Source organism: Carassius carassius, chromosome 1 (genome assembly GCF_963082965.1).
Source record: "Carassius carassius chromosome 1, fCarCar2.1, whole genome shotgun sequence".
NCBI classification, from domain to species: Eukaryota; Metazoa; Chordata; class Actinopteri; order Cypriniformes; family Cyprinidae; genus Carassius; species Carassius carassius.
The window spans coordinates 7,049,766-7,169,619 of NC_081755.1; the positions used below are offsets into that span (position 1 = coordinate 7,049,766).

Genomic DNA, 119,854 nt, shown 5'->3' on the forward strand with positions numbered 1-119,854 from the left:
AAACACATCAATACAAAACATCAAATTCTCAAAGATGAATCTTAAAGTAAAATATGCATACCTGACCTTAGAAAATACATAGTATGAAGTGAAGAGACACACCACACTACGGGCTTTCTGGCTACAGAAATCGCTCTGATCCTCTTGCTGCAATCGTTCAAATACCTCAGACCAAGACAAACATCCCCCGAGATTAAGACAAAAACTAACAATTGGAATTTGATTAGGTCAGGTCCCAGACCAGGGTAGTTCACACCTCAATGGGAACAGAAGGTAATTTACATGGAAGACCCTGGAAAAGGGCACTCCCATTACAGCAATCAAATTATCTCTTAACTCTTAAGATCTGTATCTTTTAATCTACTTTTCTAAGGTTGAGACCATTGTACCAGTTGCCCTGAGACAATACAAATGACACCAAACATGACTGTAAATATAACTTGCATTAATGCAGAATATTATACTATTGGCAATTCTGAGTGAAACTAAGTGGAGGGAGTGTGATGGTGAGGTGTGAACTGCTAGGTGTGGTGCATCTTCGATTGGCACCGTTATTTATGATGGAGGGTATTCAAGAGAGTGTTCAAATGTTAATTATCAGGAAAGTCCTTTAGTTTCTTAGAGAGAAGTCGTCCCTCAGTCCAGACGGTCCGGCTCCAGTCTTACACCACTTATAAGGTTTCTCTCCAGTGTGAATCCTCTCATGTTTTTTCAGACCTGATAAATCACTGAATCTCTGGTCACAGTGTGAACACTTTTGAGATTTCTCTCTAGTGTGGACCCTCTTATGTGTTTTCAGATTTGTTAACTGACTGAATCTCGTCACAGTGTGAACACTTATAAGGTTTTTCTCCAGTGTGAATTCTCTCATGTGTTTTCAGACCTGATGACACACTGAATCTCTTGTCACAGTGTGAACACTTATAAGGTTTTTCTCCAGTGTGAATCCTCTCATGTGTTTTCAGACCTGATGACACACTGAATCTCTTGTCACAGTGTGCACACTTATAAGGTTTCTCTCCAGTGTGGTTCCTCTCATGTGTTTTCAGACCTGATGGATCACTAAATCGCTTTTCACAGTGTGAACACTTATAAGATTTCTCTCCAGTGTGAATCCTCTCATGTGTTTTCAGACCTGATGGATCATTGAATCTCTTGTCACAGTGTGAACACTTGTACGGTTTCTCTCCAGTGTGGATCCTCTCGTGTCTTTTCAGATTTTGCAACTGAGTGAATTTCTGGTCACAGTGTTCACACTTATAAGGTTTCTCTCCAGTGTGGATCCTCTCATGTTTTTTCAGATCTGATGAATCACTGAATCTCTTGTCGCAGTGTGCACACTTATAAGGTTTCTCTCCAGTGTGGATCCTCTCATGTTTTTTCAGACTTGATGAACGATTGAATCTCTTGTCACAGTGTGCACATTTGTAAGGTTTTTCTCCAGTGTGGATCCTCTCATGTGTTTTCAGCTTTGATGAATGATTGAATCTCTTGTCACAGTGTGAACACTTATAATGTTTCTCTCCAGTGTGAATCCTTTCACGTTTTTTTAGATGTCTTGACTGATTGAATCTCTTCGCACAGCATGAACACTTATAAGGTTTCTCTCCATTGTGGATCCTCTCGTGTGTTTTTAGATTTGTTGATAGACTGAATCTCTCGTCACAGTGTGAACACTTGTAAGGTTTCTCTCCAGTGTGGATCCTTTCATGCTGTCTTAAACTGCCCGCTGAACTAAAAGTCTTTTCACACACAAAGCACACGTACTCTCTCACACCAGTATTTATTTTCTGATGTTCTTTCAAACTTTGTAGATGCAAAAAACTCTTACCACACAAATGACATGGAATTGGTTTCTCTCCAGTGTGGATGTCCATGTGTATCTTAAGGGTTCCTGATTGTTTGTAACACTTTCCGCACTGATCGCAAGAGAATGGTCTCTCTTCAGTATGAACACTCATGTAACGCTCAAAACTTGTTTTGTGTGTAAATATCTTTCCACACTGAGTGAAGTTGAAAGACTTCTCGGTTATTTTTTTCTTTAAATCTTTCTGTTTGGTTTGAGAGAATCTCAAATGTTTTCTTCCAATTTTGACATGATTTTTCTCCTCAACTTCACTTGATTCTTCATTCTCCTCTTTTTCTTCAATGAACTCTGAAACAAAAGTAAAAATTATTTATTATTGGTAACTTGTTAAAAGCTGAGAAAAGTGAACATAAAATACACAATTGATTTTATTGTATTTTTTTGGTAATGCCACCATCACAGCCCTAGTAAAAAATTATATTCATATATATTTTATATACATAAACCCTATCTATATCTATCTATCTATCAATCTATATATATATATATACACACACACACACACACACACACACACACTCAACAAAATTATAAATGCAACGCTTTTGTTTTTGCCCCCATTTTTCATGAGCTGAACTCAAAGGCCTATTTCTCTCAAATCTTGTTCACAAATCTGTCTAAATCTGTGTTAGTGAGCACTTCTCCTTTGCCAAAATAATCCATCCACCTCAAAGGTGTGGCATCTCAAGATTCTGATTAGACAGCATGATTATTGCACAGTTGTGCCTTAGGTTGGAGACAATAAAAGGCCATTCTAAAATGTGCATTTCCACAAATTCAATAACATTTAGGCATTGTTTCTTTTGCTAAATTCTCATAGTCTAACCCTATAATTTCGCAGGTTTATTTTATAATCTTTCACTTTTTATCTCTGTTTTGGCATCTCTTACTCTGGTAAACATGGCAAGGGAATTAAAAAAATGTAATTGAAAATTTCAATTATGAATTAACAATTTGTTAGCTTTATTAATTTGTTCCCTTATTTCAGTTAAATCAAGGGCTATTTAGGGAACACATTTTATGAAACATGGACAGTTGCCATAAATTAATGTCATAGGAAGGAATTAACGAGTTGAAGGAGTTGTGCTCTGCAAAGCGCACGATATTAAACAATTATCTGGGGAAATTACTTGAGCCCGGTTCCCCGATAACGCTCACTCTTAGCACGCTAAGAAGACTTGAAAGATATATCTTATCAATTTTTTTTTTATTTTGCTAAGTGTGTTCCCCGAGGTGTCCCTTAGAAAGCTTCTTAACACGCTGCCTCTTATGTTCAACGTTACAAAGGCGCTGTCCCAAGTGAAGGTGCTGAATTAGTTGGCATCGATTGCTCAGGAATCGATTTTCCACTTCACGCGAAGGTGCATTACAGCATTGAGAAAGACAACACATTCTATGCAACTGAAACATTCCTCAAATTATTCCAGTAACATTTATTTTAACATAGTTTAAGTTATCAGTAAAATATAGACTATAAATTATCAAATGGTCAGTAATATGTTCACACGATATGTTGTGACGGGTAGACGAACCGGGTATCCCTTGCTAAACATCCACCCTCTTTATCCCGTTGTGCCAATTGTGCCGTTTCTTGACATGGGTTTAACGACTTCTAAAAATAATACACTAATACACTTTTATATTATTGGTATATTATTGGTAAGGTACTTTACAATCAGAATTGATTGGCAAGCAGCTGCAGTTACTTCTGTTTAATGCGGTATTGATTGTCATTGGTTAATGTTTTCAATAAAAAGTAACCTATCTATAATGAACAGAGAGAGAGAGTAGATACAGAATATGGTGGGGAAGCAACGTAAAAAAAAGGGCAACAAGCATCTCCTCAGAGGAACTTGAAGTTTTGCTGGACCTTGCCACCAGGTCGGAGATCACACCCTATGGTCCACTATAATCTGCACGTTTATGGTCGTGTATCCTTTTCGCTATATGTTTGCCTGATCAATCACTGATGGATTGGTGATAGGGATGAGTGTGCCATCCACTAGGCCCAAGACTCTGGGGATGCCAGCAATGGCATTACAGCCCTGCTGCACCTCCTGGACCTCCTGCCGTGTTGCCGGCAGCTGGATGTAATCCCCGGCATGGCGCAGAAGGGTGTTGGTAACAGTGTGGACTAGGGCTGCACGATATTGGGAAAAAATGACATTGCAATATTTTATTTTTCTGTGATATATATTGCGATATGATATCTAATCTATTTTTTTCTTACAAACAAAAATGGGGTGAGCACACTTACATTCTCATTTTAAATGATTTAAACATCGACACCATCGTGTCAACTGATTAATATGCGCGAGGGAGAGAGAGCAAGAGAGCGCACGTGTTGTTTGAAGACGGTGAGCGTGCGGCCGGGGCTCGCTCGCTCTCTCTCTCTCTCTCTCTCTCTCTCTCTCCACTCCGCGCACTCGCTCTCTCTCTCTCTCTAACGCTCTCTCTTTCTCTCTCTCTCTTAGTGATGGGAAGTTCGGATCATTTTACTGACTTGGACTTTTGAGTCACGTTCAGCAAAATAAACGAATCTTTTTTCGAGTCATTTCGTTCATTTTAGCAAAATGTAATTAAAATGTTACGTGTTACTTGCCCAACAAATCTAGTACTTACACAAACGTTGATCACACTACAAACCATACAAAACTAAAATGCTATAAGATACAGAAAAGATTAATTCATTGTTTACCTGGGTCTTCAGTCTGTGATTAGCTCACCTCACCTCTTGTCAGAAAAGTTTTCGTGTTCAAGTCATTCCTTAATCACGTGACAGACCCATACGCTAAACCCGCTAAACCATGCAGTCTGAGCCGGAAAGAGAATTGATTAGTTCATCTCATGAGTCTTTCGGGTCGTGTCGTTCCTTAATCTCCTGACAGACCCATACGCTATTTCTGACATTTCTGTCACTGTGGTTTTGTTACTGTTTCTTCAGGATCTGTTGTGTGTTATTATTTTATAAATATAAAAAAATTCTGTTATAAATAAAATATTTATTAATTTGTCTTTTTGACTGTCTTCCAGTAAATAAACATTAGGCTATATAATAATAGAATAATCCAAGCCTACAATACAAAGTATTTGTCAAGTGTTTTTCTTCTTAGCTGTGCTTAACCCTCACTTGATAGGGAGGCACCAATCATGAACATTAAACTGGGCTTCACTCAGTAACCAGGCCTCTGTTGCATCTTTGTCATTTTTTTATTTTGTCTTCACTTTTTACAGCCCAGATATTTACAGGTAAAACACCTTAAACCAGAAACACCAACGATTTACTAAGTTGCACATTTTTTAATAAAACAGACACACAGGGCTCAAAATTATTAATTATCAGCTTGACTCTAAACACATGTGCATGTAAATGGACAGATTTCTAAAATAATTGAGTTTGAATTCATCACAGATCTTAAATTACAATTTAAACTACAGGAGATAACATGAATTATATAAGTAACCAAACACAATGAATCGCTAACCAATTGAATAGTTAAGCAGTGAGTTTAACCCATATAGAGCTGAAACAACGAATCGATTTAATCGATTAAAATCGATTATTAAAATAGTTGTCAACTAATTTAGTCATCGATTCGTTGCTAAATAACTTTTATTTGCCGTAAGCGGCTCATTTCGTGCATATTTCAAATCTGCGGTGACCAAAGTGTGGCAGTAATGAGCCACTGGAGGTTTTACACAGCCAGTACAGCAGGAGAAGTAGCGAATAGCCAATAGCTGGCCTCGTTTTATGTCACGTGCTTCCCGAACAGCGTCTCTGCAGCATTCAGCGTGATGTGGGAGCTGGGAGTACTTTATTTTGAGCCTTCAAAAAAGAAGAGTAACCTGTAAACTCTGCACTACTGAACTGTTTAAGGGGACATTCACATATCGTGTCTTTTGCGCGCTCAAGTTCGTTATTTCCAAAACCACACCGCATCGAGTTAAAAACATTTCAACTTTTCAGAATGCCAAAAGTGCACCGCGGGTCATGTGACAAGAACTAACCAATCAGCTTAATTCTTACCCGTAACAACGTTAAAAGCTCAGTCAAGATGAAAGGAACAGCTCATCATAGTTGTATATGGATTTCCATTTTGAAATAAATTTAGTAGCAGAACTACTGCAAGCGATTTTTTGAGCTGCAAATCCATTTATCCTTTGCTGAAATTTCCGCGTCTTCAAGGAGAGAGCACGTCATGGTTGCTTAGCAAAGGCAGACACCTCGGGGGCGCTTCTGCCCGAGCGCTTTGGAAAGAAGGAGAAATCGGTGCGCCTAGCGTTTTCCACGCGTTTTAAGGCGCGATTTGTGAACGGCCCCTAAGACTTTCATTTGTGCAGATTCTCCAGTACAATGTTGTTTGCAAATGTTTAGTCGTAAAAGCTGATAACATTGCTTTTTAACAGTTAACATTTAAAAACATGTTCTGTGATCAGTTTGTCGTTTACCAGTTCAAAATTCAGTCGTGCAGCCTAATTATGACTGAATGAGAGAGGTAAATGTTTAAAGATATTTGAAATGCACTTTTTTCCTAAGTATTCACTGCTCTTTTTCACACAGCAGGTTTTTTGTGTGTGTCCAATTATTTTTTTCTGGACAACCTTCTGATGGATTTTACTTTAAATTGTGAGTTCCATGCAGGTTTCATGCCATTGGCACTTTTTTCGAAGGATTGTTTACAATTTCACAGCAAAAGCTATAAAGCTGTTTCCCAGTAAATAATAAAATACAATGCACTGCAATTTTATTCTGTTTTATCCTTATTCTTCGTGAAAATATGTTCTGAAAGATTCCTTAAGCTTTGTTCGGGATGTTAAACTACTTTAGGAGCTCTAAGGACTGCCATGGTGAAAACATTATTTGAAATCTCCTTGTGAAATTTGCTAGAGTATGGGTCAGTGTTCTGATTGCAGAAGAGTTCGACAAAGGATTACTAACACAATAAAACAACTCCAGGTATATTTTTGATGAGGATATGACAGTGCAAAATGGTTAAAATCTCTTAAAAATCTATGCTGAAGGATAAAGACTATTTATTAATAATTCACTTGGGGAAAAAATGGGAAAAAACTAAAATATAAGTACATAAATCGATTAATTGATTAATCGTAAAAATAATCAACAGATTAATCGATTATCAAAATAATCGTTAGTTGCAGCCCTAAACCCATATAAATACTTACAATACATATTCACTCCCATTAAACTACAATCTACAATTTTAGCATTAAATATTTGTGATTTCCATTTTAGACAAATGTTATATGAAAGTAGGACCATGCACACTCTTAAACCATGTCTTTACAAACAACCAATTCAGTATACAGTATCCCACACATCAGAACACATCAAAATTAAATCACTAAATTAGTCAAACTGCACTAATATTGACCAACCACAATTTACACAATACATTCTGTGAACTACCACGTCAATATTTACAACACACAGATACTACAGCGCACAAACACAAGGGGGACTTCTCCCGCTCGCACCTTAACGCCTCATCAGCATGCAACAATCTACAAGTGACACTCGCAACAAAGTCTGATTAACATGGCAATCTTACTGGCTATCTGTTCAGTCTTTTGAATTGGTACCAGATTCCGCACAGCTTCAGGAAAGTTTGATGAAATTGCTGCTTTCCTTTCTCGCGCTGTACTGGAGTTGTTGCCGGTTCTAGCGGACACATTGATAAGAAATGCGTGCGTCTTTTTCTACTCTAGTGCACACAGGTGAGTGATAATTAGTTCCACCTGATCGCTGACGAGAAGGGGCGTTCGCCGCGACACCTCCCACTCAACCTTTTTGTTCTTGGACGGAAAGGTTGCAGAACCTTAAAGCCAACTTACACTATGGAGACTGCTCCTCTACATGCAAGAGGACCACAAGTCGTCTGACATCTCTGGGTAATATCACTCCATTTGACCTCTTTGTCTGGTCACTAGAAACTGAGGACTGGGTCGTTGGCTCTTGATGCTGGACTGAGGCACAGTTGCCTGGTGTGACAAGAATCTAAACATCTCTCATGATGCCCTTTGAGTCAGGAGCTACAGTGACGACTCTGCCAAGCCTGAACTTACCCCGCAAAGGGTTTTGGTCACAAAGCCAAACAACATCCCCAACAGCAACATTTCTTTCTGTGGTGTGCCATTTGGTTCTGACAAATAGACTTGGGCCAGCAAGCTGGCACCATGCTTTCCAAAACTCATTAACCTGGATTTGAACTTCACGAAGGCGCTTATAGTGGTAGTTGTTAAAGTTAAAAGACTTGAAGTCACCACTGGGAGATGCTCGCCCTAAGAGAAGCGAGTTTGGTGTTACATACTCAATGCGGTCCTCTCGACTCTGGATTCTTGCATCAATTGGCCGCTCATTAGCCAGGTTAGCTGCCAAATGGAGGGCTGTCAGGAACTCACTGAAATTAAGGTTTGCTGATTTGCTCAAACTTTGAAGAGCTCTTAGCAACCCTAATGGCAGCTTCAGCAGCTCCATTTCGATGTGGCGAATCAGCAGGGAGCACTTTCCACGTCCAGCCTGTCCCATTTCTCACAGCATACTCCTCCAGGCTTGTTGTATCTTGCCTACGCAGAAAGGTATACAAGTCCTCCAGAAAAGATCTTGCACCAATAAAATTAGTCCCAGGGTCTGACCAAACCTTAAAGGGGTGGCACCTGATGGCAACAAATCTTTGTTAGGCCATTAGGAAGCTCTCTGGACATACTACTGGCAAGATCTATGTATAAAGCCCAGCTCGCCATGCAGCAGAAGATGACCCCGCAGACCTTCATGGACACTCTTTTTTTTAATGTAATCTCTCACCAGGTATGGTCCAAACAAAGTCAACAGAAGTAAACTTGAACGGCGCAGCGGGTCTTGACCTTTCTACTGGTAGATCACCCATCATTTGTTGGCATAATTTCGCTCTAGACTTCCGGCAGTGGAGCCTTAACAGAGTGCCAGCAACCCCTTCATGCCCTTTCTGATGACTTTGGCGCGCCTGTAGAGTCCCCAGCCAGGTGTCAAAGGGAATTAGTGGAACAGCCCAGCAGTCTTCTTTGAAATACTGTACCCGCCTTTGCACAGTAACAGCCCACTAGCTTCATCCTTGTACACGACCAGTCGGTCTGTTGTGGTGCTGGGAAAAAGTAACTCCTTCTTGCGCTGCTAGACATAGATCTCGGAAGGCGTCCTCCCTCTCGGCCACAGTGACAATGCCAACCAACGGGACTGCCTCCCACTTTAACCTTCCCCTGGCTCTGCCATGAAGAAACTTCTTTGCCGCTCTCCAGACCAGCGCTAGTGACTTTATCAATTGTGCTAGGCTACGGAACCGTTTGATATCCAGCAGGCTTGTAACTGCAACCCCTGTAGGTAGCCTATGCAGATCCATGGGGGGCTCCTTCTTTGCTCCAGCCCGGGTAAGAGCAGCAACAAAGCCTTCTTCTGGATACGTGTGAGGTTTTCTCTGGCTTCGACAGCAACATCATTGGCGAACTTCACTGGCCACTCACTCTGCGGGAGACTTAAGAACTTTGGGCCCAGCTGCCACTCCGTGCCTTCGTCCAACTCCTTGGGGCTTGACCCTCTAGAAATAATATCTGCTATATTGAGTGGCCCAGGAACCCACCACCAATCTTGGACATTTGTGCTGCCTTGAATTTCCCCAATTCTATTAGCAAAGAATGTCTGGTAGCCGTAGCTTTCACGTTGGACAGCTCCCAGGACTGTCTGGCTGTCAACCAGGTGGTTCCACACGAATTCTGCAGTGCTTCTGGAAATGCTTCTTCAGACGGGCAGCATAGACAGCTCCACAAATTTCAGCCTTGACAGCGTCCCCCTTATGATCTAAAGGCGTCAATCTAGCCTTGGATTCGACTAACCGTATGATCACGTCTTTTGGCAATTTCCACCGTAGATACAATACAGCACTGTATGAGCGTTCACTACCATCAGAGCATGTGATAGCGCAGAGCTCGGAGGATGGGTCAGGAGGTGTTAAGGCTCTGATGAATCTCAACCGGCCGAGCTCAGTATAATCTTCAAGGAGGCAGATGGCATCTTCCCGGAGGCCCTCAGACAAAGGTACGTCCCATGTATTATCTAATGGACTATATTTTACTTTGCTTCTTGAAAAGCTCTCCTCACCAAGATGGCTCCCTTCTGGTTGACGGGTGTTACAAGACCAAGGGGATCGTACAGCCCAGAGACCTGACTTAGGAGCTCTCTACGGGTAAGTGGATTTGGCACCTGCGCCCTTACTTCTTCATCTTTCAACAGGTTTTCCCCCAATCTCATTTTCTTTTTCTTTTCGGAGAAGTTCACAGCTACCATAAAGCAGAGTTTGTCACTCTCTGGATCATAACCAAGACCCAGAGCTTGGTTGTTCTCTTCGGAGAGTTGGTTTGGAAGGACCATCACTGAAGGTTCTTTCCGCTCCAGGTCTCTGGGCCCTGGCCTCCCAATTTGGCCCGAGTAGACCCACGGCTTCATGTAAAATCCGCCAGCTTCCAGGATTTGCTCCACATTAGCGGTTATTTGCTTGAGCTTACTCAGGTCATTGTGTGAGGTCAGGATGTCATCTACATACGCATCTTGTTCCAACACACGACGCTCTTCTGCAAGGTGGTTGAACATTGGCAGATTCGCTGCCTCACGCATGGCAACATTTGCGATGCACCCCGCTGGTTTGTCTCCAATATTAACCCTCATAATTGCATATTCCTGAACGTCTTCCTCTTCAGAGTCTCTCCACAAGAACCGATGAAGATGTACCTCCTGGTCCTCAAGCCATACAGAATTATAAAAAATTTTGATGTCCCCAAGTGCAGCAAAAACACCTTGACTGAATGGTAAATGGACATCTTACTGGCAAAGTATCCCTCCATCCAGGGGTACTTTGCATGCCAATGTGGCTTCTCACTGTGATGATCTATAGTTACGTATGTCAATCCACTCCTTATTTGCTCCAGCTCCCCCTCCTCAGAAATGGTCATCTCCTTCCCCCCAGGTTGACAATTTCCACATCTGCAGCCGCCACACCTGGGTTCACAGGCAGCCCCAATACTGTCCCATTTCCACCAGTCCATGTAATCTCGGCTGACAGCACACGTAGTGGTTTGGGTGAGTGGAGACGGTTGAACTGAGCCATTACAGATGATTTCCTTGTACTCCACAGCTGCTGTCCGCATGGAGCGTGCAAAATGTGTTCTGGAGCCATGAGCCGTGATTGTAACATCTTCCAAGAGATCCGGATGAGAACCACCCACCATTTTCCCAAGGGGACCATCCCAGAGGACAAGATCACAGACGGAATGCACCTTCTGAGGGACGAGCCGGCCTTCTTTATTACTGATGAGGAGCCTGATCTTAGTGGGAAGGACCAGTTCGTGAAGGGGAACATCGGGAAATATTTTTTGCAGTCTCTTGGGTGGCACGTGCCGATTGACTTCTGCGATGCTGTCCAGCCCGTAACACACAAGCTGGTGGGATCTCAGGGTTCCCTTCAAAGTAGATATCTTCAGTAGATATCGCTTGGTCTCATCCAGTACTTGCATCCCGCCAACTCCATGGACCATGAGCGTGACATCCTCACTCCTCAAATACAGCTCACCTGCAGCCTCATGAGTGATGTAATTGGTGTCGGATGCCAAGTCTATCAAGGTCCCAATCTTTTGCCCAGCATTTGCAGTGACTTCGAGGATCATCATTATGAATGCAAACTCCTCAAGGCCATTCTCCACCATGGCTGAACTGAACGTTTTTGAGACAGAACACATTCCGACACCGCTGAGCCAAGTCGGGGGTAAAGCTTGTCAGGAACTCCTCCTGGGTCTCCGTGTACTTTTTCAATTCACCTCTTGCTGGGTTGGGCTTCAATCTCCTCAGCCGATCTCCCCTGCTTCCACCCTTGGGACAGAGGTAATAATGATGACCCAGGCCTTGAGTGTCCTTACACCCCTCGCTTTTGCACAGAAAGGTGGTCTTGCAGTCTGCATCAGTCATGAACTTTCTCCACAGACAACGCACAATGCTTGGGAGCTTGAGGAGTGGGTGGACCTTATCCGGGCATGCTTTTGTGGAATTCTTGCTTCCCTCTTACTGGAGTCATCATCCCTTAATTGGTCTAATTCATGCAACGTCAACTGGCGGCCCGCGGGCCAAATCCGGTCCGCCAGAGATTTCCATTCGGCCCCCAGAATAATACTGAATTCAGGAATAGCCTTGTAAGAGAAAAAAGTTTAGGGCTGGTCCGAATACCATTTTTTGAGCTTCGAAGCTTCGGTAGTAATTAACATTTTTTTCTCTAATAAAGGCAGGAATCTGTGTCTGTATGTCCGTTTGCATTTTTTTTATTTCGAGAACCGTTCATCCAATCGGCTTTACAAGGGAGTGCAGTGTCGCATTTGGTGCAATATAGATGGACACGCAAGACGCGACACATTCAAAATTAATTAACTTTTAGTAAACTACAATCAGAACAACGCGAGCGGGAAGCGGCGCACCTCACGCAGGCAGGGCTTATGCTCCAAGAACGGACACTGCACTAGTGATATAAAACGCACACAAACAGGTCTATTAAATTAAGCAATACTTTTAAGGTAGTCTTATATTTTTCCGACTAACAAATTGGCACAGTAAGGGTAGATTTATATAAAGAAAAAGGAAATTTAAATAAAGAAAAAACGAAATTTAAATTAAAGAAAAACAAAATTTAAATAAGAAAAAACGAAATTTAAATAAAGAAAAAACGAAATTAAGTTAAATTAAAAACGAGATTAATTTAGATTAATAAAAACGGGTAAAAATGCTAATACATTTTGTTTCTATTATTCTATTTTCCACAATGTCAAAGCAACAAAACACAAGCTCAGACATGCACTTCGGTCCATACAAACTCCGCTGTTCTGCGCTCTAGCCAGAGAACACTCCTGTTGCTGGAACGCGTGGCTCAAGCGCGCCTGAGACGCGTGTCTCAGTGTGCAAACTTCAACCTGTTAAATGGGAGCCGAAATAAAAAACGGACACGCCATGCAGCTGAGACGCTCACACAGCCAGTGTGTCGCCAGCCTTATTTAAGGGAGAATGAGAACTGTTTCGCAGGGGATCCCAGATGTGCAAAAAAATAAAATAAAATAATAATAATATTCGAATGTCAAATTTTCAAATCGAATACCAACCCACCGAACGAATATTAGGGTCCATTGCATATTTCTTTATATTTAAATCTAACGAGAAAAAAAACAAATGAGGCACACAGGTACAGCATTTCTAACAGTAGGCACTATGAATACGTACTTATCAGTCCATTCTTCATTAAAACTACGGTTCTCTGAATCAACTTTTCGCTTAAGGCTCTCTGAGAGTGCCATTTTTTCATTTAAATATATTCAGAAGGCCTTTCTTCTAGTGTTCTCCACAAACTACGACCTCCATATGACAGTGATGGACAACTTGACAGCCTCACAAATATGAAGCCTAAAATATCGCTATCGCCCCCTGGTAGCTTGCTGCAGTACAGGTAATATGTAAAAAAATAACATAAATTTGGAATTAGAATTAGTATATCAAATAATAACATATTAGGATACAATTTGATTTGTATTTTATATTACGAGTATATGGCCCTTACAGTGTCTGCAGAGAAAAATTCTGGCCCTTTGACAAATATAGTTGATGACCCCTGGTCTAACTGCTCGTAAATCTTCTCCTGACTTCTTAGAAACATAAGGAGCATGTCGAACCTGTCTTCAGGTAATACGGCCCTTTCCCCTTTTGATACGTAGATCAGCCACTCCTTTTTTAAGCTGTCAGGTAGCTTGCTCTCCAGGGACTTTGTGACAAGTGGATTTTTCAAGGCGCCCGTATCTCCCAACCCGCTGAGGTCAAACAAGGCTTTTTCCACAACCTGGATCAAGTCCACAATCTTCCTGGGTTGGTGATTTCTCACTGGTGGCAGCGCCTGCAGCTCTTCAACAATTTCCAGGGCGATTGCGGTTTTATTTCCAAATAGGTTTTCAAGGATACGGAAAATCTCGTCCGCAGTTTCATAAGTTGACAGACGAAGGTCCCTTGCTACCTTTTCCTCAAGGCTATCCAACAGCTGGTATTTCCTCACCTCCTTGGAGCCGGTAGGTTCTCCTTGCTTTTGGAGCGCCTCCCATTCCTTTTTCCATCAAACTGCGGAAGTGCTGTTGGCCTCAATTTGATAGCAGGTGACTAGTCGACTGATGTGGGGTTCCTGTCGGGGATGCCTCGTTTTCTAACTTCACTTGTAATAGGTTGGCTTTACCTGAAATCAAGTCAAGCAGCCTACCTTCCACATGCCTCATACGCTCCTGAAAGTCAGGCCGCTCTTCATCTGGGACCCAGCGAGTACATCGGTGAATGGTTTCTTTTGCTGCTTTCACCAGCCCCTCAAGGTTACTAAGTATTAATTCATATACCTCAGATTTCAGGCCAGATTTATTTTTCTCCAGCCACTCACACTCCTTTTCAGGGTAGCCAAAACTTTGCCATAGAACCCTCTGGACAGTCCCCTCCACTTCCTCAAGCTTTTGCTCACACTCTTCTGCTGTCTTTTTAACATCTTGCACTTCACCCTCTTTGAGGGTGGACTTAAGCTCCATTTCCTCAGTCCAAGCAATTTCTACCTCCTCATTTGTCTCCATCACCCGGTCAGCCTCCAGCGCAACCTTGCCGAAGGCTTCCACTAGTTCTTCCACCGACATTTTCTTGCAAGACTTCAGTACTGAGTTTGCCAGTCTAGAAAACCGCTGTTTGGCAGTCATTCTCTCTTTCTTTAACTGCTTAGAGACTTTGACTCAGCCATTTTGGGCTTTGGAAAGAACTTTAATTTGGCACACTAGGCTTGGCTTGGCAAGGCAACTTGGACAGAACTGCAGGAGCACGGACTCAACTGCAGGTGGGCTTGGCGGGAGCTTTGGGTGGACTTAGCTTCGCAAGAGCTGTTGGGCCAGCTTGGTAGGAGCTTCTTCAACCAGCTTGAGCGGTTTTTCACTGTCAAGTGTTTTTCTTCTTAGCTGTGCTTAACCCTCACTTGATAGGGAGGCACCAATCATGAACATTAAACGGAGTTCAACTCAATAACCAGGCCTCTGTTGCATCTTTGTCGTTTTTTTATTTTGTCTTCCCTTTTTGCAGCCCAGATTTTTACAGGTGAAAAACCTTAAACCAGAAAACACCATCGATTTACTAATTGGCACATTTTTTTTATAAAACAGACACACAGGGCTCAAAATGATTAATTATCAGCTTGACTCTAAACACATGTGTATGTTAATGGACAGATTTCTAAAATAATTGAGTTTGAATTCATCACAGATCTTAAATTACAATTTAAACTACAGAAGATAACATGAATTACATAAGTAACCAAACACAATGAATCGCTCACCAATTGAATAGTTAAGCAGTGAGTTTAACCCATATAAATACTTACATGCATATTCACTCCCATTAAACTACAATCTACAATTTTAGCATTAAATATTTGTTGTTTCCATTTTAGACAAATGTTATATGAAAGTAGAACCATGCACACTCTTAGACCATGTCTTTACAAACAACCAATTCAGTATCCCACACATCAGAACACATATCAAAATTAAATCACTAAATTAGTCAAACTGCACTAATATTGACCAACCAATATTTACACAATACATTCCGTGAACAACCACATGAATATTTACAACACACAGATACTACAGCACACAAACACAAGGGTCTTCTCCTGCCCGCACCTCAACACCTCATCAGCATGCTATAATCTACAAGTGACACTCGCAACAAAGTCTGATTAACATTGCAATCTTATCGGCTGTCTGTTCAGTCTTTTGAATTAGTACCAGATTCTGCACAGCTTCAGGAAAGTTTGATGAAATTGCCGCTTTCCTTTCTCGCGCTGTACTGGCATTGTTGCCGGTTCTAGTGGACACATTGATAAGAAATGCGTGCGTCTTTTTCTACTCTAGTGCACACAGGTGAGTGATAATTAGTTCCACCTGATCGCTGACGAGAAGGGGCGTTTGCCGCGACAGTATTTATAGCCTAGTTTGTTCATTTTTAATACAATTTTGAGTTTGCTGGTATAACAATTGCTTTTCCTAGGCAAACTTGACATTTTGGTCTAATATATGTACAAGAAGATTGCTCAAAAAGGACATAATGACATAAATTAAAAGCAAATATCATTTTGAATCCTAAACAAGTAACATTACAGTTCTATAGTCTAATCTGAAGGGTGAACTCAAAAGAAAAATCATACAACAAGGTCATTTTTGAAGATTAGAATCCATTGTAAAAAAAAAAAAAAAAAAAAAAAAAAAAAACCGGGAAAAACATCTCTTCATCAAAGTGATTTCGCCATCATATGGACAACATTTAAAGCATAATTATTATAAAAAAATAATAAGTACTATGCACCCATTTGTAAGGAAGGTTGTAAATTAACCAATGTTGTCACGTCACGTGACAAAAGAACGAACAACCCGAAGACCCGAAAGATGAACTAATCAATTTTCTTTCCGGCTCAATACTGCATTCGTTTACTGTCTATGGTTTTAGTATATGGGTCTGTCACGTGATTAAGGAACGAGTCAAAAACCTGATTGACCTGAACTATGAACTAATCAATTCTCTTTCCGGCTCAGATTGCATTGGGTTTAGCGTATGGGTCTGTCACATGTTTAAGGAACTAGTTAAAAACCCGATTGACCTGAACTATTAACTAATCAATTCTCTTTCCGGCTCAATACGGCATTGACAGGTGAATTACTACTAGCGGAAGAGAACCTATAGAATATTGCGATGCGCGACTGAACGAATCATCCCCCGAGACAACTCGTTCTTCCCGAGTCACATCCCTGATAGCACACGTACATCTCGGAGACGACTATAGGATGTTTCCTTTTAAATGTCAAATAGATGTCTATTAGATGTCTATAAGATGTTTATGATTTGGAATGTATGCAAAACTGACATCTGAAGACGTCTGTCAGACGTTTGTAGACTGCAGATGCTTTCCAGATCAACAGATCTTTATCTCTCTCTCTTTCTCGCTCTCAGTGGCACAGATGACTGAGAGGCTCATTAGGCAGGCCTTTGTCTTCTCAGGTGTAAATCACAATGATATTCATGATAGTTGACGCCTACTCGCATATGACTTTTCCCAACAAAAAGTGTCTTAGAAAATTTTAATCAATATATTGTTTTCTGTAAGTGAGTAAACAAGATGATTTTAACATAATTTAGAAAGAAAAATTCTAGGCTACAAGCTCCAGTTCTCAAAAATCCCGGGAACCAATGTTCTTTTTGTTTTTTTGCCTTATTCAAGTGATTGAACAATTTTAGTTTTTCACTAACCACGCATAACATTTTTTTTCAAAAAACAATCATGTATATACATGCTGCTCACATATTATTATAGCCCAGTTTGTGCTGATTACAGTGAGATTAGACTTTACCCATTTAGATATTTATAGGAAACTGAAAAAAGCATAAATGTCAGGGCATGACAAAACTTCTCCAGGCCCCAAAAATACCCTTAGACTCCAGAGGGTTAAAACAAACCAATATCCCGCAGTAATTCATTTACTCAAACAGTACACTGACTGAACTGCTGTGAGGAGCGAACTGAAGATAAACACAGAGCCTGGTTGCATCCATTTTCGGATCACCAGTAGTAATGGGAAGTTCAGTTCTTTTTCATGAACCAGTTCTTCCAGACAGTTCGATTCAATAAACCGGTTGAAAAAAGTTCACCGGTTCTTTTGTGCTTGACGTAATGACGTCATTGACGATAATTGCCCTTCATTCAAGCCTTCGGTTTACCAGCGCTCATAAAATTAGCACAAAATCAGTTCAGAATCAATCACCAAAAGAATCAGTTCAGTTCAGACGCTCTGTGTGTCAGTCTGCTTCACACTGAATCACACATGCGCAGTATCATCAACTATATACTGTCACCGTCACTCACAGCCTCTTGACGTGTTCTTCACATGAGTCGCACGCAGCCCAACAATAAATCTGTTAACCGACCATTGACAGCTTTAATCGATTGCATCTATTATTGATAATTAATCAATCATCGATTAATGGCTGACATCCCTAGTCTGTGTGTGTGTGCGCTAGGGCCAGGCGATCAGGGATGGAAATGAACTTTTTGGTCCACCGGCCACTGTAGCTGGTGGATTTCAAAATCTAACAGCCACTCAATGTTTTTACCAGCCACTTTCTTGTTTTTAACCAACAATGTGTAACTGCATGTGATGCTCAAAAATGCTGTCTATCTAGGCAGCTTACTAGGTTTTGAAACAGCCGAATCTTGCTGAAGTAGCTCATTCTCTCAACTCCGTAGCCCCACCAGATGATACACTGCACTGTTTTCGTACGCATTAATAATGTTGTATTTAATTCCAAAGGAAAGTATTCACCAGTCTTTGTCTGTGTAAGTGAACACGTGGGGAAAAGTCCCCTGTTCAACACTGTATCACTGAAATAAATCTCGGCTCGCAAACTTTTACACCATCGACAAACAAACATAGAATGTTTTTAATACATCGTTTTTTTTACGCGTCTCGTCACGCCAGAGCTTTCAAACATGTGTAGTGATACAATGTTGTTTCTACATAGCAACTTACAACCCTCTACGCCTACGGACACTTTGGCAATTGAATCGCCATTGGCTAGTAATTATTTTAGTTTACTCACCAGTCAGTCAAGCTTTATAATAATCAAGTATCATTTAAGAATAGAACGTTAGTAATCATAGGTTTGAATGATTATTATTTGTTTTAACTAAACATTTTAATTGGACTGGTGGTGGTGCTTTTTTGGTCATTTAATGTTTCTGTAAAAAAAAAAAAAATATTGGGGAAAAAAAACTTGATTCGATTCCTACTAATAAAAACTATAAAACACACTAAGGATTACTAAGGATTAATGAGCTGCTGGATTTACACCGCCTTTCTCCACGGAGCTGCGTCAGATGATATTACACAGATGATATTGCGTGTTTTACACACACCAGGGATGGAAATTAACTTTTTTTTTTTCACCGGCCGGGTGAAACAGTATGCTATTTTTATTTACCCGCCATGGTGGCCGGTTACATTAATATACACCCCGCCTCCAGCAGCACGACACACGTTTACAGTAATCTACATCCCTCGTCCAGCAGCGTGACACGTTTACATTAATCTACACCCCGCCTCCAGCAGCGTGACACGCGTTTATATTAATCTACACCCCGCCACCAGCAGTGTGACACCCGTTTATATTAATCTACACCCCGCCTACAGCAGCGCGACACAAGTTTACATTAATCTACACCCCGCCTACAGCAGCGCGACACAAGTTTACATTAATCTACACCCCGCCTCCAGTAGCACGACATGTTTACATTAATCTACACCCCGCCTCCAGTAGCACGACATGTTTACATTAATCTACACCCCGCCTCCAGTAGCACGACATGTTTACATTAATCTACACCCCGCCTCCAGCAGCGTGACACGCGTTTATATTAATCTACACCCCGCCACCAGCAGTGTGACACCCGTTTATATTAATCTACACCCCGCCTACAGCAGCGCGACACAAGTTTACTTTAATCTACACCCCGCCTCCAGCAGCGTGACACGTTTACATTAATCTACACCCCGCCTACAGCAGTGTGACACCCGTTTATATTAATCTACACACCGCCAACAGCAGTGTGACACACGTTTAATCTACACCCCGCCACCAGCAGTGACACGCGTTTATATTAATCTACACCCCGCCTACAGCAGCGCGACTAGGGATGGGAACCCGAAAACCGGTTCTTCTTCAGAACCGGTTTTGTTCTTTGAAAAGAACCGGAACCGTGAGCAATTTCTAAGTTTCGGTTCCGAAAACGGTTCTGGTGCAACACGTGACCAAGCGCTGTGAGCAGCCTTGCGCCGGTGTTCTGAATATTCGAAGTTTCCCGTAAAGCAGCGGTTCTCAATTGCAGTCCTCGCGCCCCACTGCTCTGCACATTTTGAACGTTTCTCTTAGCGCTTCAGACATTTGTTCTATTCGAACATAAGTGCCCTGCGAAGTGGACATCACAGGATATTCAGCCATGATTCCAGTTCGAAGCGAACTTAGCTATATGTGCTAATCAAAGTGAAATGAAGTGTGCAAGACGTGAATTTAAATTGTATTGATTTACAGAGGTATATGATGTCACAGTTGTCCATGTTTAAAGACGCTGCACAGCACAAATCAGTGAATGAATGTTTCGATGTGAGGTAAACTTCAACAGATTTCCCCTGCTCAGGGAGTAGGGAGCAATGAACAATTGGAACACAGTTCATGCACGGAGTTCATTTCTTACGAGCTGATTATCTGAATCAGGTGTGTTAACAAAGAGAAACGTGGAAAATATGCAGAGCAGTGGGGCGTGATGACTGGAATTGAGAACCGCTGCCGTAAAGGATGTCACAAACCGAATAACAGACACGCCTCTCTGCCTCTTTAATTACTGAGCACATTGATTCCAATAACACGCATTCTACAGACTCGTTGCGTTGTCCCGTCTTTAATTGCCGAACACATTGTTTCTCACGACTGTATGTGCACTCGCGCCTTTGATAACTGCACATCGTTTTGTCTGACTGTACATCTAACAGCAGCGCGCTGCACCTGCCGCCACTAAATTGCATTATATTTGTTCCATATTGTCATTAATATACATACTGGCTTCAACTTGGACTACTAAATAAATAGACTGCTATTGTTATGCAAGTATGAGGGTTAGATTATTTAGTGTACAGGTCATTTCAAGAGTGATAAGTGATAGAAAATATTTATTTTAATGCATTTTAAATGTTTAAAAATGTTGAAACCACTCATTGCATCACACCATCTCCTGACTGCATTATTATTTGTAAAATAAGGACTTTATGGAGAGTGTGTATAAGTGTAACCGTTTATATTTCATTAATTAAGGGAAATTAACAAGTGTCTCAGCCCTCAAGGGACTATTTGGCCAACAAGCTTATTCCTGCTTGAAAAGTAAAACATTATTGATAGTGTAAAAAACATCAACTTTGAAACACATGCTGATTGATGAACTAGCATTACTCAGCATTACTTACTTCCAGCAACGCTACATTCAGTGAAAGTAAAATAGTAAAAAACATAGTTCATTTAAATGAAACCAGAAGCCGAACCAGAAAATGTAAAAAAAATACCCCATCCTACTTATGAAGATTTGTACACTGTAATATATGTTGCATTTTGACATTGCCAACCTTTAAATTAAGTTGACAGTAAGTAATAAACAGTATTGAGGATTGAGTAGTTGAGTATTGTGCATTTTTCCTTACCACTATTTCTTAATAATTGTTTAATGATTTTAATGGAACCGGAATCAGAACCGGAACCGTTAGGTGGAACCGTAAACGGAAAATTTCTAACGATTCCCAACCCTAAGCGTGACACGAGTTTACATTAATCTACACCCGCCCCCAGCAGCATGAGATGTTTACATTAATGTACACCCCGCCTCCAGCAGCGTGACACCCGTTTACATTAATGTACACCCCGCCTCCAGCAGCGTGACACCCGTTTACATTAATGTACACCCCGCCTCCAGCAGCGTGACACCCGTTTACATTAATGTACACCCCCCCTCCAGCAGCGTGACACCCGTTTACATTAATGTACACCCCGCCTCCAGCAGCGTGACACGCATTTATATTAATCTACACCCCGCCTCCAGCAGCGTGCGTCGTTCACCACTGGGAATACGTCATGATGACGACACATTAGCGATCTCTATAGGTAAATAACAAGGAGAATAACAACGTGCAGTATATTGTGAAACTCTTTGCACTAAAAACCGGTGTGTATGTAATTATTAAAATAATATAAGACACACCAACTTTCAATATCAGCAGCAAAACTGATATTGAAAAAAATCTTTTTTTTTCAGCTAAAAATAGCTCAACCAAGTGGACGTAGATGAGACCGGAAGCCAAACCCAACAACTTGGTGCCCGCACGGCATCTGAAACACGTCTCTGTGTGAGATGCGGCTTTTGAGCGCACTTCAGGCCTGTGTCAGGCAGCAAGACGAGATGACGATTTCCGGATCTTATTGCCCTTAATAACTTTTTTTTTTAACGTCAAGCAAATCTCTGCTATATGCATCGAACTAAAACTTGGACTTTTTGCAACGTTTTGATTTAAGTAGGCTTTCGATAAAATGATTCAGATATTGCGATATTTACATTTGCAATATTTTGATAATTTCGATATATCGTGCAGCCCTAACCTAGTTTTATTTACCCTCAAAGTAGGGGTGGGCGATATGAGCTACAATTCATATCACAATATTTTACACTGTCAAGGCGATATCGATATTATGCTGCGATATAAGAAAAAAAATACAGGCAAAACAATTTTTATAACTAGAAAAAGTAAAGGACTGGACATTGACATAAAAAGCATTTTTTATTATCCTGTTGTTTTTTGGCCATTGTGCAGTAGGGATATGCAGATATCAAATTTTCCTGTTGTTTAATTAATTGTTTATGCTTTTAATCACAGTAAACTGTATTATCACAGTATTGAAATTTAGTTTAAAAAAGTGCTCATAATACAGTATAACAGGTTAAATAACTTTTTCTAATAACAAAAATAACTGAACATTTAAATACACTAAAGCAATACAGAAGAAATATGTAAGTAAAGTTAAAAGTTTTGCGCAGATTAAAATGCAAATGAACCAAAGACCCATAGGTATCACTTTACAATAAAATCTCATTAGTTAACCATTAACATTCACAATGAGCAATAGCTTCATTTGCTACAGAAGTTATTAATCTTTGTTAAAAAATATAAGTCTTAGATCATGTTTATGATGCTCATTAATTAACACAGTTGCAACATTAGATTTGAACAACTTAACAATATTGAATATTGGAATACCTCAAATGAATGGATGTTAAGATGAATTTTTTCATTGGCAGATTACGTTAACCAATGAATTAACTAATGTTAAAAATGAAGCCCTAATGTAAAGTGTGAATTAACAATAAAAAAATCTAAACGCTTTCAAACAGTATGGCGCTAAACTGCAGAAAATGCAGCCCTTACCCTGGAACCCCCATAAATAAAGCAAATGTGCTACTTTCTAAGACAAATTTAAATAATTTTAAATAGCCATTCAGATTTGAATGCCAAATACTTAAGTATTAAGACTTAATAGGCTATTTTAAGCTGGACTACAACATGCCTTAGATGCCGTCAGAGAGTGAATGTGCTCTTATTTAGCACGTCTCTCACGTGTTCCTCCATGTGCTTCTCAGGTTTACAACAGAGCACACACTCTCTTTCAAGCAGCATACATCGTTATTGTCAGAGACAGTTTATAAGACACATGCCACTTCCTCAATCCTCAATACAACTATATAAAGAAAACTCGTAACGGCAAAAATGGCGGTTGTGTGCACATGTCCCGCCCCTCCCGCTGGAAAGCCAATCATCTGCTTTTAACAGTCAAGCCGGGAAACATTTAAGCCTATCGTCTGGTTCCACTGATGTATGCGCACAGTTGAGGAACCCTTGCGCATGAGTAGTAAAGGTATTACCTGTGGGGAAAAAAGTCGTTTTAAACCTTATTTTGGGGCAAAGTCATCAACATTTGCGTATAACGTCCACGTCAGCCCTACACTGTGTGTGACTGAGCTGGAGAGAGAGGGCATAACTTTACCATACTTTACTGCCTTTTAATGTGACTCCACTCCAAACGCTGTCTTCATTTTGTTTATTAAACGCAACGTTTTTAATTTCAAAAGCTTTTCTAAATTCAGTTCATATTTCCAAACGAAAATTAACAAAAATAAATTTCAAGCCAAAATAACAAAATGGTTAAAAAGAATATTGCAAAAGTTTAGCGCAAATCTGTAATGGAAACGCGGCTACATGATATAGAAATGAACAACAACAAGAATAAACGAAACTCTCAAATAATAATTAATAATAGGCCTAATAATAATAATAAAATGTTTTTCTCTTTTTTTTATTGCGTTTCTGCTGTGTTGGATGATGATGTCGCCACTGCTTAAAAATATTTCTCAAACGGCAGTGCCCCCCCGCCGATGACCCAATGCCCCTCCAGTAGATCTGCTCTGGCGCCGACTCTGACTTTTATCAACATCTTAAAGTCTGGAGACCAGTTGGATTAATTTGTGAATAATTCAAGGAAAAGTCAAGAAGATTATTTCAATACAGTGCACTTTCAAAAGTGAGTTAACAGTCAGAATGACTGGTGCAGTACCAAAGGCAGAAGAGGCATTGTTTGAGGCATCTTTTGAACAAAAGTGATAAACTAGTCAATGGAGAAATTTTTTTTCTCTTCATAATATAGGAGAATGAGTCAAATTCTAGTGTTTGTAAATAAATGTCTTAAATTTTTGCAATATTGAATCTATAAAGCCTCCTTAGAAACTTCAACTCTACAAACTGCATATATTCTACAACTAATACTACTACTTCTACATCATTTTAGAAAACTAATAAGGTGTAACGCCACACCAGCAGAGGGAGCCCTCACCGGAGTATTGACTGTTTACCACTCCCTCTGCTTCTACAGTCATTTCCTCTTTGGGACTATTTAACATGTGCTAGCATGTCACTCCACTTCAATATTCCCTCCTGTTACGGTGACCTAGCAGAGGTCTTTAGTAAAACTAAGGCAACACAACTACCACCTCATTGGTGGTACAGTCCTTGGGACTGTAATATTGATTTACTCCCCAATGCCATGCCCCCCAAGAGTCGTGTTTATCCCTTATCTCACACAGAATCCCAATCCATGGAGGATTATATTAAGGAGGCCCTGAGTTCAGGACTCATCCGACCTTTCACGTCTCCAGCTGCAGCAGGATTCTTCTTTGTGGAGAAAAAGGACGGAGGACTCAGGCCCTGTATTGATTATCGGGGATTAAACAACGTCACAATAAAATTCCGCTACTCTTTGCCATTGGTCCCTTCAGTTCTGGAACAGCTCCGTGAAGCAAGAATTTACACCAAACTAGACTTACGAAGTGCATACAACATTCTTCCGCATCAAGGAGGGCGACGAATGGAAGACTTGCTTCCTCACCCCTAGAGGGCACTATGAGTATCAGGTAATGCCGTATGGACTTGCCAGCGCACCCGCTGTATTCCAGTCCTTCATAAATGAAATCTTCTGGGACCTGCTTAACCAGTACATAATTGCCTACATTGATGACATTCTCATTTACTCCAAGTCTGAAGCAGAACACGTTGACCATGTCAAGACCGTCCTCACATGGCTCCTGGAGAATCACCTGTACATCAAAGCAAAGAAAAATGAGAGTTTCACGTCAAGCAGACATCATTCCTGGGTTATCACATTAGTCATCAAGGCATTAAGATGGACAAGGCCAAGGTCAAGGCAGTGACAGAATGGCCCCAACCTTCCACGTTCAAGGAACTTCAGAGATTCCTAGGATTTGCAAACTTTTACAGAAGGTTCATTAGAAATTACAGCATGGTTGCAGCACCACTGACCTCACTCCTCAAGGGGAAACCTTCCAAGCTCAGGTGGAATGAGGAAGCTACTCAAGCATTCAAAATCTTAAAAGTTAAATTTACCACGGCCCCTATCCTCAAGCACCCTGACCCAAACTTGCCATTCATCGTGGAAGTAGATGCCTCGGATTCAAGAATTTGGGCCGTACTCTCTCAGCGCCATGGTCAACCGGGTAAACTGTACCCTTGTGCATTCTTTTCCAGGAAGATAACGGCAGCCGAACAAAACTATGATGTAGGGAATAAGGAACTCCTATCCATGAAAGCAGCGATAGAGCAATGGAGGCACTGGCTCGAGGGAGCAGTCCACCCATTCCAGGTGATTACCGATCATAAAAACCTGGAGTACATTAAAAGTGCAACGACTCAACCCTCGCCAAGCTCGATGATTCTTCTTCTTCACACGCTTCCAATTCTCCCTGACTTATCACCCAGGAAGCAAAAATAGTAAGGCAGATGCTCTATCCAGGCAGTATGATCTCCTCATGGACAACAAAGCTCCAGAATGCATTCTTCCTCCATCAGTAATCATTGCCCCAATTACTTGGTCTATCATGGAGGAGGTCCAAGATCCAGCTCCTACCAACTGCCCTCCTAGCCTCCATTATGTTCCACAAAGTCTGCGCCCCAGAGTCATTCAGTGGGTCCACTCCTCAGTCAGCTCTGGCCACCCAGGTATCTCCCGCACTCTACACCTGGTACGTAACTCATTCTGGTGGCCTTCAATGTCCAAGGACATCACTAATCATGTCAAAGCTTGTCAGGTTTGTGCGCAATCTAAGACCCCCAAGGAATTACCCTCTGGACTCCTTCAAACTCTGCCCATTCCACAACGTCCCTGGTCCCACCTATCAATAGACTTTGTTACTGACTTACCGCTGTCCCATGGTTTCACAACAATCCTTGTTATCATTGACAGATTCTCCAAGTCCTGCCGGTTAGTCCCCTTGAAAGGACACCCCACCGCCTTGGAGAAGGCACAGGCTATGTTCCACCATGTATTCAGGAACTATGGAATACCGGAGGATATTGTCAACGACAGAGGTACCCAATTTACATCCCAAGTATGGAGAGCATTCTGCAAACAACTGGATATCAATGTCAGTCCCACTTCTGGTTATCATCCCCGCTGTGGATGACTGGATTCGTCGGAGCGAGAGGGTATGGGACAGTGCTCACGTCCGCCTACAACGAACTGTCAGAGTGTAGGAACTCCAGGCTAACAAGTGACATCGACCACATCCATCCTACCAACCGGGACAACGGGTCTGGCTCTCAAAATGGGATCTCATGTTGCGGCTACCAAGCAGGAAGCTTAGCCCAAGGTACGTTGGCCCTTTCAAAATTCTAAGAAAAATCAATGAATCACGTACCAATTAGAGCTTCCTGCTAGCTACCGTATCTCTCCCTCCTTCCATGTCTCACTGCTGAAACCGGTCCACACGGATGCTGACCCCAATCATGAGGCTCAAGAGCCACCACCGCCACTGGACATTGATGGAGCACTGGCCTACACGGTCAAGGAATTACTGGACTCGAGAAGGAGAGGGGGTCAGCTCCATTATTTTGTGGACTGGGAGGGCTATGGAGCTGAGGAGAGGTCATGGGTAGCCACCAGCGACATTCTGGATCCGTCTCTCAAGGAGGACTTCCATCGAGTCAGACCCGATCGACCAGCGCCACGACCACGGGGACGTCTGTGCCGAGTGCCAGGAGGCACTCCTAGGGAGGGGGATAACGCCACGCCAGCAGAGGGAGCCCTCACCGGAGTATTGACTGTTTACCACTCCCTCTGCTTCTACAGTCATTTCCTGTTTGGGACTATTTAACATGTGCTAGCATGTCTCTTCACTGCGAAGTATTGCCAGTTAACCTGCCTTACCAAGCGTTTTCCTTGTGAGTATTCGGGCTGCCTGTTTGATCACGATTCTTCCTGTTATCTCGTTCACGTATCTTGGATTTACTACTTGATTGGACTGATGTTTGTGTTTGACCTGTTCGCCTGCCTACTCGTCTCTGCCTATTGGATAACCCCTGTGTTGAAAGATCGGACTGACACTTTGCCTGGTTACACGACTCTGATTATAAGATCTTCCTTTAATAAACTCCTGCAAATGGATTCACATTCTGCTTCAGCCTCTTCATTACATAAGGGTATCAATAGATTTTTAAATGTAATTATATGAATACAGTTAGGCTAATTTGGGTCATGCCCCCCTCTGTTTTTTCGAGCCCGATCACACGAAAATGCATACGAATACTACGAGTTTACAATCTCGTAGAATATACAGGCCAAAATGAGTTTTGGCGTGCATATGCTACGCAGTTTTTCGCGTGCATATGATATGTACTTTATGGCGTATTATACGTACAAACCCCCCACAACCCAAGAGCTTGTCATATACATTTGATTTTTATGCAGAGTGTATAGATTTATATATATATAAATATATTATTTTTTCTGTCATTTCTGTCATTTATTATTATTTTTATTATTATTCAGTCTCCTAAACAGAGACATATCTAGGAAATCTTGAATAGGGGGGTACTAAATACCTAAATCACATGAATTTTTCAATTTTTTTCTGGTCTAATTTGCCCTAATCTGCAGCGAAGCCCGCAAATACAAAGTGGGTAACCATAGCAACGTTACATTCGAAGATGCTTTAAGGTGCATTCACGCGGCCTCGTAATTCCTGTAGTAACAAGATTCTAGTTGTAAAAAGTGCCCACGTCCTCGTAGAGCTCGTAATTACAGCTTGTAAGCTGGGAGCTTTCTGAAAGCTCACAGATGTACCAAGTGGCCGCTGAACTACCTGACTGCTGTAGATTTATAGGCGTTGATAGTGGTGCCATGGAAACAAAATCTGAATATAACATCACGTGTTGTCATCTCAAGATTCTGGTAAATACGAAGTGACGTGAATGCAGCATCAGTAGGTTAAATTTTGTAGGCTTGACATGAATAACCAATTTCAAACAACAATTTGACAAAAATTGAACAAACAGTTGAATTAATGCAGTTAGGGGCAAATATTTTGGTGGGGCGAGGTCTAACGACGTTCCTGTTCCTAAATGAGCAATCTTGTGTTTTGCTATGCGCATTTCACCTGTTGGCGTGACATAAACAAGAAGGCCTTTAAAGTACTTGTACAGGTGTCCCTACAGTTGAATGGAGGGCCTGTGTCCAGTGTCTTTTGGGTTGCTGTTTGGCCTTACAAGGGACTAGAGGGCTGAAACTTGTGCAAGTGAAGGTCTATATTAGTCTGATGTCTGGTGTAAAATTCTGTGTCTTGGTGTGGGTTCCAAGAAGGCCTTTTTAAAGCAGACCTAAACTAAATTTTAAGACCATTTGAAAAATTGCAAGAATTTACATTGTGCACTGTTGGATCTCAAGGAGGTTCTAAGCAGAGCTTCAAAATGCAAAAAAGAAAAAAAAAAGAAATGGGAGCGATACAAAAAAATACATTTTTAGTAAGAAATTTATTAAAAACAACAATTAAACTGAAATAGAAATAGCCCGGCAGATGGAGCGCGCTGCCCGGTATGGCGTCATTCAGCCAGGTTTCCGTGAAACACAGAGCAGCAGAGTGTGAGAAATCCTTATTTGTCCGAGAGAGCAGAAGGAGTTCGTCCGTTTTGTTGGGTAGAGAGCGGAGATTTGCCAGATGGATGCTAGGCAACGGCGTTTGAAATCCGCGCTTCCTAAGTCTGACGAGTGCTCCCTCTTGCTTTCCCCATCTGTGCGTCCTGAACAGTGTTGCCAACTTCTTTCAATGGAAAGTAGCTAAACCCTGCCTGAAAAGTCTCTAAATGCCGCTAGATGACGTCATATGCTAATTAGCATATTAATGACGTAAGTGCGTCATATTATCTTGCCCTTTCTGTGCTCATGTACTGCATTTTAATGCAGCCAAAATTCTCAATAAAACTTTTTTTTATTATATTTTAATGTTTCTGTTGTCCGACAACGGAATTAATATTATAATGACTGAAACGCGGTCCATTAAGACTGCATAACCAGCTCCAGATGTTAATCTCTGCACTAAAATCCTATTCACGACATTGTCTAATGAAATCGCATACACATAAGATTAAGACAATGGTTGTACTGTGATTTCGGCTATACTTGCATGTAAAATAGAGTTAGAAGCAATAGAATATCTTTTTTTAACTGAAAGTGCTGCTCCTCTCTGCTCGCTGAATAGTGCAGATGCAGAGAGAGAGACGTGTGTGCGCGCCCTGGGAGAGAGAGAGAGAGAACATGCTCGTGCGGCACTACCGGAGAGTCTCAGAGACTAAATAAATAGGTCTGTCAAAAAAAGTCGCTAGATTTGTCGCTAGTCGCTTTTTTGGAAAAAAGTCGCTATGAGGGTCTGGAAAGTCGCTAAATCTAGCGACAAACTCGCTAAGTTGGCAACACTGGTCCTGAAAGCATTTGATCAGCACCGCTGCTCCTCCGATAACAACTTTAAGTAAAATGTCTGAATAATTCTAATCCGGTAAAAGATCTTGTGGTGTGATCGGCTGAATGTTCTGCAGTTCATCCCATGTGAAACTGATGGTTTGTTAAACAAAAAACAGGAAAAACAAACAAAAACAGTACAAACACTGGAGAGCCAAGCACAGAAGCAGACGTGTGCGGCGCCATCGAGTGATGGACATTAGTCCAGTGGAAATCTGTGCTGTGGTCTGATGAGTCCAAATTCGGTTAGGGTTAACCTATTTCATATGAAACAGTTGTGCAGCTGTGGTTGTTGTGGTTGCAGGGTTAGTTGTGCAGAGTGAGCCTGGGCTCGGGGCCTGGGTTGAAACATTGTTTCTTTTCCAGTGGCCCAGAGGAATGAGCAAATCACAGCACAGCAGCTCTGTCACTTAATGTTGAAGCAGAAAATCCAAGAGGAATTTTAGGTTGAAGTCCTGTCCAGAGTATCAGCCAATAGCTTCTATCAAATTAATATGTTAATTTAAATCAATATTACTGTATTATATGATATTAAATATTACTTTATTTTATTTAGTAAAAAATGACATGGCATTTTTACAGTAGACCACTTTATATACATGTATATTTCTATCTATAATTTCCTCATTAATTAATTAAGTAATGAGTTTATTTACAATGTTATTTGTGTACTACCCGGACCCACAGCATGGCAACTGAATCAGCCAATCACAGCACTTTGTCCCTATTGCTTATTATCCAATCAAATCTCAGGATGGACAGACATTAACAGAATGCGTTGCTGCAGACAGTACAGTGAAAATGGCACCCGTGAAGCCAGCACATCTTGAACGATTTGAAAAAAGAATAAGAACATTTGAGGAGTCACCATGAAAAATGTGAGAGGACCTACACAAACAATGTAAGTACATATTTTTATATTTTCATTTGATAGTGACTTTGAACTATGGCTGCACGCTACCATGTGCTCTCCTGCGTCTAGGCCTATGGCTAATTCTTGGCCCGCCACCTTCTAGTTTGTCCCTGACAGTGTCAGAGCGGTTCTGTATCCAGAAGGCGAGGGGCTGCAACGTCATTCGACGGCGGTCTGCAGTGCAGCAGAACAGCAGTGCTTAAAAAGCTGTAATTTCATTTGGTTTTCAGTGTTTGAAAAGCATTCATATGTGCATTTAATTTTCTGTGCTTGAAGATCAGTCATTATATTAAAAAGCGAGCAATTTAAAAGCATTAAAAGTCAATAAATTGATTTTGCAAAACCCTGTACATACTAGGGAGCTTAGAAAAACATTTTGTTGTACTGATTTTATTCTTTTTTTTTTTTTTTTTTTTTAAATTAAAGTGTTATTCATGTATCCCTTTATTGACCATGGAAAAAATGTATTTAAAAAAAATAAGGTGAGGACCAAACAACAACCCCAGGTTCTCCCCTGAGAACAAGACCAAAAAAGTTATGTGCTCCCCTGTTCATAGAAGTAGCTCAGATGTCTAGTTTTTTTTTTATTCTTTAAAAACACGATTGACAACACATTGACAACACTGAGGGACTTAACAGAGTTTGGTTTGGAGCAGGTTTTTTATTGGATCCAGTGGTCTCTCACAGATAGTATTTTTCTTTCAGCTGATTTTCAATTACTAAAAAGTTTGTATAAAGTATATAATATATAAGTATATAATTAAAAATTTGATTTTTTTTGTTTTTTATTTATATTGTAATATATGCATGAATTAGGGTAAACTGGCAAAAAATGTAATCATGATTTTTCAAAATCTGGGCTGTAACTGAAAACAAATATGCTATATCTGATTTTTGGCACGATTGCCTAATTGCTAAACGGTAGTTCTGAGTTTATTGCTGGAGTTATCCCTGGTTTAGTCCTGAGTTTTGCCTTGACCTGACATTCTTGCCCTGGTTTAGGTCTGGTTTTAACACTGGTTTAGCGCTGTACCATTACATTGGATTCAGTTTAAGTGGGTCTACTTAACCCACTCTTACCTTTTAAAAAAAGGTGTATACAGAAGGGTAAAAGGTGCACGTTTTTTCAAATGTTAATCAATGTTTAGTGTCATAAGATGGCAGCTGAGTTAAACACATTTAACTGTGAGATATTCACATTTTAGAGATTTTGCTAAGCTGTGTTTATTTTTCCATTAGGCATTCAAAAAGGGGAAACAAAGAGACCATTGAGTGAAGAGGAGAGCAGTGCAGTCGAGAGAAGAATGGGCAAGTTTATAGCTCTGAGAAAGGTACCTGGGAAAGAAGCCTGCATGCTGTGCATCACACAGGAGTCCCCAGCACTGAAGACCAGGACATGGAAGGATGTCAAGTATTTTGTTTACAATGAAATCATTAGAGTCAAGAGAAAGCTCTTTTAAAATGTTTGTAAACAGAGTTCATTTTAGTAAATTTACATTTTATTTGCTCAGATCTTAATGCTACTAAATGAAGATCTGTTTAGCAAGTATAAACTACAATTTTTGATTTTGGCTTGGATTCAGTGTTTACAGTTTACTTGCTATAAAACGAATGGGGAAGCACATTAAGCTGTAGGAATAAAGAAAGAATACCTACACAAAAAGATTTGTGTAGTTTACATTCAGTTTACAAACATCTAATTGCATTATGAAGGACCCCTTGCATGGGTTTACGTTTGTTTTGGTTCTAAAAGACGACAATAGTCAGTATGGTTGTATAGCAAAGGTGTTAAAACATTGAGGCATTAATTGAGCTTCAGTTTCAAGTAATTGTACTCTAAGGTAAAGGTCTAAAGGTGGAATCAAAAAAATCAGCAAGTAAAAAAACAACAGTATGGAGAAAGTTTAAATGTAATGTCAGGTTTATTATGGACAATTTACACTGTTAATTTTTGAATAAAGTTGCATAAATCACAATATTACTTCGTCCCTGTATTTAATTTACAAGCTTAGCTTTTCAACTTCCCAACTTCCCAACAAACTAACTTGGAAGTTTTTAAAATTGCATGGAAAAACAGTATGTCCAGGTATAGACAGGCTCTAAAAACTGCTAGGGCAGAGCATATCCACAAACTCATTGAAAATAACCAAAACAATCCAAGGTTTTTATTTAGCACAGTGGCTAAATTAACAAATTACCAGACGCCACCTGATTCAAATATTCCACCAACGTTAAATAGTAATGACTTTATGAATTTCTTCACTGATAAAATAGATAACATTAGAAATACAATAGCGAATGTAGATTCTACAGCGTCTAACACTTCAGTTTCATCCATCGCACCCAAAGATAAACTGAAGTGCTTTACAAATATAGGACAGGAAGAGCTAAATAAACTTATCACTGTATCTAAACCAACAACATGTTTATTAGATCTTGTACCCACTAAATTACTAAAAGAGCTGTTACCTGTAGCCGAAGAACCGCTTCTCAATATCATTAACTCGTCGTTATCTTTAGGTCACGTCCCAAAACCATTCAAGCTGGCGGTTATCAAGCCTCTTATTAAGAAACCAAAACTAGATCCTAGTGTACTGGCAAATTATAGGCCTATTTCAAATCTTCCATTTATGTCTAAAATTTTAGAAAAAGTTGTGTCTGCTCAATTGAGCACCTTCCTGCATAAAAATGATCTGTATGAAGAATTTCAGTCAGGTTTTAGGCCCCACCATAGCACAGAAACTGCACTTGTTAAAATTACAAATGACCTGCTTCTTGCGTCAGATCAAGGCTGCATCTCATTTCTAGTCTTACTTGATCTTAGTGCTGCGTTCGACACCATAGATCATGACATACTCAGAGGATCGATTACAAAACTATACAGGTATTCAAGGGCAGGCTCTAAGATGGTTTAGATCCTACCTGTCCGATCGCTACCATTTTGTTTACTTAAATGGGGTGTCATCTCATTTATCATCAGTAAAATATGGAGTGCCACAAGGATCCGTCCTAGGTCCCCTTCTATTTTCAATATACATGTTTCCCCTTGGTAATATTATTAGAAAATACGGAATTAGCTTCCACTGTTATGCTGATGATACTCAGCTATATATTTCAACGAGACCAGATGAAACTTCCCAATTATCTAAGCTAACAGAGTGTGTTAAAAATGTAAAAGATTGGATGACAAATAATTTTCTCCAATTAAATTCGGATAAGACAGAGATATTAATTATTGGACCAAAAAACACCACACAGAATCTTGTAGATTACAATCTGCAACTAGACGGATGTACTGTTACTTCCTCTACAGTCAGAAATCTGGGTGTTATATTGGACAGCAATTTGTCTTTTGAAAATCATATTTCCAATGTTACAAAAACCGCATTCTTCCATCTTAGAAACATTGCCAAGCTACGAAACATGTTATCTGTTTCTGATGCAGAAAAGCTAGTTCATGCTTTCATGACCTCTAGACTGGACTATTGTAATGGACTTCTAGGTGGTTGTCCTGCTTCGTCAATAAACAAGCTACAGGTCGTCCAAAATGCAGCAGCTAGAGTCCTTACCAGGTCCAGAAAATATGATCATATTACCCCTATTTTACAGTCTCTGCACTGGCTACCTATTAAGTTCCGTATCAGTTACAAATTATCATTACTTACCTATAAGGCCCTAAATGGTTTAGCTCCTGCGTACCTAACTAGCCTTCTACCACGCTACAACCCATCACGCACCCTAAGGTCACAAAACGCTGGACTTTTGGTAGTTCCTAGGATAGCAAAGTCCACTAAAGGAGGTAGAGCTTTTTCACATTTGGCTCCCAAACTCTGGAATAGCCTTCCTGATAATGTTCGGGGTTCAGACACACTCTCTCTGTTTAAATCTAGATTAAAAACGCATCTCTTTCGCCAAGCATTCGAATAATGTATCTCTTAAATTGTGAGTGTAGTTGCATCTGCATTTTTATTCTTTAGCTTGGGTTAAACTAATTTTACTTTGTTGGATCAGCAGCTATGCTAATGATGTCTCTATCTTGTTTCTATGTTTTGCCACGGGATTTTCATCCCGTGGTAACTAGGATTTACACAAGCTCCAGTCTGGATCCAGGACACCTGAGAAGAGATGATGCTAACCCTCAGAGGACCCCAGATGATGCTAACCTTGAATCAACAAACAGAACTAACAATTATTGCTACATGTGTGACTGCATCCTATAAATTACTATTAATTAATAATATTGATAGTTCATCATCTAGGTGACTACGTCTTGTATTATTATTATTATTATTTTTATTTTTCTAAAATCCTGTCAAACGTGCACAAACTACTAGCTACTACTAAATATTGTAGAAACATAATTTTCTGTAAAGTTGCTTTGTAACGATTTGTATTGTAAAAAGCGCTATACAAATAAACTTGAATTGAATTGAACTTTCCCTGATATAGATTAGTTGTCAAAAAAGGATAAGATACTAATCAATAATAAAACTAGTTTATAAATTAAATGTTCATTTTGGGAAGTATCAATACCATTACTTTATAATTATGGTATCAGTACAGTGGTATGATATCATCTTAACCAGTGTTGGGAAGGTTACTTTGGAAATGTAATAGGTTACAGATTACAAGTTACCCTGTTTAAAATGTAATAGTAGTGTAACTTTTTCAATTACTTTATTAAAGTAATGTAACTAATTACTTTTGAGTACTTTTTGATTACTTTTCTAAATTTGTGAAAATAAAAGAATAATAAATAAAAGCATATACATCAACTTAAATACAGTTATCTAATAAGCATGTGACGTATTCTGTGTAATAAACTCCTGAAACATTGGTGTTTTTTTGAAACTGCTGTCTCTGTATATGATGATAGTTTTCTCAAAATAAGTAAAATGCACATGAAGTGACACAGAACAGTTCTAGAAATTATGTTTATGTGCTCGTGTACTCCTATATTGAGGCGGCAGAGGTTGAAAACACTGCGAGCTTCAGTAGGCCTATGTGTAGTAAATGAAACCATGTCTTTGCCATTAATTTACAGGAAGGGCAGACTGGGAAAAAATTCAGACTGGAAAATTCAAACTCATACAAACAAATTCATGGACAAAACTATTTTTTGTATGGACCTGACATAAAGGTTTAAATCTTTAATTTGGGGACATGCAAAATAATAAAAAGTTCTCTCCTGAACTGCACCTTCACTTCCATTTTTCTCTTCAGTCTCTTTATTTTGCCCTGTTATCCATCTCTCTCATGACTTTAATACTCAAGATTGAACAAAACTATACTTTACAATACAATACTCTACAATACTACAATGTTTATAGAAAAATCCTAATACTGTACACGAGTCATGTTTTTCCCTTACAAAAAATTACCATGCTTTTATTAGCCTATATAAAAGTAAAAAATTTTTTTTTTTTTTTTTGCAAATGGATTTGTTTTTATTTTTAAATAAATACATTTGTAAAATAATTTTACATTTTTGGTTATCACAGTTAAACAATAGTAACCATTTTCTCTGGATTTATAGTTAAAATGTTAATTTTTGTAAGGGTTGTGCTGTTGTCTGTCATAGCTCCCCCTAAACCTATAGAAAAAAAAATTTCAGCTAAATTCCTACTGTAACATTACAACTGATAATAATGATGTCTTTTATATAGTATTTTGAGTGATGACTGATGAGCAACGTGCTGCTGCTTGATTAAATAAATAAAAAAACAAAGACAAAAAAGCATCTTTACAGATGAAACTGACCTAAAACCCTGAACAGTAGTTCTGCTTCTCTGCTCCAGCAGTGCACTCTATTCTCTCTCTCTCTCGCATTGATTACTGATCTCACATTGATTGATTACGCATTGAGTCTGATCCAAACCGTTTGGCGGAGGCGCGGAGAGCGCGCGAGTCATGACTAACAATTCATGACTTATTAGAGATTTAATTATCAAATGGCGGATTCGCAAATGATCGCTTTAGTACATTCGGCAGGCAATTATACAATAATGATATTAAATAATGGGGCAAAATCGGCTGCGAGGCCACCGGGAATTGTCCCGGTTCTCCCGGTGTCCAGTCCTTGCCTGATTTCCACAGACACGCAGAATGTGCAAGTCATATATTGCATTTTTGGGGCTTTATATTCACAGACACTAGTCGATGTCATGTTTTGATTCAAGTGTACTGACCTACTTTTGATTTAGTCATCCAAAATGTGGGATATTCCGTCCGCGTAAGGCATTCCGTTTTTATGACTGGATTCTACAAACTAGACTGTGTTTCCGCATCCCGGAAATTATTAGGGCTGTATGTCTCAGAATAGTCAGTGCAATTTGGGAAAGAAATCAGTTAAATCTGTATGTGGATGCGTGTAAATATTCAAATGTAATCCCCTTTGTAATCGTAAAAAATTTCATAAGTAACTGTAATTTAATTACTCATTTTTTCTTAGTAACTGTAACTAATTACAGTTACAATAATTTTGTAATTAAATTACGTAACGCCGTTACATGTAACTAGTTACTCCCCAACACTGATCTTAACCCTTTTTTATAGATTTTTAACAAAAGACATAATAGGAATTATTTTAACACATTTGATCCCACCGGTCACAATTGTGACCACAACTTTTTCTCACATATTTTGGTGGGGTATCAAAAAGCAACTCTTCTTATGAAGCACATGTTCATTTATAATGCAAATTTAGGATGTCTGCATGAGGTCTGGGCAGGTCTAACATTATTGTGTTGTTTGGTCATGTGACCACACACATTTATATCCAGGTAGTGCCATCCTAAAAAAAAGTTGACGCTAAAGCTCAGAAAAAAACAGTTATGTTTTCTAAGTTAATTTTGGAATATCTCATTCATCTTTTGCACACATTATCCGTCTGACCATCTATTTATCTGTCTGACTATCTGTTTATCCGTCTGACTATCTGGTTATCTGTCTGACTATCTGTTTATCTGTCTGACTATCTGTTTATCCGTCTGACTATCTATTTATCCGTCTGACTATCTGGTTATCTGTCTGTCTGACTATCTGGTTATCCATCTGTTTATTTGTTTATCTGTCTGTCTGGCTATCTGTTTATCCGTCTGACTATCTGTTTATCCGTCTTGCTGTATGACTATCCGTCTTGCTGTCTGACTATCCGTTTATCTGTCTGGCTATCTGTTTATCCGTCTGACTATCTGTTTATCCGTCTTGCTGTATGACTATCCGTCTTGCTGTCTGACTATCCGTTTATCCGTCTGGCTATCTGTTTATCCGTCTTGCTGTATGACTATCCGTCTTGCTGTCTGACTATCCGTTTATCTGTCTGGCTATCTGTTTATCCGTCTGACTATCTGTTTATCCGTCTTGCTGTATGACTATCCGTCTTGCTGTCTGACTATCCGTTTATCCGTCTGGCTATCTGTTTATCCATCTGACTATCTGTTTATCTGTCTGACTATCTGTTTATCCGTCTTGCTGTATGACTATCCGTCTTGATGTCTGACTATCCGTTTATCTGTCTGGCTATCTGTTTATCCATCTGGCTATCTGTTTATCTGTCTGACTATCTGTTTATCCGTCTTGCTGTATGACTATCCGTCTTGCTGTCTGACTATCCGTTTATCTGTCTGGCTATCTGTTTATCCATCTGGCTATCTGTTTATCTGTCTGACTATCTGTTTATCCGTCTTGCTGTATGACTATCCGTCTTGATGTCTGACTATCCGTTTATCTGTCTGGCTATCTGTTTATCCGTCTGACTATCTGTTTATCCATCTGACTATCTGTTTATCCGTCTTGCTGTATGACTATCCGTCTTGCTGTCTGACTCTCCGTTTATCCGTCTGGCTATCTGTTTATCCGTCTGACTATCTGTTTATCCGTCTGGCTATCTGTTTATCCATCTGGCTATCTGTTTATCTGTCTGACTATCTGTTTATCTGTCTTGCTCTATGACTATCCGTCTTGCTGTCTGACTATCCGTTTATCCATCTGGCTATCCGTTTATCCGTCTGGCTATCCGTTTATCCGTCTGGCTATCTGTTTATCCATCTTGCTGTATGACTATCTGTTTATCTGTCTGACTAACTGTTTATCTGTCTGGCTATCTGTTTATCCGTCTTGCTGTATGACTATCTGTCTTGCTGTCTGACTATCTGTTTATCTGTCTTGCTGTCTGACTATCTGTTTATCCGTCTATCTGTTTATCTGTCGGGCTATCTGTATATCCGTCTGGCTATCGGTTTATCCATCTGGCTATCTGTTTATCTGTCTGACTATCTGTTTATCCGTCTTGCTGTATGACTATCCGTCTTGCTGTCTGACTATCTGTTTATCCGTCTGGCTATCCGTTTATCCGTCTGGCTATCTGTTTATCCGTCTGGCTATCTGTTTATCCATCTTGCTGTATGAGTATCTGTTTATCCGTCTGACTATCTGTTTATCCGTCTGGCTATCTGTTTATCCATCTGGCTATCTGTTTATCTGTCTGACTATCTGTTTATCCGTCTTGCTGTATGACTATCCGTCTTGCTGTCTCACTATCCGTTTATCCGTCTGGCTATCTGTTTATCCGTCTGACTATCTGTTTATCCATCTGGCTATCTGTTTATCTGTCTGACTATCTGTTTATCCGTCTTGCTGTATGACTATCCGTCTAGCTGTCTGACTATCCGTTTATCCGTCTGGCTATCCGTTTATCCGTCTGGCTATCCGTTTATCCGTCTGGCTATCTGTTTATCCGTCTTGCTGTATGACTATCCGTCTGGCTATCCGTTTATCCGTCTGGCTATCCGTTTATCTGTCTGGCTATCTGTTTATCCGTCTGACTATATGTTTATCTCTCTGGCTATCTGTTTATCCGTCTTGCTATCGGTTTATCCGTCTTGCTATCGGTCAGTCCGTCCGTCTATCTAATGTATTTCAGGTTATAATTAAGTTTTTAATAATTATCTTCCCATTTCCTACAATTTATGTGATTTTGTCATAATTTTATGGATTTTTAGTGCCGTATTCCCACTTAGTAATGCAATTTTGTCCTTTTTGAAACTGAGCCAGACAATGTTTACTTCTTTGTTAATGGAATGAAACACTAATTTCATCTGTTTAACCCAATCTTTAAATTAATAGCTGGAGGTTTGTAATTTTGTAAAATGAGGTTTCCTCTCCCCTGGTTTCAATACTGCCATGGCAGAGCCTCTTCATCCAACAGTATTTTATTATTTTATATTGTAATTCTGAAGTTGTATTTTGCAAAACGTTGTAACATCTGACCACCGTTCATTTCCATTGCTCAAGGTTGCGCTTAGGTTGTCTGGACTACCACTGGACGACGTGTGCTCGTCACTGCTCCGATTCTTCTGGAGCACACATTTTAATTACAAACTATCATTGAACCGTCTCTTCGAGCCAGCATACGTATTGCTTTTGTTTTATCTCTATAATTAAGACATGCAAATATTCAAACACAGCCTAAATGTTACATGTATTTGTTGTCTACAAATTGAGCTAAAGTGTTTGCAATCTAATGCAAAATTTACCAGTCTAATTCTAGCTAGAGTTATCTTTTAAGTATGAAGATCAGAACGTTAAAAACATCTTCTGGTCAGGTAATGTTAAATGAAAAATATTTCAACATAACGGCAAATGTTATAAGCCATAGTGAAGAGAAAATTACTTGAGTGATGGTTGACATTTTAGCACATATGAACAGACAGCAATCCTGGAACAGACAGCGATTACACTATAAGGTCTACTGTTTAACGTTAGTCCATTTTTGGGAAACTAACATAAACACACAAACCATCTTAAGTGCTATCCATTGAGAAACACAGTATTGTTTACTTTATTACTACAGGAGCTGTTCTTTAGTGTAGCATGTCACATTACTGATCAAAAGCTTGGGGTCAGTAAGATTATTTTTTTTAATGAATGAATGCATGAATTTATACGTAATGTACATTAATAAATACACTACTCCAAGGAAGGACACATCAAATTGATCAGATATGACAGTTAAGATATGTAATCCACGTGAATATGAAGCAGCACAATTGTTTTCAACACTGATAATAATCATAAATGTTTCTTGAGCATCAAATCATCATATCAGAATGATTTCTGAAGGATCATGTGACACTGAAGACTGGAGTAATGATGCTGGAAATTCAACTTTAATCACAGGAATAAATTACAAATTGTAAAATTGTAATACTATATATTAAATTACAACAATTTAAATATTACTGTTTATATTGTATTTTTTTTATAAAATACAATGAATGTACCCTTGGAAAGTAAGTGAATTCTTTCAAAAACATTAAATAAAAATCTTACAGACCAGAACTTATGAATGGTAGTGTATGTTATGCATGTAAATCTTTGCTAGGGTTGAAATAAAACAATTTTTCTTAATATTGATTTTCTTTTATTTCTTTACTCACCAGGCTAGCTTTCAGTCAGAGACCTTGAGTGCAAAACCTCCACAGAACTGCAGGAAAAAATTGTCTGAAAAAATAATTGCCTGTAAATTATCCATCTGTTTCAAACAACAAATATTAAATTGCATCTAAAAAAAAAAGGTAAACAAAATATGAAAATAAAATGCATGTTTTGTGATCCATATACAGCACCTGCAGCAGTATTTCAATCACTGAACTGTAGAGTATTCACTATAAGTACCTTAAAGTAATAAAATAGTAGAATTAAAAGATCAAATTATTTATACAGCTTATTGATGTTGCATACTATATAGAGGTGAACAGATGAGCCTAGAACATAAATGCAATGCCTAATGACAAACTGTGCATTCTGTGTGTTCTAGGATCATCTGCTTGCCCTCCTGTATTTATAATATGCATCATCAATAAGTTATATATTTAGTTTGGCCTTGTTTTACCCTCCAGGTGGGTGTTCCTATAAAAACTAGCAATGAAGGTAAGCATACACTATTTTAAATATTTTCTTGTAAACAATCGAATGGGTCTATTAATAAATCTATTAAATTTAATACAATTAAAGATTAAGTAACAATAAAAAAAGTTTCAGAATGTTTTCATTTGTGGAATTCACCTCGGATCAGTGTAGCTGTAATTCCTGACATCATTAAAATAGTCAACATGACTACAGTGGTTCAACCTTAATGTTACGAAGCAACGAGAATACTTGTGCAAAAACAAAACTAAAATAACTTTATTCTACAAATTTGTCTGTCCCTTCATTCTGCTACATTGTTTACGTTCAGCGGTTCCGTGTCATTCCGTGTTTAGGTCCGAACGCAAGCTCAGTATTCGCCAGTAAAAATTGTATTTTTGTTTTGTTTTGGCAGATAAAAGTATTCTCATTGCTTCATGACATTAAGGTTGAACCACTGTAGTCATGTTGACTATTTTAACAGTTTGTTTAACTACCTTCCTGGACCTCTAAAGGTGCAATGACAATGCTGCGTTCATGTGGATATGTGGATCAGATACCCTCGGATTTCATCCAAAAATATCTTAATTTGTGTTCTGAAGATGAATGAAGGTCTTATGGGTTTGGGACGACATGAGGGAGAGTAATTAATGACAGAATGTTCATTTTTGGGTGAACAAACCTTTTAAAGTCTCATTTGTTACAGTTTTTCTCAGTCACTTTGGTGCATTTCTCAAATCAGAAATGAAATTCTCAAAACTACTTGTACAACCTCCACATCATCTAGTCATTTATACACATCACAAAACCAGTTTCTCATTCTTTTGAACAAGTTGCGATTGCTTTTGTACATTCATCCAATTGATTACACACATTTATCTGCGGTTTATATGGAATTACATTTGCTTCAATAAAAATGAACGAAACTTTATAAAACTTAACGTAACTTTTTCAGAAACTATCAAAAATATGCCATTACAAAAGAAGAAAAACACAATAAAAATGAAAAAAAAATTAAAACAGTTGCACAAATGTAACAGGCTCTTCAAATATGCTTCATTTTTGTTAATGTTTTTCAAAGATTCGTTTTTGCTGATCGTGGATTCTTAATGCATTGCCACAGATTTCGCTTTTGCTTCGCAGTTTTTCATTTGGAGTGAAAGGGAGCGCCCCCAAAGGAGCGGCTTCCAGACGCTTGTGTAAATCCTAGTTACCCGTGGCAAAACATAGAAACAAAATAGAGACATCATTAGCATAGCTGCTGATCCAACAAAGTAAAATTAGTTTAACTCAAGCTAAAGAATAAAAATGCACATTTGATCAGATGCAACTACACTCACAATTTAAAAGATACATTATTCGTATGCTTGGCGAAAGAGATGTGTTTTTAATCTAGATTTAAACAGAGAGAGTGTTGTCTGAACCCCGAACATTATCAGGAAGGCTATTCCAGAGTTTGGGAGCCAAATGTGAGAAAGCTCTACCTCCTTTAGTGGACTTTGCTATCCTAGGAACTACCAAAAGTCCAGCGTTTTGTGACCTTAGGGTGCGTGATGGGTTGTAGCGTGGTAGAAGGCTAGTTAGGTACGCAGGAGCTAAACCATTTAGGGCCTTATAGATAAGTAATGATAATTTGTAACTGATACAGAACTTAATAGGTAGCCAGTGCAGAGACTGTAAAATTGGGGTAATATGATCATATTTTCTTGACCTGGTAAGGACTCTAGCTGCTGCATTTTGGACTACCTGTAGCTTGTTTATTGACGAAGCAGGAGAACCACCTAGAAGTGAATTGCAATAGTCCAGTCTAGAGGTCATGAATGCATGAACTAGCTTTTCTGCATCAGAAACAGACAACATGTTTCGTAGCTTGGCAATGTTTCTAAGATGGAAGAATGCAGTTTTTGTAACATTGGAAATATGATTTTCAAAAGACAAATTGCTGTCTAATATAACACCCAGATTTCTGACTGTAGAGGAAGTAACAGTACATCCGTCTAGCTGCAGATTGTAATCTACAAGATTCTGTGTGGTGTTTTTTGGTCCAACAATTAATATCTCTGTCTTATCCGAGTTTAATTGGAGAAAATTATTTGTCATCCAATCTTTTACATTTTTAACACACTCTGTTAGCTTAGATAATTAGGTAGGATCTAAACCATCTTAGACTCATGTAGTTTAACTGTGGTTTTACTTGACTCATGGGTGTTAATGGTGACTTGACCTGACTCTGGACGGTCAGCGGAGACTTGACTAGACTCATGAAGTTTAACTGTTGTTTCACTTGACTCATGGGTGTTAGTGGTGACTTGACCCGACTCTGGAAAGTCGACGGGGACCTGACTTGACTCTGGACAGTCGACTGTGGCTGCCATCTTGCGCAGCGGCGCTGAGCTGGCGGCCATCTTGAGCAGCGGAGCTGGGTCAGGTACACAAGGAAAACGCTCGGAAATGTCAGACTGGCTAAACAAGACTTCGCAGAGAGTGGGAGTGAGTGTGCTGCTTTTATGTGTGTGTAAATGAGGTGCAGGTGTGGCAAGGAAATTGGCTGATGTATGATGTGCAGGTGTGGCAGGGTGATTGTGATGCAGTGACTCATGGGGAATGTAGTTCGGGTGTGGTGCAACAGATGAGAGGTGCTACAGTCCGAGTGACATCCGGTGGTTGATGTGGAATGGTCCTGATTGGAGTGCCCTCTACTGAAGTTCATGGGCACTCCATCTAATGATCGTGACAGTATTGCATACAAATCACCGCGAGAGCTTTTTTTCTTTTTTTTTATTAATGCAGAGAACAAAAACACACAAAAGTATAAACATACATCACATAATAATATCAACCACAAAAAAAAACAATAAAGAATAAAATAAAACTTAAGGAAAAAGGGCCAAAATCTAAACAAAATTACAAATGATCGAAGGCGGAGCCAAACAGTCCTTATAGCTTGCTTATTAGTAGATACTGAGATTACATTCAGATAGTTTTCCATTTCTTTTAGAAAAACAGAGAAGACAGGTTTACAGTTGGAGAATTTGCATTTGTGAATGTGAAATTTGTTTAGGAAAAAAAATTAAATTAATAACAACACTGATATTTTCGTTTGTGGGGTCAGAGTCATAATACCCAAATATAATGTTTTTCATATGTATTGAGAAGCCTGGCAAACTCTTACACTTGACAAACACACCAATGTCATCCCAAAGTTTCTTAGTGCAGTGACATGACCAAAATAAGTGTACAGTTTAAAATAAATGTCTTTCACTTTGTCTGTGAAAAATAATTTTTGGGGTAGAGACCAGATTTAATCACTGCAAGACCTTTCAATAGGCACGGCGTGCACCACTGAGTGACGTCTGTACTTCCCGTTCAGAGAGCACCTGTCCATCAAAAGCTCACTATCCAATCAGAGTAGATCACTGTTAACCCCGCCCCCACGAGAGGTTTGTGTCAAAACTCCAAACGAAAAACTGCGAAGCAAAAGCGAAATCTGTGGCAATGCTGATCGTCATCCACGATCAGCGAAAACGAATCTTTGAAAAACATTAACAAAAATTAAGCATATTTATTTAAAGTATTTTTATTAAGATTTTACATTTTACAAAAAAGAAAACAAAATACATTAAGATGTATACAACTCAATGAATGATGATATTAGCAGAAACAACATGTATAATTATTAATATCATCCACTATTAATAATGACAATATTTATAATGATAAATAAAAAAAATAAATAATAAAGAAATAATAAAATAATAATAAGGCAATCAGGGCGTATATCGTTTCAGTAAGAAAACAAGCAAGAATTCAGTAGAGGGCAGAACAGACAGCATACAATGTCCTACATTACTGGTCAGATTTAGCGTTAAGTTGGGCAAGATGATCCAGAAATGGTTGCCATATATTGTAAAATTTATCAAGGTTACCAATAACACCATACCGCACTCTCTCCATGTGGAGCACTCCAGTGAGGCAAGCCAACCAGGTCTTAAACTGAGGAACAGTATCCAATTTCCAGAGTCTTAGAATGATGCTTTTAGCAATAATCATTCCATAAATAATAGTGCTTTGTACGGAGACAGTATGGACTGACAAAGAAACAGAATATCCAAATAATGCAATCTCTGGATCAGGGTTAAACACAAAACCATACATGTCAGAGAACCACTTAAAAATGCTACACCAAAACTCGTAAAGCTTCGGGCATGTCCAAAAGAGATGGGTAAGAGTGCCCTCTGCAGATTTACACCGGTCACATGTAGGAGAAACAGTGTGAAAAATTCTATGTAATTTCGATTTTGAATAGTGCAATCAATGCATCACCTTAAATTGAATTAACTGATGTCTGGAATTAATAGAACAAGACCGGACCCTGCTAAGGCTCTCCTCCCACTCTTCAGCTCCAATCTGTATACCCAATTCCTCCTCCCAAGCATTTTTTAAAGAGCGTGTAGAATAACTCATTTCTTCAGAAAACACAGAAACAAAATCTGAAATCAAATGTTTGGAATCAGGGGAGCCCAACAGCAGTCTATAAATCCTCCTTTCCTCAGGCAGAGATTCAAAATTAGGCACTGCATGGCGCACATAATTCCTAATCTGTAAGTGTCGAAAAAAGTGTGTTGTGGGTAGTGAAAATTTATCTTTTAATTGCGAAAAAGAAGCAAAATGTTTGTTAATATATAAATCCTCCAAAGTAACAATACCATTCAGCCTCCATATGTTGAATGTTGCATCTGATAGAGAGGGGGTAAATGCATGATTTCGATATACTGGGGCAAAAATAGCAGTGTCAGGTAACCTGCATACCTTTTTAATTTGGCGCCATATTTTCAAACAGTTTGAAACAATGAAATTATCCACCTTAACAGATGTGGGTAATACAGGGTTGGAAAAGAGAAGTGCTGGAAGTGAACTATTTTTAACACCATTTTTTTCAATGGCTACCCAGGGGGGAGTGTCAATAGAAATTTCTGTTTTATAATCCCCCTGCCAATAAACAAGCGCCCTTGCATTCGCTGCCCAATAATAATGCAAAAAGCAAGGCAACCCTAGCCCACCTTTAATCCTTGGTTTCTGTAAATGTGTTTTTGATATTCTGTGAGCTTTAAAACCCCAGATAAAAGGCAAGATTATTGAATCTAATGTTTTAAAAAAAGACTTTGTCAGAAAAATAGGAATGTTTTGAAAAAGATACAAGAATCTAGGCAGAGAGACCATTTTAACAGCGTTTATACGGCCTATCATAGAAAGAGGAAGAGTTCTCCATTTGCTAATGTTTATCTTTAAATCCTCTAATTTCTGAAGAAAATTCAACTTAAAAATGAATTTGGGGTTTTTGGGCAAAACGACTCCGAGATACTTAAGTCTGTCTGTAATTTTGAATGGGAGATTTTGTAGGAATTCAGTAGCAAGATCAGCATTTAAAGACATGAATTCACTCTTCTGCCAATTAATGGTATATCCAGAGACTTTACCAAAAGATTTTATAAGATCTAACAGCGAAGGGACAGACTGCTCAGGATTTGACAGAAAGAGAACAACATCATCTGCATATAAGGAGATTTGATGATCTACATTTCCCAGTTTTATAGGCTCAATAGATGGATGGCTTCTAATACTGATCGCAAGGGGTTCTATCGCAATTGCAAAGAGTAGAGGGCTGAGGGGACACCCCTGACGTGTTCCTCGGTGCAATAAAAAGGATTTTGACTTTTCTTGATTTGTGAGTACGGACGAGGTTGGGTGAGCATATAATGTTTTAATCCATGACACAAAACGACTACCAAACCCACATTCCTCCATAACTTTCACCATATAGGGCCACTCCACCTGATCAAAAGCCTTTTCTGCATCTAAGCACAAAGCAGCCACTTTAGAGCCTTTTTTATATTTATGGTATATTATGTTTATTAATCTTCTAACATTAAAAAATGAAAATCTATTAGGAACAAAACCAGTTTGATCCATATGTATAATGGAGGAAATGTATTTATTTAACCTATTAGCTAATAATTTTGTAAAAAATTTTCATGTCAGAATTTAGTAATGCAATAGGGCGATAAGATGAGGGCTCAGTCTCATCCTTACCTTCTTTTAATATTAGTGAGATATTAGCATCGTATAATGTGTCAGGGAATTTTTGAGTTTCAAGAGAATGAGTGAACATCCTCAGTAAGAGGGGAGCCAGCTTTCCAGAATATTTTTTATATAATTCAATGCCGAAACCGTCTGGCCCCGCCACCTTGCCGTTAGGGAAAGATTTTATAGAATCAACAATCTCTGAAATAGTAATTTCAGAGTTTAAAGCCTCACGAGCGACATCACTTAATTTAGGAAGATTCAAGTGTCCTAGCCAATTAGAAATGTCCCCTTTTGCTTTTGACGTATATAAATGTTCATAATATTCTCTAAAGCGATCATTTATACTTTTAGGATCCACAAGCATGCCTCCTGCTTTTGATTTGATTTTGTGTATGGCTTTATTTGCTTGTAAACCCCTCAGCTGTCGCGCCAGCAATTTATGGGGCTTATCCCCCAACTCAAAATATTTTTGTCTTATCCTCAACAATTGATCCCATACCTGTCCTGATATAATAGTATTGTAATCATATTTTAATTTAAGAATATTCTGCAAAGTGGAGGGGCTAGAGGAGATTCTATAGGAGGGTTCCAATTGAGATAATTCCTCTTCTATTTCTGCAAGGCGTCTACGTTTGGCTCGTCTGGCTGAAGATTCAAAAGAGATAATATGTCCTCTAATCACAGCTTTAAAAGATTCCCATAAAGTGGAGTCGGTAACTTCAGAATTATCATTAATATCTAGAAAATCTGAGATTTTTTCAGAAATAAATTGGCAAAATGATACATCAGAAAGTAGAGAAGGATGAAAACGCCAACAATGCGGTTTAATCATTTGGCCAAGATCCAGAACCACTGAAGTTGGAGAATGGTCAGAAATTAAGATGTTGTGATAGTCTGAGGAGATCACATATGATATAAGTTTTGAGTCAAGTAAAAAATAATCTATTCTAGAAAAAGACTTGTGCCTCTGAGAAAAAAATGAATAATCTCTTCCTGTGGGGTGTATCAGTCTCCATATATCAACTAGATTCATAGAGGAAATGAGGTTATTCAAAACTATGGAGGCAGAAGGTAATTGGCTTACTTGGGCTGACCTGTCCAAAACATTATCAAGCACACAGTTAAAATCACCACCTACAATAACATGTGAATCAGTAGAGTCAGACAATAAATTGAATGTTTTAGTAAAGAAGGTGGGGTCATCAAAGTTAGGCCCATATACATTAAGAAGTGTAACATGAAACGAATAAATGTAACCAGTTACCAAAATATATCTACCGTTTGGATCACTCAAAGTAGAAACATGTCTGAAAGGAACTGTTTTACGGATTAAAATTGCAACTCCTCTTGCCTTGCTAGAGAACGTGGACTGAAAGATATGGCCAACCCAGCTGCATTTAAGCATTTTCTCCCTCGTAGGCCTAATATGGGTCTCCTGCAAGTACATAACATCAGCGGACAGAGATTTCAAATGTGAAAATATTTTAGCACGCTTGATCACATGACCCAGGCCACGCACGTTCCAGCTGGTAAAAGTGATGCCGCTGCCCTTTGAAGATAGACTAGGATTCATAAAAAAGTTGGGAACAAAAAATGCTCAAGCCTGACGCCCTTTTAAAACAATTATTGGTGAGAATAAAAAGAGAGAAAAAAAGAAGAAAACACAACTCGCGGAAAAGTAACACTACCCCCCCACCCCCGTCCCACTTTCCCAAACAAAGTGAGAACACGCGTCCCAAAAACTCACTGAGGGGTTGCCGGACCATCGGAACAGTGAAACTAAAACTAAAAAGCCCTAACTCCCTCTCCCATTACTTGAAAAAAAAAATTATGAACAAAGGAAACGGTCAAATGTCATAATGTTAAATGTCCCAGTCTGAGTAACAGTAACTTAGCTGTTAGATAAAAGTCAGGTACCGGAGCATGCTAAGCCAGCATGTAGGTATCACATGCTTTTCAAGACAGAGTCTCGATGAATGCCTTAGCTTCCTCGGGCGAGGAAAACACCCTGTCAGTGGACCCATGAGTGACGCGCAGTTTTGCCGGATAGATGAAGCCGCTTCTCACATCAGCTTCTCGGAGATGCTTCCTGACGTCATTGAATGCCTGCCGCTGCTTCATTATATCAGCTGGAAGGTCGGGGAAAATGTGTATCGGCCTGCCCTTGTAGCGCAGAGGAAACTGTTGACGAGCCAGTTGAAGTATTTTTTCCTTCATTTGAAAGTAATGAATATGGGCTATCATCACACGCGGCCGCGCGTCTTCTCCAGAAAGTTGCCTCCCGAGACGATGAGCTCGATCCACTTTCAACGGCTCCGAGAAGTTGCTAGCGCCCAGCAGGTCTGGAATAAACTTCGTCAGGAATTCCGTTGGGCGCCCGTTCTCTATCTTCTCAGGTAAGCCGACTATTTTGATGTTTTGCCGTCTTGAGCGAGCCTCCAGATCGATCAATTTCTCTCGGAGTGATTTGTTCTCTGACTGAACTTTAGCGCACGTCTGCCCGACGAGGGAAAGTCGGCGGTCATAATCAGCAGTAGCATTTTCTACCTCCTTAATTCTGTCCCCGAGGCACACTAAAGATGCTTGAGTGGACGCCAAAGATGCTTCCAGAAGATCAAATCGATCAGTCATCGTTTTGCTCATATTCTGTATTGCCAACAGAACACTAGTTGATTCCGCGTCAGCTTCGCCACTCGACCCCGGGGATGCCGCGGCCTGCTCCGCCATCTTCGACTGCGACTGAACAGGAGATTCATTCAATGCTTTTTCCAACTTCTTTCCCCTTTCAGCTTTTGGCTTAGTCATTATACAGCTCTTCAATAAAAGCAATTATAAAGTAATGCCGGTAGAAAAAACCCAGAATTTTCTAAAAATGACCAAGTAATTCAAAATAAGGAGAGGAGCTCAGCAGAACACGTCTACTCCATGCGGTACTCCATAGCGCCCCCCAAAAATTAAGCATATTTGAAGAGCCTGTTACATTTGTGCAAGTGTGTTAATTATTTTCATTTTCATTGTGTTTTTCTGATTTTGTAATGGCATATGTTTGATAGTTTCTGAAAAAGTTACGTTCAGTTTTATAAAGTTACGTTCATTATTATTGAACTAAATGTAATTCCATAGGTTTACTACATTATCAGTTGCTAATGTCATGTTGCTCAAAATGTATTATATAGTTTTCTGTGCATCAGTCTTACCGCTGAAAACATCTAGTCTCTAGTTCATCGTATAAGTCATTAAATGCAAAATGGTTAAACTAGTTGTCATAAACTGCCAAGCACACTTTTTATTTTTATACATTGTTATTAGACTTTTTGTCAATTTGGCATGAATTGTGCAAGTGAACCTTTTCTAATGAAGAGAATGTAGATGATAAACCAAGGATAAACCATTTCTCTGAAATAGCTCAAAGGTTCATCTCATGAATCTTCAGTTGGAAAGCTTATACTGTATAGACAGAGGACAACACAAATTTTGAAAATTGACTTATTTTCATCTTTGTGCCCATATTTGTTTTTCCTTTTCTATATCACAATGACATTGTAAAGGTTATTTATTTATTTAGTCAGACCACTAGTAAAAGTGTAACTTGGAATTCAATCCAGTCTCTTTCAATCAATATCCCACATACAGTAATGTGTAAATCTGTACTTTTGAAATGTTTCCATAGTTTACATCAGAACATCTCTCCAGAGTACACTGTTATTTTGACAACATGACTAAACAATTTGACTGTCTTATCCGTAAACTAGAGCATTCGATGGCACTGACATGTTCATTGACACAGATATTTATTTTTGAGAGATGAACTAAGGATTTTGAGCAAGAGACTGGCTTTTGCAGGTAATCCATGGTGTTTTTCTCTTTGTATGAGTTGTTTTGAGAAATGCACTTACTGTTTTGCAAATCTCAAGGATGATTCGAGAAATGTACCAAAGCAACTGAGAAAAACTGTAACATTAGTTTATGTAAAGGTAACATAAACAATGAGCAACACATTTAATAATTTTTTAGTGAAAAAAGTGAAAGTGAAAGTGAAGTGACATTCAGCCAAGTATGGTGACCCATACTCAGAATTTGTGCTCTGCATTTAACCCATCTGAAATGCACACACACAGAGCAGTGAACACACACACACACTGTGAGCACACACCCGGAGCAGTGGGCAGCCATTTATGCTGCGGCGCCCGGGGAGCAGTTTGGGGTTTCGGTGTCTTGCTCAAGGGCACCTAAGTCATGGTATTGAAGGTGGAGAGAGAACTGTACATGCACTCCCCCCACCCACAATTCCTGCCGGCCCGGGACTCGAACTCACAACCTTTCGATTGGGAGTCCGACTCTCTAACCATTAGGCCACGACTTTATTATTCATCTTTACAAATGTCAGTTATAATAACATGGCTGTTCATAGTTTTTTCGTTAACACAACATCATTTTTTTTTTTTTTTGATTTCTGCAACACACCAAACATGGATGACAAGAGTGAAGGACAAGGTTATGGCTCATCAATTTGAAGGTAAGATAAATAGAGCTTTTTATGAAAAATAATCAGAATTTTACCATTTTAAGATCACACACACAGGACCTTTTGAGAAGACTATTTCTCCTGTCTGCTCACTGATCACTCTGGTCAGTCCCGGTCTAGTCCTGTCATATCAATCTCTGATCTGCTCTTTTCTCTGCCCAGTTTATGTCTACAGGTTTCGGACTCAAGCCTCAAGGTTTCTGCGCTTGCATCTCTCCTCTGGATTTGTTGATCTTTCCTGGACTCATTCTGGTTACCAATCTTTTCACCTGGTCTTTGACTATGCTCACCTGTCACCCATGTACAGAGCCCAATTTTGTTCAAAAATGTTGAATTATATAACCTCGTATGTCATTTTTACTCCTCAAAGTGTAAATTTGCTACAATTGTTGATTATAATTGATTAATTTGTTGCCCATAAACAATATATAAGAAAAGGTATTCAATATTGATCTAATGTCGAGTGATTAAAAAATAACCACAAAATATAACACGCTGAATGGGAAATATTTATAATCTACTTAAAAAAAAAAAAAACGTCAGAGCGTCATGTCGCAGTTGCTCAAAGTTGTGCTATAACACAAACGCCGGCATCGAGAACGTCAAAGTGGCCGGAAGTCATTCATTTTCAATGTAAGCCGGCGGCAAGGAGCGGCGCGGCGCAATTTGGCCATTGAGAGCATCGAGGAGAGTTGAAATCAAGGCAACTTTATGGTAATGAGCTATGACGCGGTTGGGCAGCAACAAATCGGAACGTAGAAGTCCACCGCTTGAGAGGATTCCAGAGAACGCAGCTCCGACCACATTAGTTCCCAAGCACAAAGGAGGACAGGTTGATTATTGCTGTTTCGCGTTTGCAATAATCTATGATATGTCCCTGTTTGCGTACAGGGACATAAAAAAATTCATTAAAAGTGATACGTGGAACAAGGTGTCTGAGATTGTTCATTTTCCTGGTGAGTTGCTGATGTGCACTAACGTTATAGGAATAATAATCTAATGATATAGTAAATAATAGTACTGTAGTCCCAGTTTACTTTTAAACAAATTTCCCTGATTATACTTACATTAAGTAATGTTTATACTTGATTATATTTACTTAAGTAGCATTTTCAATGCAAGACTTTTACTTGCATCGGAGTATTTTTTACAGTGGTTTATACATTATTAGGTAAAAGATCTTAATACTTCGTCCACAACAATATTTAATGAGGTTAATTTACAATGTTACCCTCCTTGTGGTTAGTCTGCACAAGATCAACAAGCTGGTTTGCTTTGCGGCCGCTTTAAATACAAAATAAGCATTCGATCTATGTCTGAGCGCTCACGAATCTTTCTGCAGCGTCGTGAGCAGAGGGACAAGAGCGATATTTGACGCTCTCGATGCCGGCGGTGTGAACACACAGTTACAATTCTACATTGTGGGCACGTAAACCGCAACGTTGCCATAGTAGAACTGCAACGTGCCACAGACGTTTGCTGGGTTATCAATCAACATCATTTTCGTATTTTATATTGGTCTTCAAGTTTGAATCTTCAAATTTAAAGTGACTCAAAAAAATCACAATAACATGTCCTCTCTTGGATGGTTAAAAACCTTTATGCATTTCTTAGTGTATTTCTTTGTTTAATGGATTGTATAGCTTCGAAGTGCCATCGTCTAGAAATGGTAATATTGTCTCCTGAAAACAAGGGCAAAGGCATGTCCTCAGTTTGTAGGTATTTAACTAAGTCCTCACTTTGTAAGGTTTGTGAGAGAGCGTGTGTGTGTGTTGTGTGTGTGTGTGTGTGTGTGAGAGTGTGTGGGAGGGAGGGAGGGAGAGAAAGTGTGTGTGTGTGTGTGTGAGAGAGAGAATTTTTACTCTTAAATAAAACTTCTGTGTACACACATGCTTCTTTCAAATAATTTCCATTGTCAGTTTGAAATAACGTTTCCCCACACTTGTTTGTAGTTATTTCTTCATGTACGTGCAGATAGTCTAGGCAGAAATGCATAATATGTTCCTTATTGTCTTCTGTAAACAACATTGAAGGGATTATTTTCCTCATTTAGATTATATAGTAGGTATATGATGACATAGCAACCAATCACGGCGACTCCAAACTGTTCCAAACTGCGTGGTACTGATAATGTGTGTGTCATGTAATATCTACTCCTGGCCGCATGATGGTAGTATGTTTTTTCTGAATGCTAAGTCGGGTGCAAACCCCTGCAGCGTTGGACCCTTAAAGCTGCAGTCGGTAACTTTTGACGCTCTAGCGGTTAATAAACAGAACTGCTTGCGTCTTGCCGAAGAACATTGTAGCCGGAGCTACTTCTCTCTGTTTATGTCTATGAAGAATCACAAAGGTACCGGGTTACTCCGCCGCGGTACCCACGAAGCAATGTAAAATAGTCAGAATATAAATGGAAAAATTTAAAAAATTGGAAAATGGATTCATGGTGTACTCGCTTATTATATACATTTTGTAAATCTTGAACACAAAAAAAGTTACGGACCGCAGCTCTGATTGGTTGTTTCTTACCGGGAGCGGATGAATTTCTGCAAATGGCAATAGGACGACTGGGAGGAGCCAGAGGAGCTTGATCTTTTTCACAGATTATCTGTCTCATATTCTACTGTCAGGACATAATGACAGGTTTCACAAATACATTTTTACAAAAGTTACCTACTTCAGCTTTAAGGACTTCAGCCCTGAGGTGTTTTCAGGTCACAGCGACTTTTGGAAAATTTGCGTGGCTTTCAACCGGTCGGTGGGCTTCATCTAAGATTTGGATACTTCTGAAAGGTAGGTGAACTTAAATACATAGCTTTTATCTTGGTACTGACGAAATTCCATCCAAATCCATAGAGGAGAGGATATTTAACTTTATCGCAGAAAATGGGTAGTCACATTTGTGGCGGGAAGATTAGCGAACGACCTGTCAGATGCACTGCAGGCCTCGTTATAATAAATAATAATAATAATAATAAAAACATTGTTAGTATTTAACTCATTATCACTGTTTTTCTTTAAATTATTACTGATGCCATGTAGTTTAATATGTATATCATGGTTTTTCTGACATACTTGTCAAAATGGTAACTGTTTACATCGAATTAGATTACTGAGGACTAGCTAAAAAACTAAAACGAAAACTAAAGTGAAGCTGCTTGTTGAAAAAACTTTAACAAAATACAGAAAGCTAACTAATGAGCGGGAATTTAGTCAGTTTGAAGATTTTTTTGTGGAATCTCCACTACCACCGCAGTTCCCTGCGCAAAGTCTCCATTTGCTGAACAAGTTCCGAAACATAGTCCTTTGAAGACAAGACAGGTTGCTAGGACCAATTGTCCTTCTTGTACCAGATATAAGGAGTCTCTAAAAAACATGAAGAAACAGAAACATCTGCAGATGCAGAGAATCAAGTACCTGGCAATTAAGACACTCAGAGCATGGCAGGAAAATCAAGGAACAATAAGGATACTTAATCAGAAACTGAAAAGAAAACCAAATTTTGAAAAATGTTGAAATCCCATGAGGCTGAAACTGTGATGTGATTTAAATGATTATTGCAGTAAGCGCTACTGGCTTTTGTATTGGTTTAGCTCTGCCTGCTTACGTCAAATGACGTGCTCTTCAGCAGCTGTGTTATTGATAAAACACTTGATCGCCACTGTTCTCTGCTCCTGACAAAATCCTGTTAATAAACTGTTGAAGACTACTTTGAGGAATCCGTGAATTCATGACAGAAACCATTGCTAAATTTAAAAAAACAATACAAAGTGAAGCAAGAAGTCATTTGTGACTGAAGAGATCTCTTACACACATGAGGCGAGAGGACAAATCGAACGCTGTTGATGATGTGGAACAAAGATGCTGTGAATTAGAAGAAAAAATGTATTCAATGGACAGTGAGATTCATGATCTTCAGGTTGAAAACCTTCTTTTGGGAGAAAAAAATCCAGGATTTGGAAAGTGAAAAAAAGCTTATGAAAACAGATGCAAAGTCATACTCAAATGAAATGGGATTGATGGTGTTTGATACGATATCCAATCAGGTGCCCACTGCCAACATCCACAATTTGATTAAAAAGTTCGGCCTACGCTTCAACATAAATTTAAGTGATGTGCCAAAAAGGGCTACTGTGGAAGCCATGACCAGAGAACTGGGGGCAATAAGTGAGCTCCAGACTGACGAAGCACTTTTAGTGAATTCACATTGTACCCTTGGTTTTTGAAGCAACCACACAGGAGGGAATCCACTTAAACAGCATATAATTCACCACCAAAGAGAACTGTCAAGTCAAGTCAAATCAAGTCACTTTTTATTGTCACATCACCACAGCACATGTGCCTTGGTGAGTGAAATTCTTTTGAGCATGCTCCAGAAATTGCTGAAACAATTAACATATAACCATACAGACTTCAACAGGTGAAAATGTGCAATATGCACAGACATATAGTCACATACAGTGTACTATTAGACAAACTTAGTTACTACACATAATACACAATATGGACATAGATACAGTTAGCACTACACATCATACACTATAAACAGAATGTACACGTTCTACATTAGGTAGACATATATAAGCTGCAACAGAGTGTATGTGAACTGGATACAGAAATGTCATGGATGTGCATTGGATGGTACCCAGGGTATTGTATTAAATGCAGTGTTGAACTGTTGGAGTTACAGTGCAGTGTGTGGCATAGCATATTGTGGGACTGCGCTGTAGAGTGCTGTAGGGTGTATTAGTTCTGCCTAGTGTTGTCACGGTACCAAAGTTTCAGTATTCGGTACCGATACCAGTGAAAATCCACGGTTCTTGGTACCAATTTCGGTACCAAAGCAAAACACAAAAATATGCTAATTTAAAAAAAAAAACTTTTTAGCACTAAAAATAAAACCAATGCCATTCTTTATACTTATTTACAATTGTGTAAAAGTTTTTCTACAAGTTATATAATTATGATAAACAGTAAACAAGTTTCACCCAAATTTAATTTGTCTTTTAATTTATGAAATTTAAACACATTTTATTTTTGGTAAATAAAGGGGATTTGCTATTAAAATTAAAACATTTAAGAAATATTGTGATTTATTTCTTTTAAAAATAAAGTTTTATAAATTTTTTCAACAGTAGTAGCAGTATCACATACATTTTACTAAATAATAGTAATATTTCTAGCACAATGCCTTCATGTAAAAATTTACTTTTAGGCCTAATGAATGCATATTTGTCATTTTAACTGAACTTAAAACTGGTGGTGATGCTTAATATATTTTCATATCATATTAATAGATTATATTAATTATTATTAAAAGATAATACTACTTCTAATTCTGCTATCATACTAATCTATATACAATGCACTATGAATTGATGAGCTGCTGGGTTCATGAATATTAATCACGTTGTCTGCGTTCGGTCAAAATGATTTGCTGAAATCAAAACAGGGAAGGTACTAGATCAGCCAATGAAATTGCCATTTGCGCATTAGCTCCGCCCACTACCGGAGAAACCGGTATGTCTTCTGCTTCTTCGAAAATGAATATGAATAATTCTAAATGAACTCCATTATTTTGACAGGAGAAGACAACAAAGAATAGTTTACATATAGCGTGTCGATTCAGCGTGGTAAGAATCTCGCTCTCTCTCTCTTTGCATGTGTGAGAAACAGCGCTATCAGTAAAGCGACGGTGAGTCATGCGCCTTCACAAAGAGTTTACAGAGCATCAAATACAGGTGCGCTGTGCATCCATTGAGATGAACTGAAAAGTTCAGATCGCTTGATGGAGAGAGAACTCTGAAGCTCAGATGCTGAAATTAATGCAAGCGTCATGCGCTTCATTCTATGTAGTAAACAAACCCGCACGTCTCTGCCATTCATTAATTCACACAGAGACGCGCTGAACACGGATTCATATTTCAAACAACTTTTGCGGCTTAACATTTACAGATACTGGTCCATATGGAGATTTCATTTGATTAATTTATGCTAACTTTGACAAATTCTGTGACTGTCCATATTAAGGTCCATACCCTCGTATTACCTTGGATACCTACGGCTGTATTATAGTCTTTCAGGCCCTTCTAAAAAAGAAAAGTGGAAAAAAAATAAACACAGAGCTCCTCAGACCCTTATCTCTGTAGGCATTATTGTCTCGCGAGATCTGATGCGATATTTTGGCTGTCATGGACGGTCATTATAATAATGCAAATGAGTGGCACGTTGATTGGTTGCAGGAAGGAGGGGGGTTGACACCTCAGGTAACGCTTAAGCATATCATTACAAACTGACATCATGGCGCAAGTTGTGAATGAACGCGACCGGCTTCCCGGCCAGTTTATAAGTATGAGGCGCCATTTAGGGCTTAAATCAAACTTCATTCACACACACATATGCAACACGCTTGCATATATATTAAGTACTAGTCACACATACATGTATATGAACTATCTACGCACATAAAGTTACTCATATGAGACGTGAGCACAGCACACACACACAAATATAAGACGTGAGCACACAACACACACACACAAACTAGACGGGGCCTCATGTAAGCGTTAGGCAATAAATAAACAATAACCGAATTCATGATGATCTCAGTCATTTGTTTTTTGCAAAGTACGTTAGCAGCCATTCCCCATACCTCGAAGCTAATACTCCCGCCAGAGTTGTGCCTGGATGCGTTCATTGAACGATAATTCATGAACTCGTTCATGTTTTGGACTGAACTGAACGTACCGCATTACTGCCTGATGAACGTTACTGTGAAGTCGTTCATTCTGGTGTCTGTGAACGCCACGCTCTCTCAGTTTAACTTCGTTCAGTAGGATGCCAGATTCCTATAAAGCCTTCTAGGCGAAAACACACCTAAAACACACCGTAAACCGGCCTTAATATGTAGCGGAAAAAACACCCAATCTGGCAACGCCAGACTCTCTTGTTCAAACTCGCTCATCAAAATGAACAAATCTTTTTTCGAGTCATTTCGTTCATTTAAGGGGCTTTAAATGTTACTATTAACTGGCAAATTCCCCGAACACATCAACCTACGCAATCTTGATCATATTCTGAATTAAGAAATCATTATAATGCAGTCAAAAGTCCGTTTTTGCAGTCCGTTTACAGGGAACATAAATAATTACTTCACCTCCAGTCTTTTGTTTATTTGTCTAGTGACAGACGCAATAGCATACAACCGCATTAGCAGTTATGCTGTTTGTTACACACAGTAGAGCAATAAAAACACAGTCTTACCGTTTCAATTGCAGGCAATTTTGTTGGAATGGCGCTTTTCCCGAGCTTCGATGCCAACTTCGCCTGATATTGCCCCAAATTTGTGAAGGATTTCGGCGTACAATGTTTAGCACAAACACGTAACGATAAACCAGTGGAAGGGTTGAAGGAACCGCGTCATTAAAAATGAATTTAATCCACTGGTCTCTGATAGCTAGGTCCGTTCTTGGTAGAGAAAACACATTTACATGTTGATTCTGGAAGTCAACCACAGAGCAACTCACGTGTGCACTAGTTCCATCGTCTTTCTCGACTGAATATGAGGGGGAGAGGGGAAGGGCAAGCTTCCTGCTGCGGTGTCCATATATGGTATATCCTGCCCCGTCTTGACGTCAAGACGGGGAAGAAATCAAAATCTCATATTTGAGTGCGCGTGCACGTGGGCTATTTTACAAACCCTGAGGTAAACAAACGCTTCACTTTTAAATATCGGCTTCCCGGCCAGTGTATAATCGTTAGGCAATCATAACATACATTGATTCTCGTGGAAAAGTGAAAATTGTGGGTCATGACTCCTTTAAAATGTAAGTTTCATTTTCATGACTGGATTTTGAGATTCCGTCCTCGTTTTCTGCTTCGCGGAAATCATAGCGCTGAACCGGGTCTGAACGGGACCTCGGTACTACTGGTACTTAAAGAAACCTGGTACCGTCACATTTAAATTTTTCAGTACCGACTTGGTACTGAAGTACCGGGTCTTTTGACAACACTAGTTCCGACTGTTCATCAATCTGATAGCCTGAGGGAAAAAGCTATCCCTCAGTCAGCTAGTGCGGGATCGGATGCTACGGAGACCGTCTTCCTGAGGGCAGCAGAGAGAGCAGTCTGTGGGATGGGTGACTGGAGTCTCTGATGATCCTCTGGGCTTTCCTTATGCACTGCCTGGTGTAAATGTCCTGGAGGGAGGGAAGCTCACCTCCAACAATGTGGCTGGCAGTTCGCACGACCCTTTTCAGAGCTTTACGGTTGCCAGCGGTGCTGTTTCCAAACCAGGCAGTGATGCAGCCCGTTAGGAGGCTCTCTATAGTGCATGTGTAGAATGATCTGAGGATGCTGGAGCTCATTCCAAACTTCCTCAGCCGTCTCAGGAAGAAAAGGCACTGGTGTGCCTTCTTCAGCACTGCATCAGTGTGTGTAAACCAGGTGAGATCCTTGCTGATGTTAACGCAGAGGAACTTGAAGCTGCTTACCTGCTCCACAGGTGTCTTGTCGATGGTGATGGGTGTGTGTTCTCTGCTCTGTCTCCTGAAATCCATCACCAGCTCCTTGGTCTTGTCGATGTTGAGTGAGAGGTGGTTCTCCTGACACCATTTAGTCAGGGTGCTAACCTCCTTTCTGTAGGCCGTCTCGTCGTTGTCGGTGATCAGGTCTATCCTCGTGAATTTGACAATGATGTTGGAGCTGTTTGTGGCTGTTAGGGGTTGCACGACTACTGATTTCTACCGTTCAAATTTTTATTTAAAAATACTCGAGTTACTCGACTACTCGTGGTTCACGCTACTGTAAATGAAAAGACAAATAGATTTTTTATTGTCAATAAACGCTTATTAATTCATAGCCTTATGCAACAATTACAGATATAAATTGTCAAAACTATGACATTATGACATTACATATTTACATTTTCATGTAACAGCCAGTATTTGTATTTGTGTCTGTAACAATCACAACATTTTTCATATCTACATTCAGATACAACGTCGCACAGTACTTGATAAATCCGTTATGGCTATCCTTTTTTCATAGTTATCACTGAACAAGTATGTAGTGTTAAACTAAAATAATTATTAATTATTATTTTATTATTATTATTATTTAGTGAACTTCACTAAACAAATGTGTGTTTGCCGCGCAAACCAGCAAAAGATAAAGATGCAAACATGTAGGACAAGTAGAAAATGTATCCATATCCAAGTTGATTATTAGCCTGCTCTCTCTCTCGAGAGGTTTTTGAGAGAATAACGCACAGCGCAGCTGTTTGATTGGTGAGCGCACTGTGCTTAATCCATTCATTCGTATCATATCGTAGCCTAAGCTTTAAAGCATTGCCTTTTAAATATATACAATACAACGTGTATGATGTATTATTATATGTGATATTATTCTTGCCAAGCTCTGATTTCTGAGAGCTGCACGGATAGACAACAGCAATGTTGTGTTTGATTTGCGCTCTTTTCATTCATAAAGTTTGCATTGATTCACTTCACACTCGTGACTTTAGAGGTCTCTGTATAATATTGCGTTGATCCCCTGCTCACCTGTTACTAGCAAACTTCGGACTGTGCCAGCTTCAGCCGACTATTCAGGCAGAATTATTCCTCGTTTAAGCACAAGGAAACCACAGACAAACAGAGGGAGAGGTTGAAAATGTCTGTGTAAACACCGGCCAGTTGGAATACGCATGCTCAGACCACATGGTCTGGGATGCCATTGGGACCCGCAGCCTTACAGATATTTACCCCTCAGATGGATCGGGTTACATCCGCGACACATATGGAGAGTGCACTCACATCTTCTGCAGCAGCCGCTCTCTGTGTGGGCGGGGTTGTGAGCCTTAAAACGAGCATAAAAGTTATAGAGTGCTGTAGGACAACCTGGAAATTAGCGGCGCATGGGTTCCCTCGATCGAAAAGCCATGCATTATCCCCATAGACTTTTGGAAAATCGCAAAAAATAAGATCTGTGTTCAACAAAGAGTTATGACCCTTACACGTTTTGTCTATCAAGATAATCTTTACAAATTAATCCAAACTGTATACATGTTTAAGCCTAGATAAAGCCATCAGATATAAAATGCTAACGGTAGGCTATAAACGGACTACAGCACACCATGGTCGCGGATCAACGTCATCATAAAGCTTCCTCAAACTTTATTTAAAAAACACGCTCGCTCATTATGATCTGCGCTGTGTATGAACACTTATCCACTTTTTCATGAGAAATATTGCCCATTCGCTTTTTCCAAAAATCTTAGAAACTAATTTTGTTTATGTGTGCTTATCTTTTGGTAATGTTTTATTTATTAGTTTATTATTTTGCTAGTTTATATAAACCTTGAAGTTATATTCTTTTGTGATTAAGATTATTATGCCTGATCATTGTGTCCCAAATAAACTTTAAAGATGATCTTTAACTGTATTATGTTTGATTGTATGTTTGCATACCATTTGCTAATTCGCCAGAAAAAAAACGCACTTTTACCATCTCAAAAGCACTAACGTTAGCAATGGCTGTATCAATTTCCAATCTTATGTCCTTTTCTTAGACGACAGAAAAACCATAGATCGAGGAGAGAACCACTATAAATCTGGACATGTAGAACAGTGCAGCTTAGATGCTGGTTTACTTACCCGTATTGTAAGGGCCAGCATGAGGGACAAGGTTTATCGAGTCTCGGTAAGTAAAACTAGGGAGGGATAGAGGAGTTATAATAGGGTTCTTTGTATTTAAGATAACTACACAAACAAGCTCTGAACAAGCATAACACAATTAAATTCCAAACATTTAATATAATAGTTGTATATAATTATATATGTTGAATTTAAAGAGAATTGTCCAATAGCATCAACAAATGCTTATTATAATATATTATAATTAAACCATATATGTTCCCTAATAAACCATATATACTCATTGTGTTCACATTTTCTATATATTTTTACCTGGTAATCCACAAGCCCCAATGTGAGTCAGTGTAGTAAACTTTATCTCACATTCACATTACTGTGAGCTGACTGGAGTGTAGTTACAATAGTATACAAGTAGTATACAATAGTTTAACATTTAATTTTTGGTATGTTAAAATGTTAGTTTTATGGAAGTTACACCTTTACAGATTAAATTTACAAAGGGGGGGGGGGGAATCACACAAAATATTTGTATTATATTAGAATGGAGTTTTTCAGCATTTACATTAATCTTCATTGATCTGTGCACATTTATATAGCACATTAAATATAATTAACATTTATTACTATTATAACAATATATAATATTGTTACCTAAAGCCTTAACTAATGCGGTTTACAAATACAATCATTATTATAAGTGGGTAAAAGCCAAGTTCACAAATATCAGGGTGCAGGACCCACCCGTTCTATAATTATATCCAAACAAGTTATAATAAGTCAATAAACCAGGAATTATTTTGAATATTTTAATTAAAACACATTTCTCGACATGACGTCAGCCTTAAATAAAACTGCAGCGGATCTAATCTATTAAACAGTGGCAAAGTAAACAAGCTTTTCGATATTTTAAGAGATAGACAAAAGGTATTTTAGCTGTTGATTTGGTTATGAAAAACGTTTGTCTTACTAGCCTTTTGAACTCCATCTGACCATCAAAGTAACATTAGTGTATTAAGCAATATGCACCATTAAAGTTTCGTCGTGGCCACATTAAGGCAGTAAATACGGTGTTCACATGGAAATCATCATTGTGTGAGCTTACCTTATGGCACGAACCCAGAGTCTCCGCTGGGTAACATTGGACGGAAAACGGTAAAATGAGCATCTTTCATTCAAAGACATTCAAAGACAAAACAAAACACCATTGTCGAACTACAATCTCTCCACAGAAATAAAGTAAACTTCTAAGAACGTGAGGCTGAAACACGGGCTAGTGAGAGATTTCCGGTTTGCCATGATGACATCTAAAGTATGTTGTAACATAAGGATGTTGTAACGATGAGCCAGAGACTTTCGGATCCATATGCAGAACTTTTATTAAGAATGGTCAGACAGGCAATAATCAGTAATTGCGTCAGGTATGTCAGGGATAACCAGGATCAATAACAGAAATGAGCAGAATGTCGGGGCAGGCAGCAGAGAATCAGAGTCGGTAAAACAAACCAAAGGTCAGGTACGGCAGGAACAAACACAAGGAAAAACGCTCAGAAATGTCAGACAGGCTAAACAAGACTTCGCAATGTGGCTGTGCGTGAGTGCTGCTAATATGTGTGTGTAAATGAGGTGCAGGTGTGGCAAGGAGATTAGCTGATGAATGAGGTGCAGGTGTGGCAAGGTGATAGTGAGGCTTATGGGAGATGTAGTTTGGGTGTGGTGCAACAGATGAGAGGTGCTAGTGTCCAAGTGATATGGTGACATCTGGTGGTTGGTGGGTGGAATGGTCCTGAGTGCAGTGCCCTCTACTGAAGTTCATGGGCACTCCAGCTAATGATCGTGACAGATGTAGTCCCTTTTAGCAACTTGTTAGCAACTACCGTTTTAAGACACAATAAAGTAAAAAAAAATCACAAGCAGGTTATAACTGGTGTGTTTTATGTCATAGATCAAAACGTGAAAATATTTAGAGTCTTTGTTAACCACAGACCTTATTTCAGGTGATTTAGCAAAAACCCATTCAAAAAACCCATAGACTATAGGGCGAGGGAACTGGAAGTGCTAAAATAGTAACTCACTTCCGCGTTTTGGCCTACAAAGTGACGTCATAACTTCGGCACTCTATGGAGGTAGGAGGGGACGACGTCTGAGTCTGACAAGGAAGCCGGCTCTCATCACTCTTTTCCGGCGGCGTTTCCTCAGTCGCACCCGTGTAGCCCAGACAAAGGGCTCTGATGCGGTGTCTGTAAACAAGGCGCCAGAGTTCAAGAACTCAAAATCCAGTTTGCGTTTCGCGATGTAAGAACCTATGCTTAGAAGCGTGTCTGTTGTAGACAGTTATACAAACAACATCCAAAACGTAGAACAACAAAAAATCAAGTAAAGCAAACGAAAAACTGCTAAGTTTACACGGGGCTCGCAACATGGCCGCCATGCTCACCGCCATCTTGCATTACATTTACATTTATGTTGTTGCTGTAGATGAACTTCCAGGAGGCACTGCTGAGGATTACCAGATCCATATTTGCAACTCCATCAGTAACTTTGCAAATGTCTACTGACATTTTTTTGAAGCAGACTATGAAATCATTCTTCAATAAAAAACACACTCACTGACCGCTGTGATGCAAATCATGCGGCCATTCATTTAGTCTGTGCATCTTGGAACAAAGCCTTGAATGAGCTGAATTGCAACCTTCATCCTCTGGAAACAATCGTTTCATCGTCCTTTGAAGATTTTGAGAAATCCATGGGGGTTACTGAGAAAATCAAGGGGAAAGAGTGCAATGGGACAACATTTTGGTTCAGATGAGTAAGATGAGGTACATGGATGGCAAGGGTGATCCTTGTGGCTTTAAGACCTTTCTGAATGATAAAAATCTCCCTCTCTGCTTTATACCACGCTACAGAAGTAATCAGCTTAAAAAAAGAGAAGCGAACATGAATGGAAAGTGTTAGAGAAAAATATTGAAGAATTAGGTGCAGACAAGATCAAGGAAGCATTTCAAGAACTCTCAGAAGAAAAAATGGGCTTGATCAAGGAGTTGTTGGGTGGCAGAGGGGTGGGGGCATTTGTGTTAAGTTCAGAGTTTGGCTAGATACCGGCTAAAGGCCCCGTTTACACGATGGGAAAACGCAGATATTTCCCTGCGTTTTGGCCTGTCATTTACACGAAAATGCCGTTTTTATCCCTGAAAACGATTATTTCTAAAAACTCCGGCCTAAGTGGAGATTACTGAAAACGCCGGTTTTGTGTTGCCGTGTCAACTGGGAGAAACGGGGTTTTAGGTTCTCAAACGTCACATTATGCGCCAGAAAATGCTTAACGTCATGTGAGCGCCCTATGTTTAGAGTTTGTTTGGGTAACGTTACTGTTTGATCATGGATGCTGTTAAGGTGGTACTCATTTTTACGTTTGTGCAAACACTTTTGGTCTGTTTGCATTTGCAAACACAACTGCTTTATTATATCGAGGAGCAGAGGCTAAGGAGTACATGTCTGTGTTGTTTTGAAAGGAACAGGAAGTTGCTCGATTTTGAGGATTCTGATTGGCTTGCATGGCTTTATCCTTCTCCCTACACTGCCGCCCATAGGTTTGGCATAGTTATGATGGCGCTCGACGGCGTATTTATGCGGGTTGATGTAAACGACAACTTTTTTGAAAACGGAGGGGGGGAAATATTCGTTTCTCTAAATACCCGGCTATTTGTAAATGTGGCAAAAGACAAACAGGCTTCACACAGGTTGCAGTGAGAACACACAATCATTTGTTTATTGGTACAGGTGCAGCTTAAATAGAACATCACATGGCATGGACACATGACAAACACACCTGAGAGGAACCCACAATAATTGGGAGCATACTCATTAACCAATCAATCAACACCCCCACTTGCGCCCACATTACAAAACAAAACAAAACAAAAACAAAAACAAAAAAAAACATGGAAACCAATTGCATTACATCTTAGCTTGGCTATAACCAAACAAGAACGTGGAAAAGGTAAGTAACTTAACTTTTGTAGCTGGTTTAGTCATTAGGTCAGCAGCCATCTGATCTGTTGGGCAATACTCCAAAAACACTTTACCATTGTTTACAGTTGATCTCACAAAATGGTATTTAATATCAATATGCTTACATCTCTATCTGCTAACAGGATTCTTTGCCAATGCAATTGTACCTCGGTTGTCTTCATAAATCATAGGTACACCATACTGATAATCATCAAGATGTTCAAGCAATTGTTTCAAGTACAAACACTCTTGTATAGTGGCAGCTAAGGCCATGTACTCAGCCTCACATGTTGATAATGCTACAGTTGGCTGCTTTTTGGTCTTCCAAGAAATCAGAGGACCATTCTTACATAGGCTAACACAGTAACCAGATGTACTACATCTGTCATTTTCATCACCTGCCCAATCTGCATCACTATAAGTCACCAACCTTAACCCTTCATCACATTTCCTGTAACAAAGCATCTTGTCATTTGTACCTTTCAGATATTTCAGTACATGCTTTACAGTTATCCACTGCTCTTCTGTTGGCTCACTGAAATACTGGGACAATTTGCTAACAACATAACTCAGATCAGGTCTAGTGCATGAGGTTAGGTAGATTAACATCCATCTGATGGAGAATTAAATTCTCCTGAGCAACTTTCTGCGTCAACACTCTCACACTGGTAAGGTTAGCAGTAGGAGAAAAAGTTTCTCCATAATCTACACCCAACTCCTGACTATACCCCTTGGCGACATAGCGAGCCTTATATTTGTCAGATCCATCAGCATTGGTTTTGATAGCATACACCCATCTACCCCCCACTGCTTTCTTGCCCTCAGGTAGGTTGGTCAAAGTAAATGTGGTGTTATCCCTCAGTGATTTCATCTCCTCATCCATTGCATCTATCCACTCCCTTGCGTTGGATGAAGTCACAGCTTCTCTAAAAGTCTGAGGTACATTGGAAACCATCTTATGGCAATAATCAATGCTGATCTGCACCTGATCACTCTCCACGCCATAGAAATCTGGCCTCCTTCTTTCTCTACCAGGGTATCTCCTCTCTCTACTCAGGGTATCTGGAGAATGCGATTCTGGCTTAACCTCAGCTGACTGTAGGCTTATCTGGCTTGGGCCTAGCCTATTCTCTAGAATGTCACACTGCTTGGGTTTATCAGGGTCAGGTCTGGTTGTGCTATAACGCATATCAATGTCATCATCATCAAACATGTCATCAGTCTCTTGTCCCTCAATATTGGACATAAACCTCACCAACCTGTGTTTCATCACCTTTCTACTGTCAGGATAATAGACCATGTAGGCTGGGCTGTTCTTATCATATCCAACAAAGATGCCTTTGTCAGACCTTGAGTCTAGCTTCTTCCTGTCCTGCCTATATGTAAAACACACAGTACCAAACTTCTGCATCCTGGACATATTGGGTTTCCTTCCTGTCAGTATAAAATAAGGTATCTGTTTGGTGCGGTTGTTAAAACATCTATTCCTCACCACCGCTGCTGTCTGGACCTACGACCATAGCTCCTTGGGTAACTGACTTTCTAAGAGCATACATCTAGCCATATCAAAAAGAGTTCTCCAGTTACGCTCAGCAGTTCCATTCTGGTATGGTGAGTATGGTGCTGATGTCTCATGTCTGATTCTGTTCCTGCGAAGTAATACTTGATAACCCTGTCCAGTAAATTCAGCACCATTATCGGACCTGATACATGTAACATTCCCATATGGGGCTATGTCAGCTAGGAACCTCTCTGTTGCATCCACTGTGTCACTTTTGTGCTTCAGAAAGTACACAAACACTGCACTTGAGTGGTCATCAGTAAAGGAAAGTGCGTACCTATACCCTTCTCTGGACTTTGGGTCAATGGGGCCTGCCAAGTCAGTGTGTATCAACTCTAGAGGTGACTTGGCTCTCACATCAGGCTTTCTGTTCCTACTCTGAGTGAATTTACCTTGGACACACACATCACATTGCATAGACTTGGGTACTTTACCCTTAATTGACATACCATCCACTACATTCTCTAACTTCTGAACATCATTAAAATTGCAGTGTTCCAAAATCTCATGCCACTTCTGAATATCATGGCAACTCATACATTGATTATCACAGTCATTGTTTACTAGCACAGTAGGCAAATAGAACAGCCTGTTATGTTCATGAATAAGAAAACGTGTACCGTCTTTATACTGTAGGACATCCTCACCCTCCTTAAAGATCACTGTTGCCCCGCTGGAAGTTGCAGCTCTCACAGAGAAAATGTCTTGGGGATAGGAGGGGATGTACAGCGCCTGCTTCAGTGTGGCACTGAGGTGTTGCCCTCTACTGTCGACCAGACATACCTCTGCTTCTCCTCTGCGCTCCGCGACCCCCTTGCACCTTGTGCCATCAGCCAGCTCCACACAGTGCGTCTCGGCCTGGAATTTGTCGTCGAAGCTCTTAAACTTGGCTAGATCTGTGATGATATGCGATGTTGCACCAGTATCCACCATCAACCCCTTTCGAGTGACATCGCTCCCTGGCTGACAATCACTGGTCATCAACTTGAAGGCAAAAGTATTGTCGGTCTCCTCATACACCCCATGTGCATCATCCTGCCGTTGTTGTTTCCATCCTCCTCGCCATGTGGTATGTTTACCCTGGCTATACCATTGTTGATCACGCTGACATTGTCTTGCCTTGTGTCCTCTCTGGCCACAACGGAAACACTCAATGTCCCCACTTTCAGTGCTCCGCACCCTTACACCTGCTGGGGCACTGGCCTTCCTTGAATGCGCCCGGGCCCCCATAACATTGTCTTCAGCCACAGCTGTGCGCATACCTTCAGTGTTCTCATAACTCCGCAATTTTATCTTAAAAGCCGCAAAAGAAAGAGTCTCATCACTTTGAGTGACAAAAATGGAAAAAGGCTTGAATGATTCTGGCAGCCCCTTCAAAACCATTGCAACTAATAGTCCATCACTCAATACTTCTCCAGCATTCCTCAGCGCTGTGATTGAAGTCTCAGCGCGTATGACATAGTCAGTCACACTCTCACCACTCAGCTTTTGCAGGGAAGTCAATTCTGTGTAGAGACTCACAATGCGGGGCTTACCCTTACCAGCATAATAATCCCGCAAGATCTTGAGTGCTCCACGCCCGTCATCCGCAGCCTCTCGCATGACCAGGGACAAACTTTTGTCATCGAGGAATTGGATCAGTTCAGCATATGCTTCAGCATTCTTTGATGCATCCTCAGTCAGTGCGTCTGCATCCTCACCCACGGCGGGCCCATTTAAAATGATGTCCTTCAATTTCTGCAACCGTAGATGGCCCAAAAACTTTGTCTCCCACAGTTCATAATTCTTTTCGTCTCCGTCGAACACAAGACGAGACCAACGTGAATTTGTCCTTTCGTTCATGGTGCTGGTACTCCAAACCTTGAAACATGAATTTAAATGTGCAAACTGCCTTCTTACTCACGCCGTATCTGCACAAACGTCAGCGTATCTGGGCCCATAACCTGCTAAGTTCAGAGTTTGGCTAGATAAACAGGCTTCACACAGGTTGCAGTGAGAACACACAATCATTTGTTTATTGGTACAGGTGCAGCTTAAATAGAACATCATATGGCATGGACACATGACAAACACACCTGAGAGGAACCCACAATAATTGGGAGCATACTCATTAACAATTAATCAACTATGCGCGGGATTTGGGTGGCAACAGGGTCATTTTCAATCGGAAATTTGAAACTTTCCATGCTAAATGATGTTTTATTAACAAGATTCGGGAGGAGCATGTCAGATACTTAGCCTAATCAACACAGGTGGACCATAATCAAGTAATCAATCCCATAGTAAAAATATCGCTGACTTACTTCTATCCATTGACGGTTTATCAGCATACAGCCCCGCTTCTCGCTCATCCCAGCTTCGGGCCGCGGCCCAAGTAAACGCCTGGCCAAACTGGCCGCCCAACTCAGCCCTGCTGCCCGCTCCTTCCAGCCATGGGCCCGCGTCCCAAGCAAACGCCTGGCCATACTGGCCGCCAAACACAGCCCCGCCGCCCGCTCCTTTCAACTCTGGGCCCGCGGCTCAAGCAAGCGCTTGGCCGAAATCGCTGCCAAACACAGCCCCGCCCCCAGTCGCCGCCACCACCCTCCTCCAAGCGAAATCCCCCCATTCACTCTTCACGGCTAAACCAATGCCTGCCCTATCAAACGCTGTCGCCTCTGAACCTCCCCAAGTGACTCATCCTAACACAGATACTAGTAGGTGCGGACATAGATCTCTCATCTCTTCTTTCCCTCCTGCCCACTCCTGATTCAAACTGCCAAATAGACTGCGGGGGTTTCCCAGTCGCGTAAAAAAATCCAAATCCCTTTTCATCTCGACAACTTTCATTTTCTGAATTCACCATCGCATTCAACCTTTTCTCTGAGATAATCTGTTCAGCCTTCCCCCACAGGCAACGTGAACTCAACGACTATTTGTCTTTCATAGCCGAGCTCGCATTATCCTATGGAGGGGGCCACTTTTATACTTACCACAAGCTTTTTTCCGCTAAGTGTGCAGTCCGAATCACTCAGTGGAACCAGTGCCCTTAATAGGGAGCTCTCGACCCAGACTTGCACAGCAGCGTATTTTTAGGCTGCAGGAGCATTTCTTGCGCAGTCTGCAGGTCAGTGGCTCACTCCACCATAACCTGCCCACAAATAAATTCCGATGCACCCCAATACTCTGATACTCCCACGGCAAAATCCACTAGCTACATCCCAAGATCAGCGACTTCAGCAAACTCGCGTCCAGCCCAACCAGAAGCAGAAAACAGGCAGCTATGCATCGCTTTCAACAGCGGGAGATGCACACCTACACACCTGCAAATTTTGTGGCGGTGCTCATGCACGCAGTTTGCCCTGTGTCTAAAGCCGTGAATAAAAATTCTAAAAATTACCTATCGACTACTGTGAATATCTATCGCATGACAATCGAACTAGCTCACCATCCTGACAAAGAATTTACAAATTATCTCCTGTCTGGCCTCAGACACGGTTTTAACCCTGGCATGGTATGCAAGCTTTCCCAAAACACGGTCTGCCATAATCTCCAATCCGCCCACGCAGAGCCCGACATAGTAGTTAACCTTATCAAAAAAGAAGTCGAGTCAGGCTTCATGTTCGGGCCCTTCAATAAACCCCCCTTAAAATGTTTAGAGTCAGCCCAATCGGAGTGGCTACTAGAAAACTTTCAGCTAAGAAATGCTTACTAGTGGATCTGTCATCCCCACATAAATCAACAGTCCCGAGCATCAATTGTTTGATACCTCTCAACAAATTTTCCCTCAAATACCAAGACATAGATCAGGCAGTCAAACTGATTAAAATCGCGGGCCAAGGAGCCTGGCTTGCAAAAATAGACATCACTTCTGCCTTCAAAGTGATGCCTATCCATCCGGACTTTTGGCACCTGTTTGGGATCCGATGGCTCGAGAAATACTATTTCGCCGTCCGGTTAACCTTCGGATGCAAATGCAGCCCCAAAATTTTCAATATGCTATCCGAAGCCGATTGCTGGATCCTTTCCAACAATTATGCAATTCCATATATTATCCATCTCTTAGATGAATTTATGGTCATTTCACCTCCTTATGCAATCCCAGCCGCCCATATCCTCACAGTCCAAAAACCATGGGTCCTGCCACATCTATCGAGTTCCTCGGTATCAACCTAGACTCAGCTAAATTTCAGCTCTCCCTGCCAAAGGAGAAGATTGATAGAATAATCCTCGTCTCCTCCACCCTCCTCGACAGCCCAAGCTGTTCTAATCACGAACTCCTTTCTCTGCTTGGGCCCTTAAATTTCGCAATTCGCATTATTCTTCAAGGACGCCCCTTCATCGTGCATCTCATAACACTCGCATCTTCAGTTCATGCACTCGAGGACCTCATCCCCTTATCCCACGGATGCCACGGCGAACTTAATTTATGGATCCTGTTCCTTAGACAATGGAACGGGCTTTCTTTTTTTTTATAACAATCTAGTTTCGTCTCCCGTCGACTTACAGCTATTTACAGACGTAGCTCCCTCAATCAGTTTCGGAGGTTTCTACCAAGGTTGTTGGTTCGTGTCCACATGGCCCCCCCAGATGCAGGACTCGACCCAGTCCTCAGCTCTTTTCGAGCTCTACCCCCTCGTAGTAGCAGCCTTCCTGTGGGGAAATGAATGGGGCATCTAAAAGCATTTTAGTGCACTGCGACAACAAAGCAGTCGTTCAGTGCATAAACAAAGGCCGTTCTCACCCCCCCACCCTCATGCCTCTCCTTAGACGTCTAATATGGATCGCAGCATGCGGCCAATTTATAATTATCGCGAAGCACGTTCCAGGTACAGAGAACCAAATTGCTGACTCCTTGTCTCATTTTCTATTTCAGAAATTCAGGATGCTGGCTCCAGAGGTGGACCAATTCCCTACTCCGGTTCCTCACTATTCGGAATTAATATTCCCATAACTCACCCTCTAAAACCACTTCTCGAAGCATAGCTCGACTCTATTCTCCAGGTAGTTTCTCCCAGAACCCTCCAGTCATACGTGACTGCATGGAGATGCTTTAAGACATTTCACATCACTTATAACATCCCTTTCCCGGATTTTTCCCTACTCTCTATCACCTCTTTCATTTAGTTTCTCAATGGTGTCAAGGGTCTCCAAGTTGGATCCATCAAAAGCTACCTGAGCAGAGTCCAGTTTTTTCACAAACTGATGACCGGCGCTCCCTCACCCGAAATAAATAATTCGCAAACCTCCCTCTTAATTAAAGGGATCCAGCGATCCCAGCCCACCCATCCAGACACTAGCAAAACCTATAACGCTAGATATCCTCCCAAAATGTATCCACACCCTCTGCACAAATTACCAACTCGGTTTTCTTAGGTGCTCGGAGCTTACGATCTCGTCAAGTTGCAATCCGAAAATCAACCCTACTGTATCAGACCTAACTGTACTCTATGATGAAACGATCGTTTTTTTAATCAAACAAAGCAAAACAGACCAAGCCAAGAAAGGTCATTTTATATATATTTTCCATTTCCCCTCCCAATTTTCCCTTCCCCTTACCAATCCATCCTGGCATTCCTACACCTTAGGAATTCCCAGGCAAAATCCCTGTACGAACCACTATTCATTGACGACTCTAAAAAACCAGTCACTCGTTTCTGGTTCCAAAAACACCTCAGATGCGTCCTGCAATTATCGGGTATCTCAGCAAACAATTTCTCCACTCATTCCTTTCGCATCGGGGCAGCAACTTCAGCAGCCCAAAAAGGCCTCTCCAAGCAGCAGATCCAAACTCTTGGAAGATGGTCTTCAGAAGCGTACCAAAGCTATATCAGAACAAATCAGTTTCACATAAAGAAAGCCCACCAAACCCTCATCGGCCACCAAAATATATGTAAAAAAAAAACTCCTCTTAGTCAGCGAAACGTACCTATTGAACACCAACGAGTGCATCGCAGCTAAAACAATTTTCCCTCTGATGGCGAGACGTACCCATCCAATACTGCAAATTAAGCTTTCGCCGAACACTAACGGGTGCTTCACAGATAAAACAATCTTAATTTTCCCTCTGATGTTTGGAGAGACTACCCATCCGGTGTCGCAAGTAAAAAAAAAAAAAAAATCCCACCGGATGCCGGCCATAGCCTCCCGGCTAGATAACCTTACCTTTTCTATCCTATGGTCGGCGAAGCTTCTCTCTTCGATGCCAGGAGCTCGAGCTCACATCGGATGCTGACGAGAGCCTCTCGGCTAGACAGCCTCACCTTTTCCATTCTGCGGCCAGCAAGGCTTATCCGTTTGTTGCCAGGAGCTCGCACTCCCTTCGGTCGTAGGTGAGAGCCCCCGGCTACCTTTCGTGCCGTTCCGTCTTACGTACGGAGAGGTTTACCCATTCAATGCATGCCTTACCTTTTCCATTTCTATGGTCAGTGGGGCTTACCCGTTCGATGTGTGTGCTCCCTTCGGACACCGGCGAGAGCCTCCTGGCCAGACAACCTTTACCTTTCCATTCTACTGTCGGCGAGACTTACCCGTTCGATGCGTGTGCTCCCTTCGGACGTCGGTAAGAGTCTCCCAGTCACGCAACTTACCTTTCTATTAGACGGTAGGCGAGGCTTAACCGTCCAACTCTACAAGTCTCGACCTCTTGCCAAATCCTGCAAAAAATTTGAATTTGACATAAACTGAGAGAAATGAACCAAGAGAAAACATTACCGTCTACAGCTGCGAGAGGGCGCTCTATACTGCTCAGTGCTCCTGTAGTCTACCCCTGAAAACATAGAGCGCCCTCTCGAGGCTGTAGACGGTAATATTTTAGAACTCATAAATTAAGTTCTAAATAAATGCGACTTATAGTCCGGTGTGACTTATATACGGTTTTTTCCTCGTCATGACGTATTTTTGGACTGATGCAACTTACTTAGGTGCGACTTTTAGTCCGAAAAATACGGTAAGCATGAACTTGTCAAATGTTTTACCAACAAGATTCGGGAGGAGCGCGTCAGATGCTTAGCCTAATCAACACAGGTGGACCATAATCAAGAAATCAATTCCATAGTATAAATATCGTTGACTTACCTCTATCCATTGACGGTTTATCAGCATCCCTTCTCCACCCCATCTCCTCGCTTTGAGTTCACTTTATAAATAGAAGGGGAAGGCGGGTACTCTAGGTTCGGGCCATTCCCGAGCTCGAAGCCCTTCCCCGGACAGCACGCCAAATATGCATACCATATCTCAGCTAATTATATGTAAGCCCGAACTCGTGAAAAAAAAGAAATACACTGTTGACTATTGGGCCATGAGTGGGGAGGGGTATGAATTTGATGCCCATGACACTGATGTGTCTATCTATGCGACGGCAGCAGACATCATCTTGGATGACTTGGTTGTACAATAGCCTGTCAGTTACCTGTTATCAACTCAGCACAAGTCAGCACAAGTACAGTCGTGGCCAAAAGTTTTGAGAATGACATAAATATTGGAAATTGGAAAAGTTGCTGCTTAAGTTTTTATAATAGCAATTTGCATATACTCCAGAATGTTATGAAGAGTGATCAGATGAATTGCATAATCCTTCTTTGCCATGAAAATTAACTTACTCCCAAAAAACCTTTTCACTGCATTTCATTGCTGTCATTAAAGGACCTGCTGAGATCATTTCAGTAATCATCTTGTTAACTCAGGTGAGAATGTTGACAAGCACAAGGCTGGAGATCATTATGTCAGGCTGACTGGGTTAGAATGGCAGATTTGACATGTTAAAAGGAGGGTGATGCTTGAAATCATTTTTCTTCCATTGTTAACAACAGCAACTTCTTCCAACAACAGTTTGGTGAAGAACAATGCATTTTCCAGCACGATGGAGCACCGTGCCATAAGGCAAAAGTGATAACTAAGTGGCTCGGGGACCAGAATGTTGAAATTTTGGGTCCATGTCCTGGAAACTCCCCAGATCTTAATCCCATTGAGAACTTGTGGTCAATCCTCAAGAGGCGGGTGGACAAACAAAAACCCACTAATTCTGACAAACTCCAAGAAGTGATTATGAAAGAATGGGTTGCTATCAGTCAGGATTTGGCCCAGAAGTTGATTGAGAGCATGCCCAGTCGAATTGCAGAGGTCTTGAAAAGAAGGGCCAACACTGCAAATACTGACTCTTTGCACAAATGTCATGTAATTGTCGTTAAAAGCCTTTGAAACGTATGAAGTGCTTGTAATTATATTTCGGTACATCACAGAAACAACTGAAACAAAGATCTAAAAGCAGTTTAGCAGCAAACTTTTTGAAAACGAATATTTATGTAATTCTCAAAATTTTTGGCCATGACTGTACACAGATTTCATGTATATTTGTCGTACCAATCATTCATTGTTAGTAAAAAACCTTTTAAATGGATGACAATAAATACGAATGAAGCGTTAAAAGCGTTTTAGCGTAAAAGGTTGGGTAGTTACTCATTGTCCAAATTGCACAACATAACTTAAATGGCACAAAAAAAAAAACGGGGGAAAAAAAAAACTGATTGACTGTTTGTGATTGACAATGAATATTTGTTGTGTACTTTATATGATTATGAATTAACGATGAATTGATGTGTATTGTTGCTTTCTCTTGTATTCTGAAAATAAATGTTTATGAATATGAATGAACTCTTATTAATTATACTTGTTTTCAGTGAGGTACCCATGGGTCTGATACCCATTCCAGCTAAAAAGGTAAATTTTCATTATTTCATTTGAAAGAACAAACTAAATTCTACCTTATATTCTAAAATGAGGAAGTTTAAAAAAAATGTGTGAATAGTAAGCATTTTGGTCACACAACTTCAATTGTAATTAATGTATACTATTTTTTTCTATATTCCCCGTTGTTAAAAATATCATAACTTTCGCAATTCTCAACTGATCTTCACAATCTAGGTGTCATCATAAAGGGAATGTTCAGCTCTGTCTTCTCATGTGATCCATTTTGAGCTAGGGGTGTTTGAAAATTTTGTCATCATACCTATATATAGCTATATATTAGCCTATATAGACCCATACTAATACAAAATGACTCATCTTAAAAGTTAACTATTACCTGCTTTTAATAAAATTGAATAAAAAACGACACAAACCGTCTTTGACAATACTACTGACCTCAGACCAAAACACGGCAAGTTAAGCCTAATACCATGAATTGAGCCTAATACCAGTAATGAATCACAAAGGAGAGTATGGAGGAAACTCATCATGTATGTTCATGTAACGACTCACAACTCCTTTATTATTTCGGATTGGCAACCACATAAACACATCATAATGCATAGTGTAGGCTACATTTGAAAGCATCAAAATAGACCCGCTGTTAAATGTTAAACACAATACAAATAACGTTACACAAATATGCAGCAAGTTGTGCCGTCTTGCCATCAAGTGTTTCATTGCATGCGCGGTAGGTACTGATTATGTTAGAAAACCGTGACGTTTTCTACTACATGATTACTCACATTCGTGAAACGGATCGTGCAGGTGGAATGGATTGTGTACCGAAAGGCGCATTTGAAGTGCGAATGCGTCACTGCGGCGTGAAGAAGGCTGACGAATTTCGAAAGCGACTTCAAATGTCCCATGAAAATGAAGTTGTACAACTTATGGACATTTCACACCCTACCATATCGCAGAATCACTTGCGTGCATATGACAATGGTGTTTATATTCAAAGAACACGGTAGGTGAGAGTTCTGTGGGGGACTTAACATTGAAATGTAAGTATTGTGTTTTCATTTACCCAAATATCTAGTGAAAGTGTTAAAAGCCAGGTGTTGTTTTTTTTTTTTTTTTACATAAAGCCCACAAACAATAAGACAGTCGATATATAAGGCAATGCAAGTCATGCAAGATATGTCTACAAATGTTTTAACCAAACTTTAGCACCTATTTTGTAAGCATGTCCTGCCGTGTCATATTTTCTAATGTTAATATTGCTTTGTATTTTTCATAAGTGTTTCCATTTTCACTTGTTTTAGTACTATTCTGGAGAAAGTGAGCCTGCTGAGGAAAGACTTAATACAAAGTTAATAGACAATTTTTTGCTGAAATTCATTGTGCTGTTGTTGTTAACAGGCATGGTTTATTTGCTAAGTGTCCTGGGACAGGTGAGGGAGTGTGGAGATGCTCAGGGAGAACATCAAAACTCCAGGGAGAGAGACAGGAGCCCAAGTTTTCTCTTCTTGAGAGAATGCTTAACAAATACATTCTTCATTAGCCAAGAGAAAACAGTGGGGAAAAAAGGGTACATTACAGTTTTTCAATATCTTTTTAAAATATCATATTGTCAATAAACAACTGAATTTCTGTAGTTTATTTTTGTGGTGTAAGTTGAATACATTATTCTTTTTTGTGTGTAATTTGTTCGTAAATGCGTACTTTTCAGTACATTTTGTATTTTTCACGTTTAAATAAAAGAAGTACTTATGTATGTTGTTAATTTGTTTAATGCAGCTTATAAATTCTTTCACAAAGCATTTTGTTTATTTTTCTCATCCCGTAAATATTTTTTTTACACATTAAAACAAATTGCTCTATAATTTAAAGTACTTTTTACAACCATATACAGCATAGTTTACGATTAACATCAAGAAAACAGCATCAGTTTGAGCCCAGCTCTGCCTCCATGTGTTCTTTGGTCTTCAGAAGGTCAATCTCTTGGTGAATGTGGTGACAGTGGAACAAGGCACATATCAAACACTCTGGAGACCACTCTGTGTGATGGACCACTGGCAGACAGAAGAGAAACACCAGGGTCTGGATTGTGGCACTTCTCAGAAGATCCAGCAGCTCTGTCAGATTTAGAGAAAGAAGGAAAAGATTAATTGTTTAGAGCTATGATAACGTAATTAGTAGAAGATATATTGAGATACTTAAGTAAACTACTTTTAGTAACTACCAATACCATATTGGGTAAAATCTACTAGTCATGTTTAACACCCCTAAAATGAAAATTACTAACCTGGAACAACTTAAGGGTGAGCAAAGGATCACAGAATTTTCATTTTTGGCTGAACTATCCTTTAAGTAAAAGTATTATCTTGCATACTCTAATATAATTAAGGTATTGAGAGTAAAAGTAAAGGTATGTACAGTTTTCTTCAGAAAAATAATTTGTCAGGGTGGTTTTACATGAATACTTCTGCACTGTTGTGTATGTTGCAGTATACTTCTAAATATGTTCAATATTATTCAATTTAAAGTTGCCTAGTAAATATAGTTTAATCTACAACAATGCATCATGTTGCAAAAGACCATATTTTTGTAGTGCTGCTTTCCTGTGAGAGAAAAACAAAACGTAGTAGTTTATATTTGTACGTGTAAACTTAACTAATGTACTTCCTTACAGTCCACCTGTGATTAACATTTATTGTCAGAATGTTACATTCAAACAGAGCACTGTTCAGTTGTGGTAGCAGCTGCTGAACACTGAGCTATACTATGCTCTTTTTGTTCAGTTTTATTTTTATGCTTTAACTGCTTAAAAATGGGTTGCAAACCTGTCTACATATGTTCACCTTGGTCAAGAAAATAAACTACATAAAATCACACCTTTGTAAGTTATCAGTCAGAATTTTAACTGCTTATGTGTGTGTGTGCGAGTTTGTGTATTTTGTAGTTTTTCCATATGTATCATTACATTATTCAAGAAAGCTCTGAAGCAGTACCTGCATTTAAAGTTATAATCCGACAAAGGACGCAGCAAACCAGTGTAACTTACCTGGCCTCGGTCTTGGCTAAGCCTGAGGTACATCACCATCTCCTCCATTATGACATAAAACAAAAACGAGCAGTTCTGGCTCCACCTGTCCTGACCGGATTGTCCTCTCATCAGGGCTCCTCTAATACTGTTGCTATGCGACAGAGCGCTAATCGGGAACCTCTGGTGGCGGAATTAGGAATTCCAGCAAAGACGGAGCATCTGACACACTTCAGAGGGCCTTTCGTGCACTTCGGAGACCTGGGGTGCTTCTCAATTCTTATTGAAAATGATTTATCAAGGAAAAGACGTGAGGATGGAGGACTTGAATCAAGTGAAATTATTTATCCTCAGTCCCTTCAACGTTACTTCAAAGTGTCATCAGCTGTGATTAAAGGGATCTCCCCTTACACATATTAATAAAGCAAGATGCCCTGTTTGAAATAAATTACATGCATGGTTTATTTGAAGTGAAAATGTAAAAAGAAATAAAAATTATTACAACAGATGTGAAGGGGAAGGAGAATTTATACGTGCTTCAGGTTTAGTCGATAAAATACTTCCGCATAGGATACACCTGTGTATCCTCGCTCATCTCTCCTCATGAAGCCTCCTCCCTCCTCAATCCTCGCCTCCTAGTGGTGCAATTAGAGAATTGAGATGTCCTTCAAGATGGCTGTGCTCGATCGGTTTCCGGGTCACTCAACTTTGGGACACACCTTGAGAACCTTGCAGACAGTCAGCCATTAAATACAACCATAGATGTTTCAAAATAAAAGTCCCAAAACAAATAACAAAAAACAAATTCACAAATAATAAATATAACTTATTTTCTTCATAACAAAAATAATCTTAAGAAAAAGTAAACAAATTATAAACATAATATATGCACAATAGCAAACACTTACAAATAGGAGAAAATGTGGGACAGAAGTAAATGTGCATTTAGTGTGACTTTAATTATAATTTTACTTGATATTGAAATAATAAAAAAATATATATATCGAAGGGGCTGTGGGGGCTGGTAAAAACTGGTTATTAAAAAATAAAACATTAAAGAAAGAATGACACAGAATGCTCACACCAATTTTATTAGGTCACAGGTACATTTGTAGAGGTTTGTTTCAGGCATAGTTGTGTACAAACTTTTCTAGCCTCCAATGATAACTAGGTAGGCTAATCCAACCAAATTATTAAAAATAAATCCCCACAAATACATAAAAAGCTAAATACAGTAAACAGTAAAAACTATATTAGGTAAAATAGATTATTAGCTTATTGATTGTTTTGCTGGGTGTCTGTAATCAATTAAGCAAAACATTACAGTCAATTTATAATACACAAACAATGTATTGTTTTGGCACTGTTGCAGTTAATGCTAATTAATGTGTAACACTTCATTGTCTGTTCAAAATAATCCATTAAACAAGTAGCAATTTGAGGAGCATGCAGTGATATTTTCAATTTAATTTGTTTGCTCTTTGTTTCAGCACACAACAAGGGAACTAATGAATATTCATGTAACTCCACCCACCAGAACAGTTATTACACCGTTCACTCACATTTCCCTAAGAACTTTGAAACATGTATTTAAGACATTTTAATGATATTTAAGGTCTTATTTTTACATAAAGGATCTGTGGATGTACCACATTTGTCTTTAATGACTGTTTAAAGAATAAACAGTTACCTCCTTGTTCCTTGTGTTTTTATTCTGCAGGTTTCTGGTTCACTCTTGTTTTACGCTCCAGGTGTCTGGTTCACTCTTGTTTTAAGCTCCAGGTTTTTGGTTCACTCGTGTTTTACGCTCCAGGTTTCTGGTTCACTCGTGTTTTACGCTCCAGGTTTTTGGTTCACTCGCGTTTTACGCTCCAGGTTTCTGGTTCACTCGTGTTTTACGCTCCAGGTTTCTGGTTCACTCGTGTTTTACGCTCCAGGTTTTTGGTTCACTCGCGTTTTACGCTCCAGGTTTCTGGTTCACTCGTGTTTTATTCTCCGGGTTTCTGGTCCACTCGCGTTTTACGCTCCAGGTTTTTGGTTCACTCGCGTTTTACGCTCCACGTTTCTGGTTCACTCGTGTTTTACGCTCCAGGTTTCTGGTTCACTCGTGTTTTATTCTCCAGGTTTCTGGTTCACTCGTGTTTTACGCTCCAGGTTTTTGGTTCACTCGCGTTTTACGCTCCAGGTTTCTGGTTCACTCGTGTTTTATTCTCCGGGTTTCTGGTCCACTCGCGTTTTACGCTCCAGGTTTTTGGTTCACTCGCGTTTTACGCTCCACGTTTCTGGTTCACTCTTGTTTTACGCTCCAGGTTTCTGGTTCACTCGTGTTTTATTCTCCGGGTTTCTGGTTCACTCGTGTTTTACGCTCCAGGTTTTTGGTTCACTCGCGTTTTACGCTCCAGGTTTCTGGTTCACTCGTGTTTTACGCTCCAGGTTTCTGGTTCACTCTTGTTTTACGCTCCAGGTTTCTGGTTCACTCGTGTTTTATTCTCCGGGTTTCTGGTTCACTCGCGTTTTACGCTCCAGGTTTCTGGTTCACTCTTGTTTTACGCTCCAGGTTTTTGGTTCACTCGTGTTTTATTCTCCGGGTTTCTGGCTCACTCTTGTTTTACGCTCCAGGTTTCTGGCTCACTCGTGTTTTACGCTCCAGGTTTTTGGTTCACTCGTGTTTTACGCTCCAGGTTTTTGGTTCACTCTTGTTTTACGCTCCAGGTCTTTGGTTCACTCTTGTTTTACGCTCCAAGTTTCTGGTTCACTCGTGTTTTACGCTCCAGGTTTCTGGTTCACTCTTGTTTCACATTTCAGGTTTCTGGCTCACTCGTGTTTTACGCTCCAGGTTTCTGGTTCACTCGTGTTTTACGCTCCAGGTTTTTGGTTCACTCGTGTTTTACGCTCCAGGTTTTTGGTTCAGTCGTGTTTTACGCTCCAGGTTTTTGGTTCACTCTTGTTTTACGCTCCAGGTTTTTGGTTCACTCTTGTTTTACGCTTCAGGTTTTTGGTTCACTCGTGTTTTACGCTCCAGGTTTCTGGTTCACTCGTGTTTTACGCTCCAGGTTTCTGGTTCACTCTTGTTTTACGCTCCAGGTTTCTGGTTCACTCGTGTTTTACGCTCCAGGTTTCTGGTTCACTCTTGTTTTACGCTCCAGGGTTTTGGTTCACTCGTGTTTTACGCTTCAGGTTTTTGGTTCACTCGTGTTTTACGCTCCAGGTTTCTGGTTCACTCGTGTTTTACGCTCCAGGTTTCTGGTTCACTCTTGTTTTACACTCCAGGTTTCTGGTTCACTCGTGTTTTACGCTCCAGGTTTCTGGTTCACTCTTGTTTTACGCTCCAGGGTTTTGGTTCACTCGTGTTTTACGCTCCAGGTTTTTGATTCACTCGTGTTTTACGCTCCAGATTTCTGGTTCACTCTTGTTTTACGCTCCAGGTTTTTGGTTCACTCTTGTTTAACGCTCCAGGTTTTTGGTTCCTCGTATTTTTATTCTGCGGGTTTCTGGAAATGTCCCTTTTTTTAATGTTCAATGTTGACTTAAGCTATATAAATTAATATTCAGATGTTATGGTCTCAGTGGTCGCGCCTCCAAGCAGGAAAGTGGTGGAAAGTTAATGCATTCTCATTTTATTTTCCCCATGGCGATTATGTGTTGCGCTATTACACCCCACAATACAGCATCGGTTTACCATGGTTGAAATCGATCTTTAATTAATCAAATTAAGACACACGGATGAGAGGGTGTACGTCTAAACACTGCACAGTAGCCCGAGTAGCAGTAAAGGAGGCCTGGCGGCCATGCCAAGTAATGACATCATGACGCCCAAGCCCTATTGAAACAGCACGGTGAAACTAATCTTATTCCTCTGAGGTTTAATAGTGTTTGGCAAACAAATTTAAGTGTTCAGCGCCACCCGCTGGACTGGAGAGTGAAGGAAATCATACAAGGGATATTACTTTGTGCTTCTCTTAAGTGCAGTTTTTTTTTTACTGTTTTTTTAAAGCCGATCTGCACAAGTAAGTTAAAAAGGACTTAAAATTATAGACTTGTATTTGATGAGCATCAACAGTCTTTGTGTGTGAGGATTAGAGGAGAAAAACAATCGATTTTATTAGTCAGATATTTTATTGAAAATCATACAAAGTTGCAGCATGTATGGAAATTAAGATAAATGAAAACACATGATAATGATAAGAGGTAGCCTCAAGAAAGAATTAACAAAATCCAATATATTAAATAGGTTTATTATGACAACTAAATCCTTGTGTTATGTGTCCACCTGGAACTCAACAGTTGAATGAATGGTAATGTGAATGCACAACATATGATATTTTGAAGATTTTTACTGAAAAGTTGCTTTTAAGGACTTAATTTGATAACACACTGAATCTCCAGTGTGGATCCTCTCATGTCTTTTCAGATTTTGAAACTGACTACATTTCTGGTCACAGTGTGAACACTTGTAAGGTTTTTCTCCAGTGTGGATCCTCTCATGTCTTTTCAGATTTTGAAACTGATTAAATTTCTGGCCACAGTGTGAACACTTGTAAGGTTTCTCTCCAGTGTGGATCCACTCATGTGTTTTCAGCTTTGATGAATCTCTGAATCTCTTGTCACAGTGTGAACACTTATAAAGTTTCTCTCCAGTGTGAATCGTCTCATGTGTTTTCAGATATGTTAACCGACTGAATCTCTTGTCACAGTGTGAACACTTATACGGTTTCTCTCCAGTGTGGATCCACTCATGTTTTTTCAGACTTGATGAATCACTGAATCTCTTGTCACAGTGTGCACACTTATAAAGTTTCTCTCTAGTGTGAATCCACTCATGTATTTTCAGACTTGATGAATCACTGAATCCCTTGTCACAGTGTTTACACTTATAAGGTTTCTCTCCAGTGTGGATCCTCTCATGTGTTTTCAGACGTGTTAACCGACTGAATCTCTTGTCACAGTGTGCACACTTATAAGGTTTCTCTCCAGTGTGGATCCTCTCATGTGTTTTCAGACCTGAATAATCATTGAATCTCTTGTCACAGTGTGCACACTTATAAGGTTTCTCTCCAGTGTGGATCCTCTCATGTGTTTTCAGATGTGTTAAGCGACTGAATCTCTTGTCACAGTGTGAACACTTATAAGGTTTCTCTCCATTGTGGATCATCTCGTGTGTTTTTAGATGTGTTGATTGACAGAATCTCTTGTCACAGTGTGAACACTTGTAAGGTTTCTCTCCAGTGTGGATCCTTTCATGCTGTCTTAAACTGCCCGCTGAACTAAAAGTCTTTTCACACTCAAAGCACATGTACTCTCTCACACCAGTATGTATTTTCTGATGTTCTTTTAAACTTTGTAGATGCAAAAAACTCTTACCACACAAATGACATGGAATTGGTTTCCGCTTTGCATGAACTTTCAAGTGTTTCTTCATAAGTGAAAGCCATAAAAACATTTTACCGCATTGATCACATGCGTGGTGCTTCTCTCCAGTGTGGATGGTCATGTGTATCTTAAGGGTTCCTGATTGTTTGTAACACTTTCCGCACTGATCGCAAGAGAATGGTCTCTCTTCAGTATGAACACTCATGTGACGCTCAAAACTTGTTTTGTGTGTAAATATCTTTCCACACTGAGTGCAGTTGAAAGACTTCTTGGCTATTTTTTTCTTTAAATCTTTCTGTTTGGTTTGAGAGAATCTCAAAGGTTTTCCTCCAATTTTGACATGATTTTTCTCCTCAACTTCACTTGATTCTTCATTCTCCTCTTTTTCTTCAATGAACTCTGAAACAAAAGTAAAAATTTATTTTTGGTAACTTGTTAAAAGCTGAGAAAAGTGAACATAAAAGTGATCCCATTCGATGTTTAACGTCTGTAAATACACAATTGACTTTTTTTTTACTTCAGATTTAATAAAGACATAAAATGAACATGATATTTTTTCAATGCCCTCTAGACATTTTGAAGCATTGGTGTTTTTTTGGGGTCAATTTGACTCCAGGGTCTTTAAGCTGTATAAAAAAATAAATATAAAAATTTTAGTAGGGGTGTGACGTTGACAGATTTTTGCTGAGCCGCATGCGATCTCAGAATACGTTTTTGGCGGTTTTGTACAGAAAAGCTACAGTATGGATATAAGAAAGTGGTTTAAAGATTCTTCGGTGGCAAAGACGACTTTGACAAACACCAACGTGCGTGGAGACGACTCTGGAGCTAATGAGATGGTAGGATTGGAGAATTTGTCTAATGAGACACAAGTTCACAGCGTAGACAGAGCAGCAGGTGTAATTATGAATGGGCCTACTACTAGTGATGACGTAATTGCCGTCGCTGTGGCTGTGACTGGGCCAAAGCTGCAGGCCATTGATGATCTTGGAAATGAAGGACCGAATCAGATCATTTTACAGCGATACCCTGCTAGCTTGTATAATAATAAAAATTGCTCCTTTGTGTCTTCATGGTTATCAGACTCGTGACTAGCTTGAATATAATGCTTCCCATGTCAAGTGTTCATTAGTGCGCACGCCGTAGTACTCGACTTTCACAGTTAAAGGGTACCGGGACTGGAAACATGCCACTGAAAAAGACAAGGGATTCCATAAACACGGAAGTTCAAAAGAACATTTGACATGTCTGGCAAGATGGAAAGAACACCAGATGCGATAGTGGAAGGGAAATTTCCACACTTCTTAATTCTGATCAGCTAAGTAGAAATTGTTATTATGTGTCTGCTCTCATTGATGTTGTGGGATTTCTGTCTGAAAATCAGTTACCTTTCAGAGGGAGTTGTGCTGCGTTTGATGACATGGCAGAGGATGGTAGGGGTCTTTTTCTCTCTCTGTTGAATTATACTGTTAAGAAAGACCCTACATTGTCTGAAATAATTAAACACATTATTAAACAGAGCTTCTGTTATGGCTGGAAAGAATGGCGGCGTGCAGAAACTACTCCAAGAAAAACAGATTCTTTTGGAAGCCAACTGTTTCGGCGCAGTACAAAGGTGAGCGATTAAAGCGACTTCTTGAGCAGAGATGGACAGGACATTTATCAACAGTATCTGCAATCATTAAGTCTTACAAGGATATCATTTCTTTGCTTTCGGAGATCGATGCAGAGCGCAGATATGGTGCTGAGGTGAGGATGGAGGCCATTGGGCTTTTGAGGGAAATTTCTCAGCCTGCGTTTATGTTCATCGCACACTTTGTAAAGACAGTGTTGATGTTGCTGGATGGTCCTAACAAGTTTTTGCAAACTGAGGACATGGACCTGTTGACTGGGTTGGAACTGGTCGCGAGTGCCACTAAGTGTGTGAGTGAACTCCGCTGTGAGGCCAAGTTCACAGAGCTGTGGGATGCGGACACCGATTTGGATGTTACTTCCGCACCTTCCAAACGGCAGCGCACAGTAAATAAAAATTTATACCAGTATTTCATTGAAGAAACAACAGGACAAAAGGAAAATGACAAACCAGAGCTACGAAGGCTTTATTAAGTGGACTTGACACACTTCTTGGAGAAATCAATCATCGCTTCGGTGAGCGCAACACACAGCTTGCGCAATCGCTGATAGCGATCAATTTTTGAATCCGAAGTTACTTCAGTACATCATGTCATTAATAAAATCAACCATCGTTGAAACAGAATGTATTGTTGCTAAACTGTTTATTTCTACACAAATAAACAAAGGAAATGCGAAATTGACAGCACAAAATCTCCTTTCTAAATATCATAAAACATTAGAATCAATGCCAAGTGTACTGACAGCTTTGAAGACCGGATCGACACTTTGTGCTTCAACCGCAATGTGTGAAAATTCATTTTCAGTTTTGAGGAATGTATTCACAGACCACAGACGTTCTATGCGCCACACACGTCCTGGAGTATGCTGGTCATGCAAGAACTGGGAGGTTTGCTGTTTCCAGGAATTATGTACAGGTCCTTGCAACATGGGGCTGTGCATTATCATGCTGCAACATGAGGTGATGGTCGTGGATGAATGGCACAACAATGGGCCTCAGGATCTCATCACGGTATCTCTGTGCATTCAAAATGCCATCAACAAAATGCACCTGGGTTTGTTGTCCATAAAATACGCCTGCCCATACCAAAACCCCCATACCATAACCCTAATGACACCATGGGCCACTCGATCCACAACGTTGACATCAGCAAACCATTCACCCACACAATGCCATACACGCTGTCTACCATCTGCCCTGTACAGTTAAAACAGGGATTCATCCCTTAAGAGAACACCTCTTGTGCCAGTCGCCATTGAATGTGAGCATTTGCCCACTCGAGTCTGTTACGACGACAAATTGCAGTCAGATCAAGACGCCGATGATGACGACACGCAGCAGATGAAATTCCCTGAGACGTCTTTTGTCAGTTTGTGATGAAAATTTTTCGTTATGCAAACCGATTGTTGCAGCAGCTGTCCGGGTGGCTGTCTCAGACAATCTTGGAGGTGAAGATGCTGGATGTGGAGGTCCTGGGCTGGTGTGGTTACAACCTGGTCTTGCGGTTGTGAGGGCGGTTGGATGTATACACACACACACACATACATGCTAGTGGTGGGAATAGATTTTTTTTTTTTTAATCAAGATTAATCTCACTGTAATCTTGGAATTAATCTAGATTAAAATGGCTCATTTGAATTCTGCCCAAGGCATTCAGAATATGTGTTACCCAAATAAAATAATAACTAAAAGTAACGTTAAGTCTTTGAAAATGGGTTTCTCAAGACAGGTGGGCATTAGACCAGGGGCTCATCTGTTTCCAAAATGCATCACAAACTGCTTGAGAAAGCTGTAAACGAATTCCACATTGCACAAGATGCAAACAACCTTACGCGTGTTTCACACAAAGACCGTCTGCAGTGCGTATGCGTTGCTTATTTTTTTAAGCACCCACATTAAGAGTTAATGCAAAGATGAGCTTGAGTTGAGTTGTTTTATTTTTGAATGATAAGAAGGCAATATGTATTATTTCTTTTATTTTACAGTTAAATTATTATTATGTAATCAGGGATTTTTTTTTATCTTAAATGTCGCAGAAGCACTTTGTTCCTATATGCACTGCCTACCTCTTTGCACTTCAATAAAAAAAAAGACTTTGTGGTATTTGGCATTTGTTTTTGAAGTAGTTTTTGGGGGTTATTTTTCCTGTAAAGATATTGAGATATACATCGTATATCGAGATATAGCAGAATGACCAGGAGCCACAGACAAAGGCACAGAGGGTGAATGATAGTCAACATGAGTAGAGGGTGTACATCAAAATGAGTCTTAACTGAACTTGAAAGACAATCATCAGCATACATTTCTAGTTCGCACTGCCTAAAACATAACAGCTGTGTTACGTTTATGTATGTATGTCTCAGCTGTTTCAATCGCACCAGAGCCTGGCACACATGTATTCCAGCAATTCAAACTTACAAGTAACTATATTTCCACTGCAGCGGCAGGCACACAGAGGTACTTTTTTTGCTAGGGTGCTCAATGCTGGATAGGCAACCTCATGTTCCTGCCACCATTGTAGTGGATCTGCCTCACTCTCCAAACATACAGACTGTAAATAGCTTGACAGTTCATTCTCAATGGACTCGCAAGGGGTGAATGAAGAAGAGTAAGGGGTTGCATCTTGGACAAAAAAGCTGGCTAGTGTTTTTTTTTTTTTTTGGAAATGGGGGGCACAGGATCTGCTATGGCACTCTCTTGTGCCGACTGGAGCACAGCTTTGTCAACACTTGTAGAGCTCCCCTGATCACCTAGCAAACTCAGTGCTTCAATGCAACCAGTTTCCCACTGCTGACATGTTTCCCCCGAAACCGTAGGTCTATAAAGGAAGCAATGTCCAGCAAGTCACTGGTAGAGAGCTCTGATAACTTTTAATTTAAGTAAGTCAGGATGGTGTGTTTGATGGACTTTGTTAGCTCACTGTCACCTTCCTCAAGAGCAAGGAGGCTGCTGTTAAAGAGGTGGAGCACAGGTCTTACGTATGAGAGTGTTACATACTTCTCGCCTGACAAAGCATCAGTGAAGTCCTGCAGGGGCTTCAGTGCTCTTTGGATGGCCTCTAGCACCTCTATGTCTTGCTAGGTGAGAACCAGAGGTCTTGTTTTTTTGTCAGCAAACAGAACTTTGGCAAGAGCCCCTTTCCTGCTCAAGGACGCTTTCTACCATTTGTAGATGTGATCCCCACCGTGTGGTCGACTGTTATTGCACACAAGTTTCCGCATACTGTCACGTCTATGTCAAACCCCGGTAAGTTCATTTTCCTCCAGCATTCTGCAACATAGTCAATGTCTAATAAATTCTCTGATTTTACTTGCCAGTGTGTTAGTTGGAGGCTAAGTTTAGCACAGATAAGTTCACTCGCGAACACTCTCTGACTCTCCGTCAGACGATCTGTGCTTTTTTTTCCTCAATGGATCCGCAACGCACCTGTGTAATGTACCATAAACTCTAGTGTTAAGATGCACAAATCGCCGTCGCTTTTTCTCACACTCACATAAAGAAAGGGGGAGGGGGGATTTACGTGCTACATTTAAACAATAATATTTGTTATATTTCCCTGTCAAAAAAACGGCATGTTTTGATTTCAGCAAATCAGTTCGAGCGAACACACAAAACCTGATTAAAATTCATGAATCCAGTAGCTCATTAATCCTTATTAATCCTTAGTGTGTTTTATAGTTTTTATTAGTAGAAATCTTATTATTATTATCATTTTAATAGGAGTTTTGTATGTTTTTTGCCCCCCTTTTTTTTTTTTTTTTACACAAACACTGGATGACCAAAAAAAGCACCACCACCAGTCCAGTTAAAATGTTAAGTTGAAACAACTAATAAGCATTCAAACATGGTTATCAAGTTTACTTATGATTACTAACGTTCTATTCTTAAATGATACTTGATTATTATAAAGCTTGACTGACTAAAGCTAGTAAGCTAAAATAATTACTAGCCAATGGCGATTCAATTGCCAAAGTGTTGTTATGTAGAAACAACATTGTATCACTACACGTTTGACAGCTCTGGCGTGACGAGACGCATAAAAAAAACGATGTATTAAAACCGCTGTGCGTTCGTTTGTCGATGGTGTAAAAGTTTGCGAACCGAGATTTCTTTCATTGATACAGTGTTGAACAGGGGACTTCCCCACGTGTTCCCTCAACCAGAAAAAAATAAATACACCAAAACAAATAATAATAATACACTTGCACATACAAATACTGGTGAATCATTTCCTTTGGAATTAAATACAACATTATTAATGCGTACGAAAACAGTGCAGTGTATCATCTGGTGGGGCTACGGAGTTGAGAGAATGAGCTACTTCAGCAAGAGTCGGCTGTTTCAAAACCTAGTAAGCTGCCTAGATAGGCAGCATTTTTGAGCATCACTGAAAGAGAAAATGTCAGTATTTCATTGAGACTTGAGATTAAATAAACTGCTTAAGTATTGTAGATCTTGTAGTATTAATTTTCACATGCAGTAACACATTGTTTGTTAAATACAAGAAAGTGGCTGGTAAAAACATTGAGTGGCTGGTAGATTTTGAAATCCACCAGCTACAGTGGCCGGTGGACAAAAAAATTAATTTCCAACCCTGATACTAATGGTTGTATAATTGTCAGTACTACAGTGTAGGTTACATGACATGATTCTTAAGAAGAGCATAAGATTGTAACTTGTTAAAACAAGGCATTGTACTGTGATGATTACGATAAATGAGAAAATGAAACACTGTTTATGAAATAAATTTTCTTTTTAAAATTGTATGCGTTTTAAATATGTAAAATAGGGTTAGGCATCAAACCCCTTTGTCAACAGTGAATGTGTGAGCTAAATCTCATTTCCAAAACATTGATCCTCATTACCGAAATGGCATTTTCATTACCGCAACATGTATATATATATTTTTTTTACAAATTAAGCAATAATTAGATAATCATATTTTGTTTTAAAATGTATAAACATATTATACAACACTACTTATTTAAGGTCTGCTACATGACAAATGTGTATGGTATCTTTTAGTAAAACAATTAAATAAAAAATATTGTAAATCATCACGTATGTTTCGGTAATGAGAGAAAATAAGGAAATTACAAAAAAAATAAAATATGAAAAAGTAATCTCTCCAGAGTTTTACATAGCTTTGAGCATGAGTAATAAGGGTCTACTTTAACATTAGCCAAAAATACAAATTTGTAACCATATATTTAATGTAATGTCATGTTGCGGTAATTAAAATTTTTTGTGGACTTCATTTAAAAAATGTAAAACATTATATAGGAAATTTTTTTTTTAAATCTTCTAAAAACAATGGTTATAGTTAGTTCAGACCTCAATCTTATATGTGCAAAAAGAAAATTGGCTTCAAGGGGATTTTAAAAATTCTGATGCTAGACACCTTCCATATCTGGATTTCGTGTCATCTTCCCAGAACAGCTTGCACTTATGACAAGCAACAAAAGTAAAAAAAAAAATGTTTATAACATTTCAAATATGGATATCTTTTTTTACAAAAACACATTGATTCGCTTCAGAAGGCCTTATTTCACCCCTCGGAGCCATGTGAGGCACTTTTTTATTACAGATGTACATGCTTTATTTGACAACTTTTGGACTGTTGAACAAAAACACACGCCAACTCCAATTCTAATGCTTTTCATTTTTGGGTGAACTAACCCTTTAATATCGTTTTTTTAAGAAGAAGAAGAAGAGGAAGAAGAAAGTGGGTAACCAAACAGTAGCTGGTGCCCATTTGATAGTAGGAAAAATACTATGGAAGTCTGTTCAACTGTTTGGTTAACACATTGTTCAAAATATCATAACACCATAATATTGTTTTCTGTGAATTAGTGAACAGGATGATTTTCACATCATTTTTGTTGCATGAACTCTAGTATACCATATTTAGTACTCAAATGTGTTGTGAACAAATGTTCAGTATGTGTATCATGGCCTTATTTCAGTGACACAAACATTAAAGATGAACGAAGAATAAACACCAACCTCCTTGTTCCTCCTGTTTTATACTCCCGGTTTCTGGTTCCTCGTGTTTTATTCTCCCGGTTTCTGGTTCCTCGTGTTTTATTCTCCAGGTTTCTGGTTCCTCATGTTTTATTCTCCAGGTTTCTGGTTCCTCGTGATTTATTCTCCCTGTTTCTGGTTCCTCATGTTTTATACTCCCGGTTTCTGGTTCCTCGTGTTTTATTCTCCCGGTTTCTGGTTCCTCGTGTTTTATTCTCCCAGTTTCTGGTTCCTCATGTTTTATTCTCCAGGTTTCTGGTTCCTCGTGATTTATTCTCCCTGTTTCTGGTTCCTCATGTTTTATACTCCCGGTTTCTGGTTCCTCGTGTTTTATTCTCCCAGTTTCTGGTTCCTCGTGTTTTATTCTCCCGGTTTCCGATTCCTCGTGTTTTATTCTCCAGGTTTCCGGCTCCTCGCGTTCGATTCTCCCGGTTTCTGGTTCCTCGTGTTTTATTCTCCCGGTTTCTGTTTCCTCGTGTTTTATTCTCAAAGTTTCTGGTTCCTTGTGTTTTATTCTCCAGGTTTCTGGTTCACTCGTGTTCTTTTCTCTCTCCTCTTTAACAAACTCCATCTTCACAGCAGCAGATCTCAGTTCAGATGATACTCCTCCAGATATACCTGCTTGCTTTCAAAACTAAATCTCGACTGTGAGGATGAAAATATTACAAGTATTTACTGACTTGATTCAAAAACTGTATTTTTCTCTCAAAATAAACAAATCATCTCTAACTTGTTTGTATTAAGACAGCATCCCGAGACAACAAACAAAGAGCGCAGTGAAACTAAACTTCTTCCTCTGAGGTTTAAAGGAATCTTTCCAAACAAACGTATGTGTTTAGCGCCACCCGCTGGACTGGAGAGTGAAGGGCATTAGCTACTGTATAATGGACTATATGCACGGCCACTTCCTGGTTTAGATAAGTCAGCTCAGTCATTTCCGGTCAACTGTCCAAAATCAAGCGGCCGTGAAGATGTCTTTCTACACTCGCTGCCTTCAGGATTTACCTCAAGTCAACATCAATGATGTACACCGCCTTATTCAGGAAAACTCCAAGGCTTCGTCCAGTAAACGGGAAAAAGGATTTAAGCTGTACATATCCAGTTATATTTATGACTATGAAGGTAAGTTATCGATTATTAATACTGCTGTTATGATGTTGTTTACGAGATAGGATCGCTAGGAAACATCCAAACAGTTAACGTTAGTTGTCAGCATTTAAATGTACAATTACGTGTCTAGGTACTCTCCCGTGATTACCAGGCTCGACATATACACTAGTATGTTGTTATATAACATGAAACTTTAAAATACCACAATGTTACTTCGCTGCTGTCTGTAACTTTTTTATTTTCAAAATTTCCACAATTTATATGAGCGAGTACACCATGAATCAATTTTCTAAACCGTGTTTTTGTCTTATCCTGAATCACTACGTTATACACCTATAATAGTGTTTATATTGGGACTATTTTAGTCCAGTCGGCTTGTATCACGATCACTATGTATGGACTGGAGTAAGTAACCACATCCCTGCGTGACTCGCCATAGACATAAACGTAGAGAAGTAGCTCCGGCTACAATGTTCTTCCACAAGACGCATGCATGTTTATTAACAGCTTGAAATACCAAAGGTTACAGATTGTCCTCAAACACACTAAACCTGTTGAGCTGATGGCCTGTCAGTGCTCATGTGTGGCAGGGCTTGCTCTATGTAATCACATTGCAGCATTGCTCTTCCAAACAGCACATTACAGCCAACAGGGAGCGGCAGCTGTCCCCCCGAGTCACAGCTGCACAGGGTCTGAGCAGCAATGGCACAAACCCGGGACCCAGGTGATGCTGCTCAACACTATCACAATTAATTGTTCATTTACACATTATAATATAATCCTACATCTTCTTTAAGTTGTGTTCTTGTTCTCACATCAACTTCCAATAACACAGATAGTGCAGAATCTTTTCTTATGAAAATAGGTAAATCATTGAGCTAAAGTAAACTAAATACAGCACAAATTAGTTCTTATACAACATTCATTTACAGGGCTTTAAGCCTGGTCCAACAAATGAAATGGTGGTATTGTCAGCTAGGCCCAAGGAGAGAAGATTGGCAGAAGGCATCAGGTAAGGTGTAGAAATGGGAAGTTGTTTTACTACATGCATGTGTTGGAAATATGTATTAAAAATGTAAAATACTTTTTTTCAGAATGGTTTATGATCACTGTAATCGACACATTACATGAACCTTTAATTAACACTGTGTGCATGTCTTTTATGTATGTTTTCAGGAGCAACCTGTATAAAGCTGCCTGTAACCAGACCTGTTGCCTTCCAGACATGTCAGTTCTACGGGTGAAGGATATTTACGAAGGCATGTCGAAAGAAACTGCTCCTTTAATAGCCACCATGGGGATTTCAGGGGATGTGCCTTTAGTTGACAGCGCTTTTGGAAAAGTCCAAGAAGGAAGTTTACTGTCCTATCAACTTCCAGCATGGAGCCCTCCAAAGACCTGTCCACATAGCACTGCACCACCACGACCATACTTACCCCTGGATGGCTACTGTCTAGGTCCCTCAGAGTGCTGTTTTGTGTTGACTCACCATCAGCAGATGCACATGACTACTCATTTATTGTCATCTAATATAAATACTAAAGTTATTTTTATGTGTATCAATTTATTTCTAAAGAAGTTTGCCATGTGAGAGGGCAGTCCTCAGCGGCGAGTCTAGCGGTGAGAATTTTGAGGTCAGGCTATCAGTCTGCAGAAATGAAGAGGGGCCTTCAGATGGAGCCCAAAGCTATTGAGGAATACTGCTGCATTCAGGAGGTAAATCACTACCCTTGTGGTTTTATCATCCACCCCGATGCACCTTGGCTTGGCTCATCACCAGATGGGTTGGTGTACGACCCTAAAGCTGATCCTGTGTTTGGACTGGTAGAAGTGAATTGCCCAAATTTGAGAAGCTATGTGGACTGTGCCTACCTTAGGGTCTCTGGTGGAGTGCTACAGCTCAAACAGTCTCACACTTACTACTGGCAGGTGCAGGGCCAACTTTTCATTTCCGGGATGAAGTGGTGTGATTTTGTTGTGTTTACTGAAGACGACATGTTCATACAAAGAATATACAGAGATGAGGGAGTCATTAAAACAATGAAGCAAAAGGTTGATTACTTTTACTTTTACTTTTATCTTCCAACACTTTTGGCTTGAAACGTTTCAATCCATTCAATCAGTTTCCATCAATTTGTACATATTTTTTGGCCCATGTTTTATTTTGAACTGTTTCCACAAATGTACTGGTTCTGTTGTTAACTGATTAAATTACGTATTTTCGTAAACATGTTATTTGTTCGTGTTCTGAATTTATACTTCATTAGTTAACAAATAATGAAAAGTTAAATACAATTAACAAAGAGTACAAAACAGAAATAATGTAAAAACAACAAAAGTAATTATAATACAGTTAATCAGATTTTTTGTGAATAGATTTTAAGTTTAAACTATGAGATGAATGATATATACAGAGAATAAATCTAGAGGCATGTTTAAGATATATTTACAAGGATTAAAAGAGGATAAAAACAAGAGGCACTTTTACTTAGCCCAAGCTTTTACAAGTGGCCCACTCTGATAATTTAACAGTAGGCATGCAACTGCATTAAGCTGATTTATGTTACCAAACATGTTTAAGGGGATGACCGTATCAAAGAATTTAAATTCCTTCAGTCTACGAATTAGGCGCTCAATGTGCACTCTAAGATGTGCAATAGATTGGGTCTCCCTGACCTCGTGCTTTGGCATCTGAGGTCTCCCAGCGAGGAATGCAGGCCTGTACACTTTACAGGGCACACAGTCATCCACAAGGAAGCCTCTGTCGACCATAATTGCCATATCTGGCCTAAGCAGAGTAAGAATACCTGACTCTACAAAGATCTGTTTGTCACTTACTGAGCCGGCAAAAAGGGAGGAAACAAAGGTTACAGCGCCATGGGGGGCCATGCCAATCATTCCCTTCAGGGTACAGTGGGACTTATAGTTTGAGTATACCTCACTCTGAAGTAAAGGGGAGGAGGGTGTTTGACACCGGAGCTCTGTGCAGTCCAGAATTGTGGTGGTGTCTGGGTAGTCTTCAAACTCTGATGGCAAGTGTTCCTTAATTTTGTCTTGAGTCATCCAAATGCATTGTGAACCAAGAACAGAGAACAGAAAATTGCTCCAGGTCAGAATGATTCTGCTTACAGTAGACTGATGCACCCCATACCGCTCAGCTAGGTCCCTAGGAAGAGGAACAGTTCATCTATTGCCTGTAAGGACTGACAGATCACAACACAATTACATGTATATGTAATTGTCAAAACTAGTAGGTGTACAGTACAACAACAGACATCTGATGGTGTGGAATTTATTTCCATTCATTCTACATTCGAATTCTAAAAGTAGTGTTGGTCATAATGTGAACATCCTGGCTTCAGAAATTAGAAGTCCAACCATGTATTGAACAAGTATATGATAGGATGCATAAATTCTGTAGCTGGAGAGTTTGGTCATAATAGCACAGACAACAGACTTACCATGGAAGCACGCTTTTCAGATTCAACGTTTGCAGTTCCTGTTCTGGTTACCCGAACCATGAATCTCAGTGATGGTTCAATCACCTGCCAAAACCGCATCAGATGATCATAAGATGAAAACCTGTAAATAGTGAAATGTGAAAATGTCAAAGCATTGACATTTCTTGCATTTAGCACCATACATATTATTACATTTATACACACCAGGTCAGAGGTGAACCTGAAGTAGGAAGTGACTTGCACTGGTCTATTTGACATGCTGATTATATTTAATCTTCAATGTTTGTGGTTTGGACACCCTAGTGCAAAAAAAACCTAAACCAAAATGTTTTTAAAATAATTGATTTCATACTAAGTATACTACAAATCGATATTTACTGACATAATGCTTGAAGCTTAGGATATAAATATTACAATTAAACTTTATTTGGAGTACTTCTTTAATGCACGATGCACATTAAGCCTAAAAAGTTTTTTAACATTAAATAATTTTATTTTAAATACAATTAGTAAAGATAGTATGATCACTGTATAATATCAGTCTTTAAATGCAAGATATTTAAAGTGTTCTTAAAGTATAATGCATTTTATTAAATTAAATATGTCTACATACCTGGTGTAGAAACGGATGTCACTGTCAGATCCTGTAAATCGCTGCAGCCCAAAAACGCTGTTTGAGTGACATCTGTTCCATCTGCTGCCTCACATGGTCGATTTCTTCGCGAAGCCTTTCGTTTTCTTCCAGAACCGAGTCAACAAACGCGGGCTGCGGTGCTGTGCTGTAATCGTGGTCGTTGGTAGATATACGTTCATAATATTCCCCAGTTTCCATACTCTCTGGTCTCGTTCTCCTTTCCCAAACCCCAAGCCTTCTCTCTCCAAGAGAGTAATTATTCCAAGGGAACAGTACAGGTACGGCACCAGACTTCAGCCTTCGCCTCCCGCCGACTTCAGCAGGCTCCTTGAGCTCTTCTGGCACAAAGTGCCGACTACAGTCGCGTGTATGGTGATATATAATAAAATTGTCTCTTCTTATATTTATTATCTATTTCTTTCGCTGTTGTACGTCTGAAGGGAAAGTGTGAATACTTATGACTGAATTGAATTTCGCTGAGGATGAACACTGAGGGACACAACAGTGCTCAGCTGACGTTCCCTCACAGCGCTGAAATTTAAATGCCTTTTTCATTTCCGTTAACCTAAGTTATTACTTTATTTTCACGTAGATATTGAATAAATAATAAATTAAATAAATAAGTTCCAGTTCAAACTTTATCTATAAACCACTAGAGTCTCAAGGAGTTGGATTTGAAGGTGCCGCCCACTAACCTAAAAGTACCACAACATCAAATGACGTTCCACCGGAAGTTCACGGGCTCACTTATCTTTATGCGGAAGTTAAAAAGAACGCTCCGTGCATATAGTCCATTGTCTTATTTTAAATTCCTTTGCTCCGGTCAGCTCTGTGTTTAATAAAAATAAATGGATATAAATAAACACAATACAAAGAACATTTCCCTCCGCTACCCTGAAAAATGAAATAACTGCAGTACAAGTAAAACTCCAGATTTGCAGCATAGTGAAGTACAGATGCAATATAACTGCAGTTCAGTGATATGCTAAAATGCATGTGAAAATTTCAGATGCAAAGACTTCTAAGTCTGATTAAATTAAATGTATTTATTTATTTTATTTTTTTTGAGCATTTTCTTAAATAAAGCTGATCAGGTTCAGTAATTTCACTTCAGTCTTTATACAGTCCCTGTGCTGTGGTCACGGTATATTTGCAAGTGTTTTTTTTTTGTAATGTAAAAGTCCTATAAAATATTCGTATAAAATATTTTTGTACAAAACAATATCTGCCTATGGAATATTGCACGCGCATAGATTAATATCCCTGCGCGTGAGAGCTTTCTTAGGTCGTTGTCATGACAACGAGTCTCGCGAACAGCTGATTACTGTTTACGAAGTCGTGTCAAAGTCCTTGGTCGTGTCTACTGCAGGATGGAAATAAAAGAAGAAAATAGCCTTATCGTTATCTTATCATTATCATGTGTTTTTATTTAGGCTCAATTTCACTAATTTACATGCTGCAACTTTGTGTGATTTTCAATTAAATATCTGATTAATAAAATCGATTGTTTTTCTCCTCTAATCCGCACACATGAAGACTGATGATGCTTATCAAATACGAGTCTATAATTTTAAGTCCTTTTTAATTGACTTGTGTGGATCGGCTTTAAAAAAAGAAAGAAAGAAAAAGCAGTGAACAAAGTAATATCCTTGTATGATTTCCTTCACTCTCCAGTCCAGCGGGTGGCGCTAACCACTTACATTTGTTTGCCGAACACCATTAAACCTCAGAGGAAGAAGATTAGTTTCACCGTGGTCTGTTTTGTTTGTCACGCTGTTTCAATACAGTGTGTTCACAAATGCGCTTCTGTAAATAGAGAAATACCGTTTTTTAATCAGGTCAGCAGTAAATTCCTGTAATATTCTCATCCTCACAGTCGAGAATAAGTTTTGAATCAATCTGGAGGAGTATCATCTGAACTGAGATCTGCTGCTGTGAAGATGGAGTTTGTTAAAGAGGAGAGAGAAGAGAACACGACTGAACCAGAAACCTGGAGAATAAAACAAGAGGAACCAGAAACCAGAATAAAACAAGAGGAACCAGAAACATGGAAAATAGAACACGAAGAACCAGAAACACGGAAAATAGCACACGAGGAACCAGAAACCTGCAGAATAAAACACGAAGAACCAGAAACATGGAAAATAGAACACGAGGAACAAGAAACCCAGAGAATAACACACGAGGAACCAGAAACCTGCAGAATAAAACTGGATCAAGGAGGTTAGTGTTTATTCTTCATACATCTTTAATGACTGTTTGTCTATAAAATTAAATTAACAAAGAAAAGCTTAAAACTGAATGGTACTGAGAAGTAAATCCCAAGAAAACAACAGTGGTGGAAAAACACAGCCAAAAAATAATAAAGCTATGTATTATGTATAGCAAAGTAAACTGAAGACATCAAATGTCAAATAAAGGAAAAAAAGAATGCATAGAAATCACTTTGTAATTAATTATTGCATGAATTCTTCCACTCAGCTTTTGTTGTCAGTTTTGCAACATGCAAATGATCATGTATGGTGTTATACATAAAGCAGCTGTTTTAGAAAGAGAGGGTCAAAATCATATTGGCACTCTAAGAAAATATGATCAAAGAAGGTTGTGAAAGATAAAATTTACTTTTGGAATAAAAAAAATTTAACTTAACAATGCAGATATATTTTCACAGGTTTATTTGTTCATATCAACTAAGGTTGCCAATAATTTTGATAAATAAAGACTGGAAACACGAGGTTAATCTGAAGTCAATCCTGAAGTAATTCTAGTCTTTCTCCAAGAAAATAAGCCTATTAATTTCTGGACTAGACCAAGACCGTTTCTCAAACGGAAGGCTGCATCCTCCGGAGATTGCATTTGCATGCTGCATACATCAAGTCCGTGAGTCATACGCATTACAACAATTCATGCATAACTGAGAATAATGTTCAAATTTATAACTGTTAATATTCTAAAATAAGGATGCAGGCTTCCGTTTGAGAGAAACCCATCTGAAATCGGGCTGGGCGAAACGCCCCAAATTTATATCACAATATGTGTGTTAAATCGGCCCACACAATATAAACAACAATAAAAAAATCCTCAGAAAAACTGCCAAGAATCATAAAGATCATAAAATTGGCAAATTCTGCCACAAACAACTGAATGGTCACCTTTTATTTTTGTTTTCATGAAAACGTATAATTTGCAGATGTTTTTAAGCCTTGCCAACTTAAACATTCAAAAGGATTTAAAGCACTCAAACACAAGATGCGGAAAAACTCAACTGAGTACTTGTGTAAGGTCCAGGCACTCGGCCCAAGGAAGGTATCCGGTGCTGGATGAAGGTTTCCTGTGTTTGGTCTTTCAGCGCGTAGTTATTCAGTTTAGGTTAAACTCAAATCTGACTCCATTTTATTATTTAATCTGACTCCATTTTAGTATGACCTTGAATTTAGCTTGAAATGCAAATTGGTTGTATGCCTTTTTAATTAGTATTCTTCTGACATTTGATTATTCTAGTAAACTCTTTACTTTTATATTAACTCATTCATTCGGGTGCTCATGTTGCTAACAAGGATACAATTTAATCTACTAGAGTCAATAATTACAGAGTAAAACAGAATAAAATCAAATGTAACCATTTATTATCATTCAGGTAAATATGTGTTCTGCCAATTACATATCCAATTGAAACACATCAAATCATATCAATACAAAACATCAAATTCTCAAAGATGAATCTTAAAGTAAAATATGCATACTTGACCTTAGAAAATACATAGTATGAAGTGAAGAGACACACAACACACTACGGGCTTTCTGGCTACATAATCGCCCTGATCCTCTTGCCGCAATCGTTCAAATACCTCAGACCAAGACAAACATCCCCCGAGATGAAGACAGAAACTAACAATTGGAATTTGATTAGGTCAGGTCCCAGACCAGGGTAGTTTACACCTTAATGGGAACAGAAGGTAATTTACATGGAAGACCCTGGAAAAGGGCACTCCCATTACAGCAATCAAATTATCTCTTAACTCTTTAGATCTGTATCTTTTAATCTACTTTTCTAAGGTTGAGACCATTGTACCAGTTGCCCCGAGACAATACAAATGACACCAAACATGACTGTAAATATAACTTGCATTAATGCAGAATATTATACTATTGGCAATTCTGAGTGAAACTAAGTGGAGGGGGTGTGATGGTGAGGTGTGAACTGCTAGGTGTGGTGCATCTTCGATTGGCACCGTTATTTATGATGGAGGGTATTCAAGAGAGTGTTCAAGTGTTAATTATCAGGAAAGTCCTTTGTTTTCTTAGGAAGTGGTCCCTCAGTCCAGACGGTCCCGCTCCAGTCTTAAACTTGCGCGCCGCGTCTCACGGACATCAACACTGAATCAAGTTTTTCTTTATGTCCTCCTGCACCTGCATGAACAAATACAAATCACAGTTTAAACATGCAAACAGAAAATGTGAAAAAGCCCAATTCAGCACCCCGTTTAGTGTTCTGTGTGCATCTGTGTGCAGAGAGACTCGTCTCAAAGCCCTTGAACAATGAATTTGCCTCTTCTTGCTCTTGTACAGACAAATACACACAAAATTACCAACAAGTCCTCCAACTCATACGACTATATTCGTCTGCACCTTTCCTCAAATACGACCCACTGGAGTGACTCCTAAAATAGTGCCCCTAAAGGCAGCCAGAGAACATTCCCACACACATTCACCTTTCTACGAAATCGAGGCTATTACAGGTATGTTATCACTGAACCTTGATGTAAGGATTTGAGAACAAAGTAATATGTAGGGCGCTTTGTGTTGTTTTATCTTCGTTTGTGGTGATTTAGTTTCATAGGTATTTAGGCTACTTGGGAATAATTTTAGAAAGGACTTTGAGAAATATCCAAAATTAAATGGGAAAAGTTAGACCGCATGAACATCATAAGTGACCGTAAACTTTGCTTTTATTCGAATCTGTCATTACAAAAAAAAATATTCGAAAGAGACTAATCTTAATTACTGGACAAATTTTAGGCCTATAATTCTGTCTATTCAAGAGAACGTATTCGTCGTGTTTAAAATCAACAAGGGACTCTATTTTTCCCAATATTTTAACATGTTTGTGGGTCTGATCAATTGAACTGGTCACATCATCAAGTTAGTATGTTGTGAAATTAATTGGAAATGTTGTGGTTAAGGGATAGTGTAAAAAGTCCACACATTTTGTTAGAATGAACAGGTGTCCATATTTGGTTCATCTGACTCGATCCTGCAAATAGGCCTACTTTTAATTAGAATATTTCACATCAAAATTACATTTCAGTTCATTATTAATAGAATGCATATCATATTTCAGATCATATTTTCCAGAAATATCAAATTGTGGAGATAAATAATTATAATACTAATACATGTAAATGTTTCACTCTCTATGTGTGTTTTTGCCCCTGTGACCCAGTTGGGGGTTCGTTGCCTCGCTCAAGGGCACCTAAGTTGTGGTATTGAGGGCCCGAGACTCGAACCCACAACCTTAGGGTTAGGAGTCAAACTCTCTAACCATTAGGCCACAACTTTCCCACCATAGTAAATTGTGCTTTTTTTCTCTCTCTGATTCCTACATACAGGTGCAAAGCCAGGAACAGAACAAACATACAAGGCTAGAGGACCGAAAACAAAGGTGATTATTAACCAAAGTAATCTGATGTAGAATTGTATCCTCTTAAACATAATCATACATCATATCATATTTACCAAACACAGTGCATCAATGGTTTTTGTGTAAGGTCGCATGGATCCATAGGGATCTGACTGTGTTTCTGCAACTCTACTTTTATGCATTTATGGATATCTAAATCTGTGGTGGACTTCTGTAGATTATTTATCATTAAAGGGATAGTTCACCCAAAAATGAAGATATTTTCATTAATTACTCACCCTCATGTCATTCCAAACCCATAAGACCTTCATTCATCTTCGGATCACAAAAGAAGATATTTTGGATGAAATCCGATAGTATCTGATCCACACATAGAAAGTCATTGCACCTTTTGACATTGAGAAAGGTGGTTAAAACATGGTTAAAACAGTCAAAGTGGACATCAAAAGGTGCAATGACGTTGCTACCCTCGGACTTCATCCAAAATAACTCAATTTGTTTTCTGAAGATGAATTAAGGTCTTATGGGTTTGGAACGACATGAGGGAGAGTAATTAATGACAGAGGTTTTGAAAGTTAGGTCAGTGTGGTGACAGTGTTTTCGAAGACAACATGGATGAGAGTGAAAAAATATTTCTTATCCCCTCATAATATAGCATGCAGTGCTCTAATTATCATGTAACGTGTTTTTGTTGTTGTTGTTTTCTTATTTTTTACAGATGCCTACTCTAAAGGATTGCTACTCATGCAGGAAAAAAATCGGAGTAGCCAGCAAAACATGTTCACACTGTAGGGCCAAACAACCATATAAGCAAATGCTTGAGAAAAGAAAGAAACGGCTCACCCAGGAATGGAAAGACAGACAAAAAAAAAACAGCAGTGTGAACAAAGTTTACGATGCAACAAATCTATTAGTAGGTTTATCTTTCAAATGTTATTCATAAAATAATAGGTAAATAATCCCTGGTCTTTAATGTTTTACACGTTCATTTCTAGATTTACACACAGACGTTTCAGCAAATATTTTTCAGTGTGCACACCGATTAAAATGTAACACTGTGTCTACACCAGACGCAACTTGTATCGTGTCGCATCGTGCCACGCTGCAACAGCTAAAAGCTGTCTACACTGAATGTTACAATCTGATCATTGAAAAACACTTGGACTACGTCAGAAATAAGGAGCGGTCACACTAGACGTTGAACGTGCAAATTGTTTTGGGGTGCCGCTGCCAATATGAGCAGGAGCAGGATACAACATCGGGCACCAAGGTTTCCCCTCAGTTACCACAACATGGATTCCGATGTCCTTGTACTGTGTCTTTTGTGACAGAGAGAGAGAGAACAATAGAAGACGCATTCAACGCCATCACAAAAGACACCGTACAAGCACTTCGCATAAAAACAAAAACTGTCCACATTTAAAAGTACCATCTGCTCCTGTTTTCCTTTGACACCGCAAACCATGCAGCTATTTTTAGTAGATTTGTATAATCTTTTAAAGATGATAAGCTGTGCTACGGTCAAAATTAACGCTTCCTCCATTTTTTTATTTCTGTACAGAGAGGTCACGTATAGGGATGCACGATCATGATTTTTCATGCCCGATTCCGATACCGATTTTTTTCTTTTCTTTTTTTCTTTAAGCAACAAACAAGAAAGAAAGAAATTATACATAAACAAGATGTTTATTTGGTATTTAATAGGCCAAACTAGCTTTTGGCTATTGAAAACAATAACCGTAATCATCTGAAAGTAACGGCAGTAACTGCACAGTTAGCTTTTGTTTTTGAATTGGGTTGAAACTACATAGAACTGGCCTTAAATTAAAAGATTAACTGTAACCATGTGAAATTAAAAGCAACAACTGCATAGTTCTACAATCCAATCAACACACATTCAATAAGATGTTTCTTAATCAGCATTCAGTATTTGTTTTAGTTTTTAATTTGGTTTTAAATAAAAAAAAAAAGGTATTTACCGGTGTGACTAAATAAAAGTATGCTATATAAATACATTATTCCAAAATGTTAAAATCAAATAATGTAAAAAAAAAAAAAAAAAAAACAGATGCAGTTTAATTCATCCAATTAAAAAAAATAGGGTAATGATTCACATCTATATCTTTTTACTTGAACCAATGAAAAATAAATAACTATTGACTCAATTAAAAAAAAATATATATATATGTATTTTCCTGACTATAAGTCGCACTTTTTTTCATAGTTTGGCTGGTCCTGCGACTTCTAGTCCGGTGCGACTTATTTATCAAAATTAATTTGACATGAACCAAGAGAAAACATTACCGTCTACAGCCGCGAGAGGGCGCTCTATGCTGCTCAGTGCTCCTGTAGCATACACTGAAAACATAGAGCGCCCTCTCGCAGCTGGAGACGGTAATGTTTTCTCTTGGTTCTTGGGTCTAAATAAATGCGACTTATAGTCCAGTGCGACTTATATATGTTTTTTTCCTCACGTAGTGATGTATTGATCTTCTACTGGTCACACGTCTTCACGTGATGCGAATCCGCAGGTCAGAGTTAAACAAACTTGAACTTTGGAGCACAGTCTATAGAACGAGGAATTGTTTACTGCCAAGCCACATCCATTGTAGACAATATAACTGATTATAATGGGTTCTGGGGATCTTTTGACATGTCGCCTGGTGCCGCTCGCGTCCGGTGTAGACACGGTGTAACATCTGCAAGGGTAATAAAAAAATAATTTGTATAGACCAGGGTGTCTGTGTACTGTGTTTATGCACAAACTTGTAGTTAATTATCCTCTCAATTTCATTTCAGCTCCACAAGTGGGAACTTTTAGAGAGGTTCCCAGTCCTCCTCCTCGCAAGGAGAACCTCAAATGGTTTTTCTGCTGAATGCTTCTGTCCATGGAAGATGGAGACAGAAGATACTCAGGACACTTTTCTTACAATAAAGCGATCGTATGAAAGTCTTCTCAATGGTAATAAACACAAATGTGCAATGCATGCTACATTTTCACATATTGCATTTCTTTTTGGTGCATTCTCGACTGATTTGAGTTCATTTAGTCTCTCTCTAGGTTTAAAAAAAGTCTTTTAAATTTTTTTGTATTATTTGAAAATGTCTCTTCAACAGGACAAACATTTTATTTTACATGTTGGTTTCATTTATCATATACTCAACATGTTGACCTTGAAGCCACATAGGTAAAAATAAGATAAGAAAACTTTTGAGCAGGGCCTTGTACTATTTTGATCATGTCAAATTGATATTACATAATTAAATACAAACCATAATAAAACTTAGTTTATTAATTTAACACAATTATATTTTTATATTCCTGTTAAAATCAAGTTTTTCCCCAACAGAGTCTAACGCAGATAAAGAAGTGAACAGCATGGAAGAGAGTTCAGACTCACACAGCACAGAGACACAGACTCCACCAGCAGACTCCACACATCAGCTCACCTGTAATGGTAAAATCTCTTATTCAGAAGTACAAAATATGCAGAGCAGGGGTGCGAGAACCGCAGTTTCCAAAAGTCAGAGCTAGCCTACACAATCTGTGCAGTAAGGTTTCACAGTAAATCATGTAAACTGATGAAAACGGCTGATCAATAAAATGATATTGAAACGCAGAAGCACAGGAGTTTACCTGAATGTTGGAGATCTGGAGTCACTTCATTCAGAACATAATTAAAAACACAGTGATCACAAATATGAGTCAATATAAGAGAAAAGACTGAAACTGGATTGAGTGTCAATCAGATCTGCTGTTTTATTAGTAATATAATCAGTTGTTTATCAGCACAGACTCATAGCTTCAGGCTGTGATTCCATCCAAATAGAGGATAAGAAACATGTTTATTCGACATGTTTTAAGACCGTTTTTATAACACTTTCCCCAGGTTTCACAGACAAGGCTTGTCCCAGACTAAAATGCATGTTTGAGCATTTTAGCATTATAGCATTTTTTTTTAATTCTCAACTGAATTAAACTAATTACAGTATGTCAGTGGTTTTCCAAGACATTGAACTAAAGCCTAATCCAGTCTTAGTTTAAGCCCTGTCTGTGAAACTGGGCCGTATTGTTTTCATTGGTCATGTGTCTTTTACAATATCTGGTTAATAATATAGATATGCAATTTTCTGATCAGTTCCACACTGGACCAATTTCAATAGGGAACAGAGATTGTGAAGCAAATAAAATAAGTATTGATTTCGGTGATCTCTTCATTAAAGGACTGCAAGTGGAAGAAAACCGGAAAGTCAAAAAACAAGCAAAAGTGGAGAAGCGTCACCGAACAAAAGAAGTGTTTTGGCAAAATTAAATCAACTCTCATCAGCATAAGAGACAGACTCACTCTCAGGTTATAATTAAAAGGAAAGCTTTTATTCTTTGCAAAGAAGGTCAGACAGTAACACTGAGTTCCTGCAGAGTGCGACAATAGGGAGGGCAGTCCTCCTCCACCTTATATCCCTCTGCTGCGTCAAGGTTACAACAGCTGTACTTTTCCACACATAACAAGAACATGGAAAACACACTCTCTGTGGTTTGTTTCTCACACATTTAGGACTTAGGTGACCCTCTCAGGTCATTCTCAGACATCTGTTTCCCCCCATGTGTCGCCCTTCTCAACCCACACAGCAATTCTAAGAAAACACATGCATATATCGGCATACAGAAGCAATGTTAAATGAATTTTTCCACCACAGGAGAAACCTGGAGTACCAGCTGAATATGAATTTCACATTGAGAACTGTAATAAAGCTGATGTGAAAACAGTAAACTTTGAATAAGAGAATAATGAGATGGCTGAATATAATAGGATTCATCTTGAGCTACAAACATTGACAGATTACTTCACTAAAGCTCCAGCTCTAAAATGATAGATGTATGTTTTGTTTATGTTGAGGTTTAAGTTGCTATGTGCTTTTTTAATTACTTATGAGTTATTGTCTACTAATAAAGCCAAGCTATTACAAATGGTGATGCGTTAAAACTTTACTTAAAGAAAAGTCTTCTGAGTTATTATTCATTTATGAGTAACATATTATTCTGGAACTGAATATTTCTTCGACTCATCCTGCTTTCATGACTCTCAGTCTAGTCCTGTATCTTCTTCCTCTCCTGTCTCCTTTTCCGCCCCTCTCCTGTGTCTTTATCCACTGTAGAACTATGCATTTATTTCCTTTAATTTCACATGGTTACAGTTAATCTTTTCATTTAAGGCCAGTTCTCTGTAGTTTCAACCCAATTCAAAAACAAAAGCTAAATGCTGATGTCTGTACCATCTATGTTTGTATTGAATGTAGGCTTCTTACTGTGCAGTTACTGCCGTTAATTTCAGATGGTAATGGTTATTGTTTTCAACATAAGCCAGTTTGGCCTATTAAATACCAAATTAACATCTTCTTTATGCACACTTTCCTTCTTTCTTGTTTGTTGCTTTAAAAAAAATACTCAAAACACTTCTGGAACTGGAATTTCATTTGAAATCATGCTTTTTATTTTTTATCTTTTTTCAACGACTCTTAGTTTCAAGTATTTTTTTTTTTTTTATCAAGCATTTTCTGAGAACTGCATTATATTTGTGTTGTCTTGAACAATGAAAAATAAAATTAAATAAAAAATAAAATTGATTCTGAAAAACTAAAAATCACTGAAAAATGTTGTTCTGATTGTAATGTGAATAATTAAATGCTCCGCTGAATGCATATTTTCAAACAATTAAATGATATAATGCACAAAATATATGGATTATGTTTTGAAACCGATATCATTATCCCATGGTATAATAAAAAAATGCACACATAGCTGAAACCTTGTGTCTTACTGCACAGTGTCAAGATAGTATTGATATCCCAGAAATGAACAATGTGACTAACTCTTTCTGCAATATCTGAAATCTACACCAATACAATCTGCCTCTCTCTTTCGTCTCCGAGTGAGTTTGACAATCATCCGTCTCCTGTCAATTACAGTCTGAATGTCTGCGCAGGATTGCAGGTATTCCGCATTATTATAAAATTATTCCCACACAAATGTGGCGAGCGCTGTATTGTTTGAGAACGCTGTCATGTAATCGCAGAAAACTGGATGCGAGCTCTCATTAGGCCTAACTTATACAAATGAATTGCTTGTGCGCAGAATGTGTGCAGTCGCGATCTCTCCGTGCTTTTAAAGTAGAAATAATTTCTCTTTAGTCCTGGATTTAACTTTGTCAGAATAGATCCACACCTGACCGATGAAAATCCTTCTAGATGTTTTATTGGCTGTAAGTAAAATGCACCAGAAAGTCTTTCAACAATCAAAGATGGAACTTTAATTTCTTTACAATGTAAATTTATGATAGAAATGTTTTGGAATGGGATATTTGTCTGATTTGTACATATAAATATCCTAACTACTGTCTGCATCACTACATTTTGCAGTCATTACAGGTCAAAGCCATCTGATGTTCATTTATCTACATAAATAGGCCTAACATATTGTATATGGCTTTTAAATCTTTGCTTGTAAAAATTCAGTATGGTCATATTTTGAATACCTCAACTGAATTGAGGTCATTTGGTCCATTATTTTTGTATATTCAGTTTGAAATCAAATTTGAAATCAAGCTTCCTTGTGCTGTAAGTTACCCTATTTTAACGACACAAATACACAGAATGAGCAAATGTTTAAGATTGAGATTTTTGTAATGGTAATTGGGGGCATAATATTTATGTGTGTAAGTAAAAGCCTATGTAAAATCTATTCATCATATAAAGTGAATGTGTCTTTTTAGAAGACTTGGATTGAACCAGTTTCAAAGTTTGAAATAATGAGTGCCTTGAAAAAATGGATGGACAAAAAAATATCTACAGGTATATGGCAGTATTATGTGGTAGTTTTGCCAATGGTATTGAAAATTATTGTACATCATGAAATCAAAAACAACCCTAATTTATTTTTAGTGCACAGAAAACATACTGTCATTTCATCTCAAACTAAATTTGCACCGCAAAAAAGCAGAAATCACACCTTTTAATGCTGACAGCCAAGTTACTGGCTTGTCATGTGGTATTAAAAAGTTTGCAAACTAGTGTTCCAATAAACCACTTTGAAACTCTCCTCTTATTTTATTTTTTAATATTCGTTATGAACAGAACTGTGCTATTTCAAACATACTGAAATACTTCAGACATGGAGCGAAGACGTTTCTGATATTAGTGAGCGAGGAGTGGAGCAGGGATGGGAATTGGTCAACCCAGAGCGGAGAGATTATTAAATGCTCAGAGTGTAAATTGTTGATGCTCCACTCCCCTCACATACTCTGCCGGACACCAGCACACAAATGTCACTTTTTCTTAATGACTGTCCTCCTACAGGATTTAACACAGAGTAACAGCTCACTACCAGTTACACAGATGCTGCAGCTGCAGAGAAAAACAGGGGTGTGATTCTTCCAGAAAAAATGAGGATTTATAAAGGAAAGTGTAGGACAACTTTGATATCGATAAAGCAAGGACACGTTACATTTCCTTTGCTCACTACATTTACCAGAAGCGCACGCACGACCCACACATGCTTCTGTTTTTAACCTTTAGAGGAACTAAGAGAAAAGCGTTTATGTTTGAAATATGGATTATTTTTTATTACAAAAACACAAACAATTGCAACAGAAGGCCTTCATTCACGCCGAGGAGCCGTGTTCTATGATGGATCACTGCCTTAGGAGTGACACCCATAGGAATCCATTCTAAGGCTTGGAAGATCAAAAACATTTTTTTTTTATATATAACTCCGAGTGGATTCGTCTGAAAGAAAAGATTCACCCACAACTAGGATGCTTCCAATGTGAGTAAAAGACAGGCTAATTAATATTTTTGGCTGAACTATCCCTTTAAAAGTCTTGCATTCATGGTCGTTGACGAATGTAACTTCCTCCATCTCAAGTCAACTTCCACTATTGTGTTTACCCTTTTGAACTACAAAAAAGAAGCCATATCTAAACATGATCCAGAACCACAGGCATTTTCTCTGGGCCAAGGCTCATTTATGGACTGTGGCAAAATGGAAAACTGTTCTGTGGTCAGACGAATCAAAATTTGAAGTTATTTTTGGAAAACTGGGACCCCATGTCATCTGGACTAAAGAGGACAAGGACAACCCAAGTTGTTATCAGTGTTCAGTTCAGAAGCCTGCATCTCCACAGGTCATCTGACGACATAATCCATGCTTACTCTCACCTCTCATCCCGGCAATCTGCCATGGTTTCATCTTTGCTTCCTTCCCCTAAACTGTTAGCCTCTTTTGATGCTAACAGTGCTACTGATATTTTCTGCTCCACTCTTACATCTTGTTTAGACACGGTTTGCCCCTTCACTTCCAGGCCAGCAAGTACCCCTTCTGATTTTCTCTGCGAACATCGTTCTAAGCTTAGAGCTGCTGAAAGGGTGTGGCGCAAATCCAAATATATTACTGACCTTAATGTGTATTAGTCACTCCTCTCTTCCTTCTCTAATAATGTCTCCATTGCTAAAAGGACATACTACCGTAACAAAGATAATCCACTCCAATAAGCTCACCTTTAAAATAGTAAAACATTGACCATTACATAATATACCACGATATTATATTATAACTCAGTGGTTAAATGGTATGTTTATACTTGAATGAAATTGTCACCAAAAACAAAAAAATTGTAATCTACCAGTGTACTTTCTTGGCCCAACATAAGGGATGATTTTCATGCCCATAAGCTCCTCTTCAAGAGTATTGACAGCATGAGGCAGAAGATGATTGTAGGAATGTGGCTGCTGCTCATCAATAGTTGCTGCCACATCCCGATCCTCATTCCACCTTGCAAGTCCATTCAAAAGATAAGCCTGAAAGAAGGTGTCACTAGCCAGCGTGCCTGTAAATTAAAAAAAATAAATAAAAATACCACATAAAGTTTTCATATAAATACACAAATAGCTATTCTTGCAATTCTCATAACTGTTCTGGCACACTACGACTGATACAGCGCAGCACATCAGCTTCAGATGATGGTTTCCCAGCAGCTCCTAGCTCTGCTTGCTTTGCCATCTTTAGCGCCGTCAGGTCGACCTGGTTCCACATGAAAATACAGTGGCTGAGGTCACTCATAAATGTGGCATACAACTGGTGAGAGTCAGTGGTGCAACCCACAACAAACCTCCGCTTGAAGTGCCATACATCTAACCGGATTTTCATTTGCTCCCACTTTTCAAACATCCTCCTCAAAAGAGTGTTGCCACACCAGTCTCAGTCGACATACAGTACTCCGGAGCCACCTCATCCACCCTGTGTCACTTGATAAGGCCTTCAATCATTGGCCCGAGACCAAAAGCTTCACTGGTAGTGAACACAGACATGATCTCCTGTCCATGCTCATTGCCAACATTAGTTGCCCAAGTAGCAGTGCCATAGCTGCATCCTGCTAGTTTTCTGGCCACTTTTTTAGTAGAATGCATTTTTAAGATCCGATCATATTGCGATGTGATAGTGGCTTTGATCTCATCCAGCCTTTGCAGGACATCCTGGGCATACACCTGCATCAGCCATCGGTGCTCAGGGATAGAAGGCATTGAAGGAGCAGGTTCAAATGTCACAGGCAGGATCAGGATCAGGATCAGGCAATGATAGCACAAGCAATCCCCTTGCAATCTGTCAGATACTGGACTGTCTTTTACAACCAGACATCAGCATGCCGCTTTTTCAGCTTGCGATGGATCTGGCTGCTGCTGTTTCCCAGCCCTTGCTGACACATCATTTTACTTCCTCGAAGTCACATGCAAGTTTTGATGTAAGGATGCAAGGGAACTGCACCCTGTGACTGAGATGAGATTGTGGCTCTAGCTGACAACCTTTCTCTTACATCTTTGGCAGACCAGGTAATCAGATGCCACAAACTACATCTTACAAATGGCAACCACCTGCCTGATTTTTTTGATGCGAGCCAGCTGAGGTCAGAAATTATTTTTGACAGTCTGGAAGTGGACAGGTCAGCTTCATTTGCTATAGTCTTCATGGCATCCAGAGCAGCAGGCGATGGCCAAAGTAATTCTCCAAGGAAGGAGAATCTGTGGAGGATACCACCAAAATTTGTCCAACCTACCAAAGACCAGCTCAGGATGCCCCTGTGCCGTCCACCTGAAAAGGGCCTTGGACATCAACCTCTGGTCCACTTCCAGCTGGAAGACAGACTCCTCGAGCTGAAAAAAAAAACACGAACAAAACAAAAACAGAAAATAAACACAAATAAACAAATGCAAATTCACTTTGCTTCACTTTATTATCCCTGGAAAGGGAACTTTAAATACTTTAAATAAGTATAAATCTACATGCCACATATGCCTCCTCAAACTTACCTGTCTCTGCCAGCAGTGTGCTGTCATCTATCTCAGTGGACACAGTTGGGTGGTTGAGGTTGGATTAGGGCCGCGCACTTGCCTGGGCCAAAGCTACAAAAAACGCAGGACAAACAGATAAACATGACAACTGAACAGCAATAAATACGAAACAAATCAAAAAAGTGTTGGTCAGGTTTTTCTGGTTAGGCAACTTCCTAACCAAGAGGGAGTGGAGAGAGGCAGTGGAAGTATGGGTGGTGGTACCGTGCTGGGTTGGGGGCAGGGAATACTGGCCATCGGGAGCACCGGGACGTTTCCCGGTGGCCTGACGGTCATTGTGGCCTGCTGGCTGCCGCTGTGCAGTCGATCAGGCTGACGTGCAATAGGCTGGTATGCAACTGCGAATTAATTGACGGTTTTATGAATCTACGAATCAGGCGATCTCGGAGTGAAAATGACACCACCACATGACCAAACATCAGCAAAGCACTGCCTAATTGGCTATATCCAGAGGCAGGCTTTATCTTAGAAAATCTCGCAAAAAATGGAGCGTAAACGCAAAGGAGTAGCAGATACAGAAAGGAGAAAGGCCCTGGCCACAGAAGCAGCAAGTTGCTGCAAAATCCCATCCATGTTCGCCAGAAAGGGAGCAGGTCGGTCAGAATTACATTTATATTTACTAGGGATGGGACAGTTCACTGAAAAAACCGAACCGTTCAGTTCACCACACATGGTTCAGCACGCGCTGGGACCGCTGTTCAACTTAAATCTGACAAAACATCTGTAATATGGTTTACTATAAATAGCACGTAAAACAAACAGGGTTCAAGCTAATATGTTTCTGCTGATGGAAGCACATTCTGGATTCCCAGACATTACAACGGCGATAAAAAAAAAAAAAAAACCTGGGCAAATCATTGACTCTTGTTCAATACTAATATGAACACTGTATCAGTGCATTCTTTTAAAGTGACAGTCTTTATATTAATCGAACAGCAACAACCAAGAAATCACTCACTGTTCTTGATTAAAAAGTTTATTTTAACTTTAAAAAAGATTAATCTTAAATTTATAGTCTAAATTGCAATGCTGTTTTACATTTGATTACTCTAATTTCTGTACCTAAAAACTAATGCAAGACCTACCTAAAAAAACCTTGAAAACCTTGAAAAAACCTTCATTTGATTATTTTGCCCGTCCACAGTCTAAGTAGCAGTCTGGTGGACACATAAATTGGATGGTGGTGACTGCAGCAACAGAGGTGGCCTGGGGTGGAGTCAAATTCCCGGCCTGATTTACTGTCCCAGTCCGCCACTGGTTGGGGGAGTAAGCTGGGTATGGGCAGCGTGCTGGGAATCAGCTGTATGCTGGGGAGCTTTCCCAGCAAATTGCTCTTCCTTCGTGACAACGGCAATTCTGCCAGAAGGAATACATCTACAAAAGAAAAGAGGGGGAAGGAGAGAGAGAAGTCAAAGATGAGGTGGAGAGAAAAGGGCAACAGAAACATGACACAGGTAGAGTACAAGGCCAAGGCGACCAGGAACAGGAGGTGATGGGAAAACACCATAGCTGTGAAGATATGGAGGGAGAGCATCACCAAGTTGAGGAGGGAGAAAGCGAGAGACAAGATAACGTGCAGGGCTCAGACAGTGAAAGGGAAAGGAGAGAGCCTGGGCCATCACCACCAACAATCTCCAGTCGAGCTGGTCCACATGGAATGGAAATTCTTGCTGGATAGTACACTGAGTTACATATAATATTTATCATCATACTGTGATAACTGACTAAATTCAGTATATATACATCTGCCATATGTTGCCACCCCTCAAAAATTCCTGCTCCCTTCTCGCCACCCCATCAATATTTTTCTAGATCCACCCCTGCTGTCAAGTACTCCAGAATGAAAAATGTAAACTATAGACCCTGCAGCCTCATCATTCACCCTGATGCTCCTTGGCTTGGTGCCTCACCAGATGGCTTGATTTACGATCCATCCACACAGCCCCGTTTTGGACTGGTTGAGATCAAGTGCCCTAATGTAAAGAGCTACGTGGACTGTAACTAAAAAAGCCACTCCTATTTCTGGCAGATCCAGGGTCAACTGTTGATAACTGGCCTGCAGTGGTGCATTTTGTTGTCTGTGCCCAGGAAGATATGATGGTGCAGCAAATATATGTTGACCCGAAGGTAACAGCTGCCATCAGAGAGAAGGTGGACCTACTACTTACTTTACTTTTCAAAAGTAACCAGAATTGTGCGGTGTATAATACAATGATCAAAGAGAAAATTATTTCCACAGATTTTTTTTGATTACAAAAATTGCATATCAAATAAATGCCTAAATGCTCTCTCTACATGTATCCTTAACCGTGCAATGTCCTGAGTGACCCGCACTTCCTCATGATTAATCAATGTCTTAAAGATCATCAGAAAGCTACAGGAAGCTGTTTTAATTAGGTTTGGAGCTAAACTCTGCAGGACAGTGGCAATTTCAGGACTAAAGTTGCCCATGCATGTATTTGTTACAAATTGGTGTAGTACTAAACGAAAGACTAAAGTGATCAAGGAGGATATGGAACAAAAGAGGAGTTTACTAGAGAACGAAGGAGGTTACAGACTATATTAACAATACAATATAACCAATAACAGCATTAACATTAAGGTTAGGATACACATTCACATACACGATACATTCAGTCACGGATGAGGAGGAACTGAACAGAACGGGTATTTAAACACACAGAAGGTAATGAGGGAACTTGAGACAGGTGGGGATCAATCAATTAACTAAAACAAGAAAAGGAAGGTGACCAAATAAGGAAACAAAAGTTAATAAATGTTACAGTTCGCCCCCTCCCGGAACGGTGCGTCCTCGCACCGCAAGAGGAATACCAGTGGAGGGAGGGTGGGGGTTCTGGAGGCAGGCAAGGAGCAGATTAAGAGGGAGCATGGAGGTAGGGACCAGGGCGGAGTGGATGGAGGGAGGAGCCCGGAGCAGGAGTAGCCAGATGGTGCTCCAGAGACCAGCCAGGACGGAGATCCATGGTGGAGTTGACGGCGGGAGGAGCCATGGTGGAGAATGGGCCGACGACACCAGGGGGCCGACAGGCGGAGACTGCACCGGTGGGTGAGGAGCCCAAGATGGAGCAGCGCAGCCGCAGAGCCAGGGTGACGTCGAGGATCCGAAGGGCCTAGGTGGAGCAGAAGGCTCTGGCGACCAAGGCGGAGGCGGGGTCCTGGAAGACCACTGTGGAGCCGGAGTGACTGAGGATGACGGTGGAACCAGAGGGAAGGAGGAGCCTGACAGAGCCGGAGGGATGGAGTGACGAGGTGAAACCAGAGGAATGGAGTCCCGAGGCGGCGGATGGTCGACGACTGACCAAGGTGGAGCCGGAGGGACGAGGGAGCCCGGTGGAGCAGGTGGGATGCCAGGCCACGGTGGAGACGAAGGAGCTAAGAGCCAAGGCGGAGCCGCTGGGTCGAAGGACCGAGGAGGAGTCCAGGACTCGGAGGCTGGAGGCGGAGACAGGGCCTTAACACGCCAAGGCGGAGCTGGAGACTGGCAGTCCAGCGGCGAACCATCGCGCCCAGATGGCGAGTACTGAGGGTGAGCTGCGGGACTGACTGGCACCAGCAGAGATGACGTCGAGGAACTGGCAGGTCTAGGAGGAGGAGAGAGAGGAAGGATGGGAGGAAACACAGGAAGATCAGGGCTGGACGGAACCAGCGGAAGTGGAGCAGAGGGACTGGCAGGTCGAGGAGGAGGTGGGAGAGGGAGGCTGGGAGGGAACACAGGAGACACAGGAAATTCAGAGCTGGGTGGAACCAGCGGAGAAACAGGAAATTCAGAGCTGGGCGGAACCAGTGGAGACACAGAAAATTCAGAGCTGGGCGGAACCAGCGGAGACACAGGAAATTCAGAGCTGGGCGGAACCAGCGGAGAAACAGAAAATTCAAAGCTGGGCGGAACCAGCGGAGAAACAGAAAATTCAGAGCTGGGCGGAACCAGCGGAGACTCAGGAAATTCAGAGCTGGACGGAACAATCGGAAACACAGAAAATTCAAAGCTGGGCGGAACCAGCAGGGACACAGAAAATTCATAGCTGGGCGGAACCAGCGGAGAAACAGAAAATTCAGGGCTGGCCGGAACCAGCGGAGAAACAGAAAATTCAGGGCTGGGCGGAACCAGCGGAGAAACAGAAAATTCAGGACTGGGCGGAACCAGCGGAAATGGAGCAGAGGAACTGACTGGAGGAGGTAGGAGTGGAAGACTGAGAGGGTATACAAGGGGATCAGGGCTGGACGGAACCAGCGGAAAAACAGGGAATTCAGAAATTACCTCCATAGACCAGTCCATTAGATCCATAAGTTGCTCCATATTATTTCCCGAGACCGAAAACAGCTCACCCTCAGTCGCGAAAGTGTGGGCAGGGCGTTCCTCCATGCCCTCGATCTCCACTAAGACTCCCACGATGCACGGTGTTGCCGGCTCACACACCTGGTCAGTCGAGCTCTCGAGGTCCTGCATTGGCTTGGGCTCTGCGGCTGCGGTCAGCTCTGGCTCCGTGCGCCTTGATGGTGGCTGGCTGGTCTCTGGGTCGGGAGTGGGGCTGGAGATATCCTCTTCGGCGGTGCTAATGGTAAATGAAGATCCATTTTTCTCCAGGAGCGAAGGAGGTTACAGACTATATTAACAATACAATATAACAAATAACAGCATTAACATTAAGGTTAGGATACACATTCACATACACAATACGATACATTCAATCACAGACAAGGAGGAACTGAACAGAACGGGTATTTAAACACACAGAAGGTAATGAGGGAACTGGAGACAGGTGGGGATCAATCAATTAACTAAAACAAGAAAAGGAAGGTGACCAAATAAGGAAACAAAAGTTCATAAATGTGACAGTATTATTGATTAATATTACTAAAAGTATAACTTAAACTGTTAAACTTAAACAACTTCAACCAAATGATGTAGAATGAGCCATGCTTACCGGTCTACGAAGTGGATCAACTGCCTTGTCAGGTGCTCCAGCTGTGCTGGAAGTGGATGTCCGTGTACCAACATGCACAATCCTCATAGTTGCAGGTTCAATCAATCTCCAAAATGCTTGCAGATGACGGTGGCTGGCAAATCTAAAACATTGAAATAAACATTTATTACTTTCAGCGGCAAGGAACCGAAACTCCATCGGGGATGTAGAATTCCTTTCTAGTTGCCGATCCATCATCTGGTCTGGATACGTACTGGATCCGGGTGACTGCAGTGACCCTCTGATCTGGATACGAACTGGATCTGGTGGCTACGCTGACCTCGGAATA

General features: G+C 39.8%; 1 protein-coding gene and 1 long non-coding RNA gene across 2 annotated transcripts; both read right to left on the reverse strand.

The window, feature by feature from the left end:
* Positions 1 to 764: 764 nt before the first annotated feature.
* Positions 765 to 94,096, reverse strand: LOC132140118 (zinc finger protein 493-like). Its single transcript, XM_059548959.1, has 3 exons — positions 93,316 to 94,096; positions 84,682 to 86,075; positions 765 to 1,940 (listed from the first exon to the last, which is right to left on the reverse strand). Exons 1-3 carry the CDS (start codon positions 93,902 to 93,904, stop codon positions 786 to 788), a joined length of 3,138 nt encoding a protein of 1,045 aa, XP_059404942.1. The 5' UTR covers positions 93,905 to 94,096; the 3' UTR covers positions 765 to 785.
* A 17,944-nt stretch (positions 94,097 to 112,040) lies between these two features.
* On the reverse strand, positions 112,041 to 114,631 carry LOC132140269 (uncharacterized). Its single transcript, XR_009433750.1, has 3 exons — positions 114,539 to 114,631; positions 112,858 to 113,061; positions 112,041 to 112,732 (listed from the first exon to the last, which is right to left on the reverse strand). It is a non-coding gene; the product is annotated as an uncharacterized LOC132140269 (long non-coding RNA).
* Positions 114,632 to 119,854: the final 5,223 nt, after the last annotated feature.

Coding starts and splice junctions, on each gene's coding strand:
- LOC132140118 (XM_059548959.1), bottom strand. CDS start 93,904: ATGGAGTTTGTTAAAGAGGAGAGAGAAAAGAACACGAGTGAACCAGAA. Junction 86,076..93,315: donor AAAACAGGAGGAACAAGGAG/GTTGGTGTTTAT, acceptor CTTTTGTTTCAG/AGTTCATTGAAGAAAAAGAG. Junction 1,941..84,681: donor GGATCCACACTGGAGATTCA/GTGTGTTATCAA, acceptor CATACTGAAGAG/AGACCATTCTCTTGCGATCA.